A 121,896-nucleotide genomic window follows, 5' to 3' on the forward strand; every position below is an offset into this window, starting at 1 on the left:
TGCTCCTAAAACCCTGCTACAACAAAAACAGGGAGCGTTCTGGAGTCGATTTGCTGTTTGCTAGACGAAAAACCCGAGTTTCCGGGAGAAACCATGCTACCCTCACCTGAGACCGACTAACTCAGCCACGTTGTGAAAAAGGCCCATAAAAAATTCCTCACGTCATCGACGGGACTCGAACGTAGGTCTTTTACAAGCGGTGTGGGGAGGACGGCGCTTCTACCAACTGTGTGACCCATGAGGGCTAGTGAGTGCATTAAAAGGTACCATACAGTAATGAGACCGATTTAACTATGCGTCTTCTTCAGCCCTTTGTGGGTAGCACAGTTAATATAATCACAGTCCTCTCCACACCGAGTGGGAAAAACCTGAGTTCGAGTCCCGTCGATGACGAGAGGAATTTTTTTTGGGCATTTTTCACAACATGGCTGAGTTAGTCGGTCTCGACGAGGGCAGCATGGTTTTTATCTCCCAGAAACTGGAGTTTTTCATCCAGCAAAAAGAAAATCGACATCAGAACACGCTATTTACAGACCATTTACACGGAGCAATATGGCCCTAGTTGCTGATGATCCTAAAACACTATTACAATCCCACACTGGGTGGAAAAGAGATAAGTTCGAATAGCGGCAATGGTGCGAGGAAAATTTTGGGTCTTTTCGAAACGTGGCTAAGTTAGTCGATCTGAGGCGAGAGCAGCATGGTTTTTTCTACCTGTTTTTCGTTCAGTGAACAGCAAATCGACCACAAAACACACGCAATTTACAGATATTATAAACGGTGCAATGCGGCTTAAGTTGATGACGCGGCTAAAATCTTACAACAACAACAACCTCCTTCAGAAACACGTACTTGCATGTTTCAGCAATATTCAAGAAAAACTTGGATTAGTTTACTGATAGTTATTGGAGTGGAATGAAGTATTTTTTTTTCCCTCCCACTTTTAACTTTTCGTGTCATAAAACAGGGATAATTATAGGAATGGGAAAAAAAATCGAATTATTTGTCATTTGCGCTGACAAAGTGAAAAACAACGTAATATCGAAATTTATTTTTTGCAGAGATACAAAAACAAACAAAGTAGTAATAAAATTAGTGATCATTAGTGCTAAATTCAGTTTAAATTAGTGTCAAGAGAAGATTTCTTTCCCATTATAACTAATGCAATACTTACCGTGCTGCCTTACTTCTTATGTGTCAGATTATTTAATATAGTAACTCCCTCCCCGTAGTTCACTGCCCTGCGTTTGACATCCCTCTAATAAGCATTTGCCTCCTTTCGCTATCGCCACAGTTGCGGGTTACCCACGGGAACACCGTATGACTCACGACACAAAAGCGAACATCACCTGACGCGAAATCTGAAGTATCATGAAAGGGATATATTTAATATTTTTAATAAAAGATGGCGCTGTTTTATAGTTTTTAGTTCGGATTGTTGATGGTGTTACCATGACAACGCGACTCCCTTGTAAGGATATTGATCGTTTAACATGAATTCTTAATCTTCTTCATTTTCTCGAAATTCTTCAGTTTTTCAATCGAAGTTTAAGGATCATATTGCGATATCGAACATTTTAATGTTTTCGTTTTTTTTTATTTAAAACAAAGTTGGTATCAGCGCCATCTTTCATAAGAAAATCGAACTATATTGTTTGCTTATATACAAATAATTTTCCTAGTAAAATGATAGTTATTTTTCAATTTTGAGTAGATTTGATTTAATGAAACAAAAAAAGTTAATAAATTAAACGAAATAAAACTGAAATGAATGCATATTCCTTCTTGCAATTAAAAAATAAATACAAAATTAAAAAATAACTAAAATATTTTTATGTCAAGTGAACTGTTTATTTTATAAATATTAGTGTTATATTTTATAATTATTTGTTACATAGTTATTTGTTTTAAAATTAGGCATTGAAAAGACAATATTTATAAATTATTATTTATTATATTTATTTCTCTTCCGATAAATCTGTTTTTAATAATATAATGGAGATATTATTAGATACATTTATAATAATTCATCTGGTGAGCTATAGGCATGAATATATGAATTTAGCCCACTTTGCATATTATTCACCATATTTACAAATCAAAAGGAAACACTGAGAAAGTTACGTATCCGCTTGATAGCGAGGTTGAAAAGCTTAATTTAAAAATGATGTCACACCATATTGAGATTGAGATTGATTGGATAAACATATTCAAAAACTAAACTATAAACTATGGAACACCCCGCGAGATTGAAACTTCCTCTCACGTGATTTTAAAGGACTATACCGAACTAGCCGAGATGCCCTCTACTCCTCGGGCTTCTCCTCGTGGTGGATGACCTGGCAGTATGACAGTTTCGCCACTTTATCTAGGAATTTACAGAAGTCCTGGATGCTACATTTCCAGGCCAAAGGATTGGAAGAGGAAACCCATTTCTTGGGCTCTCACTTCTCAAATATAACTCCTGGATTTTTTTTTTTTCCCGGCATCAAAGTGTGAACGAACTCTGTGCACGTATCAATAACGAACTTTCATCCCTAGGGCTTATCGAAAACCTTTGGTCGCTGAGGTTTGTCACGTTCTTCAAGATATGACAACTAGGGTTTGTTATCTGGGAATCAAAAATCCTAATGGACTGATATTCAGGTTCCATTTGTGAGTCAAGTAGACCGAATTGTGGTGAAGCCCGGTCGTTCTGTAGCAAGCACATCTCCTCGCTTGCACCTGCATAATATTGGGACCGTTAGGAATCTTGAGTATACCCTCTCCCCATATCGAAGCTCTGATACACTGTGCGTAGTATACTGGAGTGACGGCCCAGGTGTGAATAGCAGGGGTCGAAATGTGGCGTCCACACTACAACCTCGTGGACAGCACAGTGGTTATAATAATCGTTTTCCGCACACCGGGTGGAAAGAGCCTGGGTTCGAATTTTTATGGGCATATTTTCACTGCGTTAGTCAGTCTCAGGCATGTGTAGCAAGGTCCCTCACCCCGAAATTCAGTTTTTCCGTCCAGAAAAACAGGCAAACAGACCACAGAACACATGCAATTTACAGACATAATATTTGTAGAAGAGAAATTTATCTCAATTTGATAAGTAGAACACAATCCGTATGATTGTGTTCTACTTATCAAAAAAAATCAATTGAAAAGAAAAAATCAATTGAACACAATCAAAAACAAATAAAAAATTAATTCTCTCTTTCATGGCCATACTCAGCTTCGTTTCGTTTGAAATTACAAGAATTTGAAATGGGATGATCTGTGAGATTTCTATTTATCTTTTCCATGATTGAATTACTATTTTAAATCTCTCAATCCCAATGTTCTCTCAGATTGTGTCACTGAAATTATTCTTGTACTAGAATAACCATGGTGAATATTTTGCCAAAACTGATCCAGAGAAGAAATAAAGATTAATATCGATGTAATTACAAAAACTTCTCTCTCTCGACCCCTTTGCTGCTAGCGAAGTAGTTAGTGGGACAGACTCAGGTAATAAAATGAATACAAATGGAATTTGATAATTCTTGTCAACTATGGACACTTGTTGCAGTAATCTACGATTCGGTCTTGCTCGTGCATGGCTTTCAACAAATAAGTTGAAGTCGAATTTGATTTTGCTCAATAGTTTCGTCAGCCACTCTACTTGTAAATCTTTCTCTATCAATCTCACGTCGTCTATCTGTTTCTTCCTGTCTTGCAATCCTTCGCCTGTTTTCTCTATTTTCAGCCGCTTTTCTTATTATTTCAGCTGCTTTTTCATAATTCTACCGGTATTGCTTCTTTCTTTCTTGAACTTGTCGGCGACGACTTTGAGGAGCAGTTTCCCCTGGCATTTTCTATTTTCTACAAATTAAAGAATAAAAAAAAAATAAAAATAAAAAGTTCCCATTTCACCCATCCATTCGCTCCAAACGTTTGTCCACTTCTTTCTTAAATTTATTTAATCTATCAACTTCCACAACGACATATGGAAGTTTGTTCCAGCAATCAACCACCCGCTGGCTAAAGGCAAATTTCCGCACATGTATTCGACAACTGTCTTTCCTCAATTTGAATTTATGTCCCATCAGGTTTGTAATTTGAACAAGAGGAAGGATCCCATCAGCATTCAGCCTGCTCAATCCATTCAAGGCTTTATGCACCTCAATCAGATCGCCTTGCAGGTGCCTAGTCTCCAGACGCTGCAATTTGCAGAAGCCTTTCTTCGTAAGACCACCCACTTTGTTCCCCTCACCAGTCTTGTTGCCCTTTTCTTTTCGCGTTCTATAAACTCTACATCCTTCCTAAAATGAGGCAAATCTGTGATGAAATGCTTTATTCTGCGTTCCTCCCTATAATCTAGTGGTTTTTCTAAACTCGGGTTTTCCAATAAATATGCGGAGGCTGTTCAAGATAAGAACGTAGCTTATCGCAATTGGCTTCCGATATGTTACATTCTTCGCTAATCGACGTACAAGTATATGCCTAAAACGAACCTAAATTTACATAAAATGAGAAAGGAAAAAAAAAAACAGCACTTTTTTTTAAATAAGAATAAAAAAAACAATGCAATTAAAAATACCAATTAACAATGTATCCCATTAATTTATTTATGTGACAGATACGAAATTGGTAGAGGAACTATCCACTCTGCACCCGTTACGTTGTTAGTTCGAGTGCAGGGTGGATGGTTCCTTCGGGATTTTCATCCAGAAAAATAGGCGACTTAACTATAGAATACAAACAATTTATAGATGCCACATTAATGCTTTATCGCTTTAATTGCAGTAATTGAACAAGTTAATTAATGTCAATGATATATAGGAATTTTTCTAGCAGGGACAAGGAGGTGATTATCCCCTTGTATAAGGCAATGGTCAGGCCACACCTAGAGTACTGTATACAGGTCTGGAGGCCTCATTTCAAGAAGGATGTAGAGCTGCTGGAACGAGTACAGAGAAGGGCAACAAGATTAGTCAACAGAACAAAGGGTTGCTCTTACGAAGAAAGGCTTAAATTTTGCAAATTACAGTGTCTGGAGACTAGGCACCTGCGAGGTGATCTGATTGAGGTGTATAAAGCCTTGAATGGTTTGCGCATGCTCAATGCTGATGGGATTCTTCCTCTTGCTCAGAATAATCACCTGAGAGGGCATAAATTCAATTTGAGGAAAGACGGTTGTGCGGAAGTTTGCCTTCAGCCAGCGGGTGGTTGATTGCTGGAACAAACTTCCATCTGTCGTTGTAGAAGTTGATAGCTTAAATAGATTCAAGGCAGAACTTGACAAACATTTGGAGCGAGGAGATGGGTGAAATTAGGGTTTTTTTTTTTGGCTGATGCTATATAATGCTATATATAATGCTATGATGCAAGAAAGCACATGATGCTTTCTTGCATCATGTGCTCTTGCTAATGCTAATCTTAATGTACGTAACGCATTCCCTTTCAGGCCCGTTCGATTTTTATTTCTTCAATTAATGTATTTTTTCTCTTAATTTTGACTAAAAGAAGTTAAAAGCAAATAACTAATTATCTTCCTAACAATTAATTAGTAATTAATTACTAATTAATTAAGTAAATATATAAAAGTAAAGTATTTTCACATCTCTGAACATACCTCACAATTTGACACGTGGAATTTTTATCGGTCTTTTTCACAACCTGGCTGAGTTAGTCAGTCCACACGCGAGAGTAACATGTTTTTTCTTGCGGAAACTCAGGTTTTTCGTCCATCAAACAGCAAATCGACCACAGAACACATGCAATTTACAGACATAATATGTACAGCTCAATATGGCTTAAATTGCTGATGCTCCTAAAACTCTACACCAACAACAATGACAATCTCACTAATTCATCTGGCTAGAGTCACCTGGAAAGTAACTTTCGACTACCCATGTATACTGTGCCTGTAAATTGCGTGTCTTCTCTGGTCGATTTGCTTGCTTTTCTGGACGAAAAATCCCGGGTTCCAGGGAAAAACCTTGCTATGTACGCCTGAGACCGAGTAACTGAGCCACGGACTGAAAAAATCCCATAAAAGTTCTTCGCATCATCGATGGGATTCGAATCCGGGCCTTTTCCACGCGGTGTGGGGAGGACTATTATGATACCATTTTGTTACCCGCGGAGACGATTAATCTAATAAGTAAGTAGTAATAATTGATGATTTATATATTTAGTAAACTGATAACAAAAATACAAGCTCATCAAAAAAAGTCACTCTATATGCGCGAACCGAGAACCTAAAACATTTCTGTACTGCGCTTTTGCCATTTTGCCCATTCATTTCTCCAATTGGTGGACGGGAACAAACATGATATCCACTGCTTTAGCTAGGACATACAATATATGGACAGCCTATGGAATATGTATGGAAAAACAATAAAAAGGAAATAATAATTGTTGAATTTCTATTCTTCCGATTTTAATAAAATTTGGATGTCTCGAAAAAAAGAGATAAATATGAAATTCATGAAAATCGGTCCACTGATTGTTGAGTTATTACATGCGGACAGACAGACCAACAAGGTGAAGATTATTGGTACTATATTAGGTTACTGGATGTTTACGAAGTTCATTTGGGCAAAAGATGATTAAGTAAAGCAAGAGGATGGAATTCCCAGTTATATTGGCCAAATGAGAATTTTAATGAGAATGTGGACTTGCTATCAGAAGATTAAGACTGGGAAATCCTGCACATATTTATGATATTAAGAATTTAAAAAAGTACAGAGCAATATTGATATTCAACCGATTAACAAGAGAGATAGAAGAGTAGAGGATATACTTGTCAGGCCTTGAGAACTTATGGAGTTCTTATATCAGTGTGGGCTGTTTTCTGTTTGCTGATCTTGGTAATTCCAGGCGATGATTCGAGTTATGCGCATTTATTGGTTCAGCAGGAAACAGTTTTTGAAAAGTGTTAAGTAGGGCCAAGCATAATTTTGTTATTAATTTGATTGCCTTGTAAATTATTATTTGCTTTTTGGAACGTGTCCAGTGGAAATCACGTATGGCATTGATCCACCAGAATCCAGTACTGAGAAACGCAAATATTATTATTAGTAGTAGTAGTGGCATAAATATGGCTTAAATTGCTGATGCTCCTAAAACTCTACACCGACAACAACGACAATCTCACTAATTCATCCGGCTAGAGTCACCTGAAAAGTAACTTTCAACTACCCATGTATACTGTGCCTGTAAATTGCGTCTTCTGTGGTCGATTTGCTTGCTTTGCTGGACGAAAAATCCCGAGTTCCGGGGAAAAACCTTGCTGTCTACGCCTGAGACCGAGTAACTCAGCCACGAACTGAAAAAATCCAATAAAAGCTTATGCAGCATCAGCCAAAAGAGGAAAAAAAAAAAAAAAATCACACCATTCCCTCCAAATGCCTGTCCAGTTCCTTCTTAAATTTATTTAACCTACCAACTTCCACAACGACAGATGGAAGTTTGTTCCAGCAATTAACCACCCGCTGGCTAAAGGCAAATCTCCTCACATCTATTCTACATCTGTCTTTTCTTAATTTGAATTTATGCCCCCTTAGGTTCGTAATCTGAACAAGTGGGAGGATCCCATCAGAATTCAGCGTGCTCAACCCATTCAAGGCCTTAAAGACCTCAATCAGATCACCGCGCAGGTGCCTAGTCTCCAGCCACTGCAATTTGCAGAACTTTAACCTCTCTTGGTAAGAGGATCCCTTCATTCCCCTCACCAATCTTGTTGCTCTTCTCTGTACACGCTCAAGTAAATCTACATCCTTCCTAAAATGAGGTACGCAGTACTCAAGGGGTGGCGTGACCATTGCCTTATACAGAGGGACAATCACCTCCTTTTCCATGCTAGCGAAAGTCCTATGTTCTCAATGATTACTTGGTGTTATCAAAATGATCTCCACAAGACAAAAGCAGTTGATGTGATTTTGAAATAAGAATTTAATAACTTAAAACTGTTGTGTGACTGAAGGAAGAAAGGGATTGACAGCGTATGGGCACGCTCTTGCAAATGCATATCCATGTCCATACGTATGAGTTGCACCCGGTCCACCACAAACCCTCCCACACCGGCTGTTACGAGTATACTAATATGTTGTCTAGATAATTCTTATTTTCAAGCTCAAAATTGGCTGTAATGGTGAATCTCACTGTTAGAAATGATCCAAACCTTTTCTCGAAGATTTAACCACGAAATATGGTCCTGCCATCTAGTGCTAAATAGTGGAACAATTTCCTGATGTCGACAAAATCGAACTCTATCGAAATACAATAGTGTTAATCAAACTGTTTTGGCCCTGGATTCCTTTTGGTTCCTAGCTTTACCGACGGACCTCCAAAATAAAAAACAAATTGTTTTATTGTTTTCAATAGCATAACATTGTGATTGACAACAAAAAAAAAATAAAAAATAAAAATAATAAAATTGTAACCTACTTTAAAAATATGTCCTTCCAGGTGTCAAAGTGCGTAGCCGATTTAAAAAAAAATATTTAAAATTCTTTAATATTAAAATTATCTCTTATACTATGTAACTAATTGGGTACACACAATTAACATGTGCACACCACAGACTTTTCTGCGGGATATTGGTTGACCACAGTTTGGGTGCTACTGAAATACTTTTATTATTATTTATTTATTATTATTTTTTTTTTCTGAAAGCGTTTGTGTTACTTAAGAAGGACTAAAAACACAACACTCTCATTTCTTATTTTGGTCCTAATAATTAATAAATTGCCACAAAACTACACGTATCAAGAAATTGTGCCAAAATTGCATATGGATTTCGCACAAAAACAGATGGAAAGTCTGTCACAATTAAAATATATTTTGAATAAGTATTTTTTAGTTCCTTAAAAATATTAAATACCACAATTTTAAAATAATTTTACTGGTATTAAGGTTTAAACCACCTAAACAATAATTTCACGATTTTTTTTGTATTCAGTTAAAATTTCTTTTATATAATTATTTACTTTAACAACTTTCAAACTATTTTTATTAGGAACGTCAGCACATATCCATGCGCGCCTATTGTTCTTCACCGTATCCTTTCGTCTGTCAGTCTCTCTGTCCGTTCGTCCGTCCATCTGCGTATAACAACTCGACCTGCAGTGGACGGATTTTCATGAAATTTTATATTTGCTTCATTCAGAAGGATTTGTCGAACCATCCAAAATTTCATTTAAATCAGACAAATGGAAATATGGCAATTATTATATATTTTATCTGTTTGTATTATTAGCATTAGTAGTGGCATAGTTTTTTTATTATTTTTTTTTTTTATGAAAACCTCAAACATGAGAGGAATTAGAACCTATAGGATTTAGTACCGTACATTGAGAAGACGAAAGAAGATATTTGTTGACATTAGACTTGAACTTCTGTAGACTGTAATTTTTAGGAAATACATATGAAGAACGGTTGTTCCAGAAAACGGTAGTTGAATGAATAAATGAGGAAAATGAAAAGTTGGTTCTGTGAGTTTCAAGTTGGAGAGTAAATGGATGTTGGCTTGTGAGGGCACGTGTTCGGACTGTTTTGAAAGAGAGAGGGGAATTATAGAAGGCAATTCAGAAGAACAGTGCCCATGGAAGTATCTGTAGAAGAGGCATGCAGCAGAAACAGAACGTCTATGAGATAGAGAGTGGAGAGACTATGTTAGAGATGAGTCATTAATTAACCTAACTGCCCTCTTCTCAATGGAATCTAGAAGCCAGAGAGGTTTTGGGAGCACCAAAACCTTTGGGAAGATTTACGATTTGTACAGAGTGAACGTTTGGAAGAAAAGTAACGCCGAGAGTTAAGAGAAAACCAAGTTTTTTTAGATGCAGAGGAAGCAATATTTGTAATGTGCTTGTGCCAAGAGAGATTAGAAGTCAGGGTAATCCTCAAAAGAGATATATCATCTTGCTTAGAAATCGGAGTGTCACCAAAGATAAGCATAGGAGCAGAAGAATCCTTTTTGCAAGATATAAGACAAGACTGAGTTTTAGAAGGATTGAAATCAACTACACTGTACTGCCACTTTATTAGGTAAACCTACCTAGTAGCGTATTGAGCCTCCTTTAGCCTTCAAAACAGCCTGAATTCGTCCAGGCATGGATTGAATAAGAGGCCGAAAACGTTGTGCAGGAATGGAGTACCATGCAGACATCAGTGTGTCACGCAGTTCCTTGAGATTCGACGGAGATGCAACGAACAGCCCTTTCCAGCTTATCCTAAAGATGTTCAATAGGATTGAGATCCGTGGACTAAGCGGTCCTTTGCAGCAAAGAAAAGTCATTATCATGTTCCTGGAACCATTCCATAGTGATTTGGGCTTTGTGCAACGGCGCATTATCCTGCTGGAAGTAGCCATCTGACTGAGGATTAACTGCCAACATGAATGGATGCACTTGGTCAGCAACGATGTTTAGGTACCATGTGGCATTGAAACGTGAATCTATGGGTATCAATGGACCCAACGTGTGCCAAGAAAACATTCCCCACACCATAACACTGCTCCCACTACCTGCACAGTAGTCGTCAGACATGGCAGATCCATGGATTCATGTTGTTTTCGCCAAATTCTGAGCCTTACATCAATGTAAGGTGGAACTTCGACTCGTCAGACCAAGCAACTGTTTCCAAATCTTCGATAGTTCAGTGCTGGTATTGCTGTGCCCACAGGAGGCGTGATCTCTTGTTCTTCATTGATAACAAAGATACGCAATGTGGCCGTCGGCTGTTGTAGCCAATTCGCGACAAAATATGAAGTATAAAGCTACTAAAAGTTTCATACCTATTAAGAAATATTGTTCAAGGTTTAGGCCTAAATGGTTATCAAATGAACTAATGAGACTCGTGACAGAGAAGAAAAATGCATGGAAGGAGGCGAAGGCAAATTACGAGAAATCTTTGGCAAAGGATGGTAAGAAAAACAGCAAGGATTTCTTTACTTATATAAACTCTAAAGGAAGGGGATGAATTTGATTTGTCCACTTGATATCGATGGTTTGACTGTTGATGATCCTGCTCAGATAGCAAACAAACTGAATGAGTATTTTGCATCTACATTCACACATGAGGAGTTATTAAGGTTTGAAAATGGTAGAAGGTTATCAAATTGTAACAGGGTACTTAATGATTTTGTAATAACTGAGAGCAAAGTGGAGGAGAAATTGTTGAAGTTAAACATAAGAAAGGCACCTGGGGTGGATGGGATCTTTCCAGTTATATTAAAGGAGGCGGAAAAGCAACTAAGCAAACCCTTAGCCATAATTATGAGAGAATCCTTGGACTCAGGGGAGGTCCCCACGAAATGGAGATGTGCAAATGTATCCCCAATTCACAAAGGGGGGGTTTGAAGGATGACACGAATAATTACAGACCAGTTAGTTTAACTTCTGTTCCGGGTAAAATAATGGAGTCACTGGTTAAAGATGCATTGCAGGATCATCTTGACAAGACTACAGCAATAATTCAGACACAGCATGGGTTTGTTAAGGGGAAAGTCTTGTCTGAAAAATTTGATAGGATATTATGATGTGGTTACAAAGGAACTGGATGCAAAAAATAATTTTGATATCATATAGTTTTCCTCAATCAGGAAAACTTTTGACATTGTTGCGCATGGAAGACTATTGTACAAATTGGAGAAGAATGGTAGTAGTAGTGGCATGTGATGCAAGAAAGCAAGTGTATGAGCTTATGAGCTTAATCCTTGGGCTCAGGGGAGGTCCCCACGGAATGGAGATGTGCAAATGTATTCCCAATTCACAAAGGGAGGTTTGAACGATGACACGAATAATTACAGACCAGTTAGTTTAACTTCTATTCCGGTAAAATAATGGAGCATCAGCCACAAAAAAAAAAAAAAAAAAAAAAAAAATATCACACCATTCCCTACAAATGTCTGTCCAGTTCCTTCTTAAATTTATTTAAACTATCAACTTCCACAACGACAGATGGAAGTTTGTTCCAGCAATTCCAGGGTTGTTAATGACAGCAATGGCAGTGTGCTACTGCAACAGGATCTTGATAATTTGGGCAGATGGGCTAAGAAGTGGCAACTGAAGTTTAACCTTGACAAATGCAAAGTACTGCATATGGGTAGAAGTAACCCCAGAGAAACGTACCAACTGTGTGGACTACACTTAAGGTGGTAGAAAATGAAAAAGACCTGGTAGTAATTGTGCAGTCAGATATGAAGTTTTCTGAGCAATGCAGACAGGCTGCCAGGGCAGGTTATTGGGTTTTGTCAATGATATATACGAATTCTGCTAGCAGGGAAAAGGAGGTGATTGTCCCTCTGTATAAATCAATGGTCAGGTCACGCCTTGAGTACTGCGTACAGGTCTAGAGGCCTCATTTTAGGAAGGATGTAGATTTGCTTGAGCGTGTACAGAGAAGGACAACAAGATTGGTGAGGGGAATGAAGGGATCCTCTTACCAAGAGAGGCTTAAGTTCTGCAAATTGCAGTGGCTGAAGACTAGGCACCTGCGTGGTGATCTGATTGAGGCCTTAACATTAAGGCCTTGAATGGGTTGAGCATGCTGAATTCTGGTGGGATCCTTCCACTTGTTCAGATTACGAACCTAAGGGGGCATAAATTCAAATTAAGAAAGGACAGATATAGAATAGATGTGCGGAAATTTGACTTTAGCCAGTGGGTGGTTAATTGCTGGAACAAACTTCCACCTGTCGTTGTGGAAGTTGATAGGTGGAATAAATTTAATTAGGAACTGGACAGGCATTTGGAGGAAATGGTGTGATTTTTTTGGCTGATGATGCATAAGCTCATACACTTGCTTTCTTGCATCACATGCCACTACTACTGCTACTACTACTACTCCTAAATGTGACTAGTGGTCCGTTGCGATATTTTGTTCTGCGCACCAAGGTTGTATTCTGATGTGATGGGCGACGTTGTGGCCCGTCTGTTTGCGTGCCCAATTCTAGCCATCCTCTTCTGACCTCTCTCATCAACAAGCGATTTTCTTCCACAGCAGTGCAGTTGACAGGATGTTTTCTGTTGTTTACACCATTCTGGATACACCCTTTAAACTGTAGTACGTGAAAAGTTCAGGAGAACTGCCGTTTCGGGGTAATTGTGCAGGCAGATATGAAGTTCTCTGAGCAGTGCAGACGGGCTGCAAGTCTAGCTCATGGTGTCTTGTCAATGATATACAGGAATTTTTCTAGCAGGGATAAGGAGATGATTATTCTCTTGTATAAGGCAATGGTCAGGCCAGACCTTGCGTACTGTATACAGGTCTGGAGGCCTCATTTCAAGAAGGATGTAGAGCTGCTGGAACGAGTACAGAGAAGGGCAACAAGATTGGTGAATGGAACAAAGGGGTTGCTCTTACGAAGAAAGGCTTAAGTTTTGCAAATTACATTGTCTGGAGGCTAGGAACCGGCGAGGTGATCTGATAGAGGTGTATAAAGCCTTGAATGGTTTGAGCATGCTCAATGCTGTTGGGACTCTTCCTCTTGTTCAGAATAATAACCGGAGAGGGCATAAATTCAGATTGAGGAAAGACAGATGTAGGATAGATGTGCGGAAATTTGCCTTTAGCCAGCAGGTAGTTGGTTGGTGGAACAGACTTCCATCCCTTGTTGTGGAAGTTGATAGCCTAAATAAATTTAAGACTCAGCTGGACAGGTATTTCTAACGAATGGAGGGGTGAAGTGGAAGTTTTTTTTTTTTTTTCTTTGGCTGATGCTGCATAAGCTTGCCTTCTTGCATCATATGCCTCTAGTAATGGTAATGTTAATGCTAATACTTTGTCCAGCATGTCTTGCACCTACTACCATGCCACGTTCGAAGTCCGTTAGATCACTCCTTTTTCCGATTCTTGCTACGGTTTGTGTGCTTCACTGATACTAGAAAGGTTGTTCTGCTGCTGTGGTCATGTGACTTGCAACGTTATGGTACAAAACATTTGTGTGCACAGGAGGAATGTACCTAATTAAGTGGCAGCACAGTGTAAGTTGTCTTTGCTCCACTTGGTAATTACCTGGAGATCGACTTTTAAGGAATTGGTAACGGATATTCGACAAGTTGAAGCTGATTGAGCAGGGCGAGGTTTCTCAAACTGGAAAGTGGAATGCAATGTGATATCATGAGAAAAACTATGGATAGAATTTCCAGTCAATGGAAGAAGGTCAACAATATACAAGAGGAAAAGAGTGGGGGGAAAGAACTGAACCTTGGGGATATCTTCTGACTTCTCCAGCATTAGTGGAGAAGTTAGGAGACAGACAGAGAGCCATCTACGATCACCCTCATTGAGCGATTAGAGGGAAAAGTGGATAACCAATTACAAAAAACAGTTGGCAAACCATAAGATGGATGCTTGTTTAGAAGACTTTTATGCCAAATACGATCGAAAGCTTTTGAGATGTCCAGAAACTGAGCAAGAGGAAGAATCCCATCAGCATTAAGCTTGCTGAAACCGTCCAAAGCCTTAAACACAACAATCAGATCACCTCGCAGATGCCTAGTTGACGGACTCTGCAATTAGCAGAACTGAAGCCTTTCTTGGTAAGAGCACCCATTTGTTCCCTGTCACCAATCTCGTTGCCCTTCTCTGTACTCGTTACAGCCGCCCTATATCCTTTCTAAAATGAGGCCTCCAGATCTGTATACAGTACTAAAGGTGTGGTCTGACCATTGCTTTATACAAAGGGATAATCCCTGCTAGCAAAATTCCTGTATGTCATTGATAAGATCCCACGAGTTACTGTTGCAGCCTGTCGGTACTGCGACGAGAACTTCATATCTAACTGCACAATTTACCCCCAGGTCTTTTTCATTCTCCATTACCCTGAGTGTAATACCACACAGTTCGTACGTTACTCTGGGGTTACTGTAGCCATATGCAGTACTTTGCATTTGTAAATCTTACTCTTCAATGGACATTGCTCAGCCCAACTGCCTATCTTCTATAGATCCTGGTGCAGTAGCCTACTGTCATTAACTATCCTGCCAACCTTATTATGTAAGGTTCATGAACGTGGTGTTGCTTGTGAAGAGAAACATACATATGAAAAAAAAAGAGACCATAAAATGAAATTAAAATAAAATGAAGTTTAGAGTAAGGCTAAGTTTGTAGAACGTAATAGAGCTTTATTAAGTGTTCTGTAAAGTTATAATCTTAGTAATTAATTGATAAGAAGATAACTATAGTTACTTTTTACTTAAGTTATCATCGCAATATCGCAACTGGCTTGCATTCAAATCTCCAGGTTCATTTTCTGCCTACGCAAAAGCTTTCCACAATTGTAAACCAGTGATTAATCAGTCTAACTAGTTTTTGAACAGGCTGAGAATAGAGAACTTGCTTCTTGTCCAAATGGTAGTCGAGCATTCTGGTTTCTTGCCAAAGCTATTGACCACATTTATTTTGCCCATCTCTACTCCTACCTCTGATAAAAACTGTTGGATCTATTGCCACCTCGGGTCAAGATAAAGCCGACCTGCTAGTGTCATAAGTTTCTTCCATCTCTTGTATAGATTATGACTCTTGTATTAACCGCTACTCTTCAATATTTACCTCAATGATTTGGCATTAATCGAATTTCCTGGAAACTGCAAATTAGTATCTTAAGTAGACGATATAAAATTATTTGTTACCTGTAAGAATCTTTTAAATTGCATTAATCTTCTCTCCACTCTCTGTCTCATAGACGTTCTGTTTCTGCTGCATGCCTTTTTTATAGACACTTCCATGGGCACTGTTCTTCCGAATTGGCTTCTATATTCCCCCTCTCTCCCTCTTCAAACCAATCCGAAAACGTGACACAACCGGTCAGCATCCTTTTACTGTCCAACTTCGCACCCACAGAACCCAATTTTCTTCTTCTTCATTTATTCCTTCAACTCCGTTTTCTGCAACAACTTCCCTTCACACGGATTTTCTGAAAATTGCAATCTACAAAAATTCAAGTCAAATGTCAACATATATCTTCTTTCATCTTCTCAATCTTCAATCCATGCACTGTACCAAGTATTGTAGGTTCTAATACTTTCGTGTCTGGGGTTTTCATAAAAAAGAAAAAAAAGAAAAAAAGATTAATCACTTTAATTATGAACTAAAAGTTAAGCATATCTTGTTCCATATGCCACATTCTTTGCCTTCCCGTCTTAGGTCTGTGTACTTCTTGATCTGTTCGTTGTATGTTTTCTGGAGGTTGCCGCTGTTGGGCACCTTTATGTCGATCAGGTATGGCCATTGCACAAAAGAGAAGGAACTGGAAAGTTGCTGGAGGCCTTCATCCTGCAGTGGATTGAAAATGGCCGATGATGATGTCGATTAGGTAGGTAAGCTTTTCCTTCTTGTAAGTGAGGGTTATGTCTGCTGTGTTGTGGGGGATCATCTTGTCTGTTTTATGGCATGGTTCCAGAACAGCTTTTCGTTAGAGGTCTATACTGTGGCCTGAGGTTCGTACTTGTAATATTGTTACACTTTCTTTGATCAACTAGTATTTCTTTGCTAGAGTTTGTGAGTGTACTCCATCTGGGGGATCACCCTGCATCCCGCAGTGATGTGCTCGATTGTTTCTGGGGAAAGGTGGCGTCGTTACCATATGTCTGTCACTTCGGGGTCTTTGGCAATGTCTTTTCTGTATTTCCTGGAATTGATTATATGGTCTTCGATGCCAGCATAAATGCTTCTGTCTCGGGGAAGAGCATCCAAATCCAATATCTAGGTTTTTGATCATTTTCTCTCTTTCTTTTCCACCTTGCTGCGCTGATAGTGGTATCCTCACCGCCCTCCCCACACAGGTGGAAAAGGCCCGGGATCTAATGCTGTCTATGACGCGAGATACATTTATGGGATTCTTTTCACTCCGTGGCTCAGTTAGTCGGTCTCAGGCGTAGATAGCAAGGTTCCCCCCCCCCAACAGAAACTGGAGTTTTTCGTCCAGCAAAACTGACAAATCGACCAGAGAACAAACACAATTTTCCGACACAGTACATATATGTATGGGTATATGAATTAACTTTGACTGGTATTCCAGAGATTGACTTGAATTTGTGGGTTGGTCACTCACACACTAGCAAGACTTTTGTGGATTTATTGGATGATTGTTTTCTACATCAGCATGTTCGGGAGGCAACTAGAAGGAGTAATACTCTTGATCTAATTATCAGTAGTGATTCTTCATGCATTAAGAATCTGCAGACAAAGGAACCACTAGGTGGCAGTGATCACAGTGTGCTGAAGTGGGATTTACTCAAAGAGGTAACTGCCATCAAGGGTAAAGGGAAGGGTTTTTGCTTTCGTAAAGGCGACTATAGTGGTCTGAGATAGTATTTAAATTCTATACGGTGGGACCAACTGATGATGTTACCGACAGCAAATTCAAAATGGGAAGCTACTAGGCTTTACATACTAACTAAGAAATATTGTTCAAGGTTTAGGCCTAAATGGATTTCAGATGAACTAATGAGGCATATGGCACAGAAGAAAAATGCATGGGATACATATAAATTAATGTTAAATTAATGGGATACGTGGAAGCTTATGATAGATATAAGCTGGTCTGTAACCAAGTCACAAAGGAGATTAGGCAGGCAAAGGCAGATTATGAGAAATCTTTGGCAACGGATGCAAAGAAACACAGCAAAGAGTTTTTTACCTATATAAACTCTAGAAGAAAAGGGATGAATCAGATTGATCCACTGGATATTGATGGTTCAACTGTTGATGATCCTGCTCAGGTGGCTAACAAACAAAATGAATATTTTGCATCTACATTCACAAATGAGGAGTTATTTAGGGAGGGGAATGCCAGAGGTGAATTGAACTCTGGCAGTGAGCCTGATGATTTTGTAATAACTGAGAGGGAAGTGGAGGAGAAATTGTTGAAGATAAAGATAAAAAAAGGCACCCGTGGTGGATGGGATGTATCCAGTTTTATTAAAGGAGGCAACAAAGGAAGTAAGCAAACTCTTAGCCATAATTATGAGAGCTTCTTTGGACTCAGGGGAGGGACCCATGGACTGGAGATGTGCAAATGTGACCCCAATTCACAAAGGAGGAACAAAGGGCGACATAAGTAATTACAGACCTGTTAGTTTAACTTCTGTTCCAGGAAAATTAATGGAGGCACTGGTAAAAGAAGCACTGCAGGATCATCTAGACAAGATTTTAGTTATAGCTCGGACACAGCCTGGTTTTGTTAAGGGAAAGTCTTGCCCGATCAATTTGACTGGATACTATGATGTAGTCACAAAGGAACTGAATGCAGGGAACAACTTTGATATTATATATTTGGAGCTTAGAGAGGCTTTTGATACTGTTGCACAAGAAAGACTGCTCAACAAATTGGAGCAATGTGGCATTGGAGGCAATTGCTGCTATGGATAAAGGGATGGTTGAGTGGGAGAAAACAGAGAATGTTAATCAATGGACATTGCCCTTCGTGGACTAATGTTACTAGTAGAGTCCCTTAAGGTTCAGTGTTGGGTCCATTGTTGTTTTTTGAATTTATAAATGATATTGATGATGGTATATCAAGCTTAATGTCAAAGTAGGCCAACGATTCCATGGTTGGCAGGGTTGTTAAGGACACTAATGACAGTACACTGCTGTAACAGGAATTAGAAAAGTTGAGCAGATGGGCTGAGAGGTGGCAAATGAAGTTTAACATTGACAAACTTAAAGTACTACATATTGGAAGCAGTAACCCCAGAGTAACGTATCAACTCTGTGGTACTACATTGACAGTAGTAGAGAACGAAAAGGACCTGGGGGTAATTGTGCAAGCAGATATGAAATTTTCTCAGCAGTGCAGACGGTCTGCAAGAGTAGCTCATGGTGTCTTGTCAATGATATACAGGAATTTTTCTAGCAGGGATAAGGAGGTGATTATCCCCTTGTAGAAGGCAATGGTTAGGCCACAGCTTGAGTACTGTGTACAGGTCTGGAGGCCTCATTTTAAGAAGGATGTAGAGCTGTTGGAAGGAGTACAGAGAAGGGCAACAAGATTAGTGAATGGAACAAAGGGTTGCTCTTACGAAGAAAGGCTTTAGTTTTGGAAATTACAGTGGCTGGAGACTAGTCACCTGCGAGGTGATCTAATTGAGGTGTATAAATCCTTGAATGGGTTGAGCATGCTCAATGCTGATGGGATTCTTCTCTTGTGCAGAATAATCACCTGAGAGGGCATAAATTCAAATTGAGGAAAGAGAGATGTAGGATAGATGTGCGGAAATTTGCCTTTAGCCAGCGGGCAGTTGGTTGGTGGAACTGACTTCCATCCTTTGTTGTGGAAGTTGAAAGCCTAAATAAATTTAAGGCTGGGCTGGACAGGTATTTGGAACTAACGGAGGTGTGAAATGGGAGAGTTTTTTTTTTTTTTTTGACTGATGCTGTATAAGCTTGCTTTCTTGCATCATATGCCTCTACTAATTCTAATGCTAAATTTTTCCGGATGACTCTAATGTAATTGTTTGTTGTTACTTTCTTCTGTTGATTGGTTTTTGCAATGTTTTAGACATATCAGCCAATTAGGGCATATTGCGCCGTATATAATACACTGGTGTGCGAATTTTAAGGACTAATCAGGTTTTCACCTGTAGCTTCTCATAGGAGTGGCCTGGATATGGGAAAAGCATACCAAAAGAACCTCGTGAGGTGCAGAAATGATGAAGGGAACAACACTGACACAACAAGGGAAACAAAACAGCACAGAGGGACTTCATTCAAAAATGGCAACGTATCACTGGCGTCCATGATACAGATGCATCACTGCCAAAGAAGGAACAAAGGGAAGAGGTGGTCCTCAGTAGGAGATATGGCCACCCCTAATGTTGATGCAGGCTTTGCACCGCCTTAGTCAGTGGCGGATCTTAATATAAAATGTGCACTATCCTCCGTAGCCTAGTGGTCAGGAGCGGGAGTGCAGTAGCACACGCTCTTTGAGTAGACCGGGGTTCAAGCGCCTGACTTTTAAATACGGTCGATCTGCCAACCTGCACTGGACCACCGTGGCAGATTTATGGTGTATTTCCCACACGAATTGTTGAGGAGGCTTCCATCCAGCAGTGGGTTGATAATGGCTGCAGTTTACTATCTTGAAAACGGTTCATTTGTGGCCCGATGTTCACTGGGACTTTTTTGCTTATTTTAGTTTGTACTTTTCACCTTTAAATTATTGACCATCATTTTTGAAACACCCTGTATTTTCAATACAAATGTTACTTTTTTTTAAGGTGCAGCAGTTTTTTTTGTCTGCCACTGTATATACTGACAATGATTTTAAAAGATTTACAGCCTGTTGTAAATTCGAATCTTTATTTTGAAGATTTTCTAATTCGTTCGCAAAAATATTTTTCTCTTCCACTTTCAATTATTATCATAGCCTGTGAGAAGCTTTAGCTGCATTTCGCTGCTAGTTCCAGGTAAGCGGTCACCTGCGTTCTACGTGGGAACACCCTTAAGCATAAGGCTGTCAGGGCGCTGAATCCATACAAGGCAGTCTTTACTTTTTCAATTAGCATTAGCATTAGTATCCAATGCAAGAGAGCAAGCTTATGCAGCATCAGCCAAAAAAACAAACAAAAAAAATAAAATAAAATAAATAAATAAAAACCTCTCCCATTTCACCCCTCCGTTCGTTCCAAATAGCTGTACTCTTTCCAATAGCGCTAAATTCTTCTTAATATGAGGCCTCCAGACCTGTATACAGTACTCAAGGTGTGGCGTGACCATTGCCTTATACAAGGGGATAATCACTTCCTTATTCCTGCTAGAAAAATTCCTGTATATCATTGACAAGACACCATGAATTTATGCCCGCGTTCTCTTGCAGACCGTCTTTACTGCTCAGAAAACTTCATATCTGCCTGCACAATTACCCCAGGTCCTTTTCATTCAATACCACTGTCAGTGTAGTAGGCTTAACCCTTTTTCAGCGATTATTTTATTTTTTTTATTAAAATTTTTTTTTTTTTTTTTTTTTAGGCCCTAGCTACTGAAATCTCAGGAAACTAGGTAGCAGGGCCTACCAGAGTAAAATATCAACTACTGGGTACCTGGTCTCCCTCCACGAGGCTAAGTGTGGACAACGTTGGGCCCCAGCAGGGGTGTAGCGGCTAAATGGCCAGAAGAACAACGATACACAACACTACACTTATAAAATCCATACACTTTTAAATCTCTGGCCTTTACAGTGAACTGTTACACCTGCAATGAAAGCAACGCGGAGTTGGGGGAAACCTCCGGTGCCGCTAGACACGAATACACTTTACACTTAACACTTTTGTCAGTGTAGTACCACACAATACATACGTTATCTGGGGTTACTGCTTCCCTTATGTAGTACTTTACTTTTGTTATTGTTAAACTTCATTTGCCACCTCTCAGCCCATTTGCTCAACTTTTCTAGATCCTGTTGTAGCAACGTACGTACTGTCATTAGTGTCCTTAACAACCCTGCCAACCTTCGTATCGTCTGCAAACTTGGACATTAAACCTGATATACCATCATCAATATCATTAATGAATACAGAAACCAAAAATGCACCCTACACTGAATCCTGAGGGACTCCACTAATAACATTAGTCTACGAAGAGCAGTGTCCATTGATTACAACTCTCTGTCTTCTCCCACTTAACCACTCCTTTATCCATAGCAGCAATTTTCCTCCAGTGCCACACTGCTCCAATTTGTGCAGCAGTCTTCCATGTGCAAAGTAACAAAAGCCTCTCTAAGATCCAAATATATGATATCAAAGTTATTCTCTGCATCCAGTTCCTTTGTGAACACATTATAGTATCCAATCAAATTGGTCAGACGAGACTTCCCCTTAACAAAACCATGCTGTGTCCAAGCTATAACTGAAGTCTTGTCTAGATGATCCTGCAGTGCCTCTTTAATCAGTGCCTTCATTAATTTCCCTGGAACAGAAGTTAAACTAACAGGTCTATAATTACTTGTGTCGCCCTTTGATCCTCCTTTGTGAATTGGGGTCACATTTGCATTAGCACAAGCTAATGCAAATGTGGCCCCTGAGCCCAATGAAGCTCTCATAATTACGGCTAATGGTTTGCTTACTTCCTTTGCTACCTCCTTTAATATAACTGGATAGATCACATTCACCCCTGGTGGTTTTTTTATGTTTATCTTCAACAATTTCTCCTCCACTTTCCTCTCAGTTATTACAAAATCATCTAGCTCACTGCCAGAGTTTAATACACCTCTGGCGTCCCCCCTCCCTGAATAACTCCTCATGTGTGAATGTAGATGCAAAATATTCATTTAGTTTGTTAGCCACCTGAGCAGAATCCTCAACAGTTGAACCATCAATATCCAGTGGACCAATATGATTCATTCCTTTCCTTCTAGAGTTTACATAGGTAAAGAACTCTTTGCATCCTTCGCCAAAGACATAATCTGCCTTTGCCTAATCTCCTTTGTGACTTGGTTACAGACCAGCTTATATCTATCATAGGCTTCCGTGTCACCCATTAATTTTTATGTATCCCATGCATTTTTCTTCTGTGTCATATGTGTCATTTGTTCATCTGACATCCATTTAGGCCTAAACCTTGAACAACATTTCTGAGTTGGTATGTAAAGCCTAGTACCTTCCAAGATTACTTTTTTGAATGCTTCCCATTTTGAATTTGCTGTTGGTAACATCATAAGTTGGTCCCACTGTATAGAATTTAAATACTGTCTCAGACCTCCGTAGTCGCCTTTACGAAAGCAAAAACTCTTCCCTTTACCCCTGATGGTAGTTACCTCTTTGAGTAAATTCCACTTAAGCACACTGTGATCACTGCCACCTAGTGGTTCCTTTATCTGCAGATTCTTAATACATGAAGAATCCAAAAGGCTTGCTAATGTGTGAGTGACCAAACCACAAATTCCAGTCAATATCCGTGAATTTAAAATCCCCCATTATAAGACTCTGTGATTTACTGGCCACTCTATTTCCCTGTACAGTTTTTTTATTATATTCATCAGAGTTATTAGGTCTCTAATACACTCTTCCTCTCAATTTTGATCTTCCAGTGCTTATGTCACACCAAACTGACTCGACAATGCACTGTCAAGCGATGTCGACTAGCTGCACTTCCTTGGATTATATGTGTTTCTTAAGTAATAGCATAACCCCTTCTCCCTTCCTATCCTGTCTATCCTTCCTGTATTGTACTCCCCAAATTCCAGTTCTGCATTCCTTATATCTGTGTGAGACCACGTCTCTGATATCCCAACAATATCTGCGTTTGATGTTTTGACGAACACATGAAATTCATCAAATTTATTTACCAAACTCCTAGCATTGGTGTACACGCAAGTATACATGCACTTGTTCCTATTCTTAGCTACCCTAACACAACCCATTTGGTTACTTGTACCGCAATGACTCCCAGCAATCTCTTAAATTCCCCGCATCTTGTTTTCCAGGCTGCTGCTCATTCCAATAGAAGCAGTGAAAGAATCACTTTCACCTCTGCCCCCGGCTACTGTTATTTCTATTAGTCCGTGTATCCCCCCCCAAGCTAGCAGTTTTCCAACCCACCTAACACTGCCTCGATAGTATCAGCAAATATTCTCGCACCCTTTCTACTTAAGTGTATCCCATCCCTGTAGAAGCAGTCTCTCCTGTTAACAAGTACAGACCAGGCTGGGAAAAATTCTATCCCTTGAGCCTTGCACAGTCTCTCCTGGGCCGAATTGATCGACAAGGCTCTCATCATATACTCCCTTCTATCTTGTCTGGGCAGAATTGCAGACACTTTCACATTTAACCCTAATTCACAGCTTTTTTTTAACAGTGACCTGTACTTGTTAAGTAATTCCACCTGTCTCTCTCCTACTCTAATTATATCATTAGTGCCAACGTGTACAACAATATCACTTTTGTACCCTTATAAGATGATATCTGCTCTACAACGTCACCAACCTTTGCCCCTGGCAGATACCCTGGTCCCGTTCCACCTATCAATTAACTCAACTATTTAATGAAGAACTAAATATAAAATTTCAACAAAATCGGTAAAACCATTTTTGAAGAAAATGTAATTTTGAAATGAATCTTCAAGTTCATCGAGCTTCAGGTAGAAAGTCAGTTTCCCATAAAAAATCACTTAAAAATATTAGTAAAAAACAGCAATGAGTTTTTCAAACAGTGATTTTGGGGCCCCCTCTCTGATCGGTGGCCCATGGCAGATGTCTTTTTTCCTACTGAATGACGCGCCCCTAGTGCGAACTGAGAACTTTCGATTCATCGTCAGCTGATTCAAAATGGTAAGGAAAGGAGGAGAGTTTTTATTTCCCATGGTGCAGTGTAAAGTGTGTTAGTTGTATGGCGGCACCAGTGGTTTCCCCAATCTCCGTGTTGTGTACTCTGTTTGTATGACACAGAACTCTGTGGAGGCCAGAAATTTAAAAACTGTGTGGGGAGTGGTTTTTTGTGTAGTGTTATGTTCTGTTGTTTCTCTGACCATTTAGCCGTTGGGACTCACCGTTGCCTACACTTTGCCACGAGGAGGCAGGTCAGGCACCCAGTAGATTATTCAAGTACTCTGGCAGGCCCTGCCACCGTTCCCATGGTGCAGAGGGCAATTATTATTGCATTATTATTATTGCACCACAGGAACCAGAAATCTCTCCTTCCTTTCTTACCATTTTGAACCAACTGACGATGATTCGAAAGTTCCCCGTTCGGATTCCTGGTTTAACAGTAATCTTATATAGTGAAACCAATATGCAAAGCATTGAGAAAGGTACACGTTCCTCTCTACAATTTAAATTTTAGCCACCCAATGTACACACCCAATTTTTTTTTATTGTTATTTCACTTTAGAACTAAAGGATTATTCATAATATTAATATAGTCATCGGAATAATTTTACAGGGGACTGTGCACTGAATATCGTCCCTGATGGGTACAAGATACAAATGCATGGATTACCGAACAACGAAAGGCAGTCATTGGTGATGGTTGCAGGCATGATACAAAAATATATCCAATTAGGTGTAGCATGCACATATTTAACCATAACTGGTGGAGCTTATATGCCAATCGCTTGCAAAAATGGAAACATGACGTAATAAAGAAAAAAGTTAATGCGAACTTAGAAAGGTGTTACTTTAGAACCTTGTGATGGTTCTGATGATTTATGAACAAACAAGTCTCTTAATTTCTTTTAGTTTTATTCGAATTGCTCAGAAATTTTATATATATTGCAGGGATGGAGAACTTTTATTTATTTATTAATTTTATTTTTTAAAGAATAAGTATTATGAGTAAAAAAAAGTTGCATACCATAGTATTTATTTAACTGTGTGGTGAGTGATCAACTCACTTTTGTCTCCTTTTTCTCTGTTTAAATTTTAACTCATATTGGTGTGATGAAAGGATTCGCCAAGGATCCCGACACGTCATCATCTTATAAAATTGAGTGTAATTAAGTTATAAGTTCTTAATAAGATAATCTTAATTACTCAAGTGGTATAAGTGTGTTTCATTACATATTTAATCGACGATTGTATTCTTGTTAAAATTGTTACTGGAAACTCCTCTGACTTATGTGGTCATCCCAGAGTATAAACAGAATTTTTTTTTTTGTTTTTAACCAAACTCATCCTGCGTGGTTAGTTATGAAACTGGCAGGGTTCACGTCATAAGCCGTTGCGTATGTAAACAAATTTGTCAATTTATGTATTGCGAAATATTTCAGGCACGTCCGATTATCAAGTACATCGGGGTTAAACTCTCCTATACTGTACTCATGAAGAGTTTAATAAAATTTTACCATGTTGTTCACATGATAAGCAGAGAGTGAGGATTCGTCTAGCATTTAATATTTCTTAAAGGGTGCTCAGAGAAAATGGATTAATTCATCAAAATTTGCTACAAAGATTGTATTACCATTTTTTCCTGTTCAAAGTTGGGACAAAATTAACTTAATAGAATATGGAAGACAAAGATATATTATTCTAAAAACTATTATTCTAGAAACACTAATAAATTATGCATTTAATTAATTATTAAACAAATGAAACTATAGTAATTTTATAATATTAATTAATAATTTAAATAAATTAATTATAACGTTAGTTAAATTACAAAATAAAATAATTATTAAATTATTTTAATATTTTATTTTCGCAAGCAATCATATTAATAGTACTTTATTAGTATTAGCAGCGCCGTCTGTAAATTGCTTGTGTTCTGTGGACGATTTGCTGGACAAAAAAAACCGAGTTTCAGGAGGAAAAAACAATGCTGTCCTCACCTGAGACCAATTAACTGAGCCACGTTTTGAAAAGGATCCATGAAAATTCTTCTTGTCGTTGACGGGATTCGAGCTGAAGTCTTTCCCACTTGGTGTTGGGAGGACGGTGCTCATACCAACTGTGTTACCCATGAGGGAATTATTTACAGAAAATGATGCAAGGAAGCAAGCTTATACAGAATTAATCAATAGGAAAGAAAGGGAAAAAAAACGCCTCTCCTGAGCTGTACATCCTTTCTAACAATTAGTCTCATTCCTGGTTAAGTTTATCTAAATTACCCACTTCCACAGCACCAGAGGTAGAAGTTTGTTCCAACAATCAATTTCTCTGGCTGACAGCAAATTTTCGCATATCTATTTTGCAGCCAACAATCCTTTTTCAATTTATTTTCTCTTATGTGCCTTGTCTGAGAAAGAGTAAGGATGCCATAAACATTTAATTTAATCAATCAGTATAAAGACATAAACACCTTAATCAAATCTCCTGGCAGGTGCCTAGTTGAACAGAAATCATTATTGGTAAGAATGCTCTTTTTGTGTACCTGACTAATCTTGTTCTTCTCTGTACTTCCAACAGATCCACATCCTTCCTAAAATGAGGCTGCTTCAAGACCTATATGCAGTACTCAAAGTGAGGCTTGACCATTGCCTTATACAATACAATGGAATGATCACTTTTTTCTTCCTGTTGGCAAAATTTTTATATCATTGACTAAACCTCATTAGCTGTCTTGGCAGCTGTCTAGACTGCTCAGAAAACATTACATCGGACTGTAAATTATCCCTAGGCGTCTTTCATTCTCCACCACTTTGAGTGTGGTACCACCCTCTGGGACTACTGCTGTCCATATGCAGTACTGTGCATTCGTCAGTGTCGAATTACCGTTTCTCAGTTTATTTACCTAAGTTTTCTAGGTAAATAAACAATCATATTAATAGTACTTTAATATGACTATTAATACAATCATAGTATGGCTTTATTCTGTCATTCATCATGGTGGCAACCTTGTAACATCTGCAAACTTGGCTTGATATGCCTTCTTCGTTAATAAATATTAAAAACACTAAGGGTCCCAGAACTGAACCCCTAGAGACAGATAACACTAATAACATTTTTCTAAGACGAGACGAGCAGTGCCCCTTAATAACCATCCACTGTCTTCCTGCCCCTAAAATTAAACTTTTCCAGCTTGTACAGCCAGCAGAGTTTCATGGAACAGTGTCAAAAGCTCTCCGGAAATCGAAGTGTATGATGTCAAAATTATTTTTGACATCATACACTTCATACATACTAATAATATTAATTATTGTTTACACATCATACATAATATTAATTACTTTGGCCAGACAAGCTCTTCCCTTAAATCTATGCTGCGATTGCCGTATAATTGCATTCTTGCCAGAATGATCCTGCATTCATTTAAAGCATTAACTCCATTATTAGAACAGAAGTCGTGCTTTCAAATCTGTCATAGAACCTCCACTAAATCCAAGGTTGCTCTCATAAATATGATCAAAGTTTCATCTATTTTGCTGTTTCTTTTAATATAATCAGATAGATTCGGTCAGCCACTGGTGTCTTATTTAAATTTAGCTTCAACAATTTCTCTTCCACTTTCTTCTCAGTTTTTTTTCAAAAAGTCATTATATCCTAGTTAAAGATTTATATACTTATGGCTTTCCCAACTTTAAGGACTTGTCACTTGCGAATGTAAATGCAAAATGTTTATTGAGTTTTGCAGCAACCTGAACGGGCTCATCAATGATTATGCCATACATATCCAGTGGCCCAATGCGGTTCATCACTCTTCTTCTAGTGTCAAGGAAGAATTCTTTGCTACTTTTCTTCATAACCCTAGTCAAAGATTTATCATTATCTGCTTCAGCTTGATTAATCCCCTTGGTGAACTGATTGCCGAATAGCTTAATACTTACTTTAAGTTTTTGTGACCTGATAAGTTATAATCATTCTAGCATTCTTCTTCTCTGTGCCACTAGTCTCGTTTGTTTTTGTTTGTTTATTGTAGGTTTTAGGCGCATCAGCGACTAAGGCCATATTGTGCAGTATATAATATGTTTGTAAATAACGTTTGTTCTTGGATCGATTTGCTGTTTGCTGTCCAGCAAACAGCAAAACCATGCTGACCACGGCTGAGACCGACTAAATCCGCCACGTCTTCCGTTTGTTCACTTCTGTCAGAATTGCATGAACTCGGATTTGAAGCGTTGTTTCATTTCTACACCACTTGTCATCTTCCTGATCCTCTCAGCCATCCCGAAATTTTTCACATCAATATCAATAAACACTCGCGAGTGTACTTCCTCAACTTGAAACAAATTCTAATATTAGCTCTGTTTCTTGATGTAACACAACGACAAAGTCTTGAACAGCACAACAACTGTAAAGTGACTGTGAGCAAACGACCTGCGATATGCAAATGATTTTATGAAGGGTCACGTAGGTCAATTGCTCTGATGCATTGCATCATTACCTATGTGGAGACCAATAGCCTTAGTGATTTAGAAATTACACTTGGAAAGATTTTCGTATGCATTTACTACACAATTTAAGTGTATGCGAGAATGGCTGAATCGGCGTTATGTGCTGCCAACTTGTGATAATCTATTAACATTTAAATATCTGAATTTCTACAAAATGTCTTTATATTTAATCACAGATGGCGAACACATGACTTCTAGAAATCACTATTTTTGTAATCATTGGATTTAATGCTGAGCGATCAAATGTGACCGCACATCAGTACACGCATTTAAGTTCCTGTTTTTCATCCAGCAAAGAGACAAACCGATCATAAAATACACTCAATTTAAAGATGAAATACTCGTATGCCTGAGAACCTTAGCAAAAACAAGAAGAAGAAGAAATTAGACACTTTGAAAGATTTTTGGTTAATGTTTACAACCGGATATCCCTTTTGATTGATCTTTGCAAGTAGCAGTGCTTGACAACCCTAGGCCGCTATAGTTAGTCTTAGCATTAGTAGAGGCATATGATGCAAGAAAGTAAGCTTATACAGCATCAGCAAAAAAAAAAAAAAAAAAAAAATCAACACTTTCCATTTCACCCATCCATTCACTCTAAAAGTTTGTTCAGTTCTTCCTTAAATTTATTTAAGCTATCAACTTCCACAACGACACGTGGAAGTTTATTCCAGCAATCAACTACCCGCTGGCTACAGGGAAATTTCTGCACATCTATTTTACAACTGTCTTTCCTCAATTTGAGTTTAAGCCTTTTCAGGTGAGTAAACTGAGCAAGAGGAAGAATCCCATCACTATTGAGCCTGCTCAACTCATTCAATGGCTTATACACCTTAATCAGCTCACCTCGCAGGTGCCTAGTCTCCAGACTGCAATTTGCTCAACTTAAGCCTTGCTAGGTAAGAGGACCCCCTCACCAATCTTGTTGCCCTTCTCTGTATTCATTCTAGCAACTCTACATCTTTCTTAAAACGAGGCCCCCCCCAGTCCTATACACAGTACTCAAGGTGTGGCCTGACCATTGCCTTGTACAAAACGATAATCACCTCCTTGGCACTGCTAGCAAAATTCCTATATATCATTGACAAGACCCCACGACTCGCTCTGGCAACCTGTCTGCACTGTCAGATAACTTCATTTCTGACTGCCAAATTATCTCTAATTATTTTACATTCTCTACCACCATGTGGGTAGTACCACACAGTTTGTACGTTTCTAGTTAGGGTGTTTATTCCTCTCCCCTTGCCGCTGTTTTAAGATCGAGAACTCGTTTTCCCTTTTTAAAAAAGCGGCAAGTGGGGGGGGGGATAAACACCCTAATACTAACAATAGCGGGTCAGGCAAGTCAATCACTGCAATGATCAATCGGAAGGGGGTACCCGCTTGCAAACATTGATTGAAAGGCGCCCCCGTAGCCAAGTGGGCAGGAACAGCAGCAGTGCGTAGCACACGCTTTTTGATTAGACGGGGGTTCGAGCCCGTGACTACCAAATACGGTGGATGCAGAAAGGTCAGGAAATGACCACCGCATATCACCGGAGCAATATGGCCTTAGTTGCTAATGCTCCTAAAAAGCCAAACAAACATTGACCAGATTTACTACACAATTTATTTACTGAATCGGACGTCATGTGCTGCCATCTTGTGATAATCTTTATTTTAAATATCTGAATTTCTACAAAACTTCTTTATGTCCAATCACAGAGGGACAACACATGACTTCTAGAAACCACTATCTTTGTAGTCATTGGATCTAAGTCATATCGTGGTGAAATGTGATTGGCTAACTGCAAATGAATAAATTCCTACCGAAGGGTGTTGAATCGCTCACGTTGTTCATACACTTGTGAGGTTACGGTACTTGTGGTCATTACCCGGCTGCAACTGTCTTGGTTTTGCCAAGCTTGTAGAAATGAGGTGGCTTTTTGTATTTTTAGTTGGGCTCTGCCTGTTTACAGGTAAATTTGATTTCAGTTAATCAATTAAGAATACTGAGATATAATAACGTATACTGTGTTGTGGAGTTAGGCTTATTTTGGCCTACCATGGAAATTTGCAAAAATCTTTAGAGCAAGTCTTTGTACTGTCAGATTGCGATTAAGGGTTATTTAAATTCTTTCAAAATAATATTTAAGTGTTTTAATTTACATTTTAAGACAAATGTCTAAAGGTTTATTCTTTTCAAGGTAATTGGGTTTCCTGTTTGTATGGATATGCATGATCTTAGCTAAAGAAAGGCTATAGGCTTGATCACAAACCCATTTAAATTTTGCTAGCACATTTCGTGAAGGATCTGTCGAAATAGTACGGTATAGGATAGTTTCCATTGCGTTTATTATCTTCTGAAATTTTTTTTTTTTTTTTTCGTATATATATATCCTTACGGTACTGAATTGAATGATATTGACTCAGAATTCAATTCTAGCGAATATAAGAACGTCAGTTGTATGAATTATTTACGAAGTTCTAATTTTCAAATATTTGCACACAGAAAAACCACACTTATTTCAGGGGATGCCATTGCATGGTCCTGAAGTAAGAACCCTGACCCTACATATTTTTATGATGCTTTGATCCATGTTGGCGGATCTGAGTTAATGGTCAAGTGGAATTGTCAGTAGCGGAACAAAAAAAATTTCGGACTTGCCTCCACGAGATTAACGAATATTCCCACCCCCTTGCTCTTTAACAATCATGGCAACTTCCTCCCTTGCCCCACACGCGGTGGCAGACATTCTTGGTTTATCGGTACAATTGCCTTAGTACTAATATAAGCCAATGAAAACCTTTTATATGAACTTTTTTTTTTTTTTTTTTTCATTTACTTTTCAGATTAACTAATTTTGTTAATGTCTCCCCCACTGCATGACAAATAAGCATCTGTCATGCAGATGTTTCTCTCACTTATAATTTCCTCAGTTGAGCTTAGAAATAATAATAAAAATAAAGCTCTTATTATTATTTGAATTTAAGCAGGCCACATCTTATATGTCGAAGCATTTCATTTATGAAATTAAGATTTATATTAAACTGGTTTTTATACTTACAGCGACTTGTTTTGCTGAGGATGTTAGTGAAGAAGCAGAAATTAATCCCGACTTGGGAAGCAGTAGGGAAGGTTCAAGAACAGATGATGAAGTAGTGCAAAGGTAGATCTGAATTTTTGCTGTAACTTACAAAATTGTACAACTTTTTTTTTTTTCTTCCTCCATAATTTTTCTAAATAGAAAATTCAGTTCTTGACATGTGCTGATAGGCTAATGAATCAATGCAAGCTTTGGATTATTAGTATTTAAGCTTTAGCATCTGCAGCACCCATTTTCGTTAAATTTTTTTTGCTTAACATTTAAGCTTTACTCTTATATTGATAGTCCTTTGACTTGTGGCAAGTTGATTACAAATTTAATTTTGTCATAAACAGTAATATGGGATTATATTACATAAGTCATTCTTGCCTATGCTGACCAGTGGTGAAATAACTTTATGCACTGTACAGTAAACCTGATGCTGTTAGCACTTTTAAATATACAGGATGATTCACTACCAGTGCAACAAACTTGCAGGAGGTGTAGGGGGCAACAAAGACGAATTGGAATCACATAGCATTGAAGGGTCCGAAATGACTTCGTCATGCGGTAGAGGACGTTGAACAGGAGGTCACGTGAACAGCGATCCCGCTGGAAGTCGGCATTTGCGAACCGTTTCTGTTGAAGAAACAAAGTAGCAAAATCCTCCGGAGTGGATAATCCGCAGGCTCCAATGATTGGACGCGGTGCAGATGGTGTGAACTCATTTGGTTTGTTGACAGTATCCTCCATACAGTGGATTGGGAAATACCCAATCGTTGGCCTATCGCTCGAGTACTTGGATTGCCTTCTGCAAGACGTAGGACATTCTCATTGTCTGGCGTCCTTGTCGTTCGCTCTCAATTCATGGTACCTCTCGTGAAACAACCAATCTCACGTAACCTTCTGTGCACATGTGCGAAAATCATATGATGAGGAGCATGCTTGTGCAGGAAACGTTCCTGGTACAAGCGAGCGGCGCGCTCGTTACAGTCCTCAGCTCCATATGTGAGGTGCATGTCGGCCAGTTCAACGTTTGAATACTCGTCCATCCTACTGCCTTGGGAACCGGTTCACAAATGCTGACTTCCAGCGGGATCGCTGTTCACGCGACCTCCCGTTCAACGTCCTCTACTGCAGTGTTTCTCAATCTTTTTACTCTCGTGGCACATTTTCCAAAGAAGAAAAATTTCGCGGCACACCTACGTAGTCATAGAAGAAGAAATTTCTAAATTTTGCGGCACACTAATGTGACGCGGCACACCCTTTGAGAAACACTGCTCTACTGCATGACGAAGTTATTTCGGACCCTGCAATGCTATGTGATTCCGATTCGTCTTTGTTGCCCCCTACACCTCCTGCAAGTCTGTTGCACTGGTAGTGAATCACCCTGTATATATAATACAAATTCAGTGTGAAAGCCTAATTATATTTTAAACACTTTCAGAAGTGTTATTTGATTTATATATGTTCTAACATTCTGTTTTATTTAACGGTTTTAACTATTTCATCATTAGTTGGCATACTTTTTATGCCAACTAATGATTAGAGGCATAACTAGGGTACAGCAAGTGTGGATGTGACTGCAGGTGCCAATTGGGGCTAAGGATTTAGAAAAGTGAATTTATACAAAATACAATTGCTATCATCAATTGATATTTAAGAGTACCATCCCATGGATAGTAATCTAATGTTTTTTATAATTTAATATTATAATATATTGCGATTTTAATTTTTATGAAAACAAAGGGATGTTTTTGATATTTGTATATAGGCACCAAAATTCCTGGTTGTGCTTCTGTGCAAGAATATGTCAATGCTTTTGAGTGTGTTTCTGGATATGCAAGTGACCTGGAGTGAGACTAAGTTTTAAGAATTTAAATTCTTAAAACTTAAATGTCCTTAAGTATTATTTTTTAAATCTATTTTGATTTAGCTGAACATTAGGGAGAATCAAAAATAAATGATGATCGAAACTTAATCATAAACCAGTTTTTTTTTTTTATATATTCTTTACATTTGTACATAACATCAATTGATTCAGTTGCATCACCTTCTATATTAAAATTTTAGGAAGTTTTCAATTTTGGCTTGTATAAGTACACACAGATTCAGTGTGTATAGCCCTTTTTGATACTGTTACCATTACTTGTTAACAGATGGCACCACATCCCTATAGTTTTATGATAACCTGTGCATATGTAGATGTAATTTGATGTTGCATCAAAACTATCTTTAAAACATGTATGCTCCTACCCCATAGTCCACATAAGAAATTATGCATGCACTAATTGAACTTTCAAAAAAAGGGTTAGGATGAATGCACATAATGCACCATCTCTTGGTGTTGGCAAAATGAGTAATATCAGGAATACTTCAAGTAGTGGGGCAGTGGCAGAATGAATGCAGTATTACATGATTGGCTCTCCACATAGTGAAAAATAAACATTTTTGTTTATATCTGGCAATCTGCACACCACTACAAGCACCAGCCAGTGGTGCCAGCCTTTCCTTTAATCAGCAATTGAAGGATGAATAAATCATTGAAAAATTGCCCAAAATGCTTGCCCTCATGGGTAGTACAGTTGTAGGTTTGCTGACCTCCCACACACTGGGTGGAAAAGACATGAGTTACTGTCTTATCAGTGATGGGGGAATCTTTATGCATCTTTTTCACAATTTGGCTGAGTTAGTCCCTCAGGCAAGGGTAGCATGGTTTTTCATCCAGCAAAACAAAAAAATCAACCTTGGAACATGCATTTTGCAGACAATATACTTGGAGCAATATGGCCTTAGTCACTAATGCTGCTAAAACCCTTCTATCTTGCCCAAAATTCCCTGTATACAGACCACTTGGCAAATTACAGTAGACTGTCAAAATAACTGCACTCCAAATAACGGAACATTCAGGCTAACAGCACATTGATATCTTGCAGTGCTGGAAAAAAACTACAAGTCACATGATTACTATATTTGCTAAGTTTGCCAATTTGGAAAGTGAATTCTGTACTGATATCACTGATTTAAACACTTTTTTTTTTTTTTTCAAATTAAAAACCTCACTATGGCTCGTAAAGTTAATCCTCATACAGAGAAGAAAAGAAGGACATTAAAGGTTAGTGACAGACAAACGTAATATAATCCAAACTATTACATTAGGGTCACCTGGAAAGTTAATTCATATACCCATGTATATTGTCTGTAAATTGTGTTCTCTGATCCATTTGCTTGTTTTGCTGGATGAAAAACCCCAGTTTCTGGTGGAGAAAAACATTGCTAATCTACACCTGAGACTGACTAACTTGGCTGTGGAGTGAAAAAGCCCATAAGTTCCTCGCATCATCGATGGAATTCAAACCTGGGCCTTTTCCACCCATTGTGGGGAGGATGGTGATACCATTGTGTTAACTGTGCAGACTAAATTAGGTATAATAAAGAAAATAGGTATAATAAAAACGGTAATAGGTATAATAAAAACGATCCAATGAATATAACATTGGATCGTTTTTTATGTGCAGTTAATAAAACTGCATTCTTGATCTCTATTTCTTATTTAGCCTCATTATTTCTGCATTAAATATATTAAAAAACTTTCCAGATAGCAGAAAAATCAAAATAACCACCTTGAATCTCTGCAGGTGCCATTATTCTGAAAGTCTACCGTAATGACTGCAGTTAAATGATTATGAAGTGTACTGGCAACCTGTTTTGCAGGTGACACTGTCAATATAATACCATCAATGTATTTTTAAAAATTCTTTGTATTAACAACTATGGTTTTGATTCTAATATTGCTTGGAATGTCATAAAAACAAGAGTTAATGGATGCAGTGTGTTACATTTCAGGTGTATTAGCAAATAGTAATAACTTTTGATTTATAGCAAAAAGCAACTACTTTATGTGCAAAATGAGCAATTTCATTTCTGCCACATTGCCCGTTCATTCCTTCTAACCATTGCATGGCAACAGTAATAATATCCAATTACTTATGGTTTATGAATAGCCTTGACTTATTTTAAACAAAAATAAGTGCTGGATTTCTATTGTTTCACTCTTTAGAATTCCAGTGGAATTCTAAAGCGAAACAATAACAAATGTGAAGTGATTATAGAAGCTGCTCTTTATACCAGCTAAGAGATTATTTGAGGTTTAGGTGTAAATGAGTAGGACAGAAGAAAAATGCAAGAATGATTAATAAATTATTGGGGGGGGGGGGGTTAGAAGTAATGCTGAGCACTCGGTGATCCTGAGTGCTCAAAGAAACATACAGGCAACCCCCCCCCCTCCCCGTATAACATGGTACTTCTACAACACAGTTTTTCTCTAACCCGATTGATAATTTGCAGTAATCCTCGCACAAGATGGTACTTATATAACACGGTTAGAGAATTTTGGTAAACCTCGCATAACAAGGTATTTTTGCGATTTTGTGCGGGGAAAACCCTGCTATTACGTTGGATGTAATTTTTCAACATTTCCACTCTTTTTTTTTTTTTTTAATCCCTGCTGTTGACTCACTAGTCAAAAAAATTTAGAAAATCCCAGTGTTTTATTTTGTTGGGAAATCCCAGTGTTACATTCTGTGCTATTAAACTTGTGCTTGTTAAAAATCTAGATTTCAAAGTTTTATTACTATTGGAGAGCACACCATGCCATCCAAAAGATTTGTCATTCAAATGCTGAAGTTATGTTCCTAACACTACAGTTGTAATAGGTTAATACAACTTCTTTTATTTGGCCATTAGATCAAGGCATTATATCACCTTTAAAACTCATTACATCAGAAAATCATTACAATGGATTTTGGAAAAAATTAATTCCAAATGTGTTGAAATAATGGAGGCATGGAAACACTTCTCAATTGTGGACTGTATCAGAATTTATTGCTGAAAGAAGTAAAACTGTCAACAGGTGAGTGTTGGAAAAATGTATGGCCAGAGTCAGTTCATTCAGGAAATATGATCGAACCGGCAGAAACTGAATTGGTGCAATAGTAGAACTTGCTACGTTTTGATGATATGACTACTGAAGCCCTTGTGGGTAGCAAAGTTGATAGAATTGCTCTCCTCCCCACACTGGGTGGAAAAGACCTGAGTTTGAATCTCGTTGGTGACTGGAGGAATATTTATGGGTCTTTTTCACTACCTGGCTGAGTTCGGGCGAGGGCAGCATTTTTTTCCTCTCCCGGAAACTCTGGTTTTTCATCCAGCAAAACAGAAAGTTGACCTCAGGACACGCAATTTATAGACAATATACAGTACAGAGTAACGTGGCCCTAGTCGCCGATGCTCCTAAAAAATAATAAAAAAAGATGATTACTGATGACGTTCAAGAATTACTGGTAGAAAGAGGCTGGCAAAGTGGATTTGGTGGAAATGGCGTCAGAGGTAAAACCAAATCAATTCAGATAATGATAGAGAAGCTAAATTCTAAACTTCCAAATTATACACTAAAAAGTATAGGAGAAGGCATAAAGTTAGCCAAGCAATTAGAATCTTATTTGTTGAATGCAGATTCTTGAATGAAAGAAGTACGAAGTTCAAAAGGGAGCTTCAAAAATGCTTAGTCCCATACAATGAAATTTGCAAAGATCAAGAAAAAGCAAACAAACCCAGATTACTGATCTTTTTAAAGAGAGCAGAGGATACACAAAATCTAGAATGGTGTATTTTTGTTAGCTTTTGGAACGTAACTTCCCTTTTTTGTACTTTTTCTTATCCCGTATAACACTGTTTTGTACAACACTACATTTTATAGGAACATAACTACCATGTTATACGAGGGTTACCTGTATAAGGCCTTAAATGTAGACTTTCCCTATGGATTCCATTTTACCTCAAGCCCATGCTGACTAGAAGGAAATGGATGAACCACATTGCATTGTTTGTGGAATGGCATAACATCTATGATCTTTGTAAAATTGAACATATGGAATAAATATTGAGGTATACCTAATTTTAACTTTCAGTTAAATTAGTTTAATAAGTGAGAGGAAAGCAAAAAATTTTTTAAATTTGAGAAATTTTATTCTAATTTGGTCATGTATTATTACATTTGTTATAAAAAATTGAGCTTTTCCCTTAAAAGCTTGTTTGTTGAGTCAGTTGTTCTGAACACATTGTCTACACTGGATTAGTTCCTTAGTTAGACTGATAGTGGTTAATTTCTTAGAGTAGCTTGCAAAAACCTATTGTAGGGACTGCAATTACCTGGTTGTCTTTACCTAAAATGTTCTAGACTAATGATCTGTTTTCAAAAATAAAAATTATTGTAAGCAATCATTTGTTAAAAATTTAGCTACAGTGTAGAAACCCCATTCTACCAAGTAATAACTGTATAAAGGGACTTTAGACTATATGCTGCTTTGTATGTTTTAAGTATGTGAAAATTAATTTTTAATGGTTTTAAAATAGCTGTTAGTTTACTTTCAGCCTGCCACATGTACATGTGGTTATGTGTAATTTTAATATTGGTTATCCTGCAGAATTAAGTTTGTAGAATCCATTTAGGTGCTTGGGCATTTCTATAACTTATCTCTTTTTTTTTCTGAGCGCTCCAACTAGAGCACCACAATTTCTGGAATTGACCACTAGCAGTTTTTAAAAGTTAAAGTTTTTTTGTTTTTATACAGTAAAGTAGTTATCAGTCTGAATAAGAAATTTCCTGGTGTTTAAATGTTTTTAGAGAAATTTATTAGCCAGATGAAAGTTTTCATTACTATTTCAAGTTTTAAGAATGATTGATTGTTTAGAAGAGTGGTTTACAGAGGGTTCTGTAGAATCCTGGGTTTACAAATGTTTTGTTATTGATCTTAATTTAATTTCTGTAGTAGTCTATAGTCTTTTTATTATACTAGTTTCTTAAACTGAAAATGGTTAAACTTGATTGATATAGAAGTTTGTGAATGCCTAGCTCCTATGTAATAAAGGAGCAAAGTGTTTGGTATGAGGCTGATAGGCACCCAGACTGTATCCCTGCAAGAGACCTATGCAAGTTTGGGATGAGTCCGCCACAGCTAGTGGAATGAGTCCCCCCCCATCCACATCAGGCCCTTGTATGCAGAGCAACTATAGGACTGTTGGTGAGATGGATCAGCAGATGCATATTTGCAATATGCAGAGGATTTCAGTAAACTGTGCTACTAGTCAGTCAGTCTTGGAATCCTTCAAAGAACCTGGAACCTCATAATTATACTAGGCTTATGCAGAGGTCTGTGCAGTCTAGGATGATCAATGATGAGAGCAGCGGTGTGTTATATATATACCTTCATGGGGCCCAAGGTAGGATGAAGGTCCCCATCTAAAGAAAAAAAAACTAAAGGACATTTTCAATTTCATTTTGTTATGACAACAAAACAAAAATTGTGATATAACTAAATATAAAATTTTATCAAAATCGGTAAAACCATTTTGAAAAAACATAATTTGAAAATTAATCTTAGAAGTTCATTGACCTCAGTAGGTAGACAGTTCAGTTTCCGATATATATAAAAAACCACTTAAAAATATCAGTAAAAAACAGCAATGAGTTTTTGAAACAGTGATTTTGGTGCCCCCCTCTGATAGGTGCCTTAGGTTAGATGTCTTTTTTGCATTATAGGATAATGCACCACTGAATGAGAGCTACCAACCAACTGTCAGATTTTCAACTTCACACACACATCATTAAAAATAACCCACAAAGTGTATAGTGATAGTGCCAAGAGAATGTCCATAGTAATTGCATTACATTCAACATGCCTTAACCCTAATCTTGACAACAAAATGGCCCAAAGGAGATACATGCTACAGTGTAGAAACCCCATTCTACCAAGTAATAGACTTCATTTTGGGCATGGCAAGCCAATTCCAACTAAAAGCTGCCTTAAAGCAATCTGGCATCTGTTACCAGCTTCAATCTTTGTATGCTGTCTCTCATATAGGAGATAACTGGAACTGGTTTAAAATTAATGTCTAGGCATCATTTATACTTTCCAGATAGTATGTAGTTCAAAAGATGTGGTGCTTCTTAACCCACAGATGTGGCCCATAGGTTCAAAGGTTAGTTCTTACTGGCTGTTTTAAATGATGTAAAGTTAGCAATTAAGCACTTTCTATAGACTGGACCATGAACTTAAAAGATAACATTGTATGCAAAATGTGAAGTTTTCCAAATATGCAGTTCAAGATTGATTTCATTTGCCTTATGGAAACTTGGCTCATGGCCACCAAGCAAGTTGATATCCTTGTGAATAACTTTGCATATATAAGTACATGAATAATGATAGGAAAAACAAGCAAAGTGGTGGTGTTATTTTCTGTTCAGAAAAATTTGAGCTAAAACCTTAAAGTACTTCCAAATATTATCAGTGCTGTGGCTGTGTGCAAATCTAATGGGAGCCTGACAGTCACTGCTGCTTGCATCTGAAGCCAAACTATTCACTGGTGGTCCATTCATTGAGATAAACCTAAGAATAGGTGTGGTGTGGTTTCAATTGTATTGAATTTTGTGTAGAAGAGATAGCATTCATCTTGCTAAATGCTCACTTGCATTCTGCTGTTGATATTATTAGTATTTATTGCAGCTTTTAGTGGCTTCAGATTGTTTGGTTATGTTATTAGTATTGCTATGAAATAAAAGTTCTTGAAACCCCTGGACTGAATTGCTTTCACTCTTAATACTTTGGAAAGCTCTTGAGCTTGCTCATGCCCAGAACAGGGATTGCAGTCTTTGTTGGGTCATTTAGAATTATCAAACTGTTGATTAGTTCATTGTATTTAGATCTGTTCACTTTGTTTATCCATTTGACTTTGAAAGATAAAGTACAAAGCCTTTGTTGTATACGTTCAATTTATTTTATCACTCAATTTCAGAAAATATTGTTGATTAATTTAAGGTACTTTCCCATGCTCTAACTTGATTCCATGGAATTCCAATTTGCTAAATATTTTGTGCTGCTTCATAAAATTCACCTGAAGTATATGCTATTGACTTAAAACATTTTAACTTTAAGTTGATAAAATGAGCTTCTGGTAATGTAACTTGTTTGTTAATTTTCTTGAAAGATGTTCAAGTTCCATTAATACATCAAACATTGTTCCCATGTCAAGGACAAAATGTGTATCATTTAATTTTTTCTCATTATGTATGCTCTCTCTTAAAAGAGGATTTGTGAATGTGTTTTTGTTAAGAGCTTTATAATCATTCCAAATGGCTTTTATAGACCTTGCACTTGAAGATACCCATCATGTTCCAAGAATGTGTTGTATTTTTTGGTTCCAGTAATTAGGAACATGCTCTTCAGCCTTTTCTATTTCACTGATACCATTTTCTAGTTTCCACTGGAAGACATTCTGTAGTGCTAGAACTTGTAGCTATGCCTACATCTCCTACACCTGTCTTAACTGCTCACTTTCTTTTCTGTATCAGAATTGCTGATGCAGAAAAAGAAATTTACAAAAGTTTTTAATTTAGTTTAATTAAAATGTCTCTTGAAGCACTGATATTCGACTCAGTTAAGACTCAGGAAGTCTTAACTGTTGTGTGGCATAACTTCACTACGTAATGTGGGGTGAAGGGGTTGGCAAATTTAATTATAACTTGCAAAATATTCTTAAAGCAGTGAACTCAAGGTGCAAATAATTCAATATATAAATTTAAAGGGAGAGCTGGTTATTCCCCCCCCCCAGCATTTTTATAACACTCCTTATATAATTATAAAAATATTAATCATTCTTTTCAAATATGGCAACATTGCATGACTTCCAACTGAATATTTATTTATTTATTTATTTATTTATTTTTTTTTTTTTTATCATGAAATGGACATAGCATTGTAAAATCAGAACAATTTTTAATGGGAAGCAATGTTTGGATTGTAAAGTTCCAGTATGGTTTGAAGGTTAATATGAAGTAGTGGGATAATTCATAAGTGGTGGGATAGCATCCCACCCCACTTAGAGCACTGACTGTAGCCCCACCCTTTGATATTCAGGGCCACAAACTTAAAACTCCCTCTTAGATAAAAAGCCAAACTTTGAAAGTTTGGGCTGGAGATCAATATTGATAAGTCTGTCAAAATTAGTTTTACAAGAAAAATTTGAAGAATGACATTAAGGCACTAATTAAACACTTTATATAGACAAATATTAAATCAGCAAAAGCAACGTCTACCAATTAAAACACTATGTTGCACAAACCAGAAAAAGATTATCTGAACAGTTAACATAGGATAACTGATGAGGGGTTTTCCTGAATCCATACACAATACTTCCATTAAAAAAGTGTAAATGTCAGTGTAGACAGACATTTATACTCATTAAACTGTCTGTGCCTGGTTAGACCCAAGTTGGTCTACATTGACCTGGGTCTAATCTAAAGAATGAAAATCTTGCATTTCAAAGTCATTTCAGTGGTACAAAAGTCAAAACCTTTGCAGCATTTGATAAGAGCTTCTGGGTGTAGCCAACACAACTGGTTGTCCAATATGTACAAACATGCTGTACCCTGGTTGTTTTGTATGCATCTTCTATTTGGTTATCTGCTCCCCACTCTTACATGAGGAAATTCCTTGTCATAAGAGTATACTGGGTTATCAGATGGATTCTTGGTAGCCCTATTAATCCCTTTACCACCTTAAAGTCAGTCCCATTTGTAATGTTCAAGTCAGTCCATTTGTAATGATGTTACCAAGTACAATGCAGGACAGTCTACTTCTCCAGTCACCCAGCTGAGTTCCCTACAAGGAGTTTCCCATTAACATCTTACAACTGTGTAGTGATATAAAAATACAATGATGGCAAAAACCAGCAAGACAATTTTAGACCTCCACTAGGCCTTATCCTAGATATTCTGCAGCAGAGGGACCATTGTAATGACCATTTTCCCTGAAGAGGGTGAATGTCTGTTTAGCACTGCACCAATTTTGGATTGAAACTAGTAATTAAACTGTACTAAAACCAAATACTAAATAAAATTAATAATTTTTCTTCATTATAAGAGGTTGGTAAGCTGCTATGATTTTTTTCTAACTGGTATCTAGAAATGGTCTGCTAATATGGTCATCCCTCAATTTGCATGGTCAGGTATCTACTACCAAAATTTTAGATTGTGTGGCATTTTGCTACCTGTGCAATTTGTTTATGAAGATTCAAAAATAGGAATGAAGAGCAGATTTTAAGTGTTTTTTTTTTACATGATTGAAGATTTCATTGAAGGAGAAACATTTCACCATAATAATGTAAAATCCCACAATTCCAGCTATCGCAAATGCAATAAGATTGCGTTTACTATCTTTTTATAATAGATTGCACTAACAGGAAAGTGCAAATTGTTTGTTTTATGGTTGCGACCTCCAGAAAAGTGCTTTAGAAAAATCACAAAGGTGTTCAAAACTAATTCTTATAACCAAACAGGAATAAATGGTGTTTGTCTGGTTTTTGAAACAACAAACACTGAATGAGTGTTCAATTTTTTTCTGGTTTGTACAATGTAGTGTTTTAATTGGTAAACATTGTTTTTGCTGATTTAATATTTCTTGTCTATATAGTGTTTAATTAGTACCTAAAATGAAGAAAGCTACAACAAATAATTAAATATAGAGGAAAAATTAAAAATCATTAAGGAGCTAAATGGTGAAAAGGTTGTGACATTGGCCAAGAAATACAACATAAATGAATCTAGCATTTGAAAAATTAGGGAAAATGCTGAGAAAATTAAGTTCAGTTATTTGTTCACATCATTGGCTGCAAAAAGCACTACAAAAGTGAGAAATTACTTTCTGGATAGATCTTAATCAAAAAAGAATGCCTCTTAATTCAGAAATTATTTGTGCCAAAGCTTTGCAAATTTTTAATCTCTTACAAGAAGCTGGTCCATCCATGTAGATGTTTTTCAGGTCAGTAAGGGTTGGCCTTACTGGCCTGCAAAAGTGTTTACAATCTCTAAAATTAATTGGTGAAGCTATTGCAGATACAGAAGCTTTATATCCAAAAAACTTTAAAGGATATTATTGCAACTGAGGGCTATCTAGCAAGTCAAGTGTTTAATGCTGATGAGACTGGCTTATTTTGGAAGCATGTGCTAAGCCAAACAATCATTTCAAAAGAAAACTGCCCCAGGTTTCAAAGCTGCAAAAGATAATGTGTTAACCTATGTGGAAATGCAGGGGATGACTTAGTATAAACTGCTTTTAACTTATGTCACTAAAGAAGCCATGGTTGAAATGCTGGAGGTAGTTGAGATTGTGAGAATTGGCAAAATGATTAATGGAGAGGGATTTGAAGAACTGGAATCAGCAAATATCACAGAAGTTCTTGAATCTCATAGGGAACAATTCAGTGGACAATATTTTTTTTCACAATGTTGAAGATAACAAATGATAAACTAAGATGCACACAAAATTTGACTGCAAAGAGACTAGCTGAGTTAAGACTTGTAAATTAGCTTAGCCAAAAGCTCTGGATATGGATCCTGATTTGGAGAAGAGTTTAAATTTTTGCAGAGCTTTGCCATTAGTTTTAGTTCCTTACAAAGTAATTTATAGAGAGAAACAGTGCTAAGCAAACAATTTTTTTTTTAACAAATATTTTTTCAAAAAAGTGCCAGATACTGTTGCAAGTTTATCACAGGAAAACAGTGAAAGAGCAATGAATTTAGATTAAAAATCTAGAGCTAAATATTAGCAAGATTCTAAAGCATTTAGGGCATAAGCCTCAAGCTATGGGAGAGTCTAGACTATATATAAATATAGTGCAAGTGCATCAGAAATACATAGCTATATCTGAATAAATCCGAATATTAGTAAAACAGCATTGTTTTAAGTTATATCTCATATTGTGAATACCTTATATTGTTATATCTCATATTGTGAATACAACTGGATAGTTGAGTTATTATCCCACACAAATACAAAATACCCCTGAAACGGTGCCGTCTGGGAGGCCTAATGGCCACTGAGTTTTTTTTCGAATAGGTAACAACAATCTTCTCTACTGGGGAAGAGTTGCTTATTCGAGGAATATATGAGCTTTGAGTGTGAGTTGAAGGAGCTGAGTTTCCTTGACTAGGTAACAACAATCTTCTCTACTGGGGAAGCGTTGCCTATTCGAGGAATGTGAGCGTCCCTTTCTTCCTTCTACAGCATTTCCTTCCTCTATCTCTCCTATCACTTTCCTACATCTTTATCTCTTTTTAAGTCTAATAGAGATAGTATGGGGATAACAGAATTTTATCCCATACCATATTTCAAAATGGTGCTGTCTGGGTGGTGGTATCCATCTGAGAATAAGTAACATTAGTCTTCTCCTTAGGTGAAGCATTACTTATTTGAAGTAGTGCAATATCATGGCAACTCGTGAAGGTATTCACAATATGAGAACTTAAAACAATGCCGTTTTACTAATATTCTGATTTATTCAGATATAGCTTTGTATTTCTGATGCGCTTGCACTATATTTATACATAATATTAGCAAGATTTATTTTATGGACATGTTTGTATTTTTTTTTCATACCGAATGAAGACTTAATTTTTTTACACTTTTTTTTGTGTACAGGTACAGAACCCTCATTATGTCATATAAACAACATTTTGCATTGTGCAGAGGTTTGCTGGAATGTAACCCCTGTGCAAATAGGGATGACTGTATTTGTAATCTAACAAATTGTAAATTGCATGCCCTCCTAGCCATTATGGCTATGCAGGAATGTTATGTAACTAAACTGAATTAAATAATTCTGGAGGCTATAACAATTATTACAAAATCCTGTTAAATAGATAATGCTATTGAAAGTTTTTTTTAATGAGAAAATTCAGAGGATGTGCAAATACACAGATCTTGTAATAAAGTTAATTCTTTTTAGTTTTGCAATAAAGTGAAAGGCAGGATAAGAGATTGCATCATATTTTCTCTACAGCAGCATTGAAAGAGTTTAGAAAATTTAAGAGGAATTAATGTGACAGTGTACCACAGAAATGAACTAAGAAGAAATTAGGTTGAGATAATGTTTCAATAACCAAATTTCTTAATGCTGATCTGTTGTTACATAATGCAGAGTGCTGTTTGCTGTACATTACTTCAGATGCCATACAAATTTCTTAGAATGGTGCAAATGGAGCAAATAATTTTAAAATATAGTTGGTTATTTCATAATGACATGCATAATTTTCCTGTTGTACCTACATGATAGTGAAATGTGTAGAATCTTTGATCTGCATCAAGTTTTTTAAAGTATCTGTTTCTGAAAGTTTGCAAGAGTTTAAAGAGGACTAGTGCAAAAGTAATGCCTCCTAATTTTTTCTTTCAAATGTGGCACTGTAGATAATTTTGTGTTGATGAGTGGTCACTAGAGGTCTCTAGTTTCACCATACTGAATGGCAGTGTTTAGTCTTGTGAGTGCAGCACATGGGTGCTTCCGTAGCCAGGTGGGAAGGAGCAGCAGTGCGTAGCACACGCTTCTTGATTAGACCGTGGTTCGAGCCCGTCACCACCAAATACGGAGGATGCGGAAAGGTCAGGGAATGACCACCGCATATCCCGGAGCAATATGGCCTTAGTTGCTAATGCTCCTAAAAACCAAATAACAACAACAAACAAACAAGCAGCACACGGATAGTTCAAAATGTTGATGTTACAGATATACACTGAGTGATCACCAAATTATGACCACCTACCTAATGCTTTGTAGATCCTCCTTTTGCCCTCAGTACGTCAGCTATCTGACGTGGCATTGATTCAACACTATGTCTGAAGTGTTCGGGGGGGGGTATGGCCAACCAAGCTCTGTAGTGCAGTCAGCAATGCAGGTATGGAGGTGATTGGTATATTTAGACACCTGATATGCCTTTCCATAGTGTTTCCACAAGTGCTCTATGGGATTGATATCAGTAGAAGTTCGGAGGCCAATAGATATGCTGGAAGTCAGAACTGTGTTCCTCAAACCATTTCTGCACAAGTGCCCGATGGCTTGGTGCATTGTCATCTTGGAAGACACCATCACCATTCGGGGAAAAAGTAACATAGTGGGGTGTACAGTCAGCAAGCAGTTGACGATAGTGGAGACCACTGATACGTTGTTCCACATGCACCAGGGGTCCAAGTTCCTGCTAGTGAAACATGCCCCACACCATACAACTGCCTCCACCAGCCTGTACTTTTGATACCATGCATGATGGATCAAGAGCCTCATGTTGTTGATGCAAAATCTGTACACGACCATTCAGTGTGGAGTAAATAACATGACTCATCCAACCAGCACACCTTCCAGTCTTCTAATGTCCAACTTGCATGCTCTTTGCACCAGACAAGTCTTTTACACCGATGAACCTTGGTTAGGAGAGTATGCTGTACAGGTCATCTGCTGGTATAGATCATGCATGCGACACATGGTCATGCCAGATATTGTTCCAGGTTGGCCCATGTTGTATTGTGTAGTCAACTCAATAATGCTGCACCTGTAAGAGTCATTGTACCTGGTGCTCACCTCTAGCATCAACCTCTCACTGACCTTTGTAGTTTTGCTGTCGGGTGGTTGTTTGACCATTTTGATGCCAGTCCTGGTACACTTTAACTACAGCGGCTCTCAAACATCCCATTAGTTCAACTGTTTGGGAAATCGAGGCACCAGTCATAGAGCACCCACAATCTGTCCTTTATCAAAGTCCGATAAATCCTTCCTTTAACCCATCACGCTTGCAATTTAACTATCTACTGAACCACCGACACCTTATCTATGCTACATAGGTCGACTAACTCCGCACTTGCATACCTCACATGATCAATGGGTAGCATTCAGTTTTCATAGGGGTGGTCATAATTCAGTGATCACTTAGTGTATGTATCAAGCAAAGAGTGGTGATTGAATTTCTTACCAAGAAGTGACCCCTTTTGAAATCCATACATCTGAAATATTTATGGTGACAATACTGTAGATGTGAGTACAGACATTGGGTAAGACACTTTAAGAGTGGGGAAAGATTATTGACAAGCTGTGGAACAGCTGGCCACTAATGTCAGTGACAACAGACAAGAGCTGGATTGATGCTCTGATCAGAGAGGACTGCCACATTACAACATGCAAATTGTGCAATGTAGGGGAAACCTACTGTGATAACCATCAAAGAAACTAGGCTACAAGGTTTGCACCCAGTGGGTCCCAAAAATGCTGACACAAGAGTACGAAGTGAAGCCCAGGAAGTCATCTGTATGGAACTTCTCCAGTGCTATGAGAGTCAAATTTTTCTTTCATGCAGTCACAGGTGATGAAATCTGGGTCCACCATTATGACCCTCAAAAAAAGAAACAGGTGGAGTTGCACCATAAAAATTCACCATGCAAGAAGTTCAAAAGACAGCCTTCTGTCAGTAAAGTCATGGTGACAGTGTTTTGGGATGAAGCCCTCCAGAGCAAGAGTAAGGACTTTTACAGGATTGGAATATAGCATCTGACTCAGGTGGCAGAAGTGCATAGAAAATGGTGACTTTGTGGAAAAAGTGTTTATTAATGATTGATATAAAAGGCATAGTTGTAGAAATTAAATTTTCTGAAGAAGAAAATAGGAGACGTTACTTTTATGCTGCTCCTTTTGTAATATCATCAGTGTTCTTTTTTTCTGTTACAAAAGTTGCAGCAGATAACTTTTTTTTTTATAAAGTAGCTTTATGGAGAGCAGAAGAAAAAAGATTCCAAGTTCCCTTGGAGGTGATAATTTAAGGAAGGGGGAGCATTCTTCATTAGCTACAAATCTTTTTTTAATAGATTATTTACTCATTTTTTGCATTGCTAGATGGCCTCTCACCTAATTGAGAGCCATTGATTGACATTTGGGATAAATACTAATTTTGGGTTTTTTTTATGTGGCAGCTTGAAGTTGATATAAAATATGGAGCAGATAAAAAAAATAGCAAAAAAAGTTTTACACATAATGGAAGAATTTAGTCTACAAAGAAGTAAATAATGGTGGCAGATTAGGTTAAATGGGGATACAACTGTCTGTATGTAGAATTGTTTAGTGTGCAGATTGAATTGCAAAAAGGAGAAAATGTGTTTAATTGTATCATTGAAAAGGTAGCATATCTGTAAAGGTAATTTGATATACATTTGAAGCTCTATATAATGACCCCATAGGGGAAATGAGAAAAACAGTCATATCAAAAGGATGTTATATTGAGCATTCGTAAAATCAGCAAATAGGTAAAAGCTTAAACATTTAGTGTAATTCTACTAATACAATATAGTATAATCTTATTTACAATATGTACTACAGTATTAAACAAGAAAATTGATTGTAAATTTTGCTACATACCTATCAAGACCTAACAAGAGAATTGTTTCATACATTTAAAATAATGTCAGAGCATGCTGTTTCAATGGAAGAGCACATTTTAAAAGAGAATTATGAAGGTGTGTGATAGCAGTTAGGCTGCACTTGAAAAAATTGACATAAGTTGTAATCCTTGATGAGCATCTTTCACTGAAACTTCTTGTTCAGCCATGCTAGGTTACTCATCTTCATCTCAACAAATTTCAGAAGATTCCATTATGTCTGCAACGGGTTCCTTTTCATTTGTGTATATCCTGAAACATTTAAGTCTGCATAACCTTTGAAGCTTAAGTTTTCCTGTAAATTTAGGTTATGATGCTCATGCTCATATTTTTTTCCCTGTTATCAGACTGTTCTTTGCAATTAAGAGGAAGAAGCATGTGAAACTTCACACATTACATCATTCAAGGCAGTTTGAAACAGTTGGAAATCACTTTTTCATCAAATTCATCCCATGTGGATGTTGATTTCACAATTAATTTTGCTTTCAAGGTGGCACAATTTTGTTTAATAGCATTTTTTCTTAACTGTGGATTACACCTTGATCAAGTAGCTGAAGAACTGATGTCATATTTGGTGGTAGGTACTCAGTGATTGCACATAGTGTTATTTACTTGACACTGAGAGGTGCAGTTATCCACAAACAGCAGAATTTTTCTATTCACTTATCCTGTGATCTGTCTCTGATCACAGGATGATTAAACTTTCAATCTTTTTCTGATCTTTCAGAATAGTGAACAGTACTCTTAATAATGCTGAAATTTTGGTGATGTCAGTCTTTAAAATCACACCATTATACACAGCTTGCAAAATCCTAATTTTATCTGCAATTGGCCAAGCTATCAGCTTTTCTGGAGCCATACCAATAAACATGCACTAACTAATGAAATTAACTTCTAGCTGATGTTCATTTCATTACCACACTGAGAAAAGTATGGGAAATCTTAATATAATATTTCTGTCTGGCTGTAAGCTTGTCAATTACTTCAACATATTTGAAGTGTTCTGTCATTTGTGTTTAATGTAAATATTATAATAAAAAAGGCAAATTCAGATTAAGAGGTAGAAATTTATGGATTTTTTAGAGAAATCCTTTTATTTTCAATGTAATGTCATTTAAGTCTTATCAGTTCAGCTGACATCCATTTAAATCTTAGTTTGGAATAGTATTTCTTAATCTTCTGTTGGTAATATCACTAGTTGGCCCCACTGTAGCAAATTTGAAACTGACTGTTTGAGCCACTATGGTCACCCTTATGAAAGCAAAAGCCCTTCCCTTTACATGTGACAGTACTTGTGTCTTTAAGTAAATCCCGCATCAGCACACTGATAACTGCCACCCAGAGGGTTTTTTACCTGCTGGTTCTTAATGCTTTAAGAATTGCTGCTGATGTTCAGATGAAGAATATGGTTTTTTGTTGCTTTTCTGATGTGCTGCTATAGAAAACAGTCATCCAGTAAATGCACAAGACTTGATAATGAATGACTAATCCACAAGTTCTTCAATATCTGGAAAGTTAAAATTCCTATTACATAAGACATTCTGATTTACTGGCCCACTATTTCTCTCTATAGTTTGTTATACTCCTAAATCAGTAGGCCTATAACACACTTCTATTTATTTGTTTTCCCAGTTTTTATGTCACCAGACTGACTCAGCATTGTGCTGGCCACCCTTGTTGATTGGATGTACTATCTTAAATTTAAGATGCTTAACTAAGAGCATAACCCATCCCCTCCTGCCCTTTTTATAGATATATTCCCCATATTCAAATTCTGCATCCATTATGTCTTAGTGACACTCTAATAAACCCATAATGTCTCCATTTGATGATCTAATCAGTATTTCAGATTCATCAAATTTATTTACTATGCTTCTAGCATTAGTATATATGTACTTGAATTTCATGTATTTGGACATGTCCAATACATGTAAATGAACTTAGTTTGTATCCTCATTGTGGAGGATTAGTAGTTGGTGAGGAGTTTTTTTTTTTTTTTTTTTTGGCAGCCTGATATTTGTTCATTCCCTGGACCTCAATCTTTTGGTATCTAGCAAAAGATTATGAATTGTCGGCTTCCTTCAATTTGTCATGTTACATCTGATTTGATCTAGAATAAGATGCTTACTAAATAATCCATTCTAAATACCTTAGGATCACTAAAAATGTTTTGATATAGGGGCAGTATATAAAATTAAGTATATAGCATTGGTGTAAATATACCATACAATTAAAACGATGCCCTCTATACATATGTAATGTAGAGGGCATCGTTTTAATTGTATCTCATAATGTGGTTGCCTTCACAACAACATAGCTACTATGGCATTACTTCAAATAAATAACGCTTCTCTAGTAAAGACTACTGTTATTTATTTTCAGCGGTACCACCACCCAGACGATCGTTTCGAAGCTGTGCGGCTTCATCAGTGGGTAGGCAGGTACCCAGGTAATACAACAAGCCATCAGTTGTGAAGTTATATCCACATTATGAGAGATGCCAAAAGGGTGTGGTGGTAACGTATTTGGAAAATTAAATGCACAGGGCATAATCCTTATGGGTTTTGATAATTAACTATATAGTATCGGCGTAAATACATCATAGTTAGCCCATATATTTGAACTACGTATGTAGTGTAGAGGGCTAACTATGGTGTATTTACACCGATACTATATAGTTAATTATCAAAATCCATAAGGATTATGCCCTGTGCATTTAATTATACAAATAAAATTTAAGTGCATATAATTTAGCAGTAAAACTGTCTCATTTAACCTCAGGGGCTCAACTTGTGAATATGGGCTTGGCAAACCCAGGTTCCTGAGCTGGATATCATCATTCTTCTTTCTTGATGATTTTTTTCTGCTTCTCTCTCTCTCGGTAACTTTTTTTCTTGGCTGGTGCAGCATAAGCCTCAGGCTTTCTTGTACCATATGGCTAATAATAATTTTTTGAAAATAAGATTGCTTCCTTTGTTTTGCAGGCTATGTAATGAGGGGGTGAGTAAATTTCCTTTCCATTTAAATATTGAGGGAGAGTGAACTAAGGTGGAATATTTTTGAAAGTACAGTATTAATGTATAGATTTAATTTTTAGCTTGTTTTTTTTTTCTATCTGGGATTCTTAAAATCCTGATTCTTAAAGTAAAATAAAATCCAGATTCCAGTGTTGGTTTTAAAATGTAATGTGTTGCAATACAAGCACTAGACCTTCAAGGTGATTTGTGTAATCTGTTAATCTCGATATTTCTACTGCTGTGGTAGTGATGAAAATGTCAATCACTGTCATATCCCAAAGTAGCAATGTAGTGTTTCAAAGCTAATTAGAATTGAATGCTCAAGTTTTTACTCCAGTTAAATTAAAATCCTCTCCATCCATATAACAGTTAAGAAAGTTACACAAGATCTAGACATAGATTAATTTAAATTATGTAGTGTGTATATATATTACATATCCAAAATAAGAATTGGTTGTGAATTTTTTTAAATTCCATATGTTAAATTGTATATCCTGTCTTGATTCATAATTTTTTTTTTTGTTCAATTAAATCAAAAGTTGTTTCAATTGAATGTTTAAGTGGATAGACTTGAAACTAAAATGTTCTTATTACCATATCCTAAAGCTAAATTATCCTTAATATTGATCATGAATAATTTTTCTATAAAAAGTATATGCTTTGAAAGATTAATGATAAAATAGTTAATGTAATAAATGAAATTAATATGCTGTTTGCAAACCTGCTTTCTGGGATTGTTCCCAAATATTCTATATAATAGAACAGAGTCCCATAAATGCTGCTGCCAAAATTCTTAAGGTTGTAAATCTGGATAAATGTGCTCTTATACTTCAACAATGACAGGAAATGTAGACCAGCAATATAAAGTAATTAGTGTGCCAGTTTATAAATATTTTAATAGTATCATTGTTCTATCAAATTTTAGTTGGAATGATAATTGCCATCTGCATCTTTGGAGAGGCCTAGATTTGATTCCTGTCTGACTGGAGGAATTTCTAAATCCTCTTAGGCTTTCAAATATCTCAGATGGAGGTATTTGGTTCCCCTCAAGTTATTCCATGCTTTTTGGCCTGCATAGTATGCCAGTCAATCTGTGAACATTGTCCTACAGACAGAATAATCTTGTGTGATAAGTTTTATTACTGTTAAAATTTTAGGTAGGTTGTCCTATTTGCTAGGACCCCCATATTGTTAGAAATTATAAGGCAGTATTGTTGGACATAACCAGGGAAGGTTATTTTTTTTAATAACCTCAATCTGCTAATGGACTGGGTGTGATAGGCTGCAATATTGTGCTATATAAACCACTACTAAATACTGTTTTAAAGTATTTAGTCAATGAAGGTTCAGACAAAAAATTAAGCAAAGAGTAAACTGCAATGGCCACCCTCACACAGTGCCCTCTTCCCCCCCCCTCCTGCAAGATAATAAATAAAATCGTATTGGTGTAGGATCACAGTTCTCCAATCATTACAATAACTATCATGTTAGTTCACTGATATTTCTAATAAAGCATTTGCTAATCTTAGATTAGCATATTTCATTTCTCAGTTTGAGTTGCCTGTAACAGTCATGAACCATTTAAACTGATCATGAAGATTTCCTTTGTATTTAGCATTTCTGCTGCATTTGTTTTGGACACACACACACACACACACACACACACACACACACACACATATTGTAGAAGAAAGTTTTTAATAGGTGTATAGGGAGGATTTTTGGTTTATGCTTGCTGGGAAAATGGCCATCAGTTTTGTTACTGATGACCAGTTTGCTCTTTTTTTTTTTAAAGAGCACTGTACTTAGTTACAATCTTGTAAGCAAGTTTATATATTATCAAAAAAATACATCACTTGTCTAATCCCCTCTAATTTTTCTAGTTCTTAAATTTATTCAAACTACTCACTTGCACAAAATCAGTTGGAAATTGAATTTTAGGATTCAGCTACCCACTAGTTGAAAGCAAATTTGTGTTCCTTCCTTCATTATATGTTGTCTGAGCAAGAGGAAAGATGCTTTAAGACTTTAGCTTTGGTTTGAAGCTTTCAGTGGGAATTGTGCTAATTGTTCTTTTTTCTAAAGGGTTGTTGATTACCTTAAATTATTTGACCATTTTTCTGTTCCTGTTGTTAATTTTTCTTTATTAGGTGCTATGTGGAATAGTCACTGAAGTTCTATCCTTTCCTTTCTTTTTTCTCTTGCCTTTCACTGAGATGGGGCATTGGCAGATAACACCACTCTGCATGGTTTTTGATGTTTGTAAACTAATAGCTGTTCTTAACTCAGGTTTTTTATGCTGATTTTCAGAAGTGTTATTTGTTTTTTCACAAATCATTTAAGTTGATACCATGAGTTGTATTATCAAATGTATTAAGTTAATTTACAAATACCCAATGATTGGTATTTGTAAATTAAGTATTCATGTTGACAACTCTGCTTTCATTCATCTCATTAATCCCATTTACTGAGGGAGTTTAAATTCTTTTTTTACACTGATATCAAATTTTATTTTCAGTAAAAACCCTAACAGTTGTCTTAGTACAATCAACTGACAGTTGTCATTCTTCTTTACTCTGATATCAGCCTTGCCAAATTTATTGCATAAACAAAGTAAGTAACTTTAAAATAAGTGTATAATTATATTCAGGTGTTCCCAGGAAGTTACATCATTCATCATTATTCCATCAATAAACAAATAATATCTAGAGTTACTGCTGAAGAACTTGAGTTACTGTTTAAAGCAACTGTTCTTTCACAAAACATATATTATCACTCAAGCATACTTAAAGTTCAAAGCACATTTCCTCATGATTAAACTGTTCTCCCAACTTAACCAAAACTGTTCTCTCAACTCCACTTATTCTCCCAACAGTTTTCTGGGGAGTACAGTGGTCTCAGACAGTTTTTAAATTCTGTACAGTGGGATCGACTGACGATGTTACAAACAGTAAATTCTAAGTGGGAAGCATTCAAGGAATTAATCGTGGAAGCTACTAGACTTTTCATACCGATGAAGAAATATTGTTCAAGGTTTAGGCCTAAATGGTTCTCAAATGAACTAATGAGACTCGTGACAGAGAAGAAAAATGCATGGGATGCATATAAATTATCAGGCGACGCAGAAGCCTGTAGCAGATATAAGCTAGTCTGTAATCAGGTCACAAAGGAGGTTCGGCAGGCAAAGGCGGATTATGAGAAATCTTTGGCAAAAGATGCTAAGAAAAACAGCAAGGATTTCTTTACTTATATAAACTCTAAAAGGAAGGGGCTGAATATGATTGGTCCACTTGACATCGATGGTTCGACTGTTGATGATCCTGCTCAGATAGCAAACAAACTGAATGAGTATTTTGCATCTACATTCACACGTGAGGAATCATTACAGTTTGAAAATGGAAGAAGGTTATCAAATTGTAGCAGTGTGCTTAATGATTTTGTAATAACTGAGAGCAAAGTGGAGGAGAAATTGTTGAAGTTAAACATAAGAAAGGCACCTGGGACGGATGGGATCTATCCAGTTATATTAAAGGAGGCGGCAAAGCAACTAAGCAAACCCTTAGCCATAATTATGAGAGCATCCTTGGATTCAGGGGAGGTTCCCACGGACTGGAGATGTGCAAATGTATCCCCAATTCACAAAGGAGGTTCGAAGGGTGACACGAATAATTACAGACCAGTTAGTTTAACTTCTGTTCTGGGTAAAATAATGGAGTCACTGGTTAAAGATGCATTGCAGGATCATCTAGACAAGACTGCAGCAATAATTCAGACACAGCATGGGTTTGTTAAGGGAAAGTCTTGTCTGACAAATTTGATTGGTTATTATGATGTGGTCACAAAGGAACTGGATGCAAAAAATAATTTTGATATCATATACTTGGATTTCAGGAAAGCTTTTGACACTGTTGCGCATGGAAGACTACTGTACAAATTGGAGCAGAATGGTATTAAGGGTAAGTTGCTACAATGGATAAAAGGATGGTTAAGTGGGAGAAGACAGAGGGTGGTAATCAATGGGTGCTGCTCTTCATGGACTAATGTTATTAGTGGAGTCCCACAGGGTTCGGTGTTGGGTCCACTGTTGTTTTGTATATTTATCAATGATATTGATGAAGGTATATCAGGCTTAATGTCGAAGTTTGCAGATGACACGAAGGTTGGCAGGGTTGTTAATGACAGTAATGGCAGTGTGCTACTGCAACAGGATCTAGATAATTTGGGCAGATGGGCTAAGAAGTGGCAACTGAAGTTTAACCTTGACAAATGCAAAGTACTGCATATGGGTAGAAGTAACCCCAGAGAAACGTACCAACTGTGTGGTACTACACTTAAGGTGGTAGAAAATGAAAAAGACCTGGGAGTAATTGTGCAGTCAGATATGAAGTTTTCTGAGCAATGTAGACAGGCTGCTAGGGCAGGTCATGGGGTTTTGTCAATGATATATAGGAATTTTGCTAGCAGGGAAAAGGAGGTGATTGTCCCTCTGTATAAGGCAATGGTCAGGCCACGCCTTGAGTACTGCGTACAGGTCTGGAGGCCTCATTTTAGGAAGGATGTAGATTTGCTTGAGCGTGTACAGAGAAGAGCAACACGATTGGTGAGGGGAATGAAGGGATCCTCTTACCAAGAGAGGCTTAAGTTCTGCAAATTGCAGTGGCTGGAGACTAGGCACCTGCGCGGTGATCTGATTGAGGTCTATAAGGCCTTGAATGGGTTGAGCACGCTGAATTCTGATGGGATCCTCCCACTTGTTCAGAATACGAACCTACGGGGACATAAGTTCAAATTAAGAAAGGATAGATGTAGAATAGATGTGCGGAAATTTGCCTTTAGCCAGCGGGTGGTTAATTGCTGGAACAAACTTCCATCTGTCGTTGTGGAAGTTGATAGGTTAAATAAATTTAAGGAGGAACTGGACAGGCAATTGGAGGGTATGGTGTGATATATTTTTTTTTTTTTTTTTTTTGGCTGGTGCTGCATAAGCTCCTACACTTGCTTTCTTGCATCAAGTGCCACTACTACTAGTACTATGTGGAATGTACATTCCACAATACACCAAAAAAACTAGAAAAAAATTAATCTAGATAACTAAATATGTTAAGACAGGACGGAATATACCAGTACACCAACAATCTATATCGAATGGAACCTTTAAACATAAGATAGTAAACAAATTATGTACGTATTTGCATTGATTGACATAAGTGTTCTTATCACTGATAGCTCTTACAAAAATGTAACTCATTTTATTAAGCCAATAAAAATTTATTTTTTCTATTTTAGCATAAAGCCTTTCATTTGCTTTTTACACAAGCAAAGCATGTATACTAATACAAATGTTATTAATTACACCGTGCTGAATTGTTTTCAACAGTTGTAAACTAATAGGTATTTCTAAATCTTTTTTTTTGCAGATTTGAGAAGTTTTTTCCTATCATGTACCATTTTTGCACAAATCACTTAAATTGATGTCATGAGTTGTATTTTTGAATGTATTAATTTAGTAAATGCTAGAAATTTGTAAACTAAATCTTCTGTTAGCAAAACTACCTTCAGTGATTTTTCTTTACTTGAGAGCTCCAAGCACCAGTGTTTATCAGCTTGAGTTCAGTTTATTTTTGAAGTTGTGTGAAACTTTAAAATGTCTTCATGCAATTGTTTAAACAATCTGAACTTATTTTGTTATATCTATGGAAGTTCTGTAGTTCTCATGTAAAGACAAGTTACTACAGAATTTATCTTTACATGAGAAACGTGTTTGTAAAAAATGTGTTTATTTTGGAGTGGAACTTGGTGTGACCAAGATAAACAATGGGCTCCACAAAGTTAGTAGAATAAACATCGTGGAAAATGGTAAAGGCTATGCCATGATTTGGTGGAGCCTACAAACCACTGACTGTAAACTTTTGTTTAGTTAATGTATCAGGATACAATGTAAAGAGTAAGAAGGGAATTGTTTATTCTAATATTCAATCTTCCATTGCCAGTTCCACATGGTGATAACCTGTTGATTCAGTGCCCTCCTTATATTGAAGAATGTAGCAGCAGACTGCTGAAAGTGAATCTTCTGAAGATGAAACTGAAGTCTACATGCTTGGAGACAGTCCAGTCCTTAACTGTTTTCACAGCATGAACTCAATGATATGGTAAAAGATCTAATTTTACCAAAGGAATCTGCAGAAATCCTTGGTTCTAGACTTGAGTCAAATCTTCGAGCACATGGGATGATTTTCCCATGGTACAGACAGAAAGAGAACTAGTCCCCTATTTTTCTGAAGATGAATCTATGGGTTTTTGCAGTAATATAAATGACTTAATGAACTATTTAGAAATTAGTTATAATCCTACTCAGTGGAAACTTTCCTTATCAAAGAGGAATCTGAGGTGTTGCTCCACAATCGAAATATGAGTCAATTCCAGGAGCCCCCTACATTTGAAATAAACATATGAGAAATTGAAGTTGTTGACAAATGTTAAGTACGAAGAACATGGTTGGTTGGTCTGACTTTAAAGCGATAGACATTACTTGGACAGCAATCTGACTACACAAATGCCTTGCTTCTTGTGTGAGAGGGACAGTCAGACAATTAGTAAGCACTGGAATGTAAAGGTCTAGCTAAATAGGGGCAGTTTGTTGCCTGCATTAAAGAACATAGTTCATAAACTATAGCTAGACCCCCCCCCCAAAACTGTCCTTGTGCATCAAACTGAGTTTGAAACAGTTTTTGTGAAAGCTTTACCTCACGAAGGTCCCTGCTTCAAACTACCTTTGTATGCAATTCCTATCGATTATCCAAGAAGAGCTAAAACAAGGTATTTTTGTTGGACCTTAAACTTGCACACTGAGGGACTGAAATTTTGGGAGAACTATGAATATAAGAGAAACACTTATGGATAAGTTTCATGTTTGTTGAGAACTTTTTAGGGAAGAACAAGGCTGCAGACTACAAGAATATAGTTAAATATGTTGGCCAACTTCAAGAAGCTGGGCTGCAACATGAGTGTAAAGGTACTTTTTTTACTCCTGTATCAAACTACTTCCCAGAAAATCTAGGAAGTGTTGGTGAAGAACAGGGCAAGAGATTTTACCAGGACATTAAAGACATGGAGATGAGGTGTCAGGGAAGGTTGAATGTCATGTCTGACTGTTACTGGATGCTGAAGAGGGACTCTAAGATCTGCAAGAAAATCAAAAAAAATTTGACCCTTTTTTTTTAAAATGAAGGGTGAGGGTTTAGTAGGCTTTGTATCACACTGCCCTTTTAAGTGTTTTCAACATGTATTTTAATATAAAAGTGGCATTTGTTGTAATTTCAGTACACAAATTCTGCCAAAATAAATAAAAATTAGTGAAAAATTCTTCTTTCATGATTTTTGAAGAAACCTGATGTGATAAAAACAAACCCAAGTCATTTTTGAAATTGGCATTAAAAAGATTCAGAAACACCCTTTTCTCAGAAAACATTAGCAAATTTTTTTAAAAATGTAGAGTAGTGCAATCCTTTTATTCTATTGTTTTTAATAAAATTCAGTATCTTTTGGCCACTTAGTTTACAAATATAGAAATTCATAAGAATGTGTGTGAAAAGGTAGCAAGATTATCTTGGCAAACTGCACTCACAGAGAAATTTTTTTTCTCTCAGTGCAGCACAATGTTGTTAGTACATATTATCAGACTAAAATTTGGTTTGGAAAAATTTTATATTATTCATTATATGAATTTTTTAGCAATTTCATGTGACTATGAACTTAGCATTAGTAGAGACATGATGTAAGAAAGCAAGCTTATTTAGCATCAGCCAAAAAAACTTCCCGTTTCACCAATCTGCCAAAAGTTTCAAAAATTCACTCCAAAAGTTTTTCTAGATCAGCCTTGAATTTAAGCTGTCAACTTCCACAGTGACAGATTAAAGTTTGTTTCAGCAATCACCTGCTAGCCAAAGGCAAATTTCTGTACATCTATTCTGCAACTCTTTCCTTAATTTGAATTTATGCCCTCCTCAGTAAATCTGAGGAAGAATCTCATCAGCATTGAGTTACTCAAACCATTCAAGGTCTTAACACCTCAATCAGATCATCTTGCAAATGCTTAGTCTCCAGATGCTGCAGTTTGCAGAACTTGAGCCTATCTTTGTAACAACAACCCTTTGTTCCACTCACTAATCCCAGTGCACTTCTCTGTACTTGTTGTAGTAGCTCAACATCCTTTTCTAAAATGAGGTCTCCAGACCTGTATGCAGTACTCAAGGTGTGGCCTGACTATCCCCTTATACAAGGGGATAATCACCTTATCTCTGCTAGTAAAAATTCCTATATATTATTGACAAGACCCCCATGAGTTACTCTTGCAGTCTCTGCATTGCTCAAAACTTTATCTGACTGAACAATTACTCAGTCTTTTTCATTCTCCACTACCCTGAGTAGTACTGCACAGTTGTATGTTACTCTGAGGTTACTGCTACCCATATGCAGTACTTTGCATTTGTCAATGTTAAACTTCAGTTGCCACCTCCCAGCCCATCTGATCAACTTTTCTAGATCCTGTTGCAGTAGTTTACTGTCATTAACAACCCTATCAACCTTTGTATTGTCTGCAAACTTGGACATTAAGCTTGATGTACCTTCAACTTTTTTCATCTACTTTGAGTGTCTGAACTAATTCGAGTACAGAATGAAAATTGTATATTTTAAAATAGTTTTGGAGGCTCCTTGTATCTTTTAGTTCACTGGAAAGTTTTTTGGAGTGATTTTAACTGCTTAGAATGCTTCCCATAAATTACATTAGTTTACAAATTTAAGTTTGTTCACTGGGGTTTGAATTTCAATAGGTCCTACTACCGAAATATGTTGCTATGATTTCAAATATGGCTGTTTTTTTTTTATTTTTTTTTTCTATCACATCCATATACATCACAATTTAAGAAATAAAAAAAGTATTATTTTTTACAAAAGTATATAACTTTATTGTATTTAGTAATGACAAATTGATAGGATTACATTTTCATATATCAAAAAATACATATTAATACTAACAAGTATTAATCAAAATTCTGAAACTTTCATTAATCAGAACTTTGTCTTTGTTTGAAAAGAACATTTAATCATTTTTCTTTTATGTACAGTGCCGGGTTTCTCTCTTAAACACCAGCAGTAGTCGGCCATTATGCTTGTATTCCACCTTCCGTGGTACCTCTGCTCCATTTCCTTTGCCCTGATGGAATCTCTCCCCTTGTTCTTTGCTCATCTGTGCAAGATTTTCGGGAAAAAAATCAAGATGGGCATGCAAAAATTGAATTTTGATGCTCATATTGCAACCTAAATTGCAAAACTTTTTGAACAATTTTCTCATAATCCTGTGATTTATGATTTCCTAGAAAGTTTTCCATTACACTTTTAAAAGCAATCCAGGCTTCCTTTTCAACATCAGTCATAGTAGTTTCAAACTGATTGTCTAAAACATTTTCTAATTTGGGGACCAATGAAGATACCCTCCTTAAGTTTTGCGTCAGATAAACTGGGAAATTTACTGCAAAAGTACTTGAAGCAGTTGCCATCCTTATTCAGTGCTTTAACAAATTGCTTCATTATGCCTAACTTGATATGCAGTAGAGGAAAAGTACTTTATGTGGCTTCGCCAAACTTTCACGCACAATATATTTTGATCCCGGTGTAAGATTGTGCCTCAGAGGCCATTGCTTCTTTGTCCAATGCAGCATTTTAGCTCTGCTATCCCATTCACAAATAAAGCATGCATTTTAGTGTACCCACCCTGTTGCCCCAACAACATACATAACACTTAAATCTCCACATAGTTGCCATTTGTGATCTTGATATTTAATTTTCTCCAGAAGCAACTTTAGATTGTCTTAAGTTTCTTTTAAGTAGACTGAATGAGCAACTGGCACAGATGTGTACTTATCTCCATTATACAAGAGAATGCCTTTTAAACTAGTCTTGGAGTTTATAAATAGTCTCCATTCACTAGAACCATATGATGGAGTTTCTAAGGCACTTGTTAAACCAGCGATATCACTGCAATATATGAGAGGACCTTCTTGTGAAAAATACTGTATAAACTCCCTTTCACGATTTCTGTACCAGGAAAATGATGTACCTGGAGCAGGTAAGTTCTTTGCTTGAAGTCTGGATCCCAGAATTTCAGCAGCATACTTTGAAAGACCCTTACTAAATCATTTAGTTAGACTTGTGTGAATTGCTGTGGCATTAAAATATTTTCTGATTGATAACATTCCTCTTCACTAACCTCTTTAGCTTCTGCTTAGGTGGAAGATGTGGACTCCAAAGTTTCACTAGAACCATATGATGGAGGTTTTGCAGGCAGATCAGATCCATGCAGAACTGGTCTTATGGCTGACAATAGATCTGGATATTTGATGTTCTTTTTATTTTTTGAATTGTAACCTTTAACATCACTTACACAAAAGTAACATTTGGCATGGCTTACTGGCTTGCACCACACCATAGGAATAGCAAATGGCAAGCACACTTTTTTCCTTGACTCCATTTTATAAGATGTTCTACACATGTATGGCATACATTATGCGGTGCCCACAATTTATCCTGATCGCCTACTTTTATGTCAAAGTATGCATAATGATTTTTTTTACAAAATCGGTAATATTTAGCCTCTGCTTTACAGGAACAAAACAACCACATGTAATAAAATGTCGGGACTGTTTATACACTTTCTGGTTGCCATACTAAAAGAAAACTAACATGCAATGAGAGCTCACAATGGTTTTTACAGGAGTACTGTGACCACATAAGGGATGTGCCACTTATATAGGCTCTGTGGTTGAGTGGACTGTACAAACAAGTGAGTGCATGCTCAGACAAGTTTAACCCATAATTAGACACCGGAGTCTCCTAGATTCCACTCAGAAAATAAAATTCTGGGAATCGCAGACGGGCCAGAAGAGCGGGGTTGAGGGCAGTCTACCTTCCTGTGTCAAGGTTGGCCACCTTGCCGTGTGTAGTTACGGGTTAAACATGCACAATCTGTATTTGAGGCAAATATTTGATACTTATTATGAATATAGGTGTATAAAACTTGTAAACCATTGCAGAAACTATAGTTATGTACACATTTGCATATAATACCTAGGTAATATTTTGTTAATGAATTGTGAAAAATCTTTACATGATAGAAACAAATGGACTTCGGTTTAGTAATCAGTAAACATGCATAAATAACTGCCACGTACTTTTACTCAAACCCCACATACACTAAACCAGTGTTATCAGTGGTTTTATTAGTGTCATAGCTTCCACATCTATGAAAACCTAACACAATTAAGTTTTTTATTGTTCCATAACTCCATTTTTGAGGGTACTGGGTAACATTTACTTTTCTGGTTCTCATTATACTTTTTTTTTTTTACATAAACTTCACCTGTTTTTCTTGCAATAACTTTTCAGCATTTAAATAATTTGGCAACCTAGAAGAAAAAAAACATTTTTAGATTTGAATACTTGTTTTGACTTCATCTGATTGTTTCAACTACTGACTGCACTGGTGCATTATGACCTGTATATCCATATGCCAGGAACTCCAGTACAAAACCCACTACTTCTCATTTCTGAGTTTTGGTTCAAGTTTGTTGGAAACCAGAGGAATTTTTAAAGGGCCTTTTCAATCAGGACCATAAGTGAATCATCACTGGCAGGGGTATTAGTAATGGCCATATGGTGCAAGGAAGCCTAAGGCTTATGCTACACCAGCCAAAAAAAAAAATTAAATAATAAAAGAAAAGGAAATTGACAACCAATGTAGGTGTCCTGCATTTTTCTAGACATTCCCAAACAAAGTGCAAATTGTTCCCATGAGCACTTGTATAGTATATGTGACAAACCAGCATTAACTTGACTACTATAATAATATTCAGGCCATCCTGCCCTGTGGCCTAGTTGTTTGTTATAAATCCAAAGTATGATAATGTTATTGGAATCAATTTTTAGTATTGTTGTTCAATGTATCACATTTAATGTTCATGAAACTGTTCCTTGGCCAGCCCTACATCACTTAATTTATATGGTACTAAGAAAATTCATTGAACGGTGGAATGACTGGGAAAAAACCTTAGGGCTAGTTGGATGGATTATTTTGTCAGTATTAATGATCTGAGGGATATTGCTGGATATCTGTTTAGTCTTACATTTCTAAAAGTTGGCAAATATGCCTAAAGATATTGCAAGTGACTATAAAATGACAGTACAAGAGGTTAAAAATTGGAGATCGTATTACTTCTGGAATGTATTAGCAAAATTCCTGCTTATTTATAATTAGATCCATTGAACATTTGGGGGGAGGAAATAAGTATTTTATCAATACAGGACTGGCTCTTAATATTTAATTTTTTTCTTTTAGAGAGGAGGAAGCTATCAAGTTGGATGGACTCAATGTAGCCCAAATGAAAGAATTGAGAGAGAAGGCAGAAAAATTTACATTTCAAGCAGAAGTTAATAGAATGATGAAATTGATAATTAATTCTCTTTATAGAAATAAGGAGGTAAGGATTTTTATTCAAAGTTTGTACTTGCAAAGTGGCTTTAATTATGTACTATAAATTATTTGTGCAAGTTTATTTGCATTGTTTTCCCATTATTGTATAGTTTTCTTATGCAGCCTTGACTTCTGGTTAAACAAAATTAAGTCTCAAATATTATATAATATGAAGTGTTTGTGATATTGCAGATCTTCCTGAGAGAATTAATTTCTAATGCATCTGATGCCTTGGATAAGATAAGAGTACTCTCGCTCACTGACAAATCAGCACTATCTGCTACAGAAGAACTCAGTATCAGGATAAAGGTAATTAACTATAGTTGAACTATGAAATATTTTGTGCATTCAATTGAATTATTGAAATATTCATTTTACTCTTTCTTTTTAATAGAGTGATAAAGAGAATGCTGTACTTCATGTGACAGACACTGGTATTGGAATGACAAAAGAAGAGCTGGTCAGTAATCTAGGCACCATTGCAAAATCTGGTACTTCTGAATTTCTTCAGAAAGTTTCAGAAACTGAAAATGCTGCTGAGTTAAATGATATGATTGGGCAGGTAAGAGATTGTTCATCTCTTGTTATGTCTTAAATTCTTATTCAACTTGCCAATCTTTTGAAAGTAGTTTTATCTAGGGGCTCTTGGGCTCAGTTTGAATTGTTTCAAGATTAACTTTTTGATAGCATGTGAATTCTTATTTATATAACCATCAGAGTGGCAATGACAATTGCCATGAAATAAAGGTAACAAAGTGGTGCAGACCTTAATTTTCAGGCTTGTTTTTTTTATCTTGCTAATCTTTTATCAAATTTTTGATAAAAATGCAATCATTAACATCCTGCAGGAATGTAATCTTTAGTATCTTTTCATATGAATTTTTAATATAAAATTGTTTTTTCAGAACAGATAGTGCTACAGTTTATTAGACAGTTTGGAGTCCTATCTTATTTATGGAAGCAAAGTTCTGAATTATTTTTTAGATCTATGTATACCTGTCCAGTTTTCTATATTTTCCGTTTCATTAGGAAGTTAAGTTGAAACCAACTTTAATCTTACTGGTAACATTAAGAAACGTGTGCGTTACATATTGAGACAAGTTTCAAGGAGCCTCACTGCATTGATTCCTTACATTGGTGTAAGGATGTTAGAGCTATTGTTTCCTCTTTTCTAGTAGTTGAGAAAAGGAGGAAGTAGTAGCTCTAACCTCCTTTATCAGTCAGTCAGGGTTTTACATGTATTTGTAAATGTTTGTGTATTAAACCTAAACAAAGTAAAAATATATAAACCCTCAAGTTTTATATCATTGCAAAAATTTCTTGTCAACAAGAACTTCAGATGGAGCATAGTATATGTGTAATGCTATATTGTTCATCTTGGGTGGAAAATCTTACCATCCTTTCAAAGGCTCCTTCAGCTTTGATAAATAAAACTGAGGTCTGAACCTGATTGGGTGTAGGTTCTTCCAGATGTATTTCTGCAATAACTTGATCACCTTATGCACCTCATGCAGAATAGGGAATCTTAGTATAACAGGTCTGACTGCTTTCTGTGCAGCCTCAATTCCTTAAATATAAAATATTTTCTGACTGTTTTGACCTCATGGAATCCAATAGATGTGAAGATTACTAGAGGAAATAAGCATCCATTTTCATTTTGTTTGACTTAATCACTCTAGAGTCCAGGTGATGGTTGGTTCAGTTAGTTGTAATTTTAATTTCGGTTCAAACTAATACTCAATTGAAATTGATGTTATAAAAAGAAAATGACTGCTCTCATCTTGATAACAATGAAGATGAGATTCAGATTCTTTGTTACTTTTGTCCTTGACAAGATTGCAGCTTTTTTTTTTTCTTTCCCAAATATTCTATTAAAGTGGTATGAAGTGTATCATTACTGATGCTAGCAACACAACTTGAATATCAAATTGATATTCTTACTTTGAAATATTTCTTGGATTATTTTTTTACAGTAATTCTATATGGGGCATGTTAAGTTCTTCTAGGTGGACTTTGTTTTGACACTGGATTCACTGAAGAGAATCTTTTTTTCAGAAAGATGTTACTTCTGTCTAGAGAAGTAACAACCCTGTTTCAAATATTGGATTTTAAATGTAGACTTAGTTTCAATTTTCATAAATGTTCTTTGCTCCTCTGTAAATTCTATATGCATTGCTATCGTGGTGGTACAAAGTTTCACATCACTCACTGAGACCCCATCAATATCAATGTGTCACTGTATATTGCATAATGTTAAAAAATATGCTACTTGAACAGGTACAGTTTACACTCCTTATTTTAGGAAATCTTGAGGGCTGTTCAGAATTTATATACAAGGGTTCAGTCAATAAATTATAATTGTCTGTACTTGAAAAAGATGGCTGTTGCACTTTGGGTTTAGTGTATTATGCACAATTGCATGGTGGTGTTGGTCTTTGATTTACAAGCACTTTGTACTGAAATGGGCATTTTGAAGATAGTTCCAATATATAAATTACTTGTTGGCAGTAATTTTGGTAGTGGATCACTAAATGATTTTAATAAAAAAAAAAAAAAAAAGTAGTGTCAATTCAAAAATTAGAATGAAAAATCAATTTAAGTTTATAAAAATAAGTATCTCTGTAAATTGCAAAATCCATACTATAAATTTTTGAAAATCATTTTAAAAATAGCCAGTTGCTTTTGTGCACCTCATGACAGAACTAAAGGTAGATTACTGCCACTTATTCCATCATGAGGTGTAGTCTCTATATTTTAATTTAAAAAAAACCAACAGAATCCACCTTTATATAATTATTATAGAAAAGTTTACTCTGGGCCAGTTTACATAATTTTTGGAAAAGATGCATTTGTTATACGTCTAAACATTCCTGTTCTGATCATATGTGGAAAAACTGAGGCCATGTTGCTTATATTCATTATTTTCTGGTTGCTTCCTATAGTTCTTAACCATGTTGGCTATAGTAATACTTGTTGGGGAACAATAGCATGCTATTATATATGTAATTTATGTAACGAATACTCAGAATTAATATACAGTTCATAATACAGCCACTCCCCAACTTACGTAAGAGTTGCGTTCCCTGGAACTCTACGCGAGTCAGATTTTGCGTAAGTCAGCATTTCCCTAAATGCTTATGCAGCACTTAACTATGCATGCTGAATTCGATTGAAGCAAAAAATGTTGGATGAACATGTAAACAGAATTATTTATTCAATTTTTTATCTTGTGCGCAGGAAAAATTACAAAGAGGAGGAGACAGGCATAACATCAGCAAATTTTTTACCTTTCAAGCATTGTTGTCAGAATTAACTCTCCAGCTGATAAGCATGCTGCTGCAGAAGTTGAGGGCTATGGAGATTTAGAAGGGGTTTTTTCAAACACATCAATTTCTCTGCAGCTGCAGAATTGGCACTGGTGACTTCACAGCATACTTTAATGTTTTGGAAACCAGTGCGATGCTTGAACCTATTAAACCACCTGTTGCTTGCCACAAACTTGGCTTGCAATTCATCATACTTATCCTTAATATCTTTTTAAATACTTCTGGCTATTGGACGCAGGAGCACTTGCTTCTGAATCTAATTTTTTCCATCCATATTATTAATAGCTTTTCAGTCTTCGATATAGCACCTGAATGCTGTTTTGTGATCACTGTAGATCTAAATGCATTGATCCTTTAACACATTCTTTTATATGTGCACTGTCCTTTGAAATAGCATTCACTATTGAAGCAGCGAGACCTAATTCCCATGCAATAGATGACAAACTTTGTCCTGCTTTCTTACTACTTACTCATCATTTCTAAATCAATTTTGTTTGGTTTTCTAGCACTTTGGTCACTTTCCCTTCATTGTAATAAATAAATAGGAATGAAGAGAAGATTCTGAAAATTTGTTTGATTGAAGATTTCAGTGAAGGGGGAAGCATTTCACCATAATAACATAAAAGCTCATACAATTCCAGTTATTGGGATTATTGCAAATGCAATAAGATAGTTTACTACCCATTTATAATAGATTGCACTAACAGAAAAGCCCAATAAACCGGAAAATACAAATTTATTTTTGTTTTATGGTAGTGACCTCCAGAAATATTTTAGAAAAATATCACAAAGTTGTTCAAAATCCATTCTTATAATGGAACATATGATAATAATGGAAGCTTAGTGCAAATTCCATTATAAAAATGACCTTTTAGAGAGATAAATAGCTTAGTTACATAGCAAATTTCACTTCAGAGGTCTTGGAACGAATTACCAAAAACCCAGTGCGTTATTGGGTTCACATTACGATATTTTCACAATACCTCCACTTATTCCTACAGGATGCAAAATAAGTTTCCATGATTTTTTTTGTTTGCACTGGCCGGCAAAAACTTGCCTAAAGTAGAATTTCCATAAGCAGAGTATGTAAGCCGGGGATTGCCTGTACTGCACTACTAGTTTTGAATGCTTGGAAAGACAGTTATACCTGCTGATCTTGTTTCTTCTTCAGCTAGCTCTTTATGATTACAAAAACTTAAAATGAAAAACCACTATCAAAAGATTCATTCAGCCAAACATCAGTTCCCAAGATTAATCCTTTATTCATAAAAGATTTATCTACTGGAGCTCCATCTCATTAACCACAAATCCTTGGAAGATTTAATGAAGGAAGCCAGGGATGTAACACTTTATGGCCATGTTGGAATTCTATATCCTTTTATTTTCCATTTTAACAAAGCCTTGTAGTTTGTGATAGTCCTAGCAGTTAATCTTTTTATGGGGGAGAGGTTTGACTGGCATTGCTTTATTATGGTTTAAATTAGTTTGGATTTTGATATTCAAATTTTCAGATGATACTAAGGTTGACATGGTTGTTAATGACAGTAATGGCAGGGTGCTCCTGTAACAGGAACTAGAGAAGTTGGGCAGATGGGCTGAGAAGTGGCAACTAAAGTTTAACATTGACAAATGCAAAGTACTGCATATAGATAGAAGTAACTGCAGAGAATTAAGTTGACCCCTTGCACATGGGAAATGCCAACTTAATTGGGCTGCATAGGCAAACAGCCCAGTTATAGCATTTAAGGACAAATATAAGGGTGGGGTGCTGGGAATTTCAGGGACTGGTGGGAGTCATGGAACAAATAAATACATGGGCTGTGTTAGGGTAACTAAGAGTAACAACAAGTGCATGTATACTTACATATACACCAATGCCAGGAGTATAGTAAATAAATTTGAATTTTAAATGCTGGTTAAGACATCAAAGGCAGATGTTGAGATATCAGATGTCACACAGATATAAACAGTGCAAAATTAGAATTTGTGTAGGGAGGAGGGGTTGTGCTTATTAGATTTAAAAATGAAATCTGAGGAAGTGCATCCATTTGACATAGATGGTCAGTGCAATGTTGAGTCAGTTTGGGGTACTGACACTGGGAAAGTAACAATGAGTAGGAGCATGTTATAGACCTAATGACTCTAATAAGTACAACAAACAGTTGTACAGCAATATAGTGGGCCAGTAAATCAGAATCTCTAATAATGGAGGATTTTAACTTCCCACATTGACTGGAACCTGTGGGTTGGTCACTTGCACACTAGAAAGACATATGGATTTATTAGATTGTTTTCTATAGCAGCATGTTCAAGAGGCAAACAGAGTAATACTCTTGATATGGTTATCAGCAGTGATTATTTCTGCATTAAGAATTTGCAGATAAAGGAACCACTAGGTGGAAGTGATCAGTGTACTGATGTGGGATTTACTTAAAGATATTACTACCATTAGGGTAAAGGGGAGGGTTTTTGCTTCCATAAAGGTAACCACAGCAGTCTCAGACAGTTTTTTTAAATTCTGTACAGTGGGATCAACTGATGTTACAAACAGAAAATTCTAAGTGGGAAGCATTCAAGGAATTAATTGTGGAAGCTACTAAAAGTTTCACACCTATTAAGAAATATTGTTCAAGGTTTAGGCCTAAATGGTTGTAAAATGAACTAATGAGACTTGTGGCAGAGAAGAAAAATGCATATAAAATTATCAGGCAACACAGAAGCCTATGGCAGATATAAGCTAGTCTGTAATCAAGTCACAAAGGAGGCTAGGCAAGTGAAGGCTGATTAAGAGAAATCCTTGGTAAAGGATACAAAAAACTAAACTCTAGAAGGAAGGGGATGAATCAGATTGGTCCACTTGATGTTGATGTTTCAACTGTTGATGATCCTGCCCAGATAGCTGACAAACTGAATGAGTATTTTGCATTTACATTCACACGTGTGGAATTCTGTAGGGAAGTGGAGGACAGAAGCTTATTAAAATCTAACAGGGAGCTTCAATGATTTTGTAATAATTGAGAGCAAAGTAGAGGAGAAATTGTTGAAGTTAAACATAAGAAAGGAACTAGGGGTGGATGAGATCTATCCAGTTATATGAAAAGAAGCAAACCCTTATCCATAATTATGAGAGCATCCTTGGACTTGGGAAGTCCCCACAGACTGGAGATGTGCAAATGTATTCCAATTCACAAAGGGATCAAAGAGTGACAAGTAATTACAGACCTGTTAGTTTAACTTCTGTTCTGGGTAAAATAATGAAGTCACTGGTTAAAGAAGCATTGCAGGATTATCTAGACAAGACTGCAGTAATAATTCAGACACAGCATGGGTTTGTTAAAGGAAAGTCTTGTCTGCCAAATTTTATTGGATACTATGTGGTTACAAAAGAACTTGATACAAAAAAAATAATTTTGATATCACATACTTGGATTTCAGGAACACTTTTGATACTGTTGCATGTGGAAGACTACTATAGAAATTGGAGAAGTTTGGTATCAGGGGCAAGTTGCTACAATGGATAAAAGGGTGGTAGAGTGGGAGTAGACAGTGGTAATCCATGGACTAATGTTATTAGTGGAATCCTCCAGGATTTTGTGTTGGGCCCACTGTAATTGTATATTTATCAATGATATTGAAGGTATATCAGGTTTAATATCCAAATTTGCAGATGATACTAAGGTTGACATGGTTGGTAATGGCAGGGTACTCCTGTAACAGGAATTAGAGAAGTTGGGCAGATGGGCTGAAAAGTGGCAATTGACATTTAACATTGACAAATGCAAAGTACTGCATATGGATAAAAGTAACTGCAGAGAAATGTACCAACTGTGTGGTACTACACTTAGAGTGGTGGAAAATGAAAAAGATCTGTTAGTAAATAAAATGAAAAAGATCTGTTAGTGCAGTCAGATATGAAATTTTCTGAACATTGCAGATAGGCTGCCAGAGCAGGTCATGGTGTTGTCAGTGATATACAGGAATTTTGCTAGTAGAGAAAAGGTGATTATCCCTTTGTATAAGGCAGTGGTCAAGCTATGCTTTGATTACTGTGTTACAGGTCCGGAGGCCTCATTTTAGGAAGGATGTAGAGTTGCTTGAGTGAGTACAGAGAAGAGCTACAGGATTGGTGAGGGGAATGATTGTGTCCTCTTACCAAGAAAGGCTAAGTTCTGCAAATTGCAGTGTCTGGAAACTAGGCACCTGTGAGGTGATCTGATTGAGGTGTATAAGGCCTTGAATGGGATGAGCAGGCCTCAATTCTGATGGGATTCATCTTCTTGCTCAGATTACAAACCTGAGGGTCATGAACTCAAATTTATGAATTTGGAAAGACAGTTGTAGAATAGATGTGTTGAAATTTTTGCATTTAGCCAGCAGGTAGTTGATTGCTTGAACAAACATCATCTGGCATTGTGGAAGTTTATAGCTTAAATTCAAGGAGCAACTGGACCAACTTTTAGAGGGAATGGATGTGTGCAATTTTTGTTTTTTTTTGGCTGATGCTGCATAAACTGCTTTCTTGCATCACATGCCTCTACTAATATTTCTAGTGTACTTCTTGTATACATGGTACCTGCCATTACTGTTCATTTAACATGCATTATTCCTGGTCTCTGTTTGCTAATAGACTGCATTCCAGCTGAATTGAAGCCAGTAAGTTTCAAAATAGCTATCCTGGTGATATCTCAGATTTTTAAATGCATAGTGTATCGTATATTTGATGCCATACAATATAAAAAGGCATTAGCAACTTGGGCACAACTGCAAACTTTTTTTTTTTGCATTTAACTTGAACATAAATGCAAGCCTTAAAGTGCCAAAGACTTTGTTCTCAGTCTTCATTAAGAACAGAAAGCCTCTGATCAAAATTGAATGCAGGTAAAGCATACAAACTTTGATCTGACTTCAACTACTGTATCGAAATACTCCTGCAATCCTACAACATTAAATTAATAGAATTGGAATTTTTTCAAATTCTTTTATAAACTTAATGCCTAGCACAGAAGAAAGGATGGTGTCAGCAAGCATAATTATCTTAGTGTTGTTGCTTTCCAAAATATTAACGTACATTTTTCATTTCCAAAGTTTATCATCAAATACTCAGTTTTGTAAAAATATATTAAAAAATTAGGGCAAAAGATCTCTGCTTAGTAAGAAATACTACTGTATATTTTAAATTAGTTCTATTTTACACTAGACTACATAATTCTTCATTTTAAATGAAGAAATACCATATCAGTTTAAAATAACTGCATATCCTACTGAATTTCTTTCAAATTGGATGCACATGCTGAGTAATCACCAAATCTAAAACAATACATATACAGTCTTATAATCTATAAATAAATTTTTATTATAATATAAAATGTAATATTGTCTCAAATGCAGATTTATTTATCTTAATGCATGAAGTGTTCTTCCTAAGTTTTTAATATCTGTTTTTCTGCTAATTGAATGTGATTTGACCTGTTTTGGTTCTGATAGAAAAATATTCTCTTTCAGTTTGGAGTTGGCTTCTATTCATCATTTTTGGTTGCTGACCGAGTAGTTGTAACAAGTAAGCACAATGATGACAAGCAGTATGTCTGGGAATCTGATGCGGCCTCCTTCAGTGTTATTGAAGACCCACGTGGAGACACATTGAAACGTGGTACAACAGTCAGTTTACACCTCAAAGAAGAAGCAAGAGATTTCTTGGAAGAAGATACCCTGAGAAATTTGATCCAAAAATATAGCCAGTTCATTAATTTTAACATATACCTGTGGACCAGTAAGGTAATTCTTATTCCTTAATTGTATCATTTAAAAATTGTTCATACACACTTAGTGTATCTTTCACATTTGTTAATTACTATTTTTAATTTCAAGACATTTGAATTTCTGACCTTCATGAATCTAATCTTTACCAAAAATATTAGATTTTTATTATGCTATGGTTAGTAGCTTACTATCCAGACTTTAAGACTTTTTACAAATTTTTAATGAATTGCATTTATGAAAATTAAACCCTGAGGAAAGGCCAAATGATTCATCTGTCAATGTATTTAGCAACACTTGCAAGAAGCAAGGGTTACATATGGGTGGTTGTCATTGCTGCAGAAACTGGATAGGCTTTACCTATTTGCCCACCAAAATGCAGATTGAGTTGCTGCTCAAGAGCCACGCACTTTTTTTCTGTATGTGGGAGTAAAATTAAGAACAGTTAACCACTGTGCTAGTTGCAGGGTGTCCTACTAGAGCAGTAGTTGCACTTGCATGTTTTGTGGGAAATGCAAGAATCTCATCTGGTGGGAAGAACTGCTGAAATCTATAACCAGTACTATTCTTTGTCATCAGTTCCTACTGCCCTTTTTAAGATTAAATTTTTCATTTTTATATAAAATCAATTATTAGTTTAACTGAGTTATGTGCAGGCACATTTAATCACCCAACTTTACATCTTAAATTTTTTTTTTCTTCAGTGACACTATTGTGTGTAATGCTTCTAAAACTAGTGGCACCCTTTGCTTGCTTTTTATCTTCCAGAATAAATTGTTTAGATGTAGATGCCCAGTGGAGCAATCGGGTACGGGACATGATATTGCCATGAGGGATGTCTTTGTGTGTGCGTGAAGCAAGGAGTGTAACGAAATCAGGCAAAAACTCAGCGTTATGGGCCTATATGAGAGCTTGAAGGACAGGGTGGATGCTCTCGAAGGATCTAAATTGAGGAGCCCATCAAGCTCTCAGCTGCCCACATCAACGCCAGAGCTTGCACTTGGCCATCCCGCAACACAGCGGCAACCCCCAAGGCAGAATGCACTAGTCCCACAAGAATTAGTTGTTGGTGACTATTGTCAGGGAAACGGAGAACATGCTTTGTAAAAAAGATAGGTGGAACAGGACCAGGGTATGTCTGCCAGGGGCAAAGGTTGATGGCGTAGAGCGGATATCATCTTTTAAGGGCACAAAAGGTGATATAGTTGTACACGTTGGCACTAATGATATTAAGAGTAGGAGACCTGCAGAATTACTTAACAAGTACAGTTCACTGTTGAAAAAAACTGAATTAGGGTTTAATTGGAAAGTGTCTGCAATTCTGCCCAGACACAATAGGAGGGAGTATATGATGAGAGCCTTGTCGATCAATTCAGCCCTGGAAAGAATGCAAGGCTCAAGTGGTAGGTTTTTTTTTTTTTAGCCTGGTCTGTACTTGTTAACAAGAGAGACTGCCTTCTAATGGGATGGGATACACTTAAATAGAAAGGGTGCAAGAATATTTGCTGGGAGTCATTGCGGTGCAAGAATATTTGCTGGGAGTCATTGCGGTACAAGTAAACATGGGTTGTGTTAGGGTAGCTAAGAATAGGAACAGGTGCATGTATACTTGTGTGTACACCAATGCTAGGAGTTTGGTAAATAAATTTGATGAATTTGAGGTAATGCTCAAAACATCAAAGGCAGATATTGTTGGGATATCAGAGATGTGGTGTCACACAGATATAAGGAATGTAGAACTGGAATTTGAGGAGTACAATGTGTACAGATAGGAAGGGAGGAGGGGTTATGCTATTAGTTAAGAAACACAAAATCCAAGGAAGTGAAGCCAGTCGACATCGCTGAACAGTGCAGTGTCAAGTCAGTTTGGTGTGACATAAGCATTGGGAGATCAAAATTGAGAGTAAGAGTGTGCTATAGGCCTAATGACTCTGAGTGTAATAAGACACTGTACAGGGAAATAGTGGGCCAGTAAATCAGTGTTATAATGGGGAAGTTTTAATTTCCCAGATATTGACTGGAATTTGTGGGTTGGTCACTTGCACACTAGCAAGGCTTTTGTGGATTTATTCGATTGTTTTCTACATCAGCATGTTCGGGAGGCAACTAGAGGGAGTAATACTCTTGATTTGATTATCAGTAGTGATTCTTCATGCATTAAGAATCTGCAGATAAAGGAACCACTAGGTGGGATTTACTCAGAGGTAACTACCATCAGGGATAAAGGGAAGGGTTTTTGCTTTCATAAAGGAGACTATGATGGTCTAAGACTGTATTTAAATTCTATACAGTGGGACCAACTGATGTTACCAACAGCAAATTCAAAATGGGAAGCATTCAAAGAACTTATCTTGGAAGCTACTAGGCTTTACATACCAACTAAGAAATATTGTTCAAGGTTTAGGCCTAAATGGATGTCAGACATATGGCAGAGAAGAAAAATGCATAGGATACATATAAATTAACGTGTGACACAAAAGACTATGACAAATAAGTTGATCTGTAACCAAGTTACAAAGGAGGTTAGGCAGGCGAAGGCAGATTACGAGAAGTCTTTGGCAAAGGATGCAAACAAAAACAGCAAGGAGTTCTTTACTTATGTAAACTCTAGAAGGAAGGGGATGAATCAGATTGGTCCACTTGATATCAATGGTTCAACTGTTGATGATCCTGCTCAGGTAGCTAACAAACAAAATGAATATTTTGCATCGGCATTCACACATAAGGAGTTATTCAACAAGGGGTATGCCAGAGGTGTATTTAACTCTGGCAGTAAGCTAGATAATCTTGTAATAACTGAGAGTAAAGTGGAGGAGAAATTATTGAAGATAAACACAAGATAGGCACCTGGGGTGGATGGGATCTATCCAGTTATATTAAAGGAGGCAGCAAAGGAAGTAAGCAAACCCTTAGCCATAATTATGAGAGCTTCCTATACCCATAGATTGAAGATGTGCAAATGTGACCCCAATTCACAAAGGTGGATCAAAGGCTGACAACTAATTATAGACCTGTGAGTTTAATTTCTGTTCCAGGAAAATTAATGGAGGCACTAGTTAAAGAAGCACTGCAGGATCATCTAGACAAGACTTCAGTTATAGCTTGGGCACAGCATGGTTTTGTTAAGGGAAGGTCGTACCCAACCAATTTGGTTGGATACTATGATGCAGTTACAAAAGAACTGGATGCAGGGAGTAACTTTGATGTTATACAGGGTGTCTCAAAAATATTGTTACAAACGTTTAGGGGAGGTAGGTAACATCTAATGGAAAGTGAATCGCATAGGAACCCATAACCGGAAACATCATGGGAAAGTAGTAGCAGAGGCACAAGAAGCAGAAATGACACAAGACAGTAATTAGTGGTAAACATTTATTTCACATAATATTAACAATGGAGTAAGAGATGGATGCATTTTGTGATGTTACAACAGATGCTCAAAGGTTCCACCATGAGACGTGATGCATGCGTGACACCGACGCAGCATGGATTGGGGGACACGGTCGAACACACCTGGAGTTTCCTTGACAGTAGCAGCAGTGCAGACGAGTCTTGCCACAAGATCCATTTCAGTCTCCACAGGCGATTTGTACATGATAGATTTGAGGGCCCCCCACAGAAAGAAATCAAAGCTCAATAAATCAGGTGAGTGTGGGGGCCAGGCAATGGGTCCACCACGGCCAATCCATCGACGCCGAAAACGCCTGTTCAAATGGTCACGAACACACCTTCCATAATGGGCAGGTGCCCCGTCATGTTTGAAACTAAATGTTGCGTTTCGCATTTGCTGGAACATCGTCAAGTAACCCTGGTAGAACTTAAGAAAAATCTGATATTTAGTGGAGTTTATGAGGGATGGTAACAGGTATGGGCTGACTAAGCAATCACCGACCATACCTGCCCACACGCTTATTGCAAAGCGATGTTGTGCCACATGGGGGCGCACACCATGTGGGTTGTCATGAGCCCACACACGAGCATTGTGTTGATTGAATAAGCCTCATCCGTGACCAAAACATAGGCTGAAAAATTAGTCTTGAACACTTTCTTGGAGAAACCACTGCGCAAAAGCCACACGTGCAGGATGATCTTGAGGGAGCAGTAACTGAACCATTTGAAGATGAAAGGGTTGTAAGGAATCGTCGTGCCAGACCCGCTATACACTGCAACAAGACACTCCTAAGGCAGAGGCAACGGCACATGTGCTGGTAGTAGGATTCTTCTGGACTGCATTCAACACACTTCCTTCCATGGTGGGAGTTCGTGTCGAATGTGGTCTGCCCACACTACTCCTGTTACCTCTAAAATGACCCATAATCGCATAAATTTTTATGCAAACAAACAGTGGTCCAGTACATGTCTGTCTGGGAAGTGTTCTCCATAAATTCGTTGAGCGGCTCGTCCATTGCTCTCTGCTAATCGCATGTCTGCCAGCTCGTATATCGATGCATGCTCTTAGTGCGGCAACTACTGCTTGAATAAGTAAACCAGAAATTTTCCCTCTGAACAGTGCCGTGTACTGACTTACGGTGACATTTCCGGTTATGGGTTCGTATGCGATTCACATTCCTTTAGATGTTACCTACCTCCCCTAAACGTTTGTACCAATATTTTTGAGACATCCTGTGTACTTGGATCTTAGAAAGGCTTTTGATACTGCTGCACAAATTGGAGCAGTGTGGCATTGGAGGCAAATTGCTGCTATGGATAAAGGGGTGGTTGAGGGGAGAAGATGGTGGTAATCAATGGACACTGCTCATCATGGACTAATGTTATTAGTGTAGTCCCTCAGGGTTCAGTGTTGGGTCCATTATTTTCTGTATTTATAAATAATATTGATTGTATATCAAGCTTAATGTCCAAGTTTGCAGACAATACAAAGATTGGCAGGGTTGTTAAGGACACTACTGATGCTATGCTGCCACAACAGGATCTGGAAAGGTTGAGCAGATGGGCTGAGAGGTGGCAAATGAAGTTTAACATTTACAACTGTAAAGTACTACATATGGGGAAACAGCAACCTCAGGGCAACGTATCAACTCTGTGGTACTACACTGACAGTGGTAGAGAATGAAAAGGACCTGGGGGTAATTGTGCAGGCAGATATGAAGTTCTCTGAGCAGTGCAGACGAGCTGCAAGAGTAGCTGATGTCTTGTCAATGATATACAGGAATTTTTCTAGCAGGGATAAGGAGGTGATTATTCCCTTGTATAAGGCAATGGTCAGGCCACACCTTGAATACTGCATACAGGTCTGGAGGCCTCATTTCAAGAAGGATGTAGATCTGCTGGAATGAGTACAGAGAAGGGCAACAAGATTAGTAAATGGAACAAAGGGTTGCTCTTAGGAAGAAAGGCTTAAGTTCTGCAAATTAGTGTCTGGAGACTAGGCACTGGCAAGGTGATCTGATAGAGGTGTATAAGGCTTTGAATGGTTTGAGCATGCTCAATGCTGATGGGATTCTTGCTCTTGCTCAGAATAATCACCTGAGAGGGTATAAATTCAGAGTGAGGAAGACAGATGTAGGATAGATGTGTAAATTTGCCTTTAGCCAGCAGGTAGTTGGTTGGTTGGTTTAACAGACTTTCATCCCTTGTTGTGGAAATTGATAGCCCAAATAAATTTAAGGCTCAGCTGGACAGGTATTTCGAACAAATGGAGGGGTGAAGTGGAAGTGTTCTTTTTTTTTTGGCTGATGCTGCATAAGCTTGCTTTCTTGCATCATATGCTAATGCTATTTATCCTGCGTTTTTGTTGATATCATAGTGATTTAGTTCTACCAAATCCAGTTTGATGCTTTCAGTGACATGGTGATATCAGATATTTCTTGACCAACAAATTTTCTGTATGCTGACTTTGAAAAGTTCATTTTTTTGTTTTGAAATTTTATATTTTTGGTATAAATTTATTCACACTTATCCATATGTGATAGTTAGCTAAGAGACTCTTCTCTTGTTAAATATTTATTTTTCTAATAATTGTAACCATTAAGTACTGTTTTTCTTATAAATAAGAAAATGTGAAACTAAGTTATCATTCTAGTGGTGCTCTTACATTCTAACCAGGCCGACCGGGCTAGCCGAGTGGGTAAAGTACCTGCCCGGCAACCCAAAGGTCGCGGGTTCGATTCCCGCCTCGGGCTTGGATCAAAGTACTGCAAAAACCTTGGGAGGTGCAATATGGCCACAGAAGCCGATGCGCCAACAACTACCAAATCAAAAAAAAATCAACATTCTAACTGCCCAATACAAATGTACTAGTATGCTGAGGGACGGAGCTTTACACTACTACAGGCAAAACTCAAGTGGCACATGGGTGTGTACACTGTTCTAAGTATATTGTAGTAGTAGTGGCATGTGATGCAAGAAAGCAAATGTATGAGCTTATGCAGCATCAGCCAAAAAAATTTACAAAACAACTCCCTCTAAATGTTTGTCTAGTTCCTCCTTAAATTTATTTCACCTATTAACTTCTACAACAACTGCTGGAAGTTTGTTCCATCAATTAACCACCTACTGGCTAAAGGCATTGTAGGCATGTTGTGCTGAAAGTTAAGCTTCTAACATTGGTTCCTGTCTTTCCTCCTGACCCTGACAAGCACAACAGGGGACCATGTTGATCCAGGTAACATTCCACCAAGTATGAGTTTAGATTGCTTTTCCCTGTCACAGTTAATTTTATAGCCTGTAACTTATCATCTTTGTTTAACTTGGTCTCATATCTGGCTTGTCTTAGTTCACTTCGTAGCTATATAAAAGCTCTGGTCATAGGTTTCACTATGAGATAGTCAGGGTTTCTCACAAGCCTAGCTCAGAATGTGGAAGGTCTTCTGGTTTGATAGCCTCAAATCCTTTTGTAATTCTTATTTGTATTTATTAAAAATTTAAGTTTTTTAAATTGAGTGTTTGTGTAACTGATACTTACTGTGTTTTTTATTTTTAATAATAAAGAAAATTGTTTTAGATAATTAGTTTAAATTTATTAGTTTAAAAGTAGATTGAACTGTGAAATTACTTGGTGTGTAATGTTGTATACCTAGTGTTGCCAGCAATAAGATTTTTAGCCAGACAATGTGGTTTCAACAGAAGACAGTCTTATTCCTTCAGCCCAAATGCACTTTGTTCAGTTTCTACACTTTTTTTTTTTTTTTTCCCCAAGGAAAAAATGGTCTAAACCAAACAAATATGTTATTTTTTTTCTTTTAACTCCTTTTAAATTTTAATAGAAATTTACAAGATTTTTTTTTTTATGCATCATCCTTATATTATTTTATTTATGCTATGGTTTGGTCAGACCTTTGATTTCAACTTGCCACTATAATTGTAATTTTCTTGCTGCATGCTAACAAACTTACCACATTATACAGTGAATTGCCTCATTGAAAACAACCCAGTTTACTTTAAGATTTGATAATTGGTAGTTGAATTTGCATTGCTTTAAACTTTGGAAACTTCTACTTCATAGAAACTGGCACAAATATGTGAAACCAGATGGTGCAGGTATGTATAAACCATTGGCTATCCAGTTGTGAGGTAACATGTAAACATTGGCTATCCCATATCTTGCACAGTGTTCATCACTCTTGGCTATACCAAGGAATTTGTACTAGTTGCATTGACTGAGCAAATATACTGTAATTTGCTAAATAGTAAGAGTCCATTAAGAGCTTCATATGGAAATAGAAGACAAACTCTTTATTCTGAGAACTGCTTGCATGTAGAGGATGATCATTTACAAGTATTTATTGTAAATACTGACTTTGGTTACAAGTTAAGGCAATGCCACATTTGTACAGAATTGTGAAAAATGAACTTATCTTGGATAATTTCATTTTGCAGTTTGTCTTCTATTTCTATAAGATGTTTAGTTTTTCTTATGAAAAACTTGTTATTGGCTTGTGTAAAAAAAAAAAAAAAACTGTTCCTTTTAGACAGAAACTGTTGAAGAACCAGTGGATGATGAAGAAACAGAAGCTGTAGAGGATACAACTGAAGATGAAGATGTTAAGGTGGAAGAAGAAAAAGATACAAAACCAAAAACAAAGAAAGTTGAAAAGACTACTTGGGATTGGGAGTTGATGAATGAATCTAAGCCAATCTGGACCCGGAAGTATGCTGCATGTTTTTTTTTATTATTATTAAGTTTATATTAATCATTCTGCTACTTAACTTTAATTAGCTAAAATCCAGTGTACTTAAATTTTGGAGGATAAAGTAAATTTAATAGTATTGGTGGAACCAAAAATTTGCTATAAAGATTAAAGCTTAGTTTGTAAAATACCCATTGAGTGTTGAAGTTTAGCAATAGTATTTCTTAAACAAAACTATTGATTTTGAGGGTTTCATTTTTTTTTGTAATATCATTGTCCTTCACTGAAACAAATGTTAAAAACTTGGAAATTAAGTAAAAGTATAACGGTTGAGTCTCAGCAGGTGTAGGGCAGTTGGGGTGCATGTGATGATGCAGAGTTTTGTTGGTATTTGAGATCAATGGGTTTGCAATTTTACCATGAGTAAAAAGGTAAACTGCAGGATGGAAGCCTCCTCAATTTGCTAGTAGTCAAAGTATTATATATATAAAAAACTATTGATAATTAAAATTCTAAATCACATGCTGCCTTTTCTTAATTTCCAGGTCAGTCTTGCATGTCATGCATTGAAAATTTTAGTTTCAAGATTCATATTTTAAAGGAATTTATCCCTCTATGCCTTCAGAAAGACCATCTTTTTAACTCCTTGTACTTTTAGGGGGAACTATTAATTTGGAAGTGAAACAGCAGTGCTTAAGTGCCTCAAAGGATGATCATGTGATTGATATTAATGCAGTGGGGTTAGCTGAATCTGTGTACTCTAAAAAAGGACAAAATAAAGTGTAGTGAGGATGTAATTACATCATTGGCTGCAAAATTGCAGTATTTGCATAGTTTGATGGATAAAATGGTGGGATTGTTAATAATTTGGATTGAAGACCAAACAAAGTCCTATTAAGCATAGCAGTAATTCAAGAGAAAGCAATGGATCTATTTGAAAGTGAATTAAAAAGTGTATTAAAAAGTGAATCTACATCCATTGAGTTTCAGGGCAAACTAGATGGTTTGAGCACTAAAAAAGACTTCACTTTGGCATAATTTGTCAAAGTAGCGATTTGTTAATCACTTTGAATGATTTTATTCATTGGTCATGATATCGAGGTTAGTTTTTTTTTAAGAGCTATCTGAATAGCTTCAGAATTGGCTATACTATGTTAACTTTCATCCATTCTTTGTTAATCACATGACAACTATCTAAAAATCCATCTGTCGAACATTGTCAGATGGATTTTTATACAAAAGAATGAAATACTGCACAAACAGTTTTTGTGCAGTATTTCAAAAAAGGCACTAGCTGTTCTAGTGCTTTTTTGAACTAACATTTATCAGAGTGGGTACAATTTGGCATGGCAACTGTTCAGATGCACAAATGTACACACTTACAAATAAGTCCCTGACAAAGCTAATGCTTTTTAGTTAAAACTTAATGGAAAGTGACTGTGCAAAGACTTTTTTTTTTTTTCAGTTAAATGTTTAAAATAGAGCCAGTAGTGGCTTACCTACATTTTGCTATTAAATAATTATATTAGAAATCATTGTTAGTGAGGTTTATTAAACAGTTTTAAAAGAAATACTACTACAGCCAGGCCTTGCATAACATGAGTTCGATTAACGTATTTTTCAGTTACTGCTATTAGAAAAAAAAAATTCACTTTACACAATGCCAATTTCAAGTCAATGCAATCTTTTATGTGATAGTTGAAGATTTGAATTGCGCGCTAAGCCTACTGTGCATCAGACAGCAATAAACAAGCATTGGCCCAATGTCCCTCAAGTGTGTTCCATCAACCATCAGAAGTGTTTGTCTTCCACTAATAAAGTCACTTGCAGACTTTCATTTAAAAATTCATATTTTTAAATGCAAAAAAAAAAATTAATTTTTAAAAAAGCCAGATGAAAATGTTACCACAAAGGAGATAATGGTAAAAAACTAGATAATCTTTCATATCACAGAGAACCTCAAACCTTTTTGTTTGAGGTTCTCTGCAATATTTATTTTGCCAGAGCCTAGAGAAGATTGTTGGCTATCAGAAATTTTTTGATGAAAAAAAGAAAGCCAACTCTGTTCAAATATTCCATAACAAATAGTTTCTTCATTGTGTATTTTATGCCAGAGATTCTCAAACTTTCTTGATTCACAGCATCATTAGTATCTAATTTTTTCATGGTGCCCTTGGCCAAAAGAAATACCTAACAGTTCTGTTTATTAAGTAGTTAGATCCAAACAATTTAATAGGTAATATTGAAACTGAACTATCTCTAGCTAGTAGTTCACAAAGTGTCTGACAGATGTAACGTATTGCTGTGTTCCCTCAAATTTAAAATATTCTATAGAGCACAGTTTGGAATCTCCTGTTTTATGCAATAAACATTTAATTCTATAATTATTTTTGTTATATTTTATATGGTATACAGTTAGTTATTTAAAAGGTATTAAAATTCTTTATATAATATAGGTGTAAAAACACCATAGACAACTCTTAAAGGGGGAAAAAACTGATAGTATTGTTAAAGGGCATCACTTCAATTGTATCTCATTGTGCTCATCCTTCACAAGTTACCACGTATTGCACTACCTCAAATAAGTAATGCTTCACTAATAAAGACTATTGTTACTTCTCGGTGGGCACCCCCCACCCAGATGGCACTGTTTCAAGGCTTGTTGGCCTTTCATCAGTGGGTGGCAGGCACCCTAGTATTGCAAATATGACAACCCAGTTGTGAAGATAATCCTACAATGAGAGATAACAAAAGGTGTATGTGATAATGTTTTAAGACTAAATGCAACTGGGCATAATATTTTTAAGAGTTATCTATATAACAGGTGTAAAAACACCATAGACAACTCTTAAAGGGAAAAACTATGATAGTAATGTAAATAGAGGTAGTGCAATACATGATAACATTGTGAAGGATGAGCACAATATGAGATACAGTTGAAATGATGCCCTTTGCACTATTGTAGTTTTCCCTTTAACAGTTGTCTATGGTGTTTTTACACCTCTGTTATATAGATAATTATAACTCTTAAAAATATTATGCCTGGTTGCATTTAGTTTTACTTAATTCTTTATGGACATTCCTGAATGTCAAGGACCAATTATAATTTTTTCTATAGATTATTATATTCGGTTTGCACGATGTGCATGCGGGAAGAATTAAAGGCCAGCCTGTATGTACGTTGTTATTTGAAACTTTATAATAAACTGGATGGTTAAGAGCTTTTCATATAAGCTGTCAATCTTTTTAGAAGGGAAGCATTTTATATAAAATTCTCTTTTCAGACCAGCAGAAATTACAGATGAAGAATACAATGAATTTTATAAATCTATTACAAAAGATACAACTGATCCCTTTGGAAAAACTCACTTCATTGCAGAAGGTGAGGTAACCTTTAAGTCCCTTCTCTTTATTCCAAGTGTACAACCATCAGAATCATTCAACAGATATGGAACCAAGGTGGACCACATTAAGGTAATGAATAATACCTTCCTAAAATACTTTACTCTTATTTGTTCTTTAATAGAGGTATTAATGAGATTACTGGCAGAATGCAGAGAAAAGTGGTTATTAGACTACAAGCAATACTTCAAAAATTGTTTACAGCTTTTTTTCTTAGGGGTACATACCGAGATGCCTCTTGTGACATGATTACATCAGTAGTTTGACAAAGGTGCATTTGTAATCCTTGTTCTTACTCATTATGAATAAGAACCTGGTAAAGGGGTGTAACATAATGTTCATTTATCGAAATATTTATTGTAGAATTTGAAGTGTAATAGTTTCCTCAATGAATTATCACCTGCAAGGATGTCGTTTAAAGACATGTTAAAGTGAACTAGCTTTTTTGTTAAAGAAAATTTGAATGTTCAGTGTTTGATATATTACATCAGTTTGAATGTGTGTGGATTTGGGCTTAATTTTCTGCTAGAGTTGGCTTTGTGGAGAGTTTAATAGAAATACTTTTTACAAATTCTTTTAAATATTAATTTGTTCTTATTTTGACTTCCCAAGAGGGTGAAATGTCAAACTGAATTTTAAAAAAATACTGTTATATATACATAAAACAATACCTCCTGCATCAGTTTATTGCTTGAATCTGTAATAATTGTGATCTGACTTTAGAATGTTTCTCATTCTAATATTAGAATGATGAACACATCTTAAAACATTTATAATCTCCTAATTGGAATAGTATAGTACCAGCTAGCACTACAATGTGTTACAGGCACTATAATGTAGTAACACAATGCTGAAGTAAGACAGCAACATGTAATACAGAAACTAATTATGTACTAAAAATTACAATATTTATATTTAAGCCAATACCCAATCAGTATGTAAATAATTAACGTATTATTATCCTTATGTAATAGATGCAGAATTGTATTTGGGATTCCATGCATTAAATGTGGTGGGCTCTAACCAATAAGAGCCAGATGTATTCCTATACTAAATGCCTCTTCATTGTATGTATGGTGCAGTCTAGTAAGGGGGTTCTCTTTCCAATGTTCCTTCCATGAAAGGTGTGTATTGTAATAGTGTCCAGTACGAGCATTAAGGGTGGGCAGTTATTCTGAGTATTGAAGTTGAGGCATTTAGGGGAATGCATCTCTGCATTGGTGACATTGGAAAGCTTCTCTTCCATGGCAACTTTATTTAGGTTAACATGAGAATATAGCCATGCCAGATGATAAACTGATGTTGAGTTTGTGATATGTTTCTGTCAAGGAGAGGAAGGCTCTATCTCCCAATAGACAATAGCCCGTAATGATTCCTATTGATGACTAGTCTCTCTGACTCAGTCAGTATGATAAGCTCCCCTTTTTGGGATTTACAAGCTGTAATTGCTTTTGGGATCATTGTGGCCTTGTCAGCAACTGAGTTTCAAATGGATAGTAGTAGTTCATAGCAATGAATGAATAACTGTGATAACATCTTTGGAACTGTAAGCTTGGTATTGCTATTAATATCTGGTGATTTCTTGATGTTTTAATAGCTGTTCGTGATCTGTATATTCATTTTGATCCCCTCCCTTATCATTAGAGGAATTGAACAAATACTCTTGAATGTGTGAGTATAGTCTACAGCTGTTGCAGTTCAGGTTTTACTTTCAATAACTTCACTGTACATTGACACAAAAGAAATGCCTATTTTAACTAGTCTACTGTTTTATGAAATACTTGGAAATTGAAAAAAATAATTCAGTGGTATTAATAGCATTTAATGTTATAAATTTGGATCAATACACTTTTATTGAAGAACTGGCAAATGTACTGCCATGGAGAGGAAGGCTATTTCTATTAATTTTATTCCAATTTTTATTTTTTTTTAGTGACTTCACTCCTGTGATAAGTGTTTCTTTTTGACTTTGAGACAGAATGTAATGTATTAGTAAGGCTGATGCAATGAAACATATCTTGAAAAACAATATTCATACTATATTCGTACAGAATAATTGTTCAGCTCTACTTCTAACTTAGAATTGCTGCCTATTTGTGTTTGACAACTTGCTATTCATAAGAGTTTCATGAGATCCAGTCTTCTGTTATTCCATAATTTTATTTGTCTCGTGGTTAATGTCTCTTGCACAAGAGAAAATAGCTTCCTCATTCATTTTACTAATCCCTTCAGTACCTTATACACCTCAGATCTCCCTTTTAGATGTCTAGTTATCAAACTTTGTAGTCCATCCATTCTGAGCACATTCTTCCTGTTTATCACTCTGCACTCATCAGTCTGTTTACCTTTCTTTGAAACCTCTCCAGAAGTTTTTTAGGTGCAGGTTCCAGATCTGAATACTACATTCCAATTGTGGTCTAACCATCACCTTATAAAGAAGGATAATGGCATCCTTACTAGCAAAGGTCCTATAATTCAGACAGTATGTAATGTGTTTTCCTATTCATCTGCTTATATTGCATGAAAAATCTCGTGTCATAATCATAACAAGTCTTTCATCTTGAACCTTTTTACCTCCTCTTCTAATAGCTTATACACAACTCCAGGATTCATGTTCCCCAAATGCATACCTTATATTTAAAAGCAACTTTAGTTGCCCCCCCCCCCCCCCTTTTTGACCATATAGCAACCAACCCAAGTCTTTTTGAAGCAACATGGCCTACCTCAGATTGTTATCCAACCTTCATATCATTTGACTTTGACACTTACCTCAGATACCTTCATCTGTATGGTGAAGAGTAATGTTAGACAAAATATTAAGAATATATATTCAAAACTTTGAGAAATTTTTAAGAACATTAATTTTATTGCTACTAAACTAAAAATTTAAAGAAGGCAGTTAAATTTCAAGTTGGTCTAAGTATCATACTGATAAGAAATTTACATTAATATTACCGTATTTCCCCATGATGCACCTTTTTTCGAAAAATTTGGGGTCTAAAAACTGGGTGCGTCTTATACAGTGGTTGTAGTTTTTTTTTTTTTTTTTTACTTGCATTTCGCACTTGTTGTCTTTGCGCTCATTGTTTCACACTTGTTATCAGTATATTAGGTTACGTTTTGCCATGTTCTGCCCAGATTTTCGTACAATGCTGAATTCAAGTTAAAAGTGATCCAGTTTGCAAAAGTGAATGGAAATCGTGCTGCTGAACGGTCCTCCAACTGAGAAAATAATCAGACTGGCTACAGGAAGAAGAAACCCTGCTAAAAATGCCATGGCAGAAGGCCATTAGAGGCAAGTCAGCAAAATGGCTTGATTTAGAGAGGGAATTGAAGATATGGCTTGAGGAGCAAAGGGCAATTGGAATTCCTGTGTCCACAAAGATGGTTCAGCATGAGGCAGCAAGAATTGCTGATGAAAAAGAAGTTACTGATTTCAAAGGAGGACACAATTGGTGCTTCAGCTTCATGAAACGGAATGGACTAAGCATGCGTACATGCACCACTTGCCTGGAAGCTATGAGCAGAAGGTCCTTGAATTTCATCGTTTTGTCATTCAATATTGGAAGACATCAGTTTGAGTTGGTCCAGATTGCAAATATGGATGGAGTCCCTCTTCAATTTGATGTCCCAAGTAACAGAACTGTTGATAAGAAGGGGGTGAAAACTGAAGACAAGTGGACATGAAAAGAGCCATTATACAGTTGTTCTAGCTTGTTGTACCGACGGAACCAAGCTGCCTTCTATGCTGATTTTCGAACGCAAAACAATGCCAAAAGAAGACATTCCTCAAGGGGTGATTGTCCACGTTCAGGATGGGATGAAGATCTGGTTTGAGAAAGTTTGGAGCAGGAGACCAGGTGGGCTCTTATGCAAACCTGCCCTATTGGTGCTTGATCAGTTCAGGGCACACATTACAAAGAAGATTGCTGCAGAGCAAAAAACAAAGCTTGCTGTCATACCCTGACATCCCAGCTCCAACCACTTGATGTCAGCATTAACCAAACCCTTCAAAGCTGACATGAGAGATGAATGGAACCAATGGATGAAGTCTTCTGGGGACAATTTGACACCAGCAGGAAGAGTGCAGAAACCAACTATAGGGGAAGTTTGTACCTGATCCTGGTGAAAAGATCCTGGGATAATATCAAGATTGAGATTGTTGTCAAGTCATTTAAGAAGTGTGGCATTTCAAATGCCATAGATGGAACTGAGGATGAGGTAATATATGAAGACAGTTATTCGTCATCAGACACAGATGAGGACAAGCTAATGGATGGGAGTTTTGACAGTGAGTTATGAATTTTATGATGAATAAAACTTGAGTTAAATAACTTTATGTAATACATTTTTTTAAATTTCGGGCACCCAAAATTAAGGTGCGTCTTATACATGGGGAAATACCGTATTTTTAAATATATATTGACATTTTTATATTTATGGGGGAAAAAACTGACTGTAATAAATGTGGATGGAAGAAGTGAGTATTACTATATCACTGTTTATCATGTGAAGACCCTGTATCTTTAAGTGGTGTCAAATTTAGATTTGAAACAAAATAGTATTTTGCATCAGAGCAGAGCTATTAGTATTAGTTCATCCAGATTTCTGTATGGATATAACAGTATTCTTTTGACTCCTTTTGTTTTCTAGTGTCTATGTCACACCACTACCCACTTTTTTTAAGTTGGTTTACTGCCTTAGATTCTGTTCTACTTAAGCAAAAGCAAAACACCTAGTGCCCTTTTCTGTATCCATTGTACTTACTGTGTTCAAAATCTGCATCTCTTGTGTGAGATTGGCAATGTTTCTAGTATCTCCTATGTCAGCATTTGTCTTGACAGTACTTTATATTTTAGCATTACTGTACAATCAAGTATGCATGCTTTGTTTTTGCTTCTTTAATTCTAACACAGCCTATATATTTTCTTGTCCCACGAGGATCCACAGCTGGCCTTGTAATTCAATTTTCCAGACTATTGCATCTTCCATTAGAAGCAGAACAAGAATAAATTTCACCACTGCTTGTGGCTGCTATTAAACTGTGTCTATTTTCCCTACCCCAAAGTAGCAGTTTTCTAACCCACCTAACACTACCTCTGTAGCATTAGCAAATATTATTGCACTCCTATTTAAGGGTATCCCACCTCTGTAAAAACTCCTGTAACAAGTGCAGACCACACTGAGAAAAAATACTACCCCTTGAGCTTAGCACTATCTCTGGCTGAATTGATTAAAAGGCTCTCATATTCCTTCATGTCATATGAGGAAAATGACACTTTTGAACTTAAACCTGACTTGTGCCTTTTTATTCAATGTTGCCCTATATGTTAAGTAAATCCTTAGTTATTCTATTTCTTATCAGTACTACCAACACGTAGTGACCTCTTGTGCCCTTAAAAGATCTGTTCTGTAACAAACTTGGGCCTCTGGTAAACATACTCTGGTCCTCTTCTACCTATTCTTTTTGTACAAATTTTTCCTGACAGTCACTGAAATTACTACTTGTGGGATCAGTGTTATCTGCTGAAATGCAGGCTTGTGCATTGAGCTATGGAACTGGATGTGTGATGAGTTCCTTTGATGGCATCAACCCTGTTCAGGCTCCCACATTTGTTTACTTAGATCATATTCATTTTATGAGCATAGTTATTTTTCTCTCCCTTCAAAAAATTTTGCTGTCTATAGCACATACAGATCTATGGTACTTTTCAAATCAAGCGAAGAATTAAATTTTTTTTTACTGTGGAAGAGAATTTAGGCAATTTGGAAATTGATGTTTCTCAAAATAGTGTTTTATTATCACTTAAAGTTCAAATTTTCCTTTTTTTTATTATCCCGCAAGGTAAAGTGATTTTTTCATTTTTTTTTATTGCTAAAAAGCAAATTTTCAATCATTTTAAATATTTAAATCATTTAGAAACTAAGATTTGAGTAAGATTATCACTAATTAATATTAAGGAATCAAAAAAAATTATTTGTTAATTTGTTTTGCATATTAATCTTGAAGCTCCCTTTAACTTTTTTAGTTATATGTACGTCGTGTGTTCATTACTGATGACTTCCAGGATATGATGCCAAACTACCTTAGCTTTGTTAGAGGAGTGGTAAGTACTCTGTTATAAAAGGTGTAGATTGTAACTTAGACTTTAAATAATTTTTCCTTTACGAAGATGTTTTATTTTTGCTGGCTTATATACCTCCCCAATATTTATTGAATTATCAAAGCTTTCAAGGAAATCTTTCTGCTCTTCTTCAGTATGTTGGGGATATAGTGTGTGGCATGTTTGATTCTTTTATTGATCCTTTTGTGGTGTGATAATGAGAAATTTTTGTTCCTTTTAATAGTTGATTAAAATTTCACTTTTCCTTACAACCAGCATGGATAGTGCTTTTTGATTTGAAATAGAAAATGTAATGTGCAATAACCCCCCCCCCACCACACCAAATAAAAACCTAAAAAACAAGTGCAAAGAGCCCTCATCCATACCACATCTCAGTGTAATGGTTTACTAAGATAAATACAGTATAAGTACACATGGCTGTTAAAATGTTCCTGATAACTACTTGTTCCTTAACTATGCATCTGTTTTTTTTTTTTTTTTTTGAATGAATTTTTCAGCCATTCCACCTAGATTTTATTTAAATCTGGCATCAGCATGCCTTAAATGTCATTAACCATGCTACTGATCTTTGTATGATCAACAGACTTCCATATTAAACTTGAAACACTTACATCAATATCATTAATAATAATGTGCATAGTGTATTTACTATAACCAATTCTGCATGATATTGAAATTCTTCAGTATATCAAAATGACAATGCTTCTGATTTTTGTTAATCCTGCACTTGTTCACCTAACAAGCATTTTTAATGAAACTCAACTATGCTCAGAATAATGAGAGTTTGATGTGAAATAACATACTAATTTCTTTCTGTTGATGTGGCCATTTGTATGTGGTGGCCCCATCAAGGGAAAGTGGAATCTACCAGTGATTACCTGATCCTCCATATTGGCATCATTAGGATCCATTGCCTGCAGCCTAAGTTTCAGGCTTAACATCATAGGATCCAGAATGTTTACAATTTGCTACACTCCGTGGAAATTCAAAAGGGGATCCTGGTAGTTGAGGGGCCCATGCTTTGACAAGAGCTGAGAGGTCTTGCCCAGGATCAGTCAGCTAGTGAGTTTGCCTTCTAGGGGTCAGTCATGTCATTGCCATGTCCCTATCCTTGTGGTCACAGGGACAAGATCCAAGCTGGTGGAGATGAGGGTATGGTACTCAGTTCTGGTGCTCCACTCTTGAGCATATTTTTGCATACTGGGTAGTGGACATCCTTTTGGGCTCTGCAGTAAGTGGAGATTCTTGGCACAAACAAACTTCTGAATCCTTGATAATGTAAACTCTGCAACCCCCAACATGTTCCTTGTCAGGGAACAATGACATTGATAATGATACTACAAAATTGCCTAGAACAGAAATGAGGACCTACATCACGCTTCATGATTATCCATTCTGATAGTGAAAAGCCTATAGGAAAGATCCTCTTTTTTAATCCAAAAGTAGGATGACCAGATGATTTTGGTGATAACTGAGATGAAACAAGTTTAGAAAGGGAAAAACTTTCTTTCTTTAAAAAAAAAGAAAAGTGGGTATTTTGTTTTTTAATGTTCTAAAATTCAAATTAATGTTTATAGACGAATATATAAACAATAATTCATTGAAAACACAATTTATGTATTACAATGAAACACTACTAGAAAATAGTGCTTTTTAATCATATTTAAATTACTTCTGCCTGCCTTAATTAACTTTTCATAATTTTTAATCATGTCATAGAAACTTTTACATTGCAAATTTAAGGTTGAATTTGAACATTATGGAATCGAGGCTTTATATTCAAGCAACTTTGTTCATCGGACCTTTGAATTTCAATTGAGAAAATATTTCTACACATTTCCATTGTGTGCTGGAATGGCAAACAAAGCTGTAAAATTTCTCAAATTTTGTGGTATGTTTTTGAAAAAAAAAAAACACTAGTATTGGCAATCACTGTTAAGCCAGTCATCATTCCTTTCTTTTAATTCTCTCATAAAATTAAGCAATGAAAACATTAAATGACAATTCTAAATTCCAGGACAAATCCTTGGAAACTGGGATGCCTGGTTAACCTATTCCAAAAAGGACAGGATGCTGAAGGGGTGGCATGCTTTGTTAAATGGTTACATTTTAGTTTCTTATTTGGAATTAACAGAGAAACATTTCAAACAATCTTTTGAGCCCCATATATTGGAAATTTCAATTGCAGTAGCCTCCATCCCTCTAAGACACTGAACTCATGCCGTGGTGTGATCTCAGAATGGGATCTTGATGCATCTGAACAATTATGTTGAGAGTTGATTGCAAGGAGTATCATCTGCAAAACAAATATTCAAATGTGAATAATTCCATTACAGATGGGAATTAGGTCACATTGGCAAACTCCTTATCTGCACTGCCTAGTATATGTAAATATGCATAACTATGTAAATCCTATTGTGCTTTTAGTGCAAAAAAACCTGTATGCATAAACTGCCAAGGAGCATGTCAGTGGTAGAAGAAAGGAAAAGGAAGGCAGTTCTGAACATTTTTATCAGAAACAAGGAAAGCAATAAGCTGGGAATTAAAAATCATCCAGTCAGTCCTACTCATGGCATCCCCTTGCTATGACATAATTGTGATTACAAAGTTCATATTTGTTACTAGAAGCAGTTTTGGTCTCTTGCTGTTAAGTAGTGTAGCCTCGATATTTCCTTCTGGGCTTTTCATAACTACTGGAGACATTTATTAAAATGTGTTAAATGATGTATATTTTAAAAACATGACATGGGATATTTATATTCCATAACTTATGCAGTTATTGAAATAACTTGCATTTTATGTAATTTACAAATCGATTGTAGAGATGAATGTAACTTTCAATTTTGGCATTATTTGGATAATTTTATTAAGAGCTTTGTAGACAACTCTCCAACACCAAATGGACTGTAGCACAGGTTTTAATTTCCTTGTTAAATTCTGGTTTCTGAAAACATTCCTTTAACTATGCAAGCAACTTTCAAAGGTTTGATATTTTCTAAAATAAGCATATTTGTATTCATTTCCAGTTAGTTTAATTTGGCAGCCATTAGAGAAAAGCACTGTTCAAACTTTTCTTTCATAGGTTGACTCTGACGATCTTCCTTTGAATGTTTCTCGGGAAACTCTTCAACAACATAAGCTTCTGAAAGTGATAAAGAAGAAACTAGTTAGAAAAACTCTAGATATGATTAAAAAAATTTCCAAAGAAGATTATGAAAAATTTTGGAAGGAGTATAGTACAAAGTAAGTCTTCTCAAATTACCCAATATTAAAGTCCCTTTTAATTTACTTGGAATTATAGCACAACTGTTTTACTGGTTAATCAATTTGTGAAAGGTATGCATGCAATTCTGTGTATATTTGGAAAGAATATACTGCAAAGAAGTTTGATTTGCAGCATTTGTGTATCCATGAATCTTATTCATTAATTCAAAATGATTAAAACCTACTTTAAATTAAAAAGACAAGATGTAGTATTTGCTAACTGGCATGTGAGACAACTGTGTGCAAACCCTAGCACAGTTAGTTTGATATACTTAGACTGCCATGCAACATTCAGTCACCTAATTTTTTTTCTCTTTCACTTAATTGCACACATTTTAGCTTTATATTGCATGTTATAATACCTGATCCCAAATTGAATTATTGAAGGAACACTCCATCTCATAAAAACTGTAGGTGTATAAAGTAGCCAGTTGGTGTATATTTCAATAATTTAGTTATGCAGTAGTGTTTAAAATAATACTACTAATAATGCAGTTTTACTTGAGTATCAAACTTTGGATGTAGGTGTGCTTTCATTAAAGAAAAAAACTATGAAAGCTGAAATGGGTCATGGAATGAAGTGTCCATGGTTTGTATTCTTAGATGACTCTAAAGTTAGAAATAAATACCAAAGAAATAGTATGGGGAAAATGCTAAGGGTGGGTGAAACAAACTATGTAGAGGGATTATTCATGCTTCAGAAAAATCTCATAGACAAAATTTTTTTTCAACATTATAGGACATTCACTTTATTGTGAATCTGCATAATTTCAATGAGGTTATTTTATTTAGAATTTGAAAATCATAACTAATATAGATGGATGTTTAAAGGGTATTTTGTAACATTGGACTTAACTGTGAAATATTAATTTTTTCCCCCCCCCATAAATAAGGGAGTCTTCAGTGAGAGGCAAGGGTGATCTGTTATGAAACTCTTGCATTTTCAGTTAGAATCTTAATTTGAATTTTTTTTTAAAGCTAGTGAGGGAAGGGACTAAGCTAAATTCCATAATATTTAGCTATATAAGATTTTCTAAATTCCACTTAGCCAGAATAAGCTATTCATTTTATAGCTTATTCTGGCTAAGCTTATTCATTTTATAGCTTATTCTGGCTAAGCTTATTCATTTAATAGCTTATTCTGTCAAACAGCCACACCTTGGTACAAGGTGTGGCTGTTTATTAACGAGACTATTGCAATAAAAGGTAATTAAATATTCATACCTTACAAGTTATTTTCCCTCTCCCCCAAAAAAAGGAGTCCTGGACCTGCACATAGTATTTCCATACATTTCTTCCAAGCACAGAAATATTTCTGGAAATAATCTTCTGCAAGCCCTTTTTAACACTAGTTTTTCTATATCTTTTTCAATTGACTGAAAATGGGTTCCCTTAATTACACTTTTCAGTTTAGGGAAGAGGAGCTAGGGTCTGCAAGGGGTGTGCACGTGCACAGGGATTTTGTTGTTTGGCCAGAAACTGGTGAACAGAGGGCATTGTATGCTGGAGTATTGTCAGAGCATCCATCCTTCCACAGTGCAGGTCTTATTATTTAATTTTTGTATGCAGCCTTGTCAGAACTTCAGTGTAGTTTGTTTGATTAACAATGTAATTATAACTGACAATCACGTTTAATAATGCTTTAATATAAAAAAAATGCTCTTCATTTTTGATTTTGACGTTCTTGCTTTTTTGGTCTGCAGGATTGCTCTGACTTCCATTGCATTGACTGTCTTAGTTTCTGGGTCATACTGGAACAGCCATCTTTCACTGCAAGTAATTATGGTACTTTTTTTTTTCCAAAACATCTTCACAAACTTAGTCTTATTCTTTGACCTTCATTCAATTTTTGGCACCATCTTGGCACACTTTTCTCATGCCTAAATTTTCAATTAATTCGTCTGTTTCTTTGTCCATACTTTCTGATGTAATAAAAGGTAATTAAATATTCATGCAATATAACCATTGTAATGCTTAAACAACTTACTTTTAATCAAAGGCTTTATCTGGTCCACATTATCATTTCTCATAGATAGGACAGTCTGGTTGTTCATAGTCTTCCACATTCTCTTCTAAAAATGTTTTATGCCATTCATACATGTCAGCTCTTGACATAGTATATTCCCCATAAACTTGGCATAACAATTGAACTTTCAGTTGGTGTTTTTAGTTTTGTTAAAAATTGAGTTTATTGTTCAACTCTTTGTCTGCCATTTTCTTTTCCCTGTAAACTGCAAAAACAAGGTAATGAAACCTGTCTTATAAAGTGAATGAGCATGTGACTTGGCAGATAACAAGGAAAAGGTTGGTGGTTAACTGCTGTGTGCGCGTGTGCGTGCAGTCTTGTTATTTAATAGCCACACCCCATAAATACTACACGTGCAGTCTGTTTTGCATGTATCTTATTAATTTAGAATAGTGTTTAATTTTTTTATGTAGAGTGGTACAATAAAACTGCTTTACAAAATATTTATTGCATTTTTTAAGCACTTTTCCCATTCTGCACAGTTTAACTTGATCACAGCTCATAGGAATTTCCCACATATAACAGAATAACTGAGAGCTATATAAAGCTTATAAGCATTCACTATCCTTTACTGAGCTATATAAAGTTATTTATTTTCTGCCTAACCCATTGGTTAGTGGTGATACTGAAGTAACTGTGGCAACAAATGTCATTCAGTATGTAGTGTGATTTATACAAGTGCAAAGGCTTTCATTATGACAGCAGTAAATACACTTATTGCAGTGCATAAATGGGTTTTTCACAAAGTTTATTTTTTTTAAATATTACATCCAAATCACCTTTGCAATACAAAGAAATTCAGTAACAAATATACAACCAACCTTATACCAAATAAGACAATTTAACATTAGTAAATGCTCTTTGTAGAAATGCATTGCTCTTGCTAAAAATTCATGATGTCTGCACAAACAAGTTGGACACAACAATCTAACATTTTTTTTTTTTTAAATAAATGCTTTCATTGCTAACTAAATTTTTTAATATTTTTTTAATTGGATTATTGCAAGCTGGGTTAAGTTTTGATAAACTTACATAAATCCTCATGAATGACTGATTACTTTTTTCTGTTGGTAAAAAGTTCTGAATTTCATACTGAAGCAAATGAGTACTATGACTGCTGGATGAGAATGTTTATATGCAATAGATTTGAGAAACAGTAGTTGAAGTGTGCCAAAGGGAGATTTCCCATATAATAGAAAAGTAAAGTTAGTCTATGCTGTGCATCCCTTTTGATCATTGGTAAAAATACAAATGATCAAAAGGGAGCTAGTAAAAAATCTAATGGCACTAGAGCTTGTTTCTGTTATCCCTGTGGCATATTTATCTGTAGAAGTGTTTAGTGGTACAACTCTTTGCCTAGATCAAACATAGATCTCTTAAAAAAAAAAAACTGCTAGTTAAGCTGCCATGGAGAGCTGCAAAGTGTGAGCAAACTTGTCTCAATGACTCTTGCACTTTGAAGAGATACTTGCTGCTAGGTGATATAATTAAGCTTCCAGTAGATATGTTTGGGCTCTGCAAATTTACAGAAAATAAAGCAGAGTAGCTGAGTGGTCAAATGTGACTGCAGTAGCGCATGCATTTGAGCTGGCTTTGGTTGAAGTTTACGTTTACTGTAAATGTAACTGACAGTTGTATTCATTTTCAAAATGGTTGGTTATAAACTACTGAGCTAGTAGTAGTGCTGGAATATAAACAGAACACTTAAATTTCAGTAATTGGGGGGGAGAAGACAGGAGGCAATAGATAAGTCCTAGGCTTGTATACTGTATGTACAGTAGTGAAGAGTGCCTTTTGATAGTTTTGTACGTGGTTATAAAACAATTATTCTTCATCACTGAATATTTTTTGGAATAAAAATAGTAGCAATCATCTGTACATCTGTGACTTATATAATATTAGCCTGCTGTTCCTGACAAACGAATTTCTTGCTAATTCTTTAATCCCTGATATAGATTATGAATGTGACATCTTAATTCATTGCCACTTACTTAATTGACTATCTCTTTAATTTATAGCTTGAAACTTGGAATAATTGAAGATCCTGCTAATCGTACCAGGCTGGCAAAATTAGTGAGATTCTATTCATCTAATTCTCTTTCAAATTACACTTCTTTGTCGGAATATGTTGAACGAATGAAAGAGAAACAAGAGTATATTTATTACATGGCTGGAGCAACATTGGATGAAGTAAGCAACTCTTAAGGTGGCATGTATAATTTAACAATTTTTAATACAGTTAAGTCTTATGATGTTCAGTTACTGTCTGACTTCTTTCAAGGTAATATTCTGCTCTCAGCAGAATAAGAATCAGCTTATTGTTATGAGTTGTTTAAAGATTAATATGCTTTCAGTTTTCTCCAAGTTGTTTTAATATTCATGTATATATTAGTTAGAAAATAAAAGCAGAATTTTATATGCATATTGAAGTAGTCTCACCTGGAAAGAGACATGCTGAGGGACACAGGTTGGTCAATCAGTTGCTGAAAATTATGATTCCTTTTTCCTTCATTTAGCATTAGCATTAGTAGAGGCATATGATGCAAGAAAGCAAGCTTATTCAGCATCAGCCAAAAAAAAAAAAAAAAAACCCACTCCCATTTCACCCCTCTGTTTGCTCGAAATACCTGTCCAGTTGAGCTTTAAATTTGTTCAGGCTATCAACTTCAACAACAAGTGATGGAAGTCGGTTCCACCAACCAACCACCCGCTGGCCAAAGGCAAATTTCTGCACATCTATCCGACATCCGTCCTTCCTCAATTTGAATTTATGCCCTCTGAGGTGATTATTCTGAGCAAGATGAAGAATCCCATTGGCATTGAGCATGCTCAAACCATTCAAAGTCTTATACACCTCTATCAGATCACCTCGCCGGTGCCTAGTCTCCAGACTCTGTAATTTGCAAAACTTAAGCCTTTCTTCGTAAGAGCAACCCTTTGTTCCATTCACTAATCTTGTTGCCCTTCTCTGTACCCGTTCCAGCAGTTCTACATCCTTCTTGAAATGAGGCCTCCAGACCTGTATACAGTACTCAAGATGTGGCCTAACCATTGCCTTATACAAGGGAATAATCACCTCCCTGCTAGAAAAATTCCTGTATATCATTGACAAGACACCATGAGCTACTCTTGCAGCTCGTCTGCACTGCTCAGAGAACTTCATATCTGCCTGCACAATTACCCCCAGGTCTTTTTCATTCTCCACCACTGTCAGTGTAGTACCGCAGAGTTGATACGTTGCTCTGGGGTTACTGTTTCCCATATGTAGTACTTTACATTTTTCAATGTTAAACTTCATTTGCCACCTCTCAGCCCATCTGTTCAACCTTTCCAGATCCTGTTGCAGCAGCATAGCGTCAGTAGTGTCCTTAACGACCCTGCCAACCTTTGTATCATCTGTAAACTTGGACATTAAACTTTATATCCCATCATCAATATCATTCATAAACACCGAAAACAACAACGGACCCAACACTGAACCTTGAGGAACTCCACTAATAACATTAGTCCACGTTGAGCAGTGTCCATTGATTACCACTCTCTGTCTTCTGCCACTCAACCATCCCCTTATCCATAGCAGCAATTTGCCTCCAATGCCACACTGCTCCAATTTGTGCAGCAGTATCAAAAGCCTTTCTAAGATCCAAATATATAATATCAAAGTTATTCCCTGCATCCAGTTTAATTTATTTAGTACTTCTTTCCTGGCAGCTCTCATTTACAAAAGTAGTTCTTCATTGCTTAGTAAGAAAATTTGAGGTATTAGCCTAAATAACTGAATTATACTTTCATTTTAACTCTGCATGTTTTTCTTAGAGCAGATTTTCTTTACTTAATCCTTGACAAAAATATTATGGCCTTGTTTTGTTCACTTAGTTGTCTTGCTTTCATAATTTAACTTGAAGTTTACTTGTGTACTAGGATTTTTAGTTTTGAACTTTAGTGTCAAATCTTTTTCTTTAATTTATTTAGTACTTCTTTCCTGGCAGCTCTCAGCTAGCCTTATGTTATAGGTTTTGTATGCGGAAATCTGATCTTGTGGCTCAAATTCTGTTAAACTATTTGTGTGAAAATTACCAGACAAGTACTTCTCCTTTTGAACTACTTATCTGGAAATTTGGGACTTCACTATGATAAACTTGATAAATATTTCTAAAGATCAGCTTGCAACTTGATTTTTATTCTCACCTTTTTACTCTCACTTTTATTCTTACTAATTACACAGCTATGATTTTATCATAGCTGTGTAATTAGTTGAATAAAGTTAGTGTGTTGCTCTGCTTCAGATTAATGTATTACTTAGTTTCATATTTGGGCATAATTATTTACAGCTTCAGTTTTCACTTGTTTAATGTAGATTGAAATTAGTGGATATAGATAATTTCAAGTTTCATAAATGGCACTAACCATTTTCCGAAATTTAATCTTACTTGCAACTAAGATTTATTTTCTCTTGGCATGTAGACAAGTGATGTATAATGATCCCAAAGTAATTTATTGGCTACTGCCAGAATCTTAATTTCCTCAACTTTTTTTCCTTGCATAGCAACTTTAATTTCCTAAACATTGAAGATGGACCAAATCTTGACTTCTGACTAGATCAAAACAAAATCAAGTAAATGCTTTTTTTTTTCCCCAAAAGAAACTTATTTTCTGAATTTGCAAAAAAAAAAAGATTGTCTGCTAAACTACATTTTAGAGACTAAACTAAGGTGATAAGATTTGTGAAAACAAAAAGTTGAAGGAAATTAAATTTATGAACTGCATTGTTTTTTTTGCTTGTTACCTTGGAAATATTTCAGTCTTGTTATTGAGCAGTTTGTGTTTAAAAACTGAATAAGCACATAATCTAAACAAGACAAGCAGCATTTGGAAGGGAAACTACTGGTCAATTCCAACTTATTTCAAACTATTGAATTGCATTAATTCCTTTACTTAATAGAGGAGAATGTGATGCTTCTCCTTTGTTGATAGATTAGACTACAGGTAAAATGGAAAGAGTTTCTGTGAAATTTAGTAATGAAATGCTGCAACTTGAGGGATGGGAAAATAAACTATTGCAAGGGTTACTTTGTGTGTGTTTTTTTTTTTTTTGGAACAGTTAGATTTTTATTTTTTTTTATTTTTCTGTCCAACTCTCGTTAGACATGTGATGAAAAGTTTTTCCAAGGAATAAAATTCTCTTAACATTGGAACTTATGTTGTAAAGGAGGTTTAATTGTCAAAACCTGTCGTTTTTTTCATAGTAAACATGACCTTACTTTTCAACTGCCCATTTATATGAATAAAACCAACTTCAAACAGACTTGTGTTGGAAAGAATGTCTTATGTTTTTTGTTTTTTAATGCTATTTGCTACTTAAATTTAGTTAGCATAGTAGAAAATGTGCTATATGAGTAGGTTAAGGAAGGTAATAACACTTGTCATTCTGTCAAGTATAAAGTTATAGAATTCTTATAGTACCGTGATAGACTAAATATAAAAATAGCGAAATGCTTAAAGTGCAGTACTCACCTTGAATATAATCTGCAATAGTTTTATGAAAAGACTGATGGCTAAATATAAGGTGGAATGGTTAAATTAATGCATTAAGGTGGGATTGAGATTTAATTTAACGGAATTTTAAAATAAGCGCAAGGAAGCAGAAGTGCACTACTCCGTCCCTGGTTGTCATAAAGTAGAAAATAGTTAATCTGGAACATCAGTTCTTTTATGTTCCAGATTAACTATTTCCTACTTTATGACAACCAGGGACGGAGTAGTGAACTTCTGCTTCCTTGCGCTTATTTTAAAATTCCGTTAAATTAAATCTCAATCCCACCTTAATGCATTAATTTAACCATTCCACCTTATATTTAGCCATCAGTCTTTTCATAAAACTATTGCAGATTATATTCAAGGTGAGTACCGCACTTTAAGCATTTCGCTATTTTTATATTTATGTCATTCTGTTTAAAATAATTGCATGTGACCTGAAAAAGCATTTTTGACAGTTTAGATATTTGTTTTTGGGAGTATTTTTTCCAGAAAACTTAAATATTGAAAGTAACTTAATTGTTACACAAATTGAATATTATGCCAGGAGTAATTATTTTTTCCCTTCATATTAGGTTAAAAACAGTCCTTTTGTTGAGCGGCTTATCAAAAAGGGTTACGAAGTACTGTATTTGACAGAACCTGTAGATGAATATGCCATCTCTGCATTACCAGAATTTGAAGGAAAGAAGTTCCAGAATGTGGCTAAAGATGGATTAAAAATGGAGGAGGGAGAGAAAGAAAAAGAAAAGCAAGAAGCACTTAACAAAAGATTTGAGCCTCTTACAAAATGGTTGGAAGATGAAGCTTTGAAAGACAAAGTATGCAATTTTAATTATAAGCACTGCATATTTTTGAATTCAAATTATAACTTTTAATAGTCTAGTTATTATTTAATGGTCAAGGTGCACTATAGTGAGTGTAACACCACTAAACACCCATAGCACACTTAATTTAATTTCAAATTCTGCATTCTAAAATGATGTCAGTAAGACTTGCAAACTTTTTTTTTTTTATTTGTATTGATTCATCTATTGTTCATATATATTTTGTAACAGTAAAGTTAAACTAAATTGAAGTTAATTATGAAAATCTTGCTAATGTTCATTAATTATAGCATTTGATTCTTCCACACATCTGGAAGAATCATAAATAAGTAACAGTTGTTTGAGAGTGATTACTTTAACATTTATGTTTTCTGTTTATTGTTACTAAAGTAATTTACTACATATAACCAAGGTAAGCCTCAACTTTTTACAATTTAATCTAGATCCAAAAGGCTACAGTTTCACAAAGACTTCATTCCTCTCCTTGTGCACTTGTGGCTAGCCAGTTTGGCTGGACAGGTAATATGGAAAGACTGGCTCGTAGTAATGCCCATAGCAAGATGTATGATACGACTAGAGAGTAAGTGTCTTTAAATATTGTTTTACCCCCCCCCCCCCATTAAACAGTTTTGGCAGCATACTACAACTCAGTGAGAAATCTATTACTTATAGAAAGGGATAATACTGCTATATATTTATGTACATGTTTCATTTTTCTTACTTGACTGTATACTTAAGCTTTAACTTGGGTGTAATGTAGCACTTAGATGTTATGTTCTCTCTACTTGCTTTTGGCTATATTGTAGGACAATACTGTTTTAAAAATTCCTTTTTATTTTACTTTGAAAATGTATTTAACTTAATATCTTAAATTTAACTATTTCCAAAACTGCCAAACATTGCTTTCCTGCAGAAGCCCCCCCCCCCCCAACACACACTGCTACTTTGTATAGTGTATTGCCAAGTTTCTTCAACAGATTAATCTTCAAAACTGAGGGGAAATACCTGATTTTACCTTATACATGAAGGTTGTGGAGGGGATTCTTTGTTAGTGCAATAATTTATTTCACAATGTAACTTTTCTATTACATTGACACTTAAATTCTTATCAGTTTGAAAGAAACATTTCATAACATAGATCAACTTTTCTATCTAGAAGACTGCTCTTTATTAAAAGCTTAATATTTCTAATAGTTAAGTTTTCATGGATATGAGATCTGACACTGGGTGAACAAGCAGTTATGAATTTATGCAAGCAGCAGAGTGGGCTGTTGTAGTAGTCTTGAGTTGGTTTTGATACAAAATTCATTTTTAAAAAGTGAACTTGTTTAGAGAACTTTGAGTTGGCATTAAGGACCTTCCATTATTTGGGAGGAATGAAAACACATGACCAAAAAGACCATCCTCTCACATTGAAGAATGGTTGCCAGCCTTTTCATGAACTTAAAGCATTGACTCAAGTCCTTAAATTCAGTTTAAGATTTAAAGTTATCTTTTTTATTACTGAACTTTAAATTCTTTTGCAGCTACTATTTAAGTCAGAAGAAAACATTGGAGGTGAACCCTCGTCATCCATTGATTAAAGAATTACTTAGGCGAGTTGAGGTATGTTGGTATATACTGAGTTATTTCTTTTACTTGCCATTTTATTTAGGTTTTGAAATTTGCATGTTATTGCTACGCTAATGACATACATTGTAGAGTAGTAGTTCAGTCATGGAGTGGAGAGTTTTTGAATCATGGATAATGTTACTCCTCAGGGTGATCTATCCCCAATGTATCATATACAGTTACAGCTGTATTTGATCTACCAGTTAAGCTCTTCCTGTATCTTGGCAGCTAAGATGTGATACATTGTTTTAAATTTATTAAACAATGAAGTGTTTTAGTATTCAACCTCAAGTGAGGGTTTTAATTTCAGCATTCTTGAAAGCCTACCTGTAAATCTCACCTAAAAAAAATCGTGGCAACACCAAATCTTAAATTAATCCCTCCATCTTCCATTCCACTGTAAATTCTTATTCTTTATTTCCAACAAATATGCCAAAGCTGTGTTGTAGAAGAGAAGCTTATTACTGTAGGTCTACATAATCTCTAGCTTAATTTTCTATTTAAATTCAAAATAGTTGTAACGCAATAGTTTAATAGCACTGCTTGTGCTAGGCAGCTAGCTACAACTAATTACAACAGTGTCCCACCCCTCCAGTTGACAAAAAATAATTCCCTGTTGCTTTTTTGAGATAGAGTAGAAATCACTACAAACACTTAAGATCCAATGGCTCATGTTAGATACACATGGGTCATATTACAAGAGTAAAACAAACTGACAGTTTTCTTAAAATTCATTTTTCTCTATATTAGCAATCTAAAGAATGAGATTGCTGAATTGATCTTTTACTTTGTTTTTGACAACATGTTTCTCTAAAACATGGCTAAAGGATTAATGCAGAAATTAATTTCTGTTAACAGTTTATATACAGAAATTAACAATTGTTTCCCAAAAGTAGAAAAATTCTGAGATTGTGAGCAGAGACAACCATTAGATGGAATATGTCACATCATAATGACATAATTCCATGCACCTTTTCAGCAGCTGAAATCTGGATATATTTTTCCTCTTAGACTTGCCATTTAAATATCAGTTTTTGTGAGGCAGTGGGCAGAGAATAGTTTGCAAATAAAACCATACTTGAAGGTTTTTAAACTGAATAAAGAACACTAGCCTATTAAAAATGGAATAAAACCTTCCATGCTGCTTTAAGATCTGGATGTTTTCATTTCAAAAAGATTCCTTCATTTGAGAAATATGGTTTCATTATTGCTGTTTTCATTAGACCAGTTTATTATACAAAATAACTTAATTCATCTTTTAAAACTTTAAACATAATTAAATGTTTCTCCCCTTTTAATTACTGGGCTTGGATCACTTGCATTACTTCTATTGTTGTAAATGACAGGTGCTTGACAGCAGTGAGTACAGTTATCCAGTTCTCCTGAATTGCAATATAGATCTAAGATATTGGGCAAGTTGTAGGCTATATTCAAAAGAAATTACTGTTATGAATTATTTTAACATAATGGCTAAACAGTCTTCAATCCATCTGAGCTGTTTATCAAAGAGCCAAATTTATAGTAAATAAATTTTTTCAATTTTTAAATAATTTCTAAAATTTTCAATAAAGAATTTGCAAAACTATCCATAACTAATTCACTACTTTCAGTGAGTAAAAGATTATCAAATCTTTTAAAGGTAGCAAATCAAGTCTTATATTTGCTTATACATATCCTATAAAAATGGCAATTATTTTTCTCTTTGCAGGCAGACAAGAGTGATACAGTTGCACTTAATATGGCTAGTATTATGTTTGAAACAACAACTCTGAGGTCAGGTTACATGCTCTCAGATACATCATCGTTTGCTGACAGGGTGGATGGGTTGCTTCGAAAAACTTTGGGGGTTCCAGAGCAGGCCCAGGTAATGTCAACAATCTTATTATTATTTTTTTTATGTAAGTGTACATGAATCACTTAAATTTCTCTTGGTGAGAAATTTATTTTATTTTTCAATTAGTATTCTCAGCCATTTGAATACCACAGTTAAACTTTCTTAATCATTAAAAATGATGTAAATATTATACTTTTTTTTTATCATATAGAGATACTTGAAACATGTGACAAATTCATCTCTATATCTTAGGTTGAAGAAGAACCAGAAGAGGAGGAAGAGGAAGAAGCTGGTGAAGAGATAACAGATGAAGAGAAAGAGGTAAATTATGGATGTATATGCTTATTGTTAGTTTGTCGGATTCTATAATTTTTTTTACTTATGAAATTGCCATTGCACCTCACTAGGACTAGTAGGTTAATGTTAAAACACTTAATCCATGATTGAGGTTAAAGAATTTCATGACGTGAGTTAGAGATGGACTAATGTATCCAGTTAATTAAGACTTTAAATCATGACCACTTAAATTTCTCTCCCCGCTTGTCAATATATGGATGCTGAAGTTGTTTCAAGCATTCATTAGCAGACTGTCAAATTAGAGTATGCAGCCACAAATCTGAGGTTTGATGTATATTATCAATGGAGAATAAGTAGTGTATATACTTCTCTTTTGTATTTTGCTATTGCATTCAAAATGCTGGGTCTAAAACATTTGTTTAATATAGCATAGCTATATTACTGGTATAATGCAATACACTTGTTGCATTTTGTGACAGGCGAAATAAGAATACCTTACCATTCTTCATGCAGGATTGCCTTAAGTTGACAAGGTGTTAAAGATTAGAATTCTTTGGGGAGGGGGATTGAATTGTTGGTGTTTTGTGCTCGTACCACGCTAGTACACTCTTGTGAAAGAGAAATATTTAACATCTTCATTAGTGTGAGAGTAACTTTTATTAAAACTGCACTTTCTACAACTACTAGTGGTTTAAAGCTGTATTTTTGTAAATGGACCCACACAATGTTTTGCAGTTGGCATGGCACTTCTGCCTAAACAATTCAGTGTAATTAGATGGAGACTGTCACTGGATGTAGAGGAGATTACCTTCATTCATTCCAGGAGATGCTTAAGGTTGGCAGCTCAGCTGTAGAAGCCCTAATGGAATATATCTTATGTACCTCTTTCCAGCTGTTATTACAGCATGCAAGGCATATGACACTCCTGTACACTGATTTGATCTACATAATAATGTAACTTAATTCAATTTGATCAAGTACGTGACCATTTGATGTCTTTCAGTTTCCCCTATGCTAATACAGTGATCCCTGTGAAAACTGAATGCAACCCGTTGACCATGTGAGGTATGAGTGCAGAGTTAGTCGACCTATGTAGCATAGATGATAAGGTGTCAGTGGTTCGGTAGGTAATAAAATTCAGAGCATGATGGGTAAAGGAAGGATTTTTATTGGGCTTTGATAAAGGACAGATTGTGGGTGCTGGACAAGCTGGTGCCTCAATTTCCCAAACGGCTGAAATGGTGGGGCGTTAGAGAGCCACCGTAGTTAGTGTATGAGGACTGGCATCAAAATGGTCAAACAACGAACCGACGGCAAAACTGCAAAGGTCAGTGAAAGGTTGATGTTAGAGGTGAGTGCTGGGTCAGACAACTCGTACAGGTGCAGCACTGTTGAAGAGTTGACTACCCAATACAACATGGGGTCAACTCGGAACAATATCTGGCATGACCATTCATTGCACGCCCACATGTATGGGCTATACCAGCAGACAACCTCCTAACAGAGGTTCATTGGCGTAAAAGACTCTCCTGATGCAAAGAGCATGCAAGTCAGACGTCAAAGACTGGAAGAAGGTGTGCTGGTTGGATGAGTTAAGTTATTTACTCCATACTGTGGATGGTTGTGTATGGATCTGACAATAACATGAGGCTCTTGATCCATCATGCATGGTATCAAAAGTGCAACCTGGTGGTGGTTGTATGGTGTGGGACAAGTTTCACTGGCAGGAATTTGAACTCCTGGTGCACGTGGAACCACAGATCAGTGATCTCTGCTATTGTCAACTGCTTGCTGACTGTAAACCCCACTATGTTACTTTTCCTGAATGGTGATGTCTTCCAAGATGACAATGTGCCGAGCCACCGGGCACTTGTGCAAGAATGGTTTGAGGAACAGCTCTGACTTCCAACATATTGATTGGCCTCCGAACTCCTCTGATATCAATCCCATAGAGCACTTGTGGGACACTATGGAAAGGCATATCAGGCATCTGGATACACCAATCACCTGCATTGCTGACTGCATTACACACAGCTTGATTGGCCTGAATAGATCAAGATAATGCTTCCAACATCTTGTTGAGTCAATGCCACGTCAGATAGCTGCTGTACTGATGGCAAAAGGGAAGGACCTATGAAGTATTAGGTAGGTGGTCATAATTCAGTGATCACTCAGTGTATATAGTATTGTAAAGATTCCCTTGGTAATGTTGCTGTGGCCTGGTAAAATTCTGTTTTTTGATTTAGGCACTTTGTTCTTTGATATACCATAGTGTGTATATGAGGTTGTCTTTCATAAGCATCGTATGATTGCAGTACTTGATGCCAAGACTGCAAATGAGTATGTACCCTTCTACAATGCCATATTGTGGATAATTACACCTGGCAGTATTAATAACTGTGCATCCCATAGTTTTTCATCCCAGGTTTTTTCTCTGGTGGGGATATTTCAAGGCATTTGTGCTGCATGGTAATTAACAGCTCGGAGGACTTGCTGTTACTATACACCCTGGTATATTGCGCTCTGGAAGGAAGTATGCCCTGCATTCTGTGAATCATTTCAGTGTAGTCTTTGAACCTTTGCTCCTATAAGAAATTGGGATTACAGTGGTATCTTTTTATTCTGTTTGCTATTTAGTATGAGAAGTTTGTGGTTGCATCACACTGTTCTGAGGAGTTTACTCTGTTTTAAATTATTCAACAGTTAAACTTATTGTATGCCTTGTTTCCAATTCCTTTCTTTCCTATACACTGCTGGATTTCTTAGACACCATGGCAATAAATCATTGCCATGTGATATAAATTCAGATTTTACCTATTTTATAGGTCAGTCTAGTTGATGTTTAAGTGTGGTTTCAGCAAGACAATAAAAGTCACTTCATATTCATCTATGGTGAAGCTGTCTTATTTAGAGATCACACTTTCAAAAGGTATACATGTCACATTTGTACACTAATTCACTTACTCCAGAACTGAACATTTCCAGTATCGCTCTCAACAGGTTGCAGATGGTTTTAAAATGGGCTCAGTTATTTATTATAAGTAATGAAAATATGGTTATATTGTTATTAAACTAAACTTGGGAAATTCTTGAACCACAATGTATAGCAAATTAATTAATGCTTAGAGTTGGAGGTAAGGCAAGGTACCATTCTGCTCCTATATCAAAAAAACCAAACAATTGTTTTGATACAGGAATGGTTTGTTTAATAGAAGCAGAATAGCATCTTGCTTTACCTCTAATCCTATTAACAGAATTTGTTATATTTTGTGGTGGTTCAAGCATTTCCTAAGCTTAATGCTCATTTATGTTGGGATCACAGTGGCTATCATTTTCAGCACTCTGAAAAAGGAAGTAATGTCAGAGAATGGATATTACTTGTAAAATTGTCTCTGGCACTCTTTTACTCAGTTATTTTCATGAATGATCATTTAAAATGATCACCCTTGAGTATATGATACAGATAGTATGGCAATACAGTAATAGTAAAAATTACTAATTAGTTTTTAATATATACAGTGGATTCTGGTTATTTGGGCCACCAGTTAATCTGGGCAGCTGTTTATTTGGGGAAAATCTTAAAAAACAGAAACCAATCGAGAAAATAGCCAGGGTTTACTTCGCTTAATTGGGACAGCATGCTGTTTAATCTGGGCAGGAGACTGCAGCACTGGAGATTATCCTACGATTGTCTCTGACGGTACCACGTGGTTCAGTAGAAATTCTGGAGGTCACAACCATAAAACAATTAGCAGTCACCTGTTTATTGGGTTTTTCTTTTAGTGAAATCTATCATAAATGGACAGTAAACTCGATAATACTGACAGCTGGAATTCTGTGGATTATTATGGTGAAATGTGTTTACACTTCCATGAAATCTTCAATCATGTAAAAAAATTAATTTTCAGATCTTTTCTTCATTCCTATTTTTAAAGTTTTGTAACTCGTTAATCCGTTCTCACTTGCACATATCGTGTTACTTGCAATTTGTGTGTGCTGTGTTCTTTGTTATTGATTGCTTATCTTTTTACCATTTTAAATTTTAACCCCCACCCACAAATGTCAGTGAACAGAAATGTCAACTAGTTCGTATGTACATATTACAGTACGTATTAATTATTCCAATTATGTATATTCTTCTGATTTTCACGTATCATTTAATTTTAATTGGTAAAGGTAATAAAGGGTAAATTTGTGCTTAATATATCTTTGCTTTATAGCCTGTGGATAATATTCCTCCTATTTTCACTAATTAGAATTGCTGTTTAATAGAATTAAAATTCAATTCACAAATGTGATCACAATGACCGGCACTTACTTCACATCGTATAGTGAGCGGTACTTTCCTATGTTGAGTTCGTTGTAACATGATTTGATTGTACATTGAGCCAATTTAAAAAAAAAAGGGGGGGCACATTGTATTTTTAACTATTTACGTGAAACTTTGGATAATTGGGGCAGCCGCTTAATTGGGCCAAAATGCACTAGTCCTGATGTGTCCCAAATAACCGGAATGGACTATTTATATGGATTATGAACCACTGTAGTAGCAATATATACACTAAGACCATAATGGAATACATCATACAATGTTACAGCAGTGGTGAAAATTTTTTTTGGCTGAAGAGCTAATTCAGGAGAGAAGAATTTGCAGCCTGCATTATAAATATTTGTATGTCACTTTATTGTTAATTACACTGCAAATTGATAAGTGCTGTCAAAGTAAAGTGCCTGTAATTGAGGCAGTCACTAATACATAAAATGATTCTTTGAAAATGTTGAACATGAATATGCTTACAACTTTTTTTTTTTGTGTGTGTGGAATCCAAACCAAATACTACAATAATTTGAGAGAATTTGATTTATATATTTTAATTTTTAGTTGTATTAAAAGGAATGTAAAATTGTTTATAATATTTTCGTAGGAACATAACTGATTATTAAAGTTAATTTTTTTCTTGTTCCTGAAATTAGATTGTGGACTGTTTTGTGTTCACTGTGTGTAAGAGTATAATGCATTGAAGAATAGAATGTCTTTTTATAGACACAAATAGTTAAATCTATTGATTACACATAGTAATTTCACATTAGAGATTAAAATCAGGAACTTTCCGACTTACATAAGGGTTGCGTTCCACGGAACGCTACATAAGTCGGAATTTCCCCGGTGCTTGTGCAGAACTCACAACTGTGCACACTGAATTGATTTGAATCAAAAAAGAAATGTTCGAACATTTAGTATTAGTAGAGGCATTTGATGCAAGAAAGCAAGCTTATGCAGCACCAGCCAAAAAAAAAACCACTTCCACTTCACCCCTCTGTTCGTTCAAAATACCTGTCCAGCTGAGCCTTAAACTTATTTAGGCTATCAACTTCCACGACAAGGGATGGGAGTCTGTTCCACCAACCAACCACCCGCTGGCTAAAGGCAAATTTCTGCACGTCTATCCTACATTTGTCTTTCCTCAATTTGAATTTATGCCCTCTCAGGTGATTATTCTGAGCGAGAGGAAGAATCCCATCAGCATTAAGTATGCTCAAACCATTCAATGCTTTATACACCTCTATCACCTCGCTGGTGCCTAGTCTCCAGACACTGTAATTTGCAAAACTTAAGCCTTTCTTCGTAAGAGCACCCCTTTGTTCCATTCACTAATCTTGTTGCCCTTCTCTGTACTCGTTCCAGCAGCTCTACATCCTTCTTGAAATGAGGCCTCCAGACCTGTATACAGTACTCTAGGTGTGGCCTGACCATTGCCTTATACAAGGGAATAATCACCTCCTTATCCCTGCTAGAAAAATTCCTATATATCATTGACAATATACCATGAGCTACTCTTGCAGCCCATCTGCACTGCTCAGAGAACTTCATATCTGCCTGCACAACCACCCCCGGTCCCTTTCATTCTCTACCACTGTCAGTGTAGTACCACAGAGTTGATACGTTGCTCTGGGGTTACTGCTTCCCATGTGTAGTACTTTACATTTGTCAATGTTAAACTTCATTTGCCACCTCTCAGCCCATCTGCTCAACCTTTCCAGATCCTTTTGCAGCAGCATAGTGTCAGTAGTGTCCTTGACAACCCTGCCTACCTTTGTATCATCTGCAAACTTCGACATTAAGCTTGATATACCATCATCAATATCATTTATGAATACAGAAAACAATAATGGACCCAACACTGAGCCCTGAGGGACTCCACTAATAACATTAGTCCACGACGAGCAGTGTCCACTGATTACCACTCTGTCTTCTCCCCCTTTATCCACAGCAGCAATTTGCCTCCAATGTCACACTGCTCCAATTTGTGCAGCAGTCTTCAATGTGCAACAGTATCAAAAGCCTTTGTGACTGCATCATAGTATCCAATCAAATTGGTCAGGCAAGACTTCCCCTTAACAAAACCATGCTGTGTCCGAGCTATAACTGAAGTCTTGTCTAAATGATCCTGCAGTGCTTCTTTAACTAGTGCCTCCATTAATTTTCCTGCCGACCGGGCTAGCCGAGTGGGTAAAGTACCTGCCCAGCAACCTAAAGGTTGCAGGTTCGATTCCCACCTCGGGCTTGGATCAAAGTACTGCAAAAACCTTGGGAGGTGCAATATGGCCACAGAAGCCGATGCGCCAACAACTACCAAATCAAATCAAACCATTAATTTTCCTGGAACAGAAGTTAAACTCACAGGTCTATAATTGCTTGTGTCAGCCTTTGATCCTCCTTTGTGAATTGGGGTCACATTTGCACATCTCCAGTCTGTGGGTACTTCCCCTGAGTCCAAGGAAGCTCTCATAATTATGGCTAAGGGTTTGCTTACTTCCTCTGCCTCCTTTATAACTGGATAGATCCCATCCACCCCGGGTGCCTTTCTTGTATTTATCTTCAACAATTTCTCCTCCACTTTACTCTCAGTTATTACAAGATTCTCTAGCTTACTGCTAGAGTTGAATACAACTCTGGCTTTCCCCTCGCTAAATAACTCCTCATGTGTGAATGTTGATGCAAAATATTCATTTAGTTTGTTAGCTACCTGAGCAGGATCATCAACAGTTGACCCATTGATATCAAGTGGACCAATCTGATTCATCCCCTTCCTTCTAGAGTTTACATAAGTAAAGAACTTTTTGCTGTTTTTCTTTGCATCCCTTGCCAAAGATTTCTCGTAATCTGCCTTCGCCTGCCTAACCTCCTTTGTAACTTGGTTACAGATCAACTTGTATCTATCATAGACTTCTGTGTCATGTGTTAATTTATATGTATCCTATGCATTTTTCTTCTCTGCCATATGCCTCATCACTTCATTTGACATCCATTTAGGCCTAAACCTTGAACAATATTCTTAGTTGGTATGTAAAGCCTAGTAGCTTCCAAGATAAGTTCTTTGAATGCTTCCCATTTTGCATTTGCTGTTGGTAACATCAGTTGGTCCCACTGTATAGAATTTAAATACCGTCTCAGTCCATCGTAGTTGCCTTTACAAAAGCAATAACCCTTTCCTTTACCCCTAATGGTAGTTACCTCTTTGAGTAAATCCCACTTCAGCACACTGTGATCACTGCCACCTAGTGGTTCATTTATCTGCAGATTCTTAATGCATGAAGAATCACTGCTGATAATCAAATCAAGAGTATTCCTCCCTCTAGTTGTCTCCCAAACATGCTGATGTAGAAAACAATCATCCAATAAATCCACAAAAGCCTTGTTAGTCTGTGAGTGACCAGCCCCCAAATTCCAGTCAATATCTGGGAAATTAAAATCTCCCATTACAAGACTCTCTGATTTACTGGCCCACTCTATTTCCCTGTACAGTTTCTTATTATACTCATCAGAGTCATTAGGCCTATAGCACACTCCTACTCTCAATTTTGATCTCCCAATGCTTATGTCACACCAAACTGACTCAACACTGCACTGTCCAGCAATGTCGACTGGCTTCACTTCCTTGGATTTTATGTATTTCTTAACTAATAGCATAACCCCTCCTCCCTTCCTATCCTGTCTATCCTTTCTGTAGACGTACTCCCCAAATTCCAGTTCTGCATTCCTTATATCTGATATCCCAACAATATCTGCCTTTGATGTTTTGAGCAATACATCAAATTTATTTACTAAACTCCTAGCATTGGTGTACACGCAAGTATACATGCACCTATTTCTATTCTTAGCTACCCTAACACAACCCATGTGTTTACTTGTACTGCAATGACTCCCAGCAGTCTCTGAAATATCCTGAATCTTGTTTTTCAGGCTTCTGCTCATTCCAATAGAAGCAGTGCAAGAATCTTTCACCTCTGCCAGTGGCTACTGTTAATCTATTCGTCTTTGTCTCCCCCCCAAGCTAGCAGTTTTCCAACCCACCTAACACTGCCTCAATAGCATCAGCAAATATTCTTGCACCCTTTCTATTTAAGTGTATCCCATCCCTGTAGAAGCAATCTCTCCTGTTAACAAGTATGGTCCAGGCTGAAAAAATTCTACCCCTTGAGCCTTACACAATCTTTCCAGGGCCGAATTGATCGACAAGGCTCTCATCATATACTCTCTCCTATCGTGTCTGGGCTGAATTGCAGACACCTTTCAAATTCAACCCTATTTCACGGCTTTTTTTCAACAGTGACCTGTACTTGTTAAGCAATTCTGCCAGTCACCTACTCTTGATATCATTAATGCCAACGTGTACAACTATATCACCTTTTGTGCCCATCAATGTAAATAGAATTGTTTATTGTATTTATTCAATTTTTTATCTCTTGCAGGAAAAATTAGAAAAGCATGCAACTTAAAAATATTACAAAAGAGACAGGCATAATGTCAGTAAGGTTTTTACCTCTCGAGCGTTATTGCCATAATAGATGTCTTCAGCTGATAAGTACGCCACTGCGGAGGTTGAGGGCTGTGGAGATTTAGAAGGGGTTGACCACTCAATCTTACAGAAGAACATTAATGGATGACTGGACGGTGGCTTTTTCTTTTCATTGTAGATTTCTTTGTAGCAGGCAAGCATATCATTTACCCCTCTTAACTTTAAGAATCATTTGCCATCAGGATCCATCTTCTCAAACTTTGCCAATGCAATTTCATGAAATGCCATTGCCATCTCTCTGGTGATGAAGTGTCTTGGCTCCTCATTTGGTTCATCTTGAGCTTTGTCAGCATTTTCTTCTTTCACTATCACTGCCTAAGTCAATAAGTTCATTAGATAATTCCTTCTCTTCTTCCTCTAACTTCTACACGTTATTGGCATCAACCTCCAACTGAAATAACTTTACAATCTTATCTGTAACCTCTTCATTTGATTAGTCTTTTTCAAATCCTTAGCCTTTTACATGCTGTGGGCATATTTTCTTCCATGTGACATTTAAACAAATTTTAGTAATTTCTGCCTAGTCCTTAATGTTTAAGATGGTGTGGTAAATATTGTAAGATTTCCAAAAGTCTAATGTAAAATCTTTTTGTCTACTGCAGACAATGCCTGAGCAAATGTTGTGTGTAAAATAGTATGCTTTTAAATTCAAAATAACACCCTGATCCATATGTTGGATGAGTGAAGTAGTGTTTGGCGGTAGAAATATATAATTCTCTCGTTCAAATTGAAATCATCTAGATGCATAGGATATCCAGGAGCATTATCTAATAGAAATGTCATTGTCTTTACAATGGAGGATAAAACCCGTCTATACAACCAGTTTACCTCAGACTGGCAAAATACCTGGCATACCTCTCACTTCGGACGAGAAACATACAAGTTCATTCCCGAGGTATATAACCACAGTAAAAATCTACAGTGGAAGAAATACAGTCTGACCACAACATTTCTTTTAACAGGACATGGTAGTATTAACACCAGACTTCACAACCTTGGACTGGCCCCCACTCCACTCTGCCTTTGTGGCTCGGAGGAGACGGTGGAACATCTGATCCTCAATTGTCATCTCTACACAGACCTCCAGCAACCCTTACTCCTAGGTGCAAACGTAAACAATGCAGCTGACTTTCCAAAGCTCATAGCCTCTAAAGCTTCGTTACACCTCCTCTCCACATTCGCTGAGAAGCTATTTAAAAGAAGAAAAACCCTACAAGGAACCCAAGGACGTGATTAAAAGAACGGACTACTGTCAACAAACAACCATGTTTGTATGCAAAGGCACAAAGACTTGGTTAAAGCCTTAAGAGACTAGGTTGCAGCCATTCACACAAGCAACCTTGGTTGCTTTATTGACATAAAAGACCTGGTTAAAGTTCTACCTAAATTCTGATTGATACGGTTACTAGTGCACATAGAAATAGATACTATGCTGGTGAATGGAGAGGGAATGGCAGGAAATGCCAATCACTCTTCACACACGAGGCTGTAAAGAGAGAGTCTCTCCACTGCCCAATGTGAGCAGCATGTACTTAGGAAAACATATAACAATGCACCCTACTGTTCAGGACCTACGTGTATAACAACTGAACACTTTTTTTTTTTTGTGTGTTTGTGTGCTTAGTTGCTGCTAATCCACTCTTGGTCAGGATTGAGCCCTGCAAGAGACAGAAATAACACAAGAAGTAAAAATACAACATGAACTTGGTTATAGCCCTAAAGGACTGGGTTGAAGCCATTGGCAAAATTTTTTTTTTTTTTTTTTTTTTTTTTTTAAAGCTTCTCGTCCATTTCTCTCCAGGTCAGGATTGAGCCCTGCAAGAGGCAGAGAAATATGCACAGTACAGTACAGTACCCTTACCCTGTTTAATAAGAATTGTTATTTTATGTTTTTTTTTTTTTTTTTGTTGTGTGCTTAGTTACTGCTAACCCACTCTTGGTCAGGATTGAGCCCTGCAAGAGACAGAGAAATAACACAAGAAGTAAGAATACAACATTGAACTTGGTTATAGCCCTAAAGGACTGGGTTGAAGCCATTGGCTATAAATTTATTTTATTTTTATTTTTTTTATTTATTTATTTATTTTTTTTATTTTTTTTTTTTATTTTTATTTATTTTTTTTTCTCCTCCTCTCGCGCTCCTCACTCTTGGACAGGATTGAGCCCTGCAAGAGACCGAGGCACAATGTTGGTTTTTTTTTTTTTTTTACTCCAAAGAGGTCCTAGAACCTCCTTTAGTGAAAGCTAGACTCCCTGGGGCGCCTCCATGTGGCTAGGGACGGGAGTCAGGATGCAGGATATATGAGTTCCTGCCTCCTGGCTGCAAAGTCTCCAGGTGCCGGCATACACACACAACAAAACACACACTCAGACAAAAACCTCCCCATACACACACAGGCCGGCTTAAAAACTTACAGGAAAAATCGTGGCAATAGGGGAAACCCTGGAGGCTGCAGACTACAAAAATACTTTGGTACTTTGTCTTTACAATATTTTTCAACCTCTGGAATGAAACAACATTTGAACCAATCCTCAATGAGATGTTGTTATCCATGCTCTCTGGTTTGATTGGAAATGCACGGATAGGGTGGCTTTATTGATGCCCTGAAATGCACAAGGATTTCCAGAATGGTACACAAGCAGTGGTTTTAATCTGTAATCTCCTGCTGCGTTAGCCTCAAGCAAGAACGTGGCTATCTTTTGATGCTTTGAAACCTGGCATTCTTTTCCTCTTTGGCAATGTATATTTGATCCTGCATTTTTTTTTTCCAATACAGAGCAGTCTCGCCAACGTTAAAAACTTGCTGCGTTGAATAGCTGCCTTCATCAATTTCTCCAAAATTGATGTCTGCCAGTGTTGATTCTGCAGCTACAGAATCAGCACAGTGCAGACTTCACTGCACACTTTAACGTTGTGAAAACCAGTGCAATGTTTGAACCTGTAAAACCACCTGTTTCTTACCACAAACTTGGGTTTGGGGTTCACTGTACTTATCCTTAATATCTTTATAAATACTTGTTGCTTTTGCTTGAATGATCATTAGACTCAGGGGCACTCGCTCTTGAATCTGATTCTCCATCCATATTATTAACAGCTGTTCCATCTTCGATATAGCACCTGAATGCTGTTTTGTGATCACTGTTGATCTTAAGGGCATTGATCTTTTGACATGTTCTTTTATACATGTGCTGTCCTTTAAAATAGTATTCACCATTGAAGCAGCAAGACCTAATTCCCTTGCAATAGATGACACTGTCCTGCTTTGTACTTCTTAATCCTTTTCATCTTCATTTCTAAATCAATTTTGTTTAGTTTCCTGGCACTACCACCACTTGCACTTTTCATTGGTTGCTTTCCCTTCATGTAATACAGAAATAGGAATGAAGAGAAGTTTCTGAAAATTTGTTTTTATATCATTGATTTCAGTGAAGGGGAACACATCTCACAATAATAGCATAAAAACCCACTCAATTGCAGTTATTGCAAATGCAATAAGATAGTTTACTAGGGCTTTCCTATTTTGTTTTATGGTAGCGACCTCCAGAAATGATATTTATGAAAAATATCACAAAGGTGTTCAAAATTGATTCTTATAACGATGAAAGGGTAGTGCAATTTCAGTTCTAAAAATGACATTTTAGAGAGATAAATAGCTTAGTAATATAGCAAAATTTAACTTCCAAGGACTTGGAACAAATTACAAAAAAAAAGTTATTGGGTTCACATTACAATATTTTCACAATAGCTCCATTTATTCCTATGGAATGCAAAATAATTTTCCAAGATTTTTTTAAAGTTTGCACCGGCCAGCAAAAACTTACATAAAGTTGAATTTACACAAGTCAGGGAGTTCCTGTTTAATGATATTTTAATTTTCTGTTTTAATATTTAAGGTTTAAGTAGAGGCAGAAGGATCATGTAATGTTGGGGAGAAATAAGTAAATGCCAACTATTAATGCCCAGTCCCTTTATAAACCTAATACTTGCAGATTATCTAGGTTGCTATTATATGTACCTAATAATTGCCATTTTTCTATTTGGTTTATTCAGAATTTGTCATCTGGTACATAAAACATCTGATTAAACTTAAATTTTAAACTATATTCAACTTTTATACTAACTTGTAATTTAGTGTCTGTAAACCAAAAGCTTTAAGAAATATAGAAGATTGGAGGAAAATGCTGACTAAATTTTTAATAGACTATGTTAATGAAAAACTTGCATACATTTTAACATAATCAATCAGAGGTAACATTTCAGAATACTAATAGAGCCGAGAAACTGGAATAAAGAACTGTGATGCACGTTTGCCTAGTGTGCTAAAGCCTTAATTTCACATGGCTTAATTTAGTGTTCCCTTGCACTACAATTTTTATGAAAACACCTAATGCCTTTTTCACACAAATGATTATTAAAGTGTTTTCTTGGATTTTTCATATTTGTATCCAAATGTGATTAATAGCTTGGATAAGACTTTTTAGCCTTCAGTTTTTTTTTTTTTTTGCTTGTGTCTGAGAGGGTTTGACCATTTATCAATAAAATCTTTTTACTATTATGGACCAGATTCTTTAATACTTGGAAAAGGTCTTATATTAAGACCTGAAATTTAACTCTAAGCATTGACTTAAGTCACTACATTAGATGATTAATGTCTTTGCAGGCACAAGAAGAACATGATGAGCTCTGAGAAAAAATGCTACTTAGACTTGACTTCCATTTCATGTCATCCATCACATCAACAGTAACCATGCCAGGGGCCACTGCATCTGCTGGTGCTTTGTATATTGATGGGGCACTGGGTGCTCCCTTGTCATTTTTTTTGACAATTCCAAATGACTCATTGTAAATAAACCCCTTCCCACCAATTGTGTTGTTGGAACAGACTTAAGAGTAAACTCTTTCAAGATTTGGTTCATAGCTGGTCTTATGTTTAGTTATGCAGTGGTTGTATTTGTATTTCTATAAATAAAATCTAATTTAATTGTAGCAGATGCTTTTATTACTTTATCATATGATATTCCAAAAGTTATACATAACTTTGATAATTTTGAAATATTTAGTATTAAAGAATGCTTTTTAAATGTGTATACTGAATTGGGGATACTACAACTAGCAAGCAAGGTTCCTTGAATAGCACCATGAGATGGTGTTTAATTTTTATATATACTAGGGAACTATCTGCCAATCAGGTAAATTTTCTTATATAGTATGTAACTCAATTGTTCCATGGATCTGTCAAGGAACAGTTGTTAATTTGGCCAGTGAAGCAGATATTGGGAAAGCATTTTGCTGGCAAACCTTCAGGAAACTTAAGTTACATGTAACTAGTAATTTGATATTTGTTTGATTACACCAATGGTAGCTATGAAACTGCAAAAAATAGTGAAAGCTTATTCTAATAATACCGTTTATTTACAAATCCAATAACAGAACCACAGGTTAGTTTGGGACAATTTTTTTTCCAGTGACCCTCTGCCTGCCTGTGGGACTAAGCAGCAAGGCCTACTGCATGCATAATACTTGCAAGAATTTAAAACTATCTTGCACAACTTTTCTTAAAGTTGTGCAAAAGTGTTGGTAAAGAATTACTGCTCTTGTTTTGGGGTTTTTGCTGAGTTACTGTTTTAGATTGTTTATTTTGTGTTTGAGAAAGTGTTCACAAACTAATTGGTCACAATTTCTTTATTCTATTTTTTGCACCAGTGTTTGAAAACGTGCACTTGGAAAAGTAACCATTTTCTAACCTTGACAGTTAGAAATAATTTGATTCATTATTTTTTTTTATTCTATCTTTATTTTCAATCTATGAACTGTGAAAAATCTTTTACATTAAACATTTTTAATTATTTTTTAAAATACCCAGGCTCTCCTTTAAAAAAAAAAATTCACCAGCCCTCCCTTGCAGTAGCACATACACACTGGATTAAACTTAGCATTGCACTCCTTGTAATACATATTTTGAGAAGCAGATTGTTATGGATTTCTCTACTATCTTGTAAAAATTTGACACTTTGCTGTTTGATGTTTCCACCAAGCATGTGAGATTGGTGAGGTACCAAAGTTGTATCTAAAGGGGTATCGTTATTCTTTATGAATATATAAATTACTTTTAAAAACAAGAAACTTTGTACACTTAAGCTCAGGAGGGTTGTTGATGGGTATAAATGGACACCATAGAAATGATTGTGGAAGTGTCAGTCATGCCTCTGGAGTTTGGTGTGTAAGAACTGTCTTAAGATTCTGTACATTTTGCTTTTCTGCAGATATCCTTGGGAGTAAGGTTGCA

General features: G+C 36.2%; 2 protein-coding genes across 2 annotated transcripts in view; one reads left to right on the forward strand and one right to left on the reverse strand.

The window, feature by feature from the left end:
* LOC150088917 (FYVE, RhoGEF and PH domain-containing protein 2-like) overlaps window positions 1-1,283 on the reverse strand; it is a 227,575-nt gene extending 226,292 nt beyond the window's left edge. The window contains exon 1 of the mRNA XM_090369723.1: window positions 1,175-1,283. The gene's annotated coding sequence lies outside the window, so the exon portion shown is untranslated. The remainder of the gene's footprint in view (window positions 1-1,174) is intronic.
* A 29,228-nt stretch (window positions 1,284-30,511) lies between these two features.
* On the forward strand, window positions 30,512-120,596 carry Gp93 (heat shock protein 90 Gp93). Its single transcript, XM_090369725.1, has 17 exons — window positions 30,512-30,701; window positions 31,793-31,892; window positions 64,520-64,661; window positions 64,847-64,963; window positions 65,049-65,216; window positions 73,483-73,755; window positions 81,669-81,847; window positions 85,112-85,301; window positions 91,259-91,336; window positions 94,437-94,597; window positions 98,663-98,834; window positions 102,755-103,000; window positions 103,450-103,586; window positions 104,533-104,611; window positions 106,326-106,481; window positions 106,704-106,772; window positions 120,271-120,596. The coding sequence occupies exons 1-17, from the start codon at window positions 30,656-30,658 to the stop codon at window positions 120,295-120,297; spliced, it is 2,340 nt and encodes a 779-aa protein (XP_090225851.1). The 5' UTR covers window positions 30,512-30,655; the 3' UTR covers window positions 120,298-120,596.
* Window positions 120,597-121,896: the final 1,300 nt, after the last annotated feature.

This window comes from Mastigoproctus giganteus, chromosome 3, assembly GCF_048544385.1.
Source record: "Mastigoproctus giganteus isolate SK-2022 chromosome 3, ASM4854438v1, whole genome shotgun sequence".
Taxonomy (NCBI): Eukaryota; Metazoa; Arthropoda; class Arachnida; order Uropygi; family Thelyphonidae; genus Mastigoproctus; species Mastigoproctus giganteus.

Coding starts and splice junctions, on each gene's coding strand:
- Gp93 (XM_090369725.1), top strand. CDS start 30,656: ATGAGGTGGCTTTTTGTATTTTTAGTTGGGCTCTGCCTGTTTACAG. Junction 30,702..31,792: donor TGGGCTCTGCCTGTTTACAG/GTAAATTTGATT, acceptor TTATACTTACAG/CGACTTGTTTTGCTGAGGAT. Junction 81,848..85,111: donor AAGCCAATCTGGACCCGGAA/GTATGCTGCATG, acceptor TTCTCTTTTCAG/ACCAGCAGAAATTACAGATG.